Source organism: Oreochromis niloticus, linkage group LG11 (genome assembly GCF_001858045.2).
Source record: "Oreochromis niloticus isolate F11D_XX linkage group LG11, O_niloticus_UMD_NMBU, whole genome shotgun sequence".
Taxonomy (NCBI): Eukaryota; Metazoa; Chordata; class Actinopteri; order Cichliformes; family Cichlidae; genus Oreochromis; species Oreochromis niloticus.
The window spans coordinates 1,944,531-2,070,485 of NC_031976.2; the positions used below are offsets into that span (position 1 = coordinate 1,944,531).

At 42.0% G+C, this 125,955-nt stretch overlaps 3 protein-coding genes across 7 annotated transcripts in view; 2 read left to right on the forward strand and 1 right to left on the reverse strand.

Moving 5' to 3' along the window:
• Positions 1-4,726: 4,726 nt before the first annotated feature.
• Positions 4,727-46,360, forward strand: taf2 (TAF2 RNA polymerase II, TATA box binding protein (TBP)-associated factor). The gene is made up of 27 exons (XM_005472365.4): positions 4,727-5,260; positions 5,470-5,524; positions 6,572-6,732; positions 8,966-9,084; positions 10,880-11,021; positions 11,184-11,415; positions 13,956-14,140; positions 14,273-14,386; positions 18,342-18,441; positions 18,869-18,954; positions 19,060-19,195; positions 19,315-19,469; positions 19,717-19,831; positions 19,943-20,052; positions 21,508-21,573; positions 21,698-21,824; positions 22,983-23,108; positions 28,503-28,643; positions 31,749-31,859; positions 32,334-32,527; positions 32,923-33,062; positions 33,686-33,755; positions 34,588-34,697; positions 39,567-39,796; positions 42,384-42,548; positions 43,036-43,138; positions 45,304-46,360. The coding sequence occupies exons 1-27, from the start codon at positions 5,211-5,213 to the stop codon at positions 45,600-45,602; spliced, it is 3,642 nt and encodes a 1,213-aa protein (XP_005472422.1). The 5' UTR covers positions 4,727-5,210; the 3' UTR covers positions 45,603-46,360.
• Positions 46,361-48,770: 2,410 nt separating this feature from the next.
• enpp2 (ectonucleotide pyrophosphatase/phosphodiesterase 2) lies at positions 48,771-97,180 on the forward strand. 2 transcript variants are annotated; one of them, XM_013268386.3, is made up of 25 exons: positions 48,771-48,893; positions 49,606-49,711; positions 54,858-55,013; positions 57,665-57,790; positions 63,397-63,457; positions 63,564-63,661; positions 63,813-63,892; positions 65,319-65,438; positions 65,836-65,891; positions 71,016-71,081; positions 72,110-72,182; positions 72,292-72,400; positions 73,271-73,396; positions 80,059-80,090; positions 80,246-80,373; positions 86,851-86,926; positions 87,856-87,943; positions 88,123-88,292; positions 90,835-90,970; positions 91,194-91,333; positions 92,676-92,811; positions 93,030-93,107; positions 93,187-93,319; positions 93,463-93,616; positions 95,263-97,180. In XM_013268386.3, the coding sequence occupies exons 1-25, from the start codon at positions 48,876-48,878 to the stop codon at positions 95,431-95,433; spliced, it is 2,637 nt and encodes an 878-aa protein (XP_013123840.1). In that variant the 5' UTR covers positions 48,771-48,875; the 3' UTR covers positions 95,434-97,180. The 2 variants fall into 2 exon arrangements, with proteins under 2 accessions (XP_013123840.1, XP_005472423.1); XM_005472366.4 differs by having other exon boundaries at positions 90,925-90,970.
• A 20,355-nt stretch (positions 97,181-117,535) lies between these two features.
• Positions 117,536-125,955, reverse strand: part of LOC100695033 (dysbindin-A) — a 38,666-nt gene continuing 30,246 nt past the window's right edge. For 3 of the 4 annotated variants that reach the window (XM_025911519.1, XM_003446201.5, XM_013268387.3), the window contains exons 5-10: positions 124,619-124,751; positions 123,932-124,064; positions 123,571-123,593; positions 123,305-123,451; positions 119,982-120,110; positions 117,536-118,312 (exon numbers count right to left, since the gene is read on the reverse strand). In XM_025911519.1, coding sequence (XP_025767304.1) covers positions 118,044-118,312; positions 119,982-120,110; positions 123,305-123,451; positions 123,571-123,593; positions 123,932-124,064; positions 124,619-124,751 — 834 coding nt within the window. In that variant the 3' untranslated portion in view covers positions 117,536-118,043. Of the gene's footprint in view, positions 118,313-118,716; positions 119,726-119,981; positions 120,111-123,304; positions 123,452-123,570; positions 123,594-123,931; positions 124,065-124,618; positions 124,752-125,955 lie in introns of those variants that run through there. The other variant, XM_005472367.4, reaches the window with a different exon arrangement.

The window sequence follows — 125,955 nt, forward strand, 5'->3', positions numbered from 1 at the left end:
GCACTGGGTGTTTCTTCTTCACCCACTATGTGTTAACAGACCTCTCTGCTGAATTGCACTTGTTATTATTCATGTCTGTCTCTCTTCCACAGCATGTCTTTATCCTGTTTTCCTTGCTCCTCCCCAACCGGTCGCAGCAGATGGCCGCCCCTCCCTGAGCCTGGTTCTGCTGGAGGTTTCTTCCTGTTAAAAGGGAGTTTTTCCTTCCCACTGTCGCCAAAGTGCTTGCTCATAGGGGGTCATATGATTGTTGGGTTTTTCTCTGTAAGTATACCTTACAATATAAAGCGCCTTGAGGTGACTGTTGCTGTCAGTTGGCGCTCTATAAATAAAATTGAATGGAATTGAAAATTGAATAGATGTCACTGTGAAGAGATATTCCCTCCATAGAAGGCTTAGACCCAAATGCAGATTCAATGCACATGGTTAAACTATTTATAAGACTTTGTTTAAAGAGAGGGAATGGAGAACGTGGCTCGAGCTAGGAGTGTCAGCAGAGAGCAGGAACCAGAGGAAAAGCTATCGAGAGACTGATCACCTGGGTCCTGATGGGAACAATCCAACGGGAATTCTGCAACAGAGGGAGAAGAAGTTGCTGGACGGGTAGGGGAGTTTGAGGGTAGGATGAGTATGTCGGCAGATCTAAACACAGGGAAAACAAGGTTAAACACAAGGAAGGAGCAAGCCAGAACTGGAGCAGAGGTGAAGCCTAGTTACCACTGGAGATGGCAGAACAAACTGGCGAGGAGTAGCAGGCAGCGCTGGTTTAAGAAGCCCTCCTGCTGATTGTTTGCAGGCCCAGGTGAGATGCTGGAAACTCCACCTCTGAAGTGTGGACACAGAATCCCGATTCCAAGTGGAAAAGCCCCTCAGACACTTCCAAGAAGGATGAGAAAGCATTCATGCAGTCCATCCATCAGTCAGCGTAATGCCTGAAAGTTTATTCAGATGACATTTTTAAATAAAGATCACTGAAGAATATGAAAAAAATCATCAGTGTTTTTAATGACACTGCATTTCATTCATGTGTCTCTATTGAACAGTGTTGTAGAAGTTACAGAAGATGGGAATCAGTTCCAGCTTGGCCTGACGTGTGATCACGTTTGGTTGTACTGGCTTTGAGCCTGCTTGTGATACGCTACAGCCACATGATACAGCTACTCGAGCTTCTTTTGTAGTGTCTTGAAATATTTTTGCTTAAATGTTCTGCAGAACTGATGCAGCGCACTTATAGTACAGGTATGATCTGAAACGGCATTATACAGTGTTACACGTATTTATAGTTTCACCACAGTGCAACGTCTCTCAGTATTGTTGACATGTGTTATATTATTATGTCCAGTATCAAATTTATGCTGTATGCAAATCTTTCTCTCTTTTTCTTCTATGTGAGGGATTCCTGCATTAATCATGCAGCCTACAAACTTCATATGCACGCTGTGAAAACACCTCCAAATAAATTCAGTGACTCCCAACAGCCCCACCTCTAACATCTGTGTGTGCTAATGGCAGAAGTGTGTTTGTGTGTGTGTCGGCAGGATTGTTGTGACGTTGTTTTCTGCACCATCCCTCCACTCTAATGGAGCGCTTATTTTTACCAGTAAAGTGAAGGAGTTACTCAGGGCAGACATCAATGCTGTTTGTCATTGCTCTCCCTGCACTGTACATTGTGACACCTGTGTGGTAGGTGTATGTGTTTGTGTAGTGACACACAAAAAGTTGAGGCAGTCACCATGGAAACCCCCTGCCCAGGAGCTCTTTCACATTTAGCAAGCAGCTGCCTGGGTGTGGGGTAGTCCTTAAAATGCTAAGGAATAAAAGAGTTTCCAAGGTGAAGCATCAGTCACCCAACAGGCTTGAATTACCATGTTAAAGTTATATGGCTAATCTGTTCACTGCACAAGTTATGTAGACTGTGTCAGAAGCCTTCTTATTTAAAACTCTAGGACTGTGTCCAAATTCAAGGGTATCATTTAAACGACATGGTTACAATGAATACTGTCCAGATTCAAAGAACCCTCCAAATGCATCCCGAAAATGTGTCCTTTGTTTCTTGGGATTTGAAGGAACCATAAAAGGAGTCTGATATGAATGGTAAATGGCCTGTATTTGTATAGCGCTTTACTTAGTCCCTAAGGACCCCAAAGCGCTTTACACTACATTCAGTCATCCACCCATCCACACACACATTCACACACTGGTGATGGCAAGCTACATTGCAGCCACAGCTGCCCACTGACAGAGGCGAGGCTGCCAGACACTGGCGCCACCGGGCCCTCTGACCACCACCAGTAGGCAACAGGTGAAGTGTCTTGCCCAAGGACACAACGACCGAGACTGTCAGAGCCGGGGCTCGAACCGGCAACCTTCCGATTACAAGACAAACTGCCAACTCTTGAGCCACGATCACCCCACGAGTCAGTGACACTCACTTCTGTCCACTGGCAGCAATACTGAGGTCAGCTGTTATTATGCACTGGACTTTTCTGTTGCTGCCCACGTAGGTGAAACTTTCTTTGAAGTGGCTCATCGAAGTTGTAATTGAAAATAAATTCCCACACAATGCGAGAATGCAATCAATTTGTTTATCGGGGCAAAGTGTGATTTTTAGGACACTGGAGCCTAACATTAACTGGTTTAATCTTAGCTTATTTCCAAGCTAACATAAGAAGAAAAACATACTGAGAAAGAGATCACCAAAATATACATGTACAAATGTGAAATGGTCATATGTAGTGTGAAAGAGCTATTTGAGATCTTTAAATTCAAAGTAACGTATAAAGCCACTTACATAAAACATGAAAAGGCGGAGCAGCGATGCCCATCTCAGCCAGTGTATGATGGTGGGGCAAGATGGCAGCTTCCACAACATGACGCCAGCACCTATGTATTTTTAATAGATAAATGATACGTTTATGACAATGTATCAATTTGTTGGAAGATGTAATTACACCTTAATTATGTATTTAGAAGTACAAAATGATTTTTTTATCAAATCACCTCAAAAAATGACTTACTGTACTTACTGTACCTTTTATGGACTTGACTTTCTAATTGATTCTTTACGACTAAAAGGGGCGGCTGTGGCTCAGGAGGTGAAGCAGGTCATCTACTAATCAGATGGTTTTTGGGTCGATCCCTGGCTGCTCCAGACTGTATGCTAAATGTTCTTGGGCAAGACATTAACCCCAAGTCACTCTCTGATGCATTCATCAGAGTATGAATGTGTGTGAATGTTAGATAGAAAGCATAGAAAAAGGGCTTCTATGAACAGGTGTGAAAGAAGCAACCTGTATAGAGCTCTTTGAATGTTCAGGTAGAGTAGAAAAGCACTGCAAAAAAAATTTCTGTGTGTTTCTTTAAGACCTCAAACATTACTCACCTTGTTGCAGGTTTCCTTATTAATGTTGAAAACCCAGAATGGAAACTGACCTTACTGCTTCCTTTAAGCATCTAGAAGCTGCTTGACATCTTTACAGATCTATCTATATCTCTCAAAACTGTCTATAATATTTCTTTACAAGTTTACATATTGTAATTTTGCTATTGTTAATTCATCTTTCCATCTGATAGAAGAATCCCTCCCTATTATGATTTCAATTTCATCGCTGGACGAAGCTACAAAAATTTTAATTCATGCCACCAACATTCGCTATATCCAAACTATTGCCTAACACATAGATTAAGCTCGTCAAACATCTTTCTCATCAGTTCTTTGGCAACAACAGAATGACTTCAAGGTTCTTCTGCAGGGGCAGACCTAGAGAAATGTTCTTCGGGTGGCAAAGAAATCACATGGGGTGGCAAAATCAAAGCCTTTTTTTTTCAAACACATATGCAGGTGGTTACATATGGTTAAAATGATTCAAATGCAGTAAGTATACATGTTTTTCATATAAATATAGTCTATAAATAGATTATTTTCTCTAGCCCCATAATTAAACACTTTAGTTACATAAAACATGTGAGTTTTGATGTTATGTACTGTAAAGCCTGTATAATAAATAAATATGTAGCCCAATAAGTCTAAAATCCAGAAAGCTACACAACATGGGGAGGTTCATTTACAAACACAGGTCTAACTTGAGTTTCACTGTTTTTTGTTAGAAAACAATCAAATTGTTACATGCTTTAATTACATCATTTTCATTGATATACTGTATTAACACAACTGATCTGAAATCACACAAAAAACTTAAAATCCTAGTAGTAGTTTTTTACTGTAAAAAACACAGACATGTTGAATAAGTCATTTGTATAACTTGAAATGCAAATATAATTTGTACATTTTGAAAACTTATGCACACATTTTGTAAACATATACAACTATTCATCTAAAAATGCAGCCAATACATCTGCCGTTTTCTTTTAAAATTTTGTACAACCATTTAAAAATATTACTAAAACTAAAATGAGAGAACAGTCAGGTCTCACAATAAGATGCCCCACAAATGACGAGTACCAGTGAAAAACATTGTTGATCCACCAAAAGACAGAGGAGAACAGCACAGGGATAAACCAATGAGCTGTGCGGATCTCGTGCACTTCTTCGCAGACACGCAGTCTCCGCCCCTCACGTGACGTGCAAATTTGTATTATTTAATTAAATTAGACTTTACAGTATTTACATTATTAACGCACACACATTCATTTTAATAAGTCTGTTTTAATTTTTTTTTTCAATCGACCGCTCGGGAAAAAAAATATAATTATTATTTTTACGCGGGAGGTCAAAGGTTACTAACAAAATGGCCGAACACGCTGGATCGGGCGTCACAATACTATGAGCTGCCGAGCAGAGAAGAGGATATTTGGATGCTTTGATGCGCATCGAGTGGAGCATTTGTGGAATAGACTACTTATTTTTTTAATAAGGATACAAAACAAGTTATTGCTGCTCGTGGCTGATATATATTCATGAATGCGTCGGAGTGGTTTGCATGGAAAACAGTGCACAGCGGGCTGCGGGCGATACAATCCAAAGATTCATCGACAGCCTGACATAGTGATAGTTTAAACATTCCGACTGCTAACATATAGTGCTTTGGGAGCACTGACGAGCACCCTTTAAACGTGTACGAGTCTGGTGAACGCAGGAGGCTTTGAATTGTGAGCCTGAAGAGCAGCTCAGTGCGGCTGAGGCAAAGGAAGCATCACCGAGCGGAGTTATGGCACCTTAAAAGTTCAGCAAAGCACAGCGAGAAGCAGCGATGAACAGGAAGAAGGACAAAGGCTTCGAGAGCCCGCGACCCTTTAAATTATAAGTATCTGAGCAGAATTTCTTGCTGTTATTGTCATGTTCTATAGTAACAGAAGCAAAGTTAAACCTAGCTTAAAGTGGGAAAAGTCAAGACAAGTAAAGAGCGCTTTAGCTTTAGCTACACTTTGTACCTGGCTAACACAGAGAGGGTTTAGGTAGCTACATTCATAAATGAAATGTTAACTGTTTCGTTGTGTCACTGCTTTTACGACCCACCAGGTTGTGTGCATCAACAACATCAACTTCCAGAGGAAGTCTGTCATCGTAAGTACAGCACTTTCACGCATAATGGCTCATCTGTTCACTGTTAGACAGCAGATACTCCTCAGTCAGCGATCTGACGAGACAGCAGCGCTCTCTTGTTTTGCTTCCTCTAATCACGCATTTATGAAGGGTGCATTACTGCTTCAAAGAGTATTACTTACTGTAATATAAGCCTGCAGTCTCGTGTTAATAATTCATCATTTTTATTTCTCGGTGTTAAGCAAAATTACGTGTCAATCTTAAAAGTAAGTTTTGCAAGAAACGCTTTATTTAAAAAAAAATTGCTAAATAATGTCTAATGAAGACCTTTACCACAAGGTGGTAGCATTTTCCCAGAAATGTGACTATTTTACATGCACTATATTCTTTTGTTTCTAAGAGGAATTCTACCTAATTTAATATTTCTGTTTGTTTGAAAAAGAAACCTCTGTGGTGCTCTTTTAGCATGCTGACAGGATAGTTGGTGAAGAATCATAGTAACATGAATTCTGCACAGATGTGGAGCTGGCATTAGCTTTATGAACATCTCATGAAGATAGAGACAGTGTAGATAAACTAAACTGGTGCCCATCCTCTGTTATTTCTAAGGTTTCATCTGTCAGGACATAATAACAAAAATCCTCTGAACAATACCAAAATTGAAAATGATGTAATTACAAATTCAGAGGAATAACAATGCATGATATATTACCTGTGTCTTTACTGTGGACCCCTGTTTACCTCAAAATACAGAAGCAGAGTGTGCAAAAACTAAGTACACTTAGTGGTTCAATAGCTTGTAAAACCACCTTAGCAGCAGTAAGTGGAAATAATGGCTTTCCGTGTGACTTTATCAGCGTCACATTGTTTGAGAGGAGCTTTGGCCCACTCCTCCTCCCACTCTGCTTCATCTCCTTTCACTGAGGTTTAGTTATTAGGGTTCTTTTACCATCACTGTAGTGGTGTAGGTGTTTTTTATTCACATTCTGTTTACAAGTTCATTTTTTCGTGCTTTAAATACATGTTGTTATATTTTGCTGACGTCTTCCTTGCCTGTGTATACTTCAGGGCTATGTTGAGCTCACCATCTTCCCCACCGTGGTCAACCTGAACAGGATCAAGCTAAACAGCAAACAGTGTCGCATCTACAGGGTCCGAGTAAACGATCTCGAAGCCCCGTTCCTCTACAATGACCCCACTCTAGAAGTTTGCCACCATGAGTCCAAGCAGTGAGTATATCCATATTCTAGTTATTTTGGACGTCAGAATATGTGTTAGTATACAAAGTACATCTGAAAGTGTCATTGATTTTCCTTTTTAATTTACATTCTATGGTAATAACACATGTGGAATTATACTGGAAGGAAAAGGTAAAGCTGTCTTAACCAGATGAAGGAAGTTGCCATTTGATTGGTTTTCAGTCAACAGTTGTCAGAAGTTTAATAGTTAAATTGACTGTCTTAATATTGAAGCAGTCTTTTGTGTTGTACTGAGGCGGTGCAGGTGTTCTGCAAAGAGCAGTTTAACTAGTGCAGGAATGGCCTGTCATTACTTGCAAGTTTGGGCCAAAAGAATTAAATTAAAAAATGTACAAATTTCTGTACTTGCTGTATCAAAAAGCACCAGATTTAGTGACGCACCTGTGTACAGTGAGGTCTACCTGAGGAAAGGAAAGGCAAGAGTTCCTGCTGCTGCTGCTGCTGCACAGGAAAAAAATCTTCAAAATCATCAGCCTCAAAGGCCGATGTTGTTGCCGGCATTTCTGCTTGTGCTGGTGCATTGTGTAAAAACTAATAAAATGCTGGAATTTTTTCTCTCCTGTGTCCTCCTGGGCTCTTTGTTGTGGGCAGTTTCCTTGGGTGTAAACATATTTGTTCCTTTTTTCACTTCTTTGTAAGTTCCTTCAAACAGTTCCCATAGTTTCAGAAATCTCTCTTCAGGAGTTTGGTGACAGTTTTGAGTCCTTGTATTGATGCTACAATTACTATTCTTTATACTGACACAATGATTGTTATTGTCTCACTGATAAATTCAAAGCTGCAGTGAAAAGCTTGTTTGGAAACACACAGGAGGAATTGACGGTGCTGAACAGGCCAATCACAATAGTTGTGGGCGGTGTCAACCCCACGTGTAGTTACATTTCTAGAGAGGTGCACGTCAGGTTACCCCATATGTTACACTGTAGGGTTTCAGAGAGGTTTGCAGTTACGGTATAGGTACGGGGTAAATTTCCCGGTGAAGCATGAGTCCTGAGTCAGGGAGAGAAACAGGCCTTCATGCTGGAACTGCTGCAAAGACACACTTAGTGCGGGAGACTGATAAGAAGAAGAGAGCTGCTTGGACCAGAAATAGAGAAAAAAACAGGTTTTGTTTGGATTCAGCTGTCGTGTTTGTGAGACACCGTGAAGGATTGATGGGCAGGATCAGAGGTTTTAGCCAGAGCCAAAGGAATATCCGCACTAGAGTAATGAAATGATTTTAAAAAAAAAATCTGTTTTGTTAATTGAGGTTTCATTTCCCCAGCATAATATAGACTCGTGTTTATTAAATGGTGACTCAAAGAAGGTAACACAGACTCATTGTCTTTACTGTGGACCCCTGTTTACCCCAAAAACCGTCTGTGAGCCAGGAAAAACCCTGCTGTAAGCACTGTTTGACCAAGAAACAGAGTGATGGAGTGCCACATTACATGACCTGGTCTCCAAAATCTACAGACATAAACTCAAGCGAGATGGTTAGGGACTGCAGCCAACAAGTGTTCAACATGTGTGGCAGCTGCTTCAAGACTGCTGGAGGAGTTTCAGGTCAAGAGTAAAGAGCGTGCAAAGCTGTTATTGAAGCAGAATTAGGCAGCTTTAAGAAATTCTAATGTTGCATATTTGGCGTTGTTTACACTCTCATCTTTGCACCGTAAATCCCTGTTATTCATAATTTTGAGGTTTTTCTACACTGTGGAAAATAGTCCCAAAAAAATTTAGGTTCATGTATAACACTAGAGAGGGAGTCCGAACGATCGGGCAGGCCGCATGAGCTAGCAGTTGGCAACAGTAGGGAGAAAAACTCCCTTTTAATGGGAAAAGAAGTTTAAGCTCAGTGAGGGAAGGCTGTCTGCCACGTCAGGTCCCTTTATTGCTGGTGGTTGCATTTGGAGCCAAAGACACTTCGTGGAACGATGAACTGCTGTGACTGGTTGTGTGTTTAATTTACTGAATTAGCTTAAACTAGCAGAGCTGTCTGATCATTTGAACTGTTTGGAAAATATTTGGCTGTGACTACAAAAATGAGAGTGAGAAACATTATTTAAGAAGTCATAAAAATAAGATTTGAGAACACAGAGTTTTAGTTATCTCATTTATTTATCTTGTCACATTAAGATTTGTGTCCATCAGAGTGGATGGCTGTTGTTATCATCGACTGCATACTTAAAGAACAGCACTGAATGCTTACTGCGTGTCCACACAGGAGGAACCTCAACTATTTCTCCAGCGCCTACACTGCAGCAGTGAGTGCCGTGGACCCGGACGCAGGGCACGGCGAGCTGGTCATCAAAGTCCCCTCTGAGCTCTGGAAACAAGGAGATGGTAATGGAGTAGTCTACCAAGTTTTTGTTGTAGCACCTTTCATGCAGATTAGTGCTTTTACTTTGATATCAATGGAGCCGATAATAAGAACAAATGTAAACAAAACACAAGTGAAACTAAAAGCACAGCATACATTAGAATTAAATAAAATAAATTTATCTAATTGAGATAAAGTGCAATAAAATGTGCAAGTAAACTAAAAGTATAAATAAAATAAAATTTAAAAAAACAAAAAGATTCAAAAAGACTGAACATAAAATAAAGCACAATAAACTCAAAACCTGTTTGTAAACTAAAAGCATGTTAATAAAGTAATACTGGATGAAATGCAGTCAAATAAAGAAACACTGTAATAGCTAAATAGAACTACAGCATTGTCTCCCAGCCACAAAGCCTGGTTACAGAGGCACACGTCAAGTTTCAGGTTAAATATTTCAACACTTCAGCTGCTCCCAGGCCCCGGCTCACTGTTACAGCCGCTCTGACCATTTAAGCTAAAACTTGCCCACACAGTTTTTCATTTTATACCTGGACCAACTAGCAGATGCATGTCAGGTGAGCTGAGGGGCTGTAATGGCTATATACACTGTAAAGACTCGAGCAGCTGTTCGGCTGTTCCTAAAATCTGCCAATCAGATGGCAGCAACTCAACTCAACTGCATGTAGACATGATCAAGACAACCTGCTGAAAATCAAATCGAGCATGAGAGTGGGGGAGGGACAGTGGTTTCAGTGACTTTGGCATGGGCGCGTGGTCTGAGCATTTCGGACGATGTCAGAGGAGAACGGACAGACTGCTTTGAGCTGATAGGAAGACGACAGCTGCTCAGGTAATTACTCATTGCAGAAAGGTGGGCAGGAGGGCACCTGCAAACACAACCTATCAAACCTGAACGTAGATGGACTAAAGCTGCAGAAGACCGAGAGGGTGCACTCCGGTCAGCTGTGGCCGCACAATACAATAAAGATCGCATTCCCACTGTGACATTATGTAGGGTCAAAATTTGGTAAAAACACACTACCTGAATATTGGTGCCGACCAACTGTTCATGGTTAGTGTAGCCATCTTCTGATGGCTGCTTCCAGCAGGTTAACACACTGAACTCCAGTCATGATGAGTTCACTGTACAAAAGAGGGTCGAATTGAATATTAGCATGCTGTACCAAAAAAATAGACCATACAAACAATTGAAATAAATCAGTTTGGAAGCGGGCAGGCTGCCAGGATATGGATGTGAACGCGAGTTTCTCTGTGTCTTTCAGAGACAGAAACGCTCGAGAACAAAGAAAATGAAATTTAAGGGGGAAAAACATTTGGAGGTAAAACTGGGTCTCCTGTGTTGTGGCTCAGTGTGAGCTCACCAGGTTGAATTTAACGCAAAATTTAACATTTGCTCCTATTTCTTCCTAAATTTGTCTTAACGTCAGTGTAACTATAAAAAGAAATACTATTTCACGATGACATCTACAGATTTGGTCCTAAAACTGGTGCTTACAGTATCCCTGTGGCTAGTTTACGACGTTGACACGATTGTCTCAAGTTATCATTTTCAACAAATAGTTCTGTGTAGAGAAGAGTTTGAAAATGCAGAAAAATAAATTATTTGCCCGTTTAAGGCCAGCATAATCTTTACCATCTATTTTAATTTTTTTTCAAATGACATTTTATTTTGAAAAGTCATCACCTGGTTACTTGTCTGTTGATTGTATCAAGTTCACTAAAATAAGGTTTTTGCCTTTTGTTGAATGAACATAAATAAAAATGTTTTGTTTTTGTTTTGTTTTTTGTATCCAGATCTGAAAGTGTTGAAGGTGTACATAGAATTTTCTCTGGACCAGCCCAAAGGCGGCCTCCACTTTGTTGTTCCTGATGTGGAAGGCAGCATGGCGGAGAGGGGAGCCCATGTGTTCTCCTTTGGGTACCAGAACTCCACAAGGTCTGGAAACAAACACTCTTCTTGTTTGCAGTAGATGAATAAATAAAAACCGCATTCTTTGGCTCCATGTTGACAGATACAATATGTAGAAGTGACTTTTTGTTGTGGATGTTCCAGTTTTGGAAGTTGTGATGAAAAAATGAAAATCTTCTCCTGTCACAGATTCTGGTTCCCCTGTGTGGACTCTTACTCAGAGCTGTGCACATGGAAGCTGGAGTTCACTGTGGATGCGTCTATGGTGGCTGTATCATGTGGGGATCTGGTGGAGACCATTTACACTCACGACATGAGAAAGAAGACTTTCCATTACATCCTTCCCATCCCAACAGCAGCTCCCAACATCTCCCTGGCTGTGGGCCCATTCGAAATCCTTGTGGACCCCTACATGCACGAGGTGGGTCCTCGTTCTCTGTTCTTTCTGCGTGGGGTTTAAATAAATCTTGCAGTTATTTCATCCTGCAGGTATTTATACAAACTGCTTTGGGGGAATAGAAACGAGACATCAAACATGTTCAGTTTAACACAGTGCCTGTTCTTTAATGAAGATGTTAGCGCACTTTAAATAGTTGAAGCCCACCTGTATGAGCTGCAACAGTAATTTATTTGTCTCCTGAACTGAAATCAGGTCCTCTAACACACAATCCTGCAACATCCAAGTAGCTAGGATTATGCATTTGAATTGGGAGGGGTGGAGTGTAATCTGCTGTGAAAGATGTTACACACAGCACATTTACATTGTTGTAAATGACATGTTGATCTGTGTGTTTCTCAGTAAAGAAAGTCATTTTGATGCAGAACGAAATATTAAAAGCTGAAATCACTTATAATCTATTATAAACACATACCAGACATAAAAACATAAACATAAGTATTTTGATTCAGTCTCGAGCACCTTTGAGATGAAGACATGCTTGGTACTGCAAGTACACATCATGTGGTACTTTTACCTCTAACCGGAGCACTTTTCATGCGCTCCCGATGCATGGATTGATCCATTAACCTTCAGATTGGTGGACGGGCATCAGCTGACCACATGGCAGTGTAATATCTTTGAACCAGTGATATTAATAACATAACAATGATGCATTTCACCAACTAGCATTACTGGCATCAGCTAGCAAGGGCAGCAACCTTTAAACATCTCATTAGTGAGTCACACACATTTCCAGTAAATCCAGTAAACATTTTTCATTGTTTACTGGATTTACCACATAATGTCTTATGTGGTAACCAAAAGTCAGACAAGTTTAAAAAAAGTTCATGAAAAAAAATTTGTGGTTAGACTGAAGTCTTGTGCTCTGTGAGCTGTTGTTTTGTTTTTGTTTTTGGTTGTTTTGTTCTCCGATTGTTCTCATAACAATTTTGAGGTGTTTGGCTACAGTTACGGGCAGCACGGTGGCACGGTGGTTAGCACTGTTGCCTCACAGCAAGAAGGTCCTGAGTTCAATTCCACCATCAGGCCGGGGTCTTTCTGTGTGGAGTTTGCATGTTCTCCCCGTGTTTGCGTGGGTTCCCTCCGGGTACTCCGGCTTCCTCCCACCGTCCAAAGACATGCAGCTTGTGGGGATAGGTTAATTGGATAAACCAAATTGTCACTAGGTGTGAATGTGAGTGCGAACGGCTGTCTGTCCCTGTGTGTTGGCCCTGCGACAGACTGGCGACCTGTCCAGGGTGTACCCCGCCTCTCGCCCTATGACAGCCCCCCGCGACCCTGAAAAAAAGGATAAGCGGAAGCTACAGTTACAGAGATATGTTTGGAAAAAGCATTAACCCAAGAAACTAGAGAACATGCTGTTAAATGTGCGATATGATGAAATCTATCGGATGACGAAATGAAAACATCTGTCGTTTCAAATGATACACTATTGTTTGTTTCGTTGTGTCGCAAAATACACTGTTTACAGCAGTGGTTCCCAAAGTGGGGGGGGCGCGGTATGAATTGATAAAAGAATGTTTGGACACTGCTAGCATAATGGACAGGTTTTTGACACAACAAACCTCTTCTACCACCCACGCAAGAATCACATGAAAGAAGATGGAGAGAGCAAAAAAGCAAAAAAGCTCAAAATAAAACTTAGACTCAAACATTAGAACAGACTTTTCCCTGCAGTATGTCGTGTAGCAAATACTTGTATATAGTTTCATGCATCGGTCAAAACACTCGACTCCAGGTACACAACGTCCAGCTGAAAACATTACAAACAAGCTGAGTTGCCCGAGATTCACAGAATTTAGAGAAAATGCACTATTGTGTGACATATATCCTCATCAGGATGAGAAATGTCTTATATCAGGATATGAGATTTGGGTCATATCACACAGCTATAGTGTTAAACATGGTGGTGGTAACATCATGCTCTGGGGCTGTTTTGCTGCCAGTGCACACAGTGAATGTAACAATGAAGGACACAGACTGCTGCAGCACTGCCTCATACCATCTGTTGAAACTTGCGCATAGTTGCAGGAAAGGACCCTACCATAAATACACAAACTGCTCTGGAACAGATAAATCAGGCTACCACTTTAATTGGATTCACTGACCCCAAACCAGTCAAAAATGTACTGGACTGTGGTTAAAAGTCCTGTCCATGAAGTGTTTGTGTAAACTTTAACCTCACCTGTACACCTTTTAGATAAACTGGCTTGAATAAATCCTGCAACGACAGATGCAGAATGCAGATGTCGAATAATCCAGACAGATGACGTTAGTCCAGCTTTTTTACCTTTTTATCCTAAAATGCCTTTAAAGTGGTTTAAATGGAGCTTTGTCCTGCAGTGTTTTTGATGACCACTAGATGTCACTTAACACAAGGTTTCTGCCACTTTTATGTGTCTTTTGAAAGGAAAACGGTGTAAATGAAGAATAATACATCGGCTCTTGTCACATGATCTTTGAAATACCACTGAAGCGTGCATGTCTTTGTTTCCTGTCAGGTGACACATTTCTGCCTGCCGCAGCTGCTCCCTCTTCTCAAACACTCAATGTCTTTCCTGCACGAGATTTTTGAGTTCTACGAGGAAATCCTGACGTGCCGCTATCCTTACTCCTGTTTCAAAACTGTGTTTGTGGACGAGGCCTACGTTCAAGTATCCTCCTATGCTTCCATGAGCATCTTCAGGTAGGTCATGATATCAAAGTTCACTGGTCCTTCTTGACAGCATTGATATAAGAAATCAGCAAATGTGAAACACAAATAGATTGCTGTTGAAGGCGTTTTTCCTCTCATTCAACTGCTGCTTCTGTCTTTCAGTACCAACTTGCTCCACAGCGCTATGATCATTGACCAGACTCCCCAGACTCGCCGCTGTCTGGCTCAGGCGTTGGCTCAGCAGTTCTTTGGCTGTTTTATTTCCAGGATGTCCTGGTGAGTGTTAACATGGGATGGTGAAGTAAAGCCAAAATCTGAGACACGAATTCTAGTCCCCAAAGTCTAAGCCTTAGAAAGAGGATGAGGAGTCCTGTCGCTCGGTAGTAGAGCTCCTGCTTCTCCACATTGAAAGGAGCCAGTTAAGGTGGTTTCCTCCTGTGTTGTTCTGGGCATGTGCTGCCGGGAGGAGGTTACAGGGTAGAGCCAGGACACGGTGGGAAGATCTGATTGTCCTGGGAGAACTTCAGATGAGCTGGAGGAGGTGGCTGGGCACAGGGAGGTCTGGGCTTGTCATGATTTGTAAGACAATGTTGACTCTGTCACAATGCACCACACTTTTCACTCTTAATTGATACATTTTTTTGAACCTTAATTTGTTATATTTTACTAACACGTGGACTTCTTTTGTAGTAACATGTTTTCATATCATGTTTTGCATCAGTTTAAGTGTTTTTTTTTCTTTGTGGAAGGTGTCACAGATTTAGACAGCTTTTAAAGTACGATTCATTACTGAAGAGTATGATTAATGGTTTCAAATACCTTTGTTTAGACAATTTTTGACATTATCAATTAATCAGTCCTCAAATGTTACTTGATGATTGAGTGTTTTAGTGTTAGACTAGTCAGTCAAATTTTTCTCCCCTCGTGTCGTCGACCAAAAAATTAGTCTCCTAAAACGTCCCTCACACTAATATCTGATATAGATAAGAACCTTCAGCAGTGTGAGATGTTTCTATAAAATGCAAAGCTTGTGTAACACCATTGACAGTAGGGCTGCACGATTAATCGTTAGAAAATCCCGATCTCGATTCATACTTATGTGCGATCTCATTTCCAAATGACAACGATTTAAAAAAAAAAAAAAGACGACGACGATTGTACCGCATTTTGATCCGGGACGTAATCTGCATGAAAACAAGCGCTCCCTCTTCCTGCTCAACAAATGACAAGGGCGGAGCCTTATACCACGTGATACCGAAGCTGTGCCGTGTGATGCTCAAATTGGCAGGAAAAAACAACGGAGAACACGTCAGGGATGACGAGAAAGTGACAGGAGAAAATCCGTCCCGGTCAACCACACAAACATCAATGACGGGAACCTTATACAGCGCTTCCCCATACCCATCAAACTCCCGCAGGCACAAAGAAATTACGGAGGCTATCACTTATCACCTGGCTAAAGATATGGCTCCCATCAACACTGTGCAAAACGAGGGATTTAGGAAAATGATCAACACCCTAGACAAACGCTACACAGTGCCGTCCCGCAACTATTTTTCTATTGTTGCACTACCTGCTCTATACACGCAGTGTCGAGCAACGGTGGAGACAGAATTACAAGCAGCACAACATTTTGCGGCAACGACAAAATGTGAGACATTTATTGTTTTTATGTTCAGTCTCAACTGTTACAAAGTTGATGTGCAGTTAATAAGTGCAACAAATATTTATACTGGAAAAGAAAATCGTGAGAGAATCGTGATCTCAATTCTAAGCAAAAAAATCGTGATTCTCATTTTATGCAAAATCGTGCAGCCCTAATTGACAGTCTTTTTCCTAAAGGAAAAAGACTGTCAATTAGGGTGCCAGTGATTTCTAACCTCCTCACAACTACGGCCTGTTTTAATGTGACATGCTCTTATTGTTCCCGTCGTCCAGCAAGCAGTGTCCACTATGTGGGCACGTTTTGTGCTTCTGAAAGGAACTTGAAAAAAACACAACAAAGACACAACGTAGATGTGTGCACGTAAATGTTCAGGTGACATCACACTGTGACACACTGTTTCCCATCATATTAAACCGCTTTTTCCCTGTAAAACTGAGCCCTGTGCAGGATTTGGAACATTTAATGTGGCGTTCTTGTATTTAGAAGGTGTAATATTCATATATGCTGACCAACGGGTTCTCCAGAAAACAGTCAAACCTCTGAACCTCTGTAGGCTAGCAGTAAAAAGATCTATAGTTATTGAGAACGTCTAAAATTCGAGCAGTGGTATATTTGTGTAAATGTTTTTGTACCGAGATAATCCTCGAACAACAAACCAAGACTAGCTGTTGACGTTTTCCTTATGGTTAGGATTGGTCATTGGCTTTAAACACCTCCTCTTTTATCCGGACATATTTTTGGATTCCTAAAAGCTAACTTGGAAAATATTGATGTGGAAAACCTTCACTGGATCTGATTGGTGATACTAGAATACGCAAACCCAGGTAATGAAAAGATATCCTGAATATGTGGAACTTGCTTTTGGACGCTGTAAGAAAAGGCACTTGGTGGTGAGAAGATAGATAAGTTCAGCTACAACAGGCTACGATTAGGCTCAAAGGCCAGAGAGTTGTGTAATGGAAAAGAACCGTCAGTGTTGTTTGGACGCGCTCTCACACACAAACCACTATGAACAGATCCCAGCAGTGCTTCCCTCGGCTCTCTGGGCTTTTAGAAACGTGTGGTAACAGTTAGTCCTCAGACCTCTTCGCGTAAGGCTGCCTGCTGATGAGAGATTTACAACAGAACAAGGCTGCTCTGTCAGTACCAAGAGTCAGAAGTTGGGCCAGTCCTGGCCTGAACAACTGTATCCTCCAGCATGATGGATCGCCGCGTCGCTCGGCAGCTCTGCCAGTGCGGTCAGTGTCCGTGAGAGACTGAGGGAATCTGAGGGGCTTGATTATGTTAAGAGGCCCGTCAGAAGGGCCTTAACAGTCTCAGGTGCACCTCATGCTGGGTCTAAGAACCCCTGTGTGTCCCTCCCTTACCCTACAGGCCATCTTCCATTCACCGTCCATACGTTTGCTTCTCCTCACTGACCTCTAAACACACATCAGATGTGGGGCCTTGATCTGCTTATGTTGTTGGGCTAGCTGGCTGCTGTTGTGTAAGGAAAAACCTCACGAAAAGTCAGATCTCTTTGATTGTAACAAAGCATGGCGGCCTGCTAGCAATTAATCAGAGCAGGGGGTTAACTGAGGGCTGTAATTGAAAACAGGCTAAGCTAAGTAGCCCATCAGACATACAAGGCACATGAAACGTATTGGTTAAGCTGGTTATATATTTTGGAAAAACATGACCTTTTCTGATGTATCGCTGCTGATGAGTTTGGACAGATCCTTCTTAGACTTTCTGAGGAATGAAACTGTCTGTTGTGCTGTTTTTGGGAGTCCTCTTGAAGAAAGGTGTCTTACAGCTACGAGGATGAAATGAAGGAAATTCAAACTTATACTTATTTTCTTTTTATGTTGGGTCATACTCAGGGTAATACTTAAGAAAACACACAACGTACTGTTGACTCCAGTACATACAGTGATGAAATCATCTGTGCTGCGTGTGCCAGACTGGACTTAGCTCAGTGTCAAGCAGAGAAACCACCAAGGCTGAATAAGCGTATTGTGTCTCTCTTTCTTTTTTAACAAGCTAATAAATCCAAGCTGATAAATTAATGAGAGCAGTGTGTGGTGCCAGGTTCCATCCATGAAGTACCCTGATTGTAAAAGTTATTATTACAATGTGAAGAAGCAACAAGTGTGGTCTTAAATGATTTATTATGCTTGGGCATGATGAAAGAGCGCATATCAGTGAGGGAGGAAGGATGGAAGAAGATCCCTCACCCCCAGTTGGTCACGGCAGATGGCCCCCCCTCTCTGAGCCTGGTTAAAAGGGAGTTTTTCCTTCTCACTTTTGCCAAGTACTTGCTCACAGGGGGTCGTATGATTGTTGGGGTTTTCTCTGTATTACTGTGGGGTCTTTATCTTACAATACAAAGCGCCTTGAGGCGACTGTAGTTGTGATTTGGTGCTATATAAATAAAACTGAATTGAATTATCACTAATATTGTTGCTGTATCTAAATGCAGGAATTGCACTATGATTCATTCACAGTAATGTTGGAAGAAAGTTGGGATGTTTTGTCATTTGTGAGCTTAGAGTGAAGCAGCCTGAGATGTTCTCTGTTCTGCAGGGCTGATGAGTGGGTGCTGAAAGGAATCTCAGGGTACATCTACGGCCTCTACCTGAAGAAGACCTTTGGAGTCAATGAGTATCGGCACTGGATCAAACAGGTGAGCGCTTCATAAATCTTCCCCTTCAGAAAACCTGTTGATGGAGGCTGTAAAAGCTGATTCCTCATCAGTTAGTACAGTTAAAGCTTCAATCACATACTGAGTGTTGGATTTAATGTTCACTGTGGTGCTGTACAGATACAAAACTATAGAAATGTGCCTTACTATATCTGTAAACAACTTGTTACTAAATTGACAATGAGTTTCCTTGACGGGGATTTGTGCTCTTGGGTTATTTATTTATTTTTTTAAACATTTGATTACATTTTTAGACTTTGGTTTGATTGTTTAACCTGATGGAACGTCAAACATGCTCAGATCCAATAATGTTGGTGGTGATAATCAATCTCTCATCTCTCTTTCTGGTACAGAAAACATAACCTAACCGTTTCCAACCCACATTCAGCTGTTTTGTTTTTCCCCACAGGAGCTGGACAAGATTGTGGAGTATGAGCTGAAAATGGGAGGAGTCTTGTTGCACCCCACCTTCAGTGGAGGGAAAGAGAAAGACAAGTAAGATAATAGATTCTAAGAAATGTAAGCAGTTTTTGTGTTTAGTCATAATACTCAGAGTATAAATTCCAGATCATTTGTTGGATTTTGAACTTTTCTTTTTAGTCCAACTCCCCACCTTCACTTCTCCATTAAACACCCCCACACACTGTCTTGGGAGTATTACAAGATGTTCCAGTGTAAGGCACACCTGGTGATGAGGCTAATAGAAAACAGGATCAGCATGGAGTTCATGTTGCAGGTCAGAGACAGCTGGGTTCTTTCTCGTTTGTGTGTGTGTGTGTGTGTGTCAGTATTTTCAGTTGGGCTTCACTTTCAAACATGTTCTCTCTTTTAGCTCATTAACTTTCTGTTGTTTAGGTTTTCAACAAGCTCCTGAGTCTGGCCAGTACAGCCTCGTCTCAGAAGTACCAGAGTCACATGTGGAGCCAGATGCTTCTGTCCACTCATGCCTTCCTCAAATCCATCTCCAACGTCTCTGGCAAAGACATAGGCCCCCTCATCAAACAGTGGGTGTATCCTTTACACAATCAGATCTGTGTTTGCAGACAGATGCAGGGATGGTGGAGGTTACAGTGTTGGAAACGGTAAATAAGAAAGAAAATAACCAAATATGAAACGCGTATAGCAGCATCATGTAAAACTGATTACAGTCATTAAAGACATTCAAATATTGGCATTAAATATGATATGAGTCTTTATCCGCTGGGTCTGACTTCTCCGACTGTTTGGAGGGTTTTAGTCTTAACCTTTCATATCCAGAGATCAGAGCGGTGTGGTGAAATTCTTCGGCAGTTTTGCCTTCAACAGAAAGAGGAACGTGCTGGAGCTGGAGATCCGTCAGGACTACACATCATCTGGAACTCAGAAATATGTGGTGAGTCTTACAGCCCTGTGCCATACCACTCTCTCAGGACCTAACAGGCTTAAATTGTATGACTTTTTTTTTTTGCTCTGTTCTTTGCTCTGTTTGAATGTTTCCTTGCAGGGTCCTATCAAGGTGACTGTACAAGAGCTGGACGGCTCCTTCAACCACATGCTGCAGATAGAAGAGAACAGCCTCAAACACGACATTCCCTGCCACTCAAAGAGCAGAAGGTACCGGACACTGTGTCACTCTCCTCTGCCGGGCTTGGCCTATGTATTACAATGGACACTGTTACATTATGCTGTTATGGCACCAGAAAATCATGCATTACATACACTGAGAGACGGGCTACAGTGCATCCAGAAAGTATTACCAGTGCTTGATGCTACAAGGTTGGCACATGTTTCTCCTATTCTTCTTTGCAGAACCTCCATCAGGTTTGATGGTGCACAGCCATTTTCAAATTTTTGAGAAATGTGTAATCTATTTCAAGTCTGGACTCTGGTTGGGTGCCCCTCCTTTGTGATCTTGTTTAGGGTAATTGTCCTGATAGAACAGGGGTGGGCAACTCCAGGCCTCGAGGGCCGGTGTCCTGCAGGTTTTAGATCTCACCCTGGGTCAACACACCTGAATCAAATGATTAGTTCATTACCAGGCCTCTGGAGAACTTCTTCAAGACATGTTGAGGAGGTCATTTAGCCAATTAAATCAGCTGTGTTGGATCAAGGACACATCTAAAACCTGCAGGACACTGGCCCTCGAGGCCTGGAGTTGGACACCCCTGTGTTAGAAGATGAACTTTCACCCCAGTCTGAAGACCAGAGCTCTCTGAAGCAGGTTAATGATGTCTCTGTACATCGCTGCATTCATCTTTACCTCGACCCTGACTAGTTTCCCAGTTCCTGCTGCCAAGAAGCATCGGCACAACATGATGCTGCCACCACCATGCTTCACTGTAGGGATTGTAATGGCCAAATGATGAGCAATGCATGGTTTCGCTCAACATTCAGGCTAACGAATTTAATCTTTGTTTCATCAGACCAGAGATTTTTGCTTCTCATGGTCTGAGAGTCCTTCGGGTGCAGACTTTACTAAGGAGTGGCGTCTGTCTGGCCACTCTGCCACACATGTCTGATTGGACTTGAACATTCAATGCTGCCTTGTTTGTTTCTGTACCTTCTGAGGATTTCATGGCTTGCTTTGTGCTGTGTGCCTTTCCAAACCATGCTCAGCTGAATTTACCACAGTTGGGCTCCAGTCAGGTTGTAGAGACGTGGCTCTTGATCAGTAGAAACAGGACGCACCTGAGTGTCACTGGAAAGGCTGTAAATACTTATATATGTGTTCAATTTTTGTTGTTTTATTTTTAATAAATTTGCAAGAATTTAAACAAATTTTATTCACTTAGTCATTACTGTGTGTAGAATTTTGAGGTCGAATTAATTGAATCCATTTTGGAATAACAGGTCAACATGTGGAATAGGTGAAGCGTGTGGATACTTTTCAGAGGCGCTGTACATTTGATGTTGTTTAGAAGAAGGTTGTGGCTTCACTGTTTCCTCCTAATATATATGAATGTTTCCAATCTTTGTTCTGTTTCTTTGTTTCTGTCCTCAGCGAGAGCGTCTGTCATGTCAGGCTGGGAGTGTTTGGTGTCGGGTCACTGATTTAATTTCTTTTTGCAGAAACAAGAAAAAGAAGATCCCTCTGATGAATGGAGAGGAAGTTGACATGGATTTATCTGCAATGGAGTAAGACATTACTGCTGTGATGCATCGCTGCTATGTGACTAAGAGTATTGTTTTGCCATGTTAATGCATACATCTGTCTAACATATACGGTGCATGGTGTCTGTGTCTGTTCATTCCTCTGCAGTGCTGACTCTCCCCTCCTGTGGATCCGAATCGACCCGGACATGTCCATCCTGAGGAAGGTGGAGTTTGAGCAGGCTGACTTCATGTGGCAGTATCAGCTGCGCTATGAGAGGGACGTGGTTGCACAGGTGGGGTAACACTAAGCATGCAGGGCTCCACACAGGCCTTAAAGAGCAGACCCCTGTGATGTGTGTTACATGAGGCCGTAGTTCAAATTAGTTGTCATTTCCAAAATTCTTCGTTTTGATAAAGAATGCCTTTATTTGCTAAAATCACAGCTCACTAATGTTCTTTGTCTTCATTCTGCTGCACAGTGATGCAGATGTGCAGCTTTTTCCACTTCCACTATGACACCAGTGCAGTGGAACATTATTTTATTACTGTATCTAACAGATAGCGAGTGCCCAGTGTCTCAGTATTTAGACTTTATTCATCAGTCTGAGGAAGAGACTGTGAATAATTCTTTATATGTACCGTCAGACAAAACTTAAGCATATTAAACAGTGTCACTTGGACCAAGATGCATCAAATTTTTTTTTAAAAAGTGTTTATTTGTCACAACATTTGCTTGCACTCGTGTCCTTGTCAGTGTGTCGGAGAGAGTCTTTACTGCTCTGCTGTTATTTACAGCCACGCTGCTTTCACTGTGAGTGCACTTCCTCACACACATGCGCTGCCTCTGCAGACAGATGAAATGAAAAACAACAATCAGATAGGCCTGATATTTTTCCTCCATGGTGATGGTCACATGGTCCCTAGTTCCTGTAGCATCAAGGCACCGTCCAGAACCATGTTGCTCTGTAATGAATCTTCTCTCTCCATGCAACAGAGCTCAACCTTTCTGGGTTTTGTTTCTTGAAGACATATTTATGCAGAAAAAGTCATTTGCACGTTGCTTTGTGGTAAAGAATGAGGCCTCTGATCCTTGCTTGCTGTCACACGTCCTATAGTCTGTACTGATGGTTTCGTTCCTGACTTCTTTGCCTGTGAATCCAACTCTGGCATAAATTACAACTGTCCCTCTGGAGAAATGTAGCTCTTTTTTTGAGGCCACAACCAGGATATGGGTTGCAGGTGTCTTTTATGAACTTGAAGTGTTTGGACAATCTTTCATTTAAATGTCGGTTTTATGTGCTTTTGCCATGTTTTCTGCTTAGTTCTGCAGCTACAAAAACTGCAACATTAGCATAGTTAAAGTTAGTGTTCGTACTACTGCAATTTTTTCATCTTTTTCTTTTTTAAACTGTTATGTGTAAAGCCTGGTTGAACAATGATCTCTCTGTTAGGAGGAGGCCATCTCAGCACTTGAAAAATTCCCAACTCCTGCCTCCAGGCTGGCTCTGACTGACATCCTCGAGCAGGAACAGTGTTTCTACAAAGTTCGCATGCAAGCGTGCTTCTGTTTGGCTAAGGTACGTGTCACTGTGTTGGTGTGTGATTCAATACCAGCATAATGAAAAGGTTTTGAAGGGCAACCCAAAGGATCTGTGGTACAGCTTCTTCCACAATATGTAAGCTACAACCATAGAGACGATGGCAAGTCACTCCAAAACATCCATCCGACTGTTAATTAGTCTTCCCTCATCTGTCAGCATCCACCTGAGCTCCATGGTCCAGTGAGATTAAGTTAGCGCTGTTTGGTCCTGTCAGCGGCTCTGAGGAAAGAGGTGCGCCCTTCTTACACCGTCTAAAATCAGATGGTGAATAGCAGCACTTTAGCTCAGGTCATGAGGAACCAGCGCAGCCACGTTTTCTAACCCTTCTTGTTAGTGTGTTTGTGATTTCACCTGGAGTTTAAAACTTCAAAGTAACTTCAAACAGAAGGGCTTTCCACCTTAATGACTCCAGTTACAGAGTTGCTGATGTGCAGCGTTGGTTTTTTAATCTCACAACAAGTTGTGGATTCATCATTTAAGCTGCGGCAGAGAGCTGTCAGCAGGGAGCGTCAAAGCGCCCTCTTGTGGACAAAGCGTCTAGCATCAACGGTCTAACATGGTTGAATGGTGTTTCTCCTGACTCTTTATTATTTATCAGCCATCATAAATGCCAAAACCGATATTAGCAAATGGCTAATATGGGCTTACATATCAGTCAGGCTCTAGTTTAGCCTCCTTGAATCTGTTAGAGGTTACAATAAAGCTACGTCACCTCTTCACCACACTACAGAAGAGACAGGACACAAATAGTCACAGACTGCCGCAGACTTAGTGAGAGGCCTGCTAAACCGAGCACAAGGAATGAGCCAGGTTACACAACTACAGACTGAAGCAACACTAATGTACACAACACTATGTGCCAGCAGTCATGACATCACTTTTGGTGGTCATCGGCATCAGCCAGAATAACAACGGCAAGCATAAATTGCCTGTAATGTTGTTAATATGGCAAAGCGATGTGGTCATGCTGAGTTTGGCTCCATGTGTCACTATTTGAAATGGCTCATTGTTAGCAGCAGACAGAAACTGTAGGGTGGTGTTCTGGGAGTAGTATGAAAGAAAATGTGTTAACAGGTGAGAAAGTTTTAAGAATAAAGTTTTGGGAGGACTGATTGAAGGATCCACATAGGAACGAACAGTTTAGGCCTATAGCTTCACAGTGTGACTCTGCTTTTCTTTTGCCTTTCCTCTAGTTCTTCTGCATTTACGTCAGTGGTCACTTAGTATATTAGTACTAAGAAAAAATGTAACTGATTGTAACTCAGGGCTCGCAAAATTTCAAAATCCCTGGTAGCCCTTCGGGCAGGCACTCTTCAGTTTTTGGTAGCCTAAAATAAATTTAAGTAGCCCGAATAAAAAAGAGAGCAATTTTTTAATGTTTTGTTTCCTTTACAATATTATACATCAAAGTATAATATTGTAACGGAAACAAAAATTAATCAGAAAGTTGTTAAAATACAAATCACAACAACTGTATAAAAATCACAATCATCAACTCAAATATTTGGTTCTCATTGAACAGAAATTTCTATGAACTTGTAAGAACTGTGTAGAACATGAATCAGTCTGTGTCAGATCCTGAATCTGAAATTTCCACTGAAGTCAAGGGTAAGAGGTAAGTGGAACCAAGATCGAGGCCATTTGCTTTTTGAAGTTTGCATAGACTGCTAAATTTGGCCAATGGTAGTTCACTCTTTGCAACATAGTACGCTTTTGAAAGATTTTTCAGGACTTCTTCTTGTTCTTGGTTTATTTTTAGTATGTTTTTTGCAATTGCTGTTTGTTCTGGGAAAGATATTGCAGACTGAGCAATAATGCATTTCTTGCACTTCTCATGGGTTCTGATGGGGTCTTTCTTAAAATTACTGGTCCCAGTTACAAAGGCGCTTGTCGACTCAAATGAAATGAAACTCACGACACACCTGGCAGAACATGATGTTATTTAGCTCGTCATATTCCAGCCACAGAAATTCTTTTGTCCATGAAACCAAAAAAGCTGAGCCTTCTTTTTGCCTCGTAGTCTGATTTGTAATAAGTTTTCCGTTTTGTGGTAGGCTTTTATTTGGCTGCCCCTTCTTCACCCTGACCTGTCTTATTTGCCTCAGCAGAACTAAAATACCGGCGTAAATCCTGCTGCTTTTACACACGTACTTACATAACGGTCAGCGATTCTCTGCGCAATCAACCTCTCACATGGTCAAAGGAATTTGCAAAGAAAAGCGTCTGGACTTCTTTAAGTTGCTTGAAGACGTTTCACCTCTCATCCGAGAAGCTTCTTCAGATCTAAGGTCAAATGGCCGAGAGTCCCAGATTTAAACCCAGTGGGAGTATCCCCCCCCAAAGAGGGACAAAGGACCCCCTGGTGATCCTCTAATCACATGCGCCAAGGTGTGAAAGTGGGTGTGGGACCTAATCAGCCAAGGTTTCGGGTGAGCCCATTGTGAAACCTGGCCCCACCTTGTCATGTGAATTCCTGAGGTCAGATGGCCCAGGATGTGAGTGGGCGTTAAGTCGTCTGGGGAGGGAACTCAAAACTGGATTATAGATGGCAGACAGTTGGTGTCGTAAACCACCACCTCTGTTCAAAGATGGTCGCTCACAGTGGACATAGATGGCCTCTTTCACTCCTCTTTCAAACCATCTGTCCTCTCTGTCCAATATGTGAACATTGGCATCCTCGAAAGAGTGACCTTTATCCTTAAGATGCAGATGGACTGCTGAGTCTTGTCCTGTGGAGGTGGCTCTTCTATGCTGTGCCATGCGCTTGTGAAGTGGCTGTTTGGTCTCTCCAATGTAGAGGTCTGGGCATTCCTCGCTGCACTGTACAGCATACACCACGTTGTTAAGTCTGTGTTTTGGAGTTTTGTCTTTCGGGTGAACCAGTTTGTGTCTGAGTGTGTTGCTGGGTCTGAAGTACACTGGGATGTCGTGCTTGGAGAAAACTCTCCTGAGTTTCTCTGATACACCGGCTACATAGGGGATGACAACGTTGTTGCGTCTGTCTTTCTTATCCTCCCTCGCTGGTGTCTGATCTTCTTTTCTGTGCCTCTTTGCTGACTTTATGAACGCCCAGTTAGGATAACCGCATGTTTTCAGTGCTATGATGACCTGGATGACTGAGAACCTTCACAGACCAACCTCTCACATGTTTAAGCTTGCTGTGGGAGATTTCACTTGTCACGTTTGAATAGTAAGCTAATGAGTGATAAGACAATGTCAGAGGAATTGGTGCGCAATTAATCGTCACTCACCAATCAGTGCTGCCGCTCTCTACACACCGTTCGCACGATCGCAAAGTGAAAGTGAAAGCAAAAAACAAGCGCAAATTCAAACGCAATTTCAATATCTCACATATTGGCAGAGGCTCATCGATGCCAATGACATAATTACTCAGCTACATTTTCGAAAGAAAGCAAAGGCATTGACATATATTTTCCCTTCCTATGATAGCCCGACGGGCAGGGCTGATTTTGGTAGCCCGACTGGAAAAATCGCTAGCCCGACGATTTTGCGAGCCCTGTAACTATCCGGTTGTTCAGTCTGACGTCACTAGCCGTGTCTGGGCCTAAACTCCGCTGCAGGTCCATATATCAAACGATCACTGTGGCATTACTGAGAGTTGAAAGACTGTCTAAAGTCTTTCATCTTTAATAAAATGATCAGCGTTCTGCTCTACCAGGTGTAACAATTGAGTTTAACATCCAGGCATCCATGAAAACGGAATTTATGACATTTAACGGAGTTAGAAGTTAGCAGGAAGTTAGCTCGCTAGCTTCCATCTAAATACAATATAGCATGTCCTGACTGCGGGGGTTTAGAAACAAATTCAAACGTACAGCTCTGCTATCACTTCCAACATAAATGAAGACAGAAAACTAAACAGCAGTGACGTTTGTAGGGTTACTGAAGTTTGGCTAGCTGGTATATAATGATGTGCTACGTGACCGCTAGCGACACAGCTATGTTAGCATAATATAAACAAGCTAACTTTTTTTCCACTCGATAAAAGTTAACGTGAGTGTTCTCAGTGGTCAGGAACAAATGTAATCGCATGGCAGGATGCTGTAAAAGGACTAAACTTCAGCCAGGAGAACAACTGAGATAATCCATCCACAATACGAGGTTAGTTATTCATATACTGCTGCATGGGCTGTGCTGTAGTTACATCGTAAGGTTTTAAAAACTGAGCTTAAATAAATGATTAGCGGTAATAAAAGCCGAGGGAGGTCAACGGTGATCACTGACTGTTTTTAGGAGCTTTTTGAGATTAAATAGAAGAAAATACAAAGCATTAAACGTGTTAACAACACAAAAGCCATATTAAACGCAGACTACTTTAGGCCCGGGAGTAGGATTCGTCGCGTCATCACTAAACAACCGGATTGCAAAAGAGCTGCAGCAGGAGTACAACCCATCGTTTCCAAGCTAGCGAGGCCACCCACCACTTTAAATGTTGCTGCACTTCAGCTCAGTTGACTGAATAATTCTGTGGCTCCAGGAAATTCTCTATTCTCTGGATTTGGTCTGTTCTAACTTTCACCCCACTGGATTTCCATCCTTCAGGTTCCACCTGAACCAATATTTTCACAGCATGAGTGGAGGATGAAATGGCAGCACTTCACTTCTTTCATTAGCTCGTTTGGCCACAGAGCCCCCAGCAGACTCTGTGATAATGGCTTTTGGTATACACAAAGCTCACGCACACTCAGGCATCCACACTCACACTGACCACAGACTGTAGTGGGGCAGGCTTTACATTCCTCTGATGGACTTGGCTGCATTGCGATTGGTCGGGATCAGTTGTGTGTTGTTGGTAGAAAATGTGGGAAGCACGCTTCAAACACAGTGATACAGTCCATGAATGCATCCACACAGCCGACAGCCCACCTCCCCCTTATTCAGCTAACCAAATGACAACATCCTGCATGAGTGACCCTTGCCCTCATTTTACCACATTAACATAAATTCCCCAATATCCTGTTGGAGCGTATAGACCGCTGGGGCCGCTGGTCTTCATACCTGTGGAAACCACATGTGCTGTTCGTGTGTACATTTGCTGTTTACTTTGTAGCTCAGCTCTCACCACACGAAGTGCAACAGACAGACAAAGCATTGTTATACAAGCTAGAACATTTTTCACTTGTCATTCGTGTGCCTTGGAGTGTTTCTCAAATTCCTCCTGTAGCTATTATACTTTGCCGTACATTCCTCATTCCCTGCTGGAATCTCAAATGTTTCGTTTTTCTCTTTGTTGTTTTACTGTGACGACAGCAGACAGAGGGGAGCTGATGAATGCAGTTTTCCACAATCAGGCGTTTAAGTGTAATAAAGTAACTTGTGGTTTGTTTTGTTACGGTGTGATTCTTACAGATAGCCAATGCCATGGTGAGCACATGGCAGGGTCCACCAGCTATGAAGTCCCTGTTCACCAGAATGTTCTGCTGCAAGAGCTGCCCCAATATCGTCAAGACCAACAACTTCATCAACTTCCAGAGCTACTTCCTCCAAAAGGTACAGCGAAGAAGCAGAGCTAAATGGTCTGATTATAAAGCTTGAAGCTTTATCTTACGATAAGTGCTGTCACATCATGAGATTTTAAATAACTGCTCTGAACAATTAGTCTTTGTTGTCTCAAGCACAGCGTTAGTAACTTGCAGACTATGAATTCACAGTCAGGTGTGTAAAAGAGTGTCAGCTAACTGGCAAATCTAATGTAGGTATCCTACTTAATCCACTTTAGCCTTCTCACAGTCGCTTTCATCTGTAAGCTGCTTTGCAACCCACCTCAACCGCAGCTTCTATTTTACGCCTTTTCTGGATTTCCATGTACACATGAGTAAGGGTAAGCCAGTGTGCCAAATCAGAGCCATACCACCAAATACGCATGACTGCAGATGGAAGAAGCAGCCTTCTTTTGATTTCAGTGGTCATGTGGTCAGTCGTAATGACTTAATTGGATACTTTGTGAAGAAGAAGATAAATGTATTGCACTGAAGATGAAAACATAAATATGCTCTCTATCCTGTAGGCTTTGTAAATGAAACATGCACAGGGCAGGTATAATTAACTCAAATATGTTAAGTGTATCAGTAAAACTACAAAGAAATTATTGTGGCGGGTACTAACAATAAACAATGGACTATGGCAAAAGCAACAACCACAGCCAGGTGACTGAGCAGCAGTTCGCCATGTCGAGATACACTGTGTGTGGCACAAATTCTCCAAATGTGACTGCATATGTAAAAACACTGGCATGTGTTTTAGAAATGGCACTCGTACTCATAGATAAACTGTTGCCTGGATAAACCAGAGTGAAGCTCTTTATAAGAATAAATATTATTATAAAATCCTTTTTAGTTTATGAGTTTTATAGTTTTAATTAGGGCTGGGTATCGTCACTGATTTCTAGAATCGATTCGTTTCCGATTCACAAGGTCCCAAATCGATTCGATCCACGATTCGATTTAATTCGATTCGATTCCATTCAATTAAATTAAATTTGAATCTGGGAAATTTTGACAGTCAGAAATATTATAATTCAGATCAGTACATTTACATATTTTTGTATCTATAAAAAAGAAGCTGACACATGCAAGACTTTATCAAAGGTGTGAGCATCACAGCAGATGCCTTTGTGTCAAAGTAGCTGAAGATAAAACACAGAAAAACATGAAGGTGGTTTTCCTGGCCTGGGATTTTATAAAAATATTTTGCAGTACGTCAAAAACGAAAGAAAACCATTAATCAACATATGAACGTTACCTCTGACGTTACAGCGGTTTTATTAGAGACACTAAGCGTTTTGCATAATTTTAAAAAGTTTAAATTTGTTCAGTATTGAACGGCAGAAATTAGGTTTTCTTTTCGGAAGTATGTAAAAGGAAAAAAAAACAGCGGCTGACAGCGCTGTAAACAACGGTAGACTGGTGCGTAACAAGCAAGCGAATAATGCAGAAAACAGATTTTTAGACGGGAAGTACAGACAGAGAGAGAGAGAGAGAGAGAGAGCTGTGCATGAAGTGTGATTTTTATCGTGGTGGAAGCAAAACAGTAAAAGTCAGAGTGAATTCATGACGATGTTTATGTGAAGCGTAGTTTGGATCTTCTTTTGCTGCTGGTTCAGTCAATATTGTTTGGAGAAAGATCAAACTAACAGCTTTAGAATCAGCGCAAAAAGGGCGTGAACACAAAGCGCGGACCCGCCGAAACATCAGAATCAGCGAGCTGTCGGCTTTCAGCCCCGACCGTGTCCGTGCAGTTGTTGTGCCAAAAAGTGATTGCCGTCCGCGGGAGCACGCACAGCCGCTTAAAGCTGCAGCACCCGTCGGGTGAGAAAGGCGACATCTCACTGATTCTGATCCGCGGGTCCGCGCTGTGTGTTTACGTCTTTGTGCAGAATCCGTGTACCTGCTCTCATTTACTGTTTTGGCTGTTTGGTGGTTGTTGAAATTTTGTGAGGTTTAACCTGAGATTCTGGCGTTTCGGGCAAAATAAATTTATATTAAAAAATCGATTCAGGATTTTAATGAATCGATTTCACGTTATCCAAGCCAGAATCGATTTTAATCGATGAATCGATTATTAAAACCCACCCCTAGTTTTAATGTTAAACACATTTGTCTCAAATAAAGAACAAATGAAAGGGTTCTTATCATGTTCATGTGACCAAATGCAGCAAATGAATGTTTTTGTTCAAAGCAAATAATGGTGTGTGTGTGTGTCTGTCTGTCTGTCTGACTGTGTGTGTGTGTGTGTGTCTGTCTGTCTGTCTGTCTGACTGTGTGTGTGTGTGTGTGTGTGTGTCTGTCTGTCTGTCTGTCTGACTGTGTGTGTGTGTGTGTCTGTCTGTGTGTGTCTGTCTGTCTGACTGTGTGTGTGTGTGTGTCTGTCTGTCTGTCTGACTGTGTGTGTGTGTGTGTGTGTCTGTCTGTCTGACTGTGTGTGTGTCTGTCTGTCTGTCTGTCTGACTGTGTGTGTGTGTGTGTGTCTGTCTGTGTGTGTCTGTCTGTCTGACTGTGTGTGTGTGTGTGTCTGTCTGTGTGTGTCTGTCTGTCTGACTGTGTGTGTGTGTGTGTCTGTCTGTCTGTCTGACTGTGTGTGTGTGTGTGTGTGTCTGTCTGTCTGACTGTGTGTGTGTGTCTGTCTGTCTGTCTGTCTGACTGTGTGTGTGTGTGTGTGTCTGTCTGTGTGTGTCTGTCTGTCTGACTGTGTGTGTGTGTCTGTCTGTCTGTCTGACTGTGTGTGTGTGTGTGTGTGTGTGTGTGTCTGTCTGTCTGACTGTGTGTGTGTGTGTGTGTGTGTCTGTCTGTCTGTCTGTCTGTCTGTCTGTCTCTGTGTGTGTGTGTGTGTGTGTGTGTGTGTGTGTGTGTATTTACCAGGTGTAGAAGGTGATTGAGGTGATGGTGAATGAAGGCCTGACTGTCATGAACAGTTTCCATATCAATATCTTCATCTTCCATAGTGTTGAACTACAACAGCAGAACTTGATTAGAAATATAATTTTTTGTGAGCCACTATAAAGAGGAGCCGTTTCCTAACATGCCATTCCAGATTTCAGTAGAACAGCCCATCAAGTATGAAGCTATCATGACGCCTGTTTTGTGTTTCTCATGCCAGACGATGCCGGTTGCCATGGCGTTACTCCGAGATGTGCAGAACCTCTGTCCCAAAGACGTCCTCAACTTTATACTCGATCTGATCAAGTATAATGACAACAGGAAAAACAAGGTAAATTCTATCATAGTGATGTGTTTACTCTTTGTTTGCATTCTCAGCTGCTGAGTGGTTCAGTGAGCGTGCTTAACGAGGAGCCACAGATGTAAATGAGGAGCTAGCTAAGTCTGGTACATCTGTTGTGTCTGCTGTGAGATGACCATTTTTGGGTTTTTCATGACGAGCCAAATGTAATAACGAACTGTTGACTATTATCGACATATGAACAGATAAAGAGGTCAGTATTTTTGTCAAAGATCCACCTAGAAAAAAACATGATAAAGAACAAAACTGTAGACAGATGATTAGCATGATTAGCAGCTACATTTGAATTTGAACAGTACGTTTTTGGTGCATCCCTGCTGTGATTTAATCACGCGCGACTCTCACAAACCCCTCCAAAAACTTGTAAACTTGTATCCACATTGTAAAGCATCCATAAACGTCCTCTATCATTCTCCTTTTTCCCATCCTTTCACTCCTCTTCAGTTTTCCGATAACTACTACCGAGCAGATCTGATCGAGGCCCTGACCAACTCCCTGACTCCCGCCATCAGCATCAACAATGAAGTGCGCACGGTGGACAATTTAAACGCCGATGTCCGTCTCATCTTGGAGGAGATCACACGATTCCTAAATATGGAGAAGTTGCTGCCAAGCTTCCGAAACACCATCACTGTCAGGTACCATGCTGAGTGTGTCTTTGTGTTTCAGTGCTACAAAGTTGTTAGTGAAAAATACAAAACACAGCTTTTTCCCATAAACTGAAATGTTTATTTTAACATTTAACTTGAATGTGGAACATACTTTTTAATGTTTTTGCTTCGGTGACATTAGCCCTCTGCAAAAAGAACAAGACCATGCGGGGATGTCAGAAAAGCGTGTTATTATTCATCTTTACATGCCTGAATAGTTCTCATGTGTCTGACACAAAGCAGTCCAACTTCAGTGTAAAAAAGAAAAGAGCATTTTGACGTTACTTAGATGCAGAGAAGCTTGTATCCTCTCTGTTAATGTTGCATCACCTTCAATCGTGTACTTATCACACTCCTTTTCTCTGACTTTGCCTCGTCTCTAGCTGTCTGAGAGCGATCCGTCAGCTTCAGAAGAACGGCCACATACCAAGTGACCCGTCACTTTTTAAGTCCTACGCTCAGTACGGACACTTTGTCGACGTTCGCATCGCTGCACTGGAAGCTCTGGTGGACTACACTAGAGGTAGGAGGAATAATACACGTTTGCTGGGGGGCAACCAATCATTTGGCAGCACCAGTATGATACTTGCGGTCCACTGTCAGCATTTCTACTAAAGCTGTAAGAATGCTTAGGTCTATAAAGTGACCAGGGTTTCTTTACATCCTGATCAACGTCACATTTATAGGAACAGAACAATAACACAGCTGATTGGTCCAGATCAGCCTGGTTCTCTCAGACGTATTTGTTCATAGTGGATCATCTGCTAGTTTAAGGTTTTCTCTCTAATATTGTAGGATTTTCACCTTTTAAGGTGCCTTGAGTGTTTTTGTGAATTGGTTGTATATGAATAAAAAAAGAATTGACTGTTCCTCTTTATAACACCCTGGGCCATTGCTCATAGTGAAAAACAAAATCATTTAAGACTTCTCAGTCAAGTAAGATCTACAACTTTCGAGGAGTGCAAATATGGACCTTTATTTTTATTGCACCAAAGGACAAGAACGTAATGCAGAGGCATGGTAAAGGCCACACTGTTGAGTAATGCAAATTTGACTGAATGTTGCATTGCTGCAGATTTTTATTGTTGTTGACACACCTTCAGCACAGATATGATTCATGTGTAATTTTAAATGTTTGTCCTGCAGTGGAGCGGAGTTCAGGGGAGCTGCAGTGGCTGCTCAGCATGGTTCAGAATGACCCAGTTCACTATGTCAGGTCAGACAACACTCACCTCATTTTTCTCACACCGTCACATTAAAATGTTTGAAACAAATTCACTTCATGCATTTAATCCAATACAAATCTTTGAGTGTGCTACTGACTTTGTTGTCATTATGACTGCATTTGTTTATATGATGAGAGATTCCCTTGAGTCAGTCCAGATAGTGAAGGAGCTGCTTTGCCTGACGTGATAATAAAAGGGAAAGTCTGAAAGTCAGGCCTTTAGAATTCCTTCTACTTAAAGGTCTCATATCATAAAAATGCTTTTTCTGCTGTTTTTGAGACTTTTATCAACTGTTTTCTATAAAAAAGAAGCTGTAAAAATCTGATGTTGTAGTTCCTTTAGCCCCCGGACAACAACACAAGCTCCCAGCGTTAAAAGCCAGTCAGAATCTTCTCTGCTTCCAGAGGGAACAGAGTGACTGCAAAGTTTTTGTTTAGAGCAAAGCTGTAAATTAACACAAGTGAGAAAGAGACTTTTTGGTTTGTTTAGAGCTATAGTATGTGTTATTATAATGAGTGTAGCATATGTATGCATATATGCCTGTATGTATTATATGTCTTCCTTAACTAGTGGGTTGATCCAGCTGAAACTTTGCCATTAATAATTATGTTTTTTAAAAACAGAATCTTTTGATTTCATGGCCATCATCCCTCTGGGAATGCAGTCTTAAGTTCTTCCTCTACATTTGTTTTATGTGTCCCATTCAGCGTAGTGTACACCTGAACGTAACCTACAGCAGGCAAGTTTCAGGAATTTTAGGAATGAGCACGAGTAACTGATATGTATAATTATTAAATCTGTATTTCTGTTCTTGACCTACAGACATAAGATCCTGGGTCTGCTCTGTAAGAATCCACCATTCACCAAGACAACAGACTCGGCTCTGTGTAATGAAGCTCTGGTCGACCAGCTGTGGAAGTTCATGAACTCTGGTAAGAAACACACACGAGACAAACATTCCTAATGGCCCCCTGCTGTGCAGGCCTCTGCTGTGCGCCCAAACTTTAGGGTTTTGGTTCATAGCTTTTTATTGAATCCAAATGCAGTCTCGTGTTTTAACTTTAAAATTTAGCTTTTTGTTCTTGAGTGCAGTGTTTAAGCTAAAACACTTCTCCGTCCATCATTGTCCAACATGGAGATTCACAATACTACACACTTTTTCATACACTGAATTGTAACACACACAGTGGTCACCTTGAAACTGTGGTTGTACAGACTTTCTCTGCTGCCTGGATAAAGACGTGTAAAGCATCCGAAGTAAAATCTGCACGTTGCAACAATCTAGGTGCAATGACACAAATGGATGAACAATTTTATCTAACTCAGAGGACGAGAATATAGCTCACAATTTAGAAATATTCCTCAAATTAAAGAAACGGAAACCTGGTATAGATTTTATATACAAGTCAAAGTTCAGAGCCTATCCAGCTGGTGAGATTTAAAAGGCACATACAGCTGAATGTCATCAGCATAGAAATAATAAGAAATGCCCCCAAAAAGAATGAAACCGGCTAAAGGAAGCATGTAAAGGGAAAATAATAATAGAACCAGGATTACGCCATGTGGAACTCCATGTGTAAGAGGAGACATTGCTTCCTCCAACAGAGGACGTACTTCCAGATAAACAGGAGGAAAACCAGTGAAGTGCCGAGTCAGAGATACCAGCCAAAGCTTTGAGCCTATGGTCAGTGACATCAAATGCAGCACTGAAGTCAAGCCATGGGTACAAAGCAATTACCTACAACAGATGCCATTAAAAATCATTGCAGAGCTTTAAAACAGGGGTCAGGTCTCTAACCAGCATGATGAGAGTTTCATTTAGTCTAACTGGAGAGAATGAGTTAAGAGCCTCCTTTATAAAGAGAGGAACCAGAGAAGAGTTTTATGTTCATAACCTTATTTTCAACATGACTGAGAAATAAATAGCCACTCTCAGTGACATCATAAAGATACAGCTGTAGAAAAAATGGTATGAAACAAACGGACTAACAAGGAGCATTTGCACATAAGCATGAGTCATTATTTGAACACATGGCCATGTTTAATGTGAACCTATTTTACTGGACGGTATATGTATAACAGAAAAAATGAAAGGCACAATAGCTGTTGGAGTAGGCACACAGCTTCGAGACTGAACACAGGACCTGATTCTGTCTCGTGACAGCCTCACACTGCCGTCACTCATTTCTCACTCCCTGGCTGCACAGCTGTCTCCTCAGGTTCACAGCAGTGTGTCTGATTAATGAGCTTTAAGTTTTGGTCTGCTGCCGTACGGCTTTTGTTCCTCGGGAACAAATTACAACGTAGCTTTTCCTTCTCTCATGATGTGGATTCTACCCATGAACCACAGGCAGGGCAAATTACACTGATGGTGAGGTCAGCTAATGCTCACTCAGTTGTTCTTGCAAGAACTGCACCCACAGCTAATATACACTGTATGTTCCAGAACCAAGAACATGTTTTCTTCACTGTACGCTTTCTTTAATTTATCTGGGACACAATTCCAGGAAAGTCACTTGAGCTAAAAAAGTTCCCTCTCTGTACACGGAGCCATGGCCGGCAGAGGCTTGTAAGTTTAAACTGAAAGAAATTATTTTATTTGGACTGAAAAATTTAGAAAGCACCAGACTTTATTTTACCACTCCTCTTTTGGTGGCTATATTTGAGGAGACTTTTCACAGCCTAGCAGTACTCTCTGAGGCTACGTCCACACGAGCCCGGATAGATTTGAAAACGGCGTTTTGGTCTGAAAGCGCTCCGCGTCCACACTAGCGTTTTCAGTCGTATTCACAGAGTTGTGCGTCCACATTGAAACGGCCCACAACACTTATGTTCCAGTCCTGCGCATGCGCAAAAGCAAGCGAGATTTAAAGAATTTGAAGAAAAGCTGTCTGGAGCACGTACAAACTGATATTAATCGTTTTAGGGCTGTCAAAATTGAGAGCAAACAAAACAACTGCTGTATAATGCCCTCCGCTATCTTTGTTTAAGTGGTCACATGCATCACATGACTGAAATGCGTCATCGTTTTAGAAAGTCTGTGTTTTTGAGCGTCCACACTGCGACGGGACAGCTCTGTTTTGAAATGTATGTGTTTTCGAGAGCGGTTCCAAAACGCTGCGTTTTTCCTTGAGGAAAACGCCGTCTCAGTGTGGACGGGAGGCCAAAACGGAGAGAAAACAATGCGTTTTCGTTTGAAAACGGATTAGTGTGGACGTAGCCTGAATGGTTTCAAAGCCAGACACTATATTGTGTTGTTATCGAAATCCTCAGCATGCCATGAAGGCTGGAGCCACCAGGGCGTCTCCACATCCCACTCAGTGAGCATGCAGGAGGACTCGGGGTTCTTGTTTCCCACTTTCAGGGATCAAAGGAAAAGTAGTTTATTGGTCCATATACAGTGTTTTCCAAATCATATTTGAAGGCCTTATTTCTGCTTATTCAGAGTTTATCTTTATTATTCCATGTTGGCAGGAGGCTGTGAAGTGCATCCATCAACCGACATATTTCTATCAAGCATAATAACTGCAGTCTATAATCATCTCATTACCACAACGACATGAAGCCGATCACTTTCGTTCTTCAAAGACGGCGATAAATAACTTCCCACTTCCACATGTCTGACTGGACAGACTTCTGTCAGACTCCTAAACCAAGCAGCTGTTGCTCAGCTCTCACACAGTTTGATCACTGACTGTAATCCTCTGCAACAGATCCCCAATGAACTGGAAAAGAATCACAGCAAAAGACTCGGTTCTGTCTCAAATCATTGTGTTTTTAAACTGGTAATGCAACACTCGAGTCTCTCAGTCAGCTGGTTTCCAGAAAGTGAGAAACATCAAAGAAGAATACTTCAGCTTTTGCCAGTTTGCATGAATTAGCACTAAAGTGAAGTGACATTAAACTGCAGATGCATATTCTCTGCTCCATTATGACCCTGACCCTTGGTTTAATTCCTTCTGCACATCTTTAGCTCCATACAGGTGTCTGCAGATCTTACACCCTGAATGATACAGCCACATGGACATCCTAAATCTTTCTGTTTTTTAATGAATAATTAATTTAAAACAAATATTCAGTATATTCAGTGTAAGGGGAAGTTAAGTAAAGAAAATGTAGGATTTTCCAGTGTGATGACACAAATGTAATACAGAGAGGAAGGTACAGACAGTGATGGCAATCATCAGGTTCGGGGTGCCTGGGTCCCGTGGAGGTTGATACCCAGTGTTTAGTTTTTTCCAAACATGCTGCTGTGCATGATGATCAGAAGTCTCGTGGTTTGTCCAGAATCATCTTTGCAAACTTGATCTGTGCCACCATGTTGTCTTTAGAGAGAAGAGGTTTTCTCGTGGCAACCCTTCCAAGCATAATGATCATTAGCACATGGCTGCTCATTACCATCTTACTTCCTGCTTCCATTGGATTGCATTAGACTTTGTGTAGTTAGCTGTCAATCTGACTTTGGCTGTGTAGTTGGGTATTGTTAGCTGCCGGTTGCAGCAGATGGCCCCGCCCCTCCCTGAGCCTGGTTCTGCTGGAGGTTTCTTCCTGTTAAAAGGGAGTTTTTCCTTCCCACTGTGGCCAAAGTGCTTCTTCATAGGGGGTCATATGATTGTTGGGTTTTTCTCTGTATGTATTATTGTGGGGTCTACCTTACAATATAAAGCGCCTTGAGGCGACTGTTGTTGTGATTTGGTGCTGTGTAAATAAAATTGAATTAAATTGTTTTACTGTGTTTTAGTGCTAGCTGCCATCTTTTGATGTCTTCAGATGAAGCTAACTGTACAAACTTAAACCAAACAATATTGGCAACTGTGAGAGTTAAAAGGTTTTCATGGATGTGATCTCTGTAGGTCCTTTGTTCATTGTCAGCGGGTCATTTGAACTGAGTTATGGTCTACATCTTGGTGCAGTGCCTCTATATAAACCCAAAGCTCTGCCTTCTTTTGTGTCCTCAGTTTTCATTATTTCTTTCTCTTCCAGGGGGTCCTGTCTTTCAGCCGAAGGTTTAGTCTGCCAAACAAAATACACACCATGTCAAAACCCAATTACAAGTATATGTTCACAGTTTCATGTTCTTCTGGGCTTTTATTCCAACATGTTATTAAATTTATTGATTTACAAGTTTGAGGCATGGACATAAATATTAATGATCGTTGTTTCCTGACAATGTCTGTTTATTGGTCAGGTTGGTGTGAGCAGCTGCCACACAGTGCTGCCAGTTTAAACCTGAGCTGCCCGGCCTGTGCTAACCTTAAATATCATGTTCTGAAAGTGTGTTGGTCATTTTATAATCCTTTTTCTCCGTAGCCCCCCGTGTGTTAAACTAGCACACTCACACAGGATGGTGTTTCACTGACTGAAGGTCAGTGCTGTAGGAACACAAAGTAAGAGGACTTTCTGCTGCTGGTAGTCATGTTTTTTTCAATCATCTTTTAAAACCACAGGCCAGCTCCTGGCCTTTGGATCGCTGGCTTCAGCAAGATTTGGAGTTTAATTCATGCCAAATCCAAACTACTCAAATGACTCACATAATGAGACATTCAGCCTTCCTGTCACTGAGAGCCTATTATCTGTATTTAGTAGTGTTAGGATTGTCTCTGTGGGGATGTCAAATAAAACGTGTGGTTGAGCAGTATGCAGCTTAGGATTAAATGCAGACATGTACTTGTTGAAAAAAGCCTAACATGCTTGTAGATTTCCGAACGACTGCACTCAAAACTGCAGTCTTAGAGAGTACTACAGCAGGCTCGGGAGATGATGTAATATATGCACGTTCGCTTTGTTCTCTTCTTTCTCAGGTGCGTCCCATGATTGGCGGCTGCGCTGCGATGCTGTCAATCTCTACTACATGTTGTTTGGTCTGACTCGGCCCTCCTGCCTTCCACTGCCAGAACTGGGCCTGGTACTCAACCTGAAGGAGAAGAAAGCAGTACTTAATCCTACCATCAAACCTGAGCTGGGAGTTGGTGCTGTTATGGACACGCCTGCCAGCATAGGCATCCATGGTGTGGGCATGAGCTATGCAACAGTAAGTGTTGGGGAGTCGTTTCATTGCCACGATAGCCAATTTTGTTGTTTTGAAAAGCAAAACTCCATCCATCCCAGCTGTCATGGTACGAAAGGCGATGCAGACTCTGGACAGGTTGCTAGCCTATCATAGGCCTAACAGAGAACGAGAGACAGACAACCACAGTCAAGTCACCAGTTAACCTAGCGTCCATGTCTTTGGACTGTGGGTGGAAGCTGGAGTGTCTGGTGAGAACCCACGCAGGAACAGGAAGAACACGCAAACTCCACACAGGAAGGCCTCGGCCGGCCACTGGAGTCAAACCTAGGATTCTAGCTGCTACACAGCTACCAAGAAGGAAGTAAAAACCTTTAAGTATTTCACCTCGCAAGCTGGATCCTCACTGGCCACTTTATTATGTACATCACTTCAGCTGCTTGTTAATGCAGATATCTGATTGGTCGTCTGTGAACACAGAACATGTCACATCTTGAAGCAGATGGGCGATAGCAGCAAAGGACCACACTGGCTGCTAAGAACAGCAAAATTTAGTTTACCAAAACTGGACAATAGGAGACTGGATTGTGTTTTTAACTGAAATCCTCAGCATGCCATGAAGGCTGGAGCCACCAGGGCGTCTCCACATCCCACTCAGTGAGCATGCAGGAGGACTCGGGGTTCTTGTTTCCCACTTTCAGGGATCAAAGGAAAAGTAGTTTATTGGTCCATATACAGTGTTTTCCAAATCATATTTGAAGGCCTTATTTCTGCTTATTCAGAGTTTATCTTTATTATTCCATGTTGGCAGGAGGCTGTGAAGTGCATCCATCAACTGACGTATTTCTATCAAGCATAGTAACTGCAGTCTATAATCATCTCATTACCACAGTGAGATGAAACCGATCACTCTGTTCTGGTCGATAAAAGACGGCGATAAATAACTTCCTACTTCCTCGTGTCTGACTGCACAGACTTCTGTCAGACTCCTAAACCAAGCAGCTGTTGCTCAGCTCTCACACAGTTTGATCACTGACTGTAATCCTCTGCAACAGATCCCCGATGAACTGGAAAAATGTTGCTTGGTTTTGAGTCTCAGTTTCTGCTTTGACATTTAGATTGTAGGTCAGAAAACATGGATCCATCCTGCTTTATAACCACGGTACAGGCTCTTTCTTCTCCCTTAGTACCAGCTAAGCATCGTTTAAACACCCAAACGTACCCGAGTATTGTTGCTGACCATGTCCAAATCCTTTATGCCCACACCGTCTTTATGTACCATCTTCTGATAGCTGTTTCCAGCAGGATAACACACAGAGTGACAAACCTCGGATCATCGCAGACTGGTTTCTTAAGGATGAGAGTGACTGAACAGAATTCAATGACCTTTCTCGAATATTCTGAAGCATGGCTCCCAACAGACGATGAGGAGTTTATACCACAGAGAACAACCTGGAGAACTTAAGATGAACTTGGAGTGGAGTAAATGTTGGTGGTGTCTCCAGCTTACGTATGACGGTGTGATGAGTTATCGTGTTGGGTTTCACTCGTTTTTAACTCCAGTGGTGATGTCAGCAACCAACTGCTTGGTGGTCGTTTCTTTTCCTTGAAACGCCACACTGAAACGTTCACACTGTGTGCATGTAGAAGCTCATAAAAGTGATATTATTTTTGGTTGGACCCTGTGTAATTATGGCTACTACAGGATAATGCTGCCAGCAGTATTTGGCTGTACCCCATCGTCACTGCGTCAGCCAGAATCACCAAACAGAACAGCGTTCTGCTTGTTTGTTCATGATCAAAATCTCTGCGACGGTTGATTAAACCACTCCATTACACACGTTAACTACAGCGCACACTCAGAAGTCTGCAAGTTCTCAAAGATATGATTGAAATCAAGTAAAGTGTTTCATGTTTCTGCTTAAAATGAAGAACCTCCCCGACCTTTTAGGACTCGGTCCTCTTGCTGCCTTAACCCCAGTTTTTCTACCAACACATTGACCCCACACCTTAAAATGACCGTTGGAAAAGCGAGTATGGCGAAACACATGCAGACATTATAAGACAGTGTTAATCCTTTTAAATAAAAGGCTCACACTCTAAAATCACCTCTGCAGGGCTTACGTGAACTGGAGGCACCTTTCAAATACTCAAACTCTGTGTGCAAGCTAGCATCAGCCAAAGCCATTAGTGTTAAAGCCCTGACGTGGTAGCACTGTAGGACTGCTTAGCTCCCACTCACAGCTGTACTTGTTGTAGTCATGTACTGTTGGATGGACAGTGGCAGTGTTGAAAAACATGTGGACTCTCACAGTAATGTGAGCTACTCATGTCCATGTTTGTTGCTCATAGGTATGCATACACAGGCAGAGGCCTAGAGATGATTCAATCTAATCATAACTGCTAATTTTCAACCAAGTTTAGAGGGTTTGTGTAGCTGGATTTGCTATTTGTGAAACTTGGTGAGCTGTTTTTAGCCTTAATGTTTATAGCAGTTATACCAGTTCTCTAATAAAGTGTGTATTCTATTTCTGTAGCTACGTCATTGCACTGTCCTGCTATCAGAGTTGGAGCTGCTGCTCATTCTGATTTCTTCCTTTGTGTCTGTCAGGTGGACGACGAGCCAGATCCTGTTTCACTGGGTGTGTGTGGCGTAGGCCAGCCCCCTCAGGGCCTGAAGAGGAAGGCTGACACCCCACTGGGATCTCCTCCAGAGCCAGGACAGATACTGCAGCAGCAGGATGATGATGGAAGGGGAGCACGCTACAAGATCAGAGTAAGATGCTAATGTCACACTAAAGAAAAATTCATCAGCCACCCACATTTTCAAAACGTTAAACAGAAAAGAACAGTATAATCTGCACCAAACACCAACGCTGCGTCTCTTGATAGTGTTGGCAGGTGATAGTGGTAATGCAGGACATTTAAAGAGAAGCCATTGCTACTGTAGCCGTAGTAACTTCAGATCCAGCTGGACAACTGCTGATGCTTTATACCTCCATTAAGCTGTCCACCAAATCTGAAAAACAAAACAGCTTAACGATGTATCTGTTCACAGTAAAACTTTCTAACATGTCAAGTCTGTTAAACCAATTACTGTTGGGCAGTTTATATTCGATGGGCTGTTCTATTGAAATCTGGAGTGACATGTTAAGGAACCGCTCCTCTTTATAGTGGCTCACAAAAACATTATGATCCACAAAAACTGCTTTCATTGAAACTGAATGATTCACTATTTCTAATCAAGTTCTGCTCTGTTGTAGTTCAACACTATGGAAGATGAAGATATTGATATGGAAACTGTTCATGACAGTCAGGCCTTCATTCACCATCACCTCAATCTGTTGGAGAGACCTTCTACACCTGGTAAACACACACACACACACACACACACACACACACACACACATTACATTCACGTCCTGAAAACTCTTCTTATTCAGTTCAGTGCAATTTTATTTATATGGCATCAAATCACAACAACAGTCATCTCAATGTGCTTTAGATTGTAAGGTAACACAACACAACAATCAGATGGTCCCTATGAGCAAGCACTTGGCAACAGTGGGAAGGAAAAACTCCCCTTTAACAGGAAGAAACCAGCAAAACCAGCCTCAGGGAGGGGCACCCACCTCCCTCAGCTGGTCGGGGGTGAGGGCGATTAATAATAACTAATGATTAAATGCAGTGGTTTATAAACACAAAGTGAAGATGAGCCTAAGGCGCTTAGAAAGACAGTGACTGGACTTCCTTAAATGTCTTGAAGACGTTTCACGAGGCTTCGTCATTTCTAAAACCAAATGGTGAAGAGTAGCAGGTATTTTGTGGAGTTCCACTCCGAGCCATTGTTAGCAGTATAAACTCAGCCACCTACAAATTTCCAAACACCTTCCTAGCTTCACTTGTGGGGAACACACCCCATCACATCAAACACTCCACTAACTTCTCCAACAAGTTACGCTGAATCCAGATGAAACCATGATGCCATTTGATGTGGTCCCACTTTTCACTTGTATACCTACAACTGTGGAGACTGTCAGAAAAGGATTGTTGTACAGCACTTTGTTTGAAAGCGCTTAATTAAAAAAGTTATCATTATTATTAGTATCATTATTATTATTATTATTATTATTATTATTATTATTATTATTATTATTGTTACCACAAGACAGCTCCTTACAAAACGGAACCAGCTTAACCCCCGATCACGTCTGCCTTACCACCACATATTTCAAATACGAGGGTTTTTACAGACAAAAACAGCCATGTGCCATGGGATCTCCAGTATCACCCATTGTAGCCAAGCTTCACATGGAGGAAGTGGAAACTAAAGCTCTGGGCTCTTTCAAAGGGACAGTACCTAACCACCGGTACAGCTACATGGATGATACCTGGGTCAAAATCAAAACCCAAGCAGTAAAAGCCTTCACTGTTCATCCCAAGGACAAAACTCCCAAACGCAAGCTAAGCAACATTCATTTAAAGAGTGCTCGGGCCTCTACACTGGAGGAACCAAAGAGCCGCTCCATAAACACATGGCAGAACCTAGAAGAGCCACCTCAACAGGACATTTGGGGCATTATTAAACACATCCACTGATGGGCTGAAGAACCTTAATCTAAACCTAAAGGGGAGCTTAGGACACTGGTTTGGGTGAAGTCCAGCCAGGGACCATTTTAAACTCGGGTGGGTCACATTAGCTGGTGGGGTCATTTGGCAAACTAGTCACTTAGCATTACCACTCAGGTAAGGACTCTAGTGATAATGTTAGCAACCAGCATAAAGTGTCGCTAGATGAGTTTGGGAATGGTTAGTTTGTTAGATTAGCTGACAAAGCCAAATCTAAGCTAACGCACACAAATTCCCTGCTATCTGTTGTAGTAGCTAGCTTGTCTAACCTTAGCTCGTTTGCACGCTAACATCAGTAGCAAAATCCTGTGTTATGCTGCATCAGTGCATGTTTGTTATTCCTGTAGTGTGTGTTGGAGTCGGCCATTTTTGATGTTAGTGATGATTGAACTCCGTCAAGCTAAAGTCAGTAGTGCTGCTCACTGCTGACGCTGTGTGAGAGGATAGGCTTTGAGGCTCTCAGGAGCAGAAACCTGACCTTTTTGGATTTCTGTAGGAAGGAAACTTGCTCAAATAAAGAGTGAGTAACAAATGAAGTCAGAATTTCCAGGTTCCCAGTCAGAATTTTAAACTGGAACGCCCCCTCAACTCGGATTTCCAACTCAGAGAGTTGAAGCAGCCACTGCAACCTCGAGTTATCAAAGATGGCGGCAGTGAGCATAAACAGTAGGAAAACTGTCAAAGCACTGTTGTGTATTTGGGGCTATGCACACAGCACTGACTACACTGTTTTTAAAAGAAAGGTGCATTTTGCTGTATTGCTAGTGATGCATGAGTGGCTCTACCTGACAAAAGAAAGGTAACCAGCTTCCAAGGTATCCAGAACGTGGCAATAAACAGATTATCCAGGAGGGCCTTTAACACACCCCAGCTTTAAATCTGACACGTCTTTCTCATTTCAGGTAAAGAGCCATCATCTGTTGAACAGGCTCTGCTGTCCATGCCTGCCACACCCGTGCCATCTTTCCCCAAAGAGACCACCTCCTCATCCTCTAAGCATGGAGGCGACCACGGCCACCATCACCACCACCATCACCATGAGCATAAGAAGAAGAAGAAGAAGCATAAGCACAAACACAAGCACAAGCACAAACATGAAAGCAAGGACAAGGAGAAGGACAGAGACCGGGACAACTCGCACACCTACAGCAACAGCCCGGCCAGCGGCAGGTCGCTGCGCTCGCCCTCTCTGTCCGACTGAGCGTCCAGAGGCCGGCGTGCTCTCCAGCTGCTGTTGGCTCTGGCTGGGTTAACGGCTCACATGTGGCACACAACAGCACGCTTGCCTCCGTTGCTTCCATGTCTGGACTCAACATTGATTTCTCAGTAGTATTATGAGACAGGAACTCTGCTGTTTCAGTGTAAGCCTCAGAGAACCGAAGTCCTCGGCACAGACACGAGGGAAACTTCCACTGAGGCTGTGATGTCATCCAGGTAGACCCTCCCAAGACCTCCCTGTGTCCTTACACCACACACACATACACCGCTTCCAGGCTGTGTGAGGCGTGCAACCACACACACCTCTCTCAACAAACAGCCTCATCCCCACAGCTCAATCCCAGCATTCAGCGTCTGCTGAGGGGAAAAGTGATGGACCGCGTGCAAACGGCTTCCCCCCCGGAGACATTAAACAGATGGATTTCACTGCACTGTACCACTGAAACTCGAGTAGTGTGTGTGCGCGTGTGTTTTATACTTTGCTTCCTAATTAAATATGTTTTGGTATCCACAGACGTTGTAACTGATTTAAACAGTGTTCGTGGCTGGGTTTACGCTGGCATCATGTCTTAGCTTTGATTAGGTGGTTTAACCAATGAGAAGAACAGAAGTCATTCAACATTTAGATAAACAGCTGAGCATCGGCCTTCTGTCACAAAAAAACGGTTTTTGTATCTTCCGATTGACCTTACCATGCTGAAATCCAACAATAAAAGAAAAAAGACTGTGTCACTTGTCAAATGTTGCCGTTGTTTCCTCATTGTGTAAACATGAATGTTTGTGGGACCCCTCCTCTCCAGTCTGTCAGGAGGTTTGAAATTCCCTTGATGGGATTGTATCGTTTTCATTGAATTAATGACAGTTGTACGAGTCGGTTCTACCACACAGTCAGCTGCCAAAACCTGTAAAATGTAAATGGACTGCAGCACAATGTAGAGCATACCAACTACAAGATGAACTTTTAATTTTCTATACTGATATTTCAAGAACTGTTTTTTATTAAAATAAATAGCTGATTGCTATTTCTTTGTTTTTGCTGTATTTTTGTTTGACTCATAAGCTACACGAGCTCACAGCTGACGTCTGTGAATCCTGCATCTATAGTTCCACTGCTGATCTCCTCCAGTTTGATCTCCTACAAAAGAAATGAACACAGTAATTTTTTATTGTAGTTTCATTTGAATGGAGACAGAATATCAGCCAAGCATCAAGAAAAAAGACTTTGTATGCAAATTCTGAACTGATTTGCATGTCATTGAGTGAAATAAGGATTTGTTCCTCCAGCCAGAATTCTGGCTCCCTCGGGTCTGTGTGTCCATGTTGCACACACATTACAAGCAATCATTTAGAGATATTCCCGATCTCAGTTTGATATGTGTATGAGGCACCTGTCCAGTCAATTTCTGCCATTCCAACCTCTCGACCGTCTGTAAGACCAAAGAGCTGTCAAAGGAGGTCGGGATAAGATCGTAGACCTGCAGGAGGCTGGAATGAGCTGCGATATCATCAGCAAAAGACACGAAGCAGAGACAGCACGGAGAATGAAGGGCAGAGATACACGAGGTAACACAGACGGAGCAACAATGAACACAGGCAAACACACACTATAAATACACACAAGCTAACAAGGGAATGACAGACTAAAGAGGACACAGCTGAACCTAATTAGACACAAGAGAGACAGACCTTCAAAGTAAAACAGGAAATTGACAAACACAAACTCAGGGACACGAACAGAGCACCGGAGGAGGACACGGGATACCAAAATCAGAATAAACTAGAACATAAAATAATAATACTAAACACAAAACACTGGGTCAAACCACCCAGGACCATGTGAGTGATTGAGAGAAGGGAGAAAGTGTTGTGGAAACATGAAGCCAAAACAGACCTCTCTGGCATCAACTCGACCCATCGTGTTTGGAGGAACAGAAATGCTGACTATATCCCCAAAACACCACCTCCACAGTAAAGCATGGAGGTGGAAACAATATGCGTTGGGACTGTTTTTCTGTTAAGGACACAGGACAACTGCATGTTGTCCTGTGGGGGATAATAAACGGGACTTGTGTATCGTAAAACCACAGCCAAGAACCTTCTTCCCTTAGCCAGAACACTGAAGATGGGCCTTGGTCATAGGGGGTCAGCTGTTGGGGTTGTTGGGGGTTTTCTTTGTAGCACTGTGGGGTCTTTACATTACCATATAAAGCACCTTGAGGCAACTGTTGCTGTGATTTGGTGCTATATAAATAAAGCTGAATTGAATTGAATTGAAGTGGCCAAGCAGCAGCCAAGAAACCTAAAGATTAAGATTTTCTGTGATGTGTGCAAACCTCTGCTTGCCAACAAGAGTTGTTAGTACTAAGTGTTGTTTTGCCGGAGCACCAAATACTTATTTCACTCAATGACATACAAATCAATTTAGAACTTTAACATAATGCGCTTTTTCTGGATTTTTGGTTGACATTCTCTCTCCATTTAAAGGAAACTACTTTAAAATTTAGAGACTGTTCATTTCTTTAGAAGTGAGCAAACTTACAAATTCAGCAGATAATTAGCTCCCTCTCTGTGTACTGAACATCCGAGGCACGAACTCTTAATATTTCTTTCCACAGATATACCTCTGACCACATTCACTTTTTGAGACTATTTAAACAACATCTCTCAAAAGTAGTTTCCAAGATGGACGTAAGGCCTCTGCCTTACAATGTAAAGCGCCTTGAAGCGAGTGTTGACATAAATCAATTAATAAATGAACTTTTGGCTAAATTTAGGCCTGAGAGTATATATATAAAAACCTTTGATCTTAGAACTGACCCAGCATCAGTTTCAGGGCCCCATCTTTGGTCAAGTTTCACTTTTACAGAAGCGGTTTGGCTACAGACCAGTGTCAGCTGCCAAAAGATAAAGATTATTGATATACTGTAAAATAATAATAATAATAATAATTGTAGTGTTTCTTAAGCACCTCACTGTCCTGTGAGTAAATACTCTAACCACAGCTCAGTGGGTGTGGAGATGTTTCATGTCTCATGTTAAACGCGCTCCTGTCTCCGGATCTGCCCGTCATAAATGACCGGAGCCCTCCTCCACAGCTACACCAATCAGAATCCTGTCCGCTCCTTTCAGTCACCTCCCCCTCCCTCGCTGCTGTTCCTCTTCAACGGTCCTCCTCTCCGGTGGTCCTTCGGTTTGGAGATTCAGCGTCGGTCACTCACGGACCTACAGCGCGGTGCAACAGGACGCACAGAGGAACATGTTGCTGCACAAACTGGTAAGAGTCCATGTGTAAGAGTTTTAACTGCAGCTGACATCCAAAAAATACGCATGTTTTGTAAATCCGCGTGCAGTGACGCGTTAGACCGCGTTTCTTGGTAGTTTGCGTTATTCTGCGTGGAACCTCTACACCCCCCTGTCCTCCTGTCCTCCCTGCTGATGAGCATTTGCAGAACAATCGTGGATTCTTCTGTCATTTCCGAAAGGTCACAGATCTGTCAAACTATCCGGCGATTGTGATGCAGCTGAGGGGTGGTCTCTTCACTTTGAACTCAGCACCCCCGCGGTGTTCGCAGGTCACGGGGGAAACCTGCAGTTTGTGTTACACCAGCTCAAATAAAGCTTTCGTGCATCACAAACTTCTGAAGCTCGTTTATGAGCAGCCAGTGCAAACAGAGTCAGTCAATGGTGAAAACGGGGTTTGCAAATGAAAAGTGCTTGAAGTCAAATATGTGACATGTTGCTGTTCCTCTGTGTTTGCTCTCTGATGAATAAACCTCATGACCCTTTCACTAAGCCCAGTGCTTCTCAAGCTCTCAGGCATGGAGCACTGCAGGTGAAGTGTGAATGTAGGCCATGAATATGACGTCTGTAGCTGAAGAGAAATAACTGTAAAAGTAACTCTTTAATTCCAGCTTGAGAACCACTGGAAGATGCAGCATGTAGACTGTATGAATGCCTGCTCTGATGTTGGTACTTTGTGTCCTCAGCTTGTGTGGATCCTGTCAGCCCTGTGCGGTGCTGACATGTGTTGGGGTTTTGTGTATGATCGGCCCAAACGCTCAGGAGAAGATGGGACATCGGCCAGGACAGAAAGTGAGTACGCTGCTGCGAGGAAACAGAGAAAACCTGACAGGCACGTGTGCAGCAGAGGTGACCTTGGACAGGAGATGGTAGCTACTCTGTAACTAACACCGACCTCTGATGTCTGTGTAGATATAAGTTTTGTTTTCCCAAGTTGTGGTGTTTTTATGATACTTGGTGGTTGGTGGTATCAAAATGAAGTAATTTTCACAAACAATTAGATTTTCATGTTTAAAGGGGACTTATTCTGATATACCTCCATATTTTATCCAAAATATTTATTGTTGTAGTTCAAATTAATCCAGATTTATCTTCCTCAATCTACTCTCTTATGAAACAAGCTGTTTTAGGAACTCTTCCCCCTCCTTTTAAGCCCACTTTGTTCTGATTGGCCACTCCACGCACACAGAAGGTTTAAACATAAGGTGGCCGGGGCTTCTGCTAAGAGCACTGTGGGGTCTCACAGCTCACAGCTTGCACTGATCTCATTACAGGAAACGTTGGGGATATTTAATGTGCTCCCCACTGCGAGAGTACAGATATGACAAAAAATAAGGAAAAGTCGAAGATGTCCGAACTGATCAAACTGATGCTACTCACAATACAACCAAATGTTTCCAATGAACTGCGATCACCTGATAGTTAAGCCTATATGATTGATATGACATCAGCACATCTGATTTAAAAAAAATAAAAACGTCTTGACAGTGTGCTCACTTTGCCCCAAATTAAAAGATTTCAGTTGAGGATTCCTCCGTGTGTCTCTGGCTGCAGGAAAAAGAAGAGACACTGTTGAGTAGACTGTATAAAAAGATGGATGTAGCTACTGTTGACGTCATCGGCTTGTCTGTGAAGTCTCGTCATGAAGCATTTTCACTGTTACTTGGTATAAAAAAAATCAGATGTGATGAGAAGGGAAGGGTGTGACTCCTTGTTGGCCGGTGAGCTCCTCAGTTTTAAAACCCAGCGTGATCCAGATTTATGAAACAGACGTCGTTCGTCATTCAGTGCGACCTGAAACAAGTGACTGAGACCATAAACTCAAAGACTTAATGGGGCAACTTTATGTGTGGTAGCACTTTATTACACATGGCATCATAACAATTTCTGCCACAATAATAAACAGAAAGTCAAAGACCAAATAGATCAGCAAAGTTTTTATTTATTTATCAAGTACAAATCCCAAATGCGCTGTTGCTGTAGTTGCTGCTTATTGAAGTGATTTTCTTTAAGATTGCTGAAGGTGTTTTGATAAAATGAGCAATTTCAAGACAGGTTGTGATATTTTTCTCACAGTTTGTCTTTTACAAAAACGATTTAATAGAAAAATCAGTTTTCTGGTGTACGGCGACTGAGAAGAACTGCAGTGTGTTTTACTCAAGTCCAGCAGCGCAAGCACAAGAAACAGCATTAGAGGCTTTTAGCTGCCAGAGTGGCTCAGCACGGGGAATGTGAAGTGTGTTTTGGATATGCTTGAATATGTCTTGGCCAAGTGTAGGTCGGACATACCTAAAGTTATGCTCCACGTCCAAAACACAAGCAGAAAAAGACCTTTTGAAGTTTGTTTTTTTTCTGTTTTTTGAAACACTGTAAATCTGGAACCCTGTGTGAGTCTCAGGTGCAATGAGTCACCCAGCCATCGATAGGAGTGACATCTCCAAACACTAAAGTAAAGCAGCCTGAGTGGGTTGTGTCTGCCGGTGCGTATGAAATGGACGGACTGAGCGTGTGTTGGTGCTTGTTACACTGTGACCCTGTGAGGTCATGAGGGAGGAAGGGAGTGTGTTTGTGCTGCTCTGCCTTAAGTCAACATTAAAAGAGCTTTAGAGCTCATTTTCAATCCCAGATTCTCAAACACAGACTTCTGCTGCACTGCGCCGTAGGCTGTCGCAGCAGTCTGCAACGCCTGCAGCCGTTTCTGGAATTTCTGTGTGTTTATTGGCCGCATGTTATGAAGAAATTAAAAATTGAATTTGTTCACTCTGTTCATGTGGATCTGGAAGGAACTGTGGCTCGTTTTATGATCTCTATTTGCCTTTCCAGTCTCCTAATGAACAGTTTTTCCATCACACTTCAGAATCTTCATTCTGAATACATGATTGTTCAGTATAATCTGGGGGTTGGCAACATAGCCTCAAATATGTCACCATATTCTTAAGGAAATTTGTGGTAATAGTATTTATGACACTAAAAACACAAAAAAATAGCAATATTTTATCAGTGATTGCAGCTGGCAGGCAGCAGCGTTACACAGTGTCGATCACACATAAAGTACCCCGAGTAAAAACAGTAAAAAAGTAGAAGTACAGCAGAGCTGCTTGACACTTGAAGAAAAATGACTAAAGTGACTTAACCTTGTAACTCCTAAGCCTGAGGAATGGCTCGTGACAAAGTTATTATGTGACAACAGTGTGTAGACACCTGAGGACCTAAGGAGTCTACACACTGTTGTCACATGGTAAAACTGAAATTTTCTACCTGAGATGTTGTAACTTGGGTCTAGCCCTCCTTTACCACCATGTAAAGACAATTTCCAGCAATTTCCTGTCATCCTGACACATGAACACCACTACCACGTGTTCCAGCAATGCTCAGTGTTTACTTTTGAGTGGCACATCACCAGCTGCTAGCATCTCCTCCTCATATCCTCATACAGTGGATTAATGCTTCTGTGCTAAATCCAAAGAGCAGTGTTTCCCAACCTTTTGGAGCCACAGCACATATTTCACATTAGAAAAATCACACGGCACACCACCAAACAAAAATGTCACACAAAGCATATTGATCATTTTTTGTGCACGAGGTACAGTGGAATTGGCTCAGTTTGTCCCCAGTATACCTGTTGTGCTTTCTTCTGACCACTGTCATGCTAGGGCCTTCATCTGGGTCTCCAGGACCAGGTCAGACTGACTACTTTTTATTTTCAGACATTTATCTGTTGCTATTATGGCTGCGTCATCTCACAGCATGAATTTGAGTAATTTCTTCTTCGTCTTCTTCTGTTTTACTGGCAGTTGGCAACAGATTGAATTAGAGCAGGTAGTTGTACTGCCCTCTAGTGGAAGAGAATGTGATGGTTCTGCCCGTTACTCACGCCGATCGCTTAGAGTCCTAATCAGGTGGAACCAGATGATCTTCCATGGCACACCTGATCATTTCTGGCACAGTGGTTGGGAAACACTGCCGTAGAAAATAAATAAGCAGTGCCTTAAACATGCATTTTATCTAAAGCCCACCAGATGGCGATAGTTGTGGTTGCTAAAAGATTACTGGCCCTATACAAGTCTATGAGAAAACAGCTCTCTGATTTGACCTCTGCGATCACTTTCTTCATGAGTTCATGGACTCAGTCACTCGTTTTGGGTTATATTGAATAAAAAATAAAGCTGTTTTGTAAATCTTGTTCATACAATGTTTCAAAAAGGACGATTATTCTTGATATGCTTATTGACTGACAAGTTGATAGCCAATGAGGAAGCAGTTTCACAGTCAGGACTAGCTCTTTCTGACAAATCAGTTTTCTTGAAACCAAGATGGAAAGCTGGTGGGAAGCTTCAAAACGAGCTAAAAAGCAGAAACATCCATCTTCCATATCTTCTATACTTAAATTTACAGCTTAGATACGTCGTAACCGAACCTGACAAAACTGCGCTGCTGATTTTGCTTTCTCAGACGCTGTCCCCCGTTAAACAGTGAGTGTTGAGCTGTTTTTACAAATGAACTCCATGAAACACGTGGAGAATCAGGTCGAATTATCCGGCGTTGACCTGACTCAGATACAGCACACTAGTGGAAAGACTTTTAGACAAGTGTGCTGTATGACCTCACCAGACAATTACCTGCTCTTGTTCCTACAATGATGCAACTGGACACCTCGGGGACTTTTTCCAAGGGAGCTGGCAGATTAAACACCCTTTAATGTCCAGTTAGACTGCGTCCTTCCTTCTCACGTTCAGTCCCATTAGGCAATTGTTAGTAAAGTTCAGGTCTGCAGTGCAGGCGTGAAAATGGACCATGACAGTGGCAGTCTCTTGGGGAAACTTGAGCTTAGTGTTAAACTTTCAGTTAATAGTCGAGTGCATGCACAGTCGACAGGTTTTATGGGCTCTGAGGAAGTCTTCATTTCTCCTCATTTTCTCCTGATGTTAGTGTAAAGAGACGTGAGGAAACCACACTCACTGTGCTGTGATAAAATAAAAGACTTCACCTTTGACCTATAGTCCACTGCTACAGAGTAGGCCGTAGTCTTATAGCAAAGGAGCTATTCAGGCTTTACTGCACTGACACACACACACACAGAGACACTGCCAGGTCCCTGCCAACTGGCTAGGGACCATAAATAATTAAAGTGCAACACCTCAGCTCCTTCGCCCAGAGTACATATGCATAGTCACATGTAGTCACAAAAATACACATACATATATATCCACGGGCTGAAAAGCTTGTGCTGGCATCCTGAAGCACTTTCTGCAAGGAAAACTGTTTTTTTGCTGCACAAGGAGCATGTTGTTTAGCAATAGCTTCACTCTGTCTCACTCTCAGATCTTGAGGATGTCTTCAGTTAGGCCTGAGGAGCCAAAATAGGCCATGTTCCTTTGGATATATGGAGGACAAAAGCATGATTGTGTCTTACACACTGAGAGTTCCCGCAGTGAGACAACGTGAGCGTAGTTTGGGGTCCCAGGAGAAGAGTTAAAGCTCAGTAACTGTTGAGTTTGGCACATGACACAAACTGAGCTTTTGTCACAGTTGGTATGAGTTATTATTTCCTTTCAAAGACATGTGAACAGTGCAGCTTTTCATTCAGTCGTTGGACAGTGTCTTTGATTTATTGTCCCTCCAGCTAATGCTCTAAACCTCACATGTAAAGAGATGTGGAGTTGGTGGGCAGCACTGGGTGCTAAAACTGAACAGCTCAGGTGTTTCTCCAGAAAACAGCCACAGCAGTGAAGAATATCTTGCATGTGGCAGAATGACTAGTGATCTGTTTATGGAGCTGTCTTCAACCGTCAAACGAACCACCGATCCTTCACAGTCACATGCCTGTGGTCACTGCATCTACATCGCTGCACAGCTCAGCAGTATTGGTGTGCTCTTTTGTGTAGTTTTGAACCATTTTTTAAAGACCCATTAGAACCTCTGTTTCTTCCATCCCCAGCTCGCTCTGCGTCTCACTACGTGCCGACCTCTGGCTCCTGCAGAAACAGGTGTTTCGAGCTGGTTGAGTTGGAGCCGCCAAACTGTCGCTGCGACAACCTGTGTAAAACCTACAATGGCTGCTGCTCAGACTTTGACCAGCTCTGCCTACGCACAGGTATGCTTATGAAACTCGACTTTAGACACCACTAACAATGTGTTGGTCCTAATTTGTGTTTTCTTGTAATAAAAAACTAATATGTGAGGTAATTCCTCCAAATCTGGGCAACGAAGGGCTAAAAAACATTAAAGCATCGCTGTTCAGCTGAGAGATATTCGCCGGGTTGTCTTTCCCTTGAGCTTGCACCTACCCCTGCAGGTCAGGGTGGAGAGGCCAAATCAAACAGTCACTCATTAAGCTGGAGGAAATCCTCGGAGACCTGCTTTTAACATCCATCAGGTGGATGAGAATTTTGTTCCAACATGTAACACGATGTCCTTCTTGTGTTTTTGAGACTCGACGTTTCATGTAGACAGGTCAGCCTGTGCTCGCGTTGCAGTTTGGACTGACCGGCTGCACTTCTGTCAGTTTCAGAGTAATGCAGCTGACCTGCATGCGTCTGAACTCCTTTCACATTTGGCTCAAACCTAATTTTAGACTTACCTAAACATATGAACATGACACCACACACATTCATCATCTATGTGACAATACAGAGACAAAAAGCAAACCTAGCTTTGTTTGTTCCCCTCATTTCAAAAATAGATGCTGTATGTTTCTCTCATTTGCAGTTTTCTGCAAACTGTGATTAATCACAAATGATGTATAGGGCTAGATTATGTGGTTTGAACTGTTGCCTCACAGCAAAAAGGTGCTAGGTTTGAGTCCAGGTGTACCCTGCCTCTCGCCTCCATGACATTTAATAGGATAGATTCATTTCAACTTTATTTAGACAGCGCCAAATCACAACAACAGTCGCCTCAAGGCACTTTATATTGTAAGGTAGACCCTACAATAATACAGCTATAATATGTGCTGCAACACTGATGCTGTAGCGTTGCAGCATGCAGTCCATTATAGTATTCTGTAACAGTAGTGGATGCTCGTATTAAATGGAGAGACTTTATAATGAGGCCGTCCCTGTAAATGGACTGGTTCTTTTATAGCACCTTTCTACTCAAAGCACTTGTACAACTTGCCTCAATCATCCATTTATACACATGGCACTTTTTTCTGTGCTTCTGCTATGTAAGCACTTTCTATCTAACGTTCACACACACACTCATACTGGGGATACTATCTCGCCCATAGATATTGGGCATGCAGAATGGAGTAGCCAGGGATCAAACTACCAACCTTCGTGAGTTGAATTCATCTTCCTTAGAAGATGACCTGCTCTGCCTCCTGTGAAATAACTGCTCGGGTTTTAGATGAAAACTCAGGTATACGCGTCTGGTTGACATCATTAAGAGGGGATTTGGTAAATGGACTTGTTCTTATGCAGCACTTTTCTACTCTATGTGAGCACTCGAAGCACTGACAAACACTTTTTTGTACACTGTTTCTAAGTGCATGCTATCTTACATTGACACACGCACACACGCGGGTTAGTATCTTGTCCAAGGGTACTTGGCATACTGACTGGAGCAGACTGGGATCGAACCACTAATCATCTGGTTAGTAGGTGACCTGCTCCACCACCTGACCTACAGCCACCCTACATTTCTCTGATATGGTCACCTCAGGCGGGCAGCTGGTTTACAATCCCATCCCTGTACCATTTAAACCTTTTGTTTGTGAGAGGCAGCCAGTCAGAGGACAACTGGCTTAAAGGGGCAGGTGCTAAAGCATCTTATTGCAGACAGTGTATGGACTGTACACCGAGACCCAGTGTCTGATAGAAAAGGACCAGTTTGAAATGTGAATCACACGAAACGATCTGTTTAAATCAAATCAAAATACAGGACAGCCCCCCATCAAACACATACATGCTATACATGTCATGTTCCAGCTCCACCTCAGCCAGCTACTAAAGTCTACACAAAGATGTATCTGATAAAGTACATTTAGCTGATTTTAATCTCTGGAATTACACACAAAGTTAGCCAGATCCTGATTATTCTGGCATCTTACTTTATGTTATTCCCAACAGTGACGGTTTATCTAAGTTGGATCTAACCTACAGATATTTCTTGAACAGTAATGAGTTTGAATTCTTATTATGTGGATACCGCCTGCTATAATCAAGCTTACAAATGATATATTTTTGTAAGGCTGACTGTGGCTCTGTGCAGCTCCGTTGTCTGAGCTGGGAATGAGTCATAGGCTTAACGACAAAATTCTGAGCAGGTTTCTTACTTTTTGATTGAGCTGTTTGTTGGCACTCCCCCCTCTGCCTCTCTCCCTCTCTGTCAACATTTTCCCTCTGCTGCTGGTGGTCTGATTTTATGTCCACTCCTTCAGCCTGGTGGTCTTTGGCTCACCACCGCCTCACCACCAGTAACCTCCCAGTGCCTGAAAACGATAATTTACTTGTTTTTCTGGTCGCGCCTGCGTCTTTTTCCTGACTCTGTCAAATCCTTCTTTGGATGTTTTTCAGCCTGAGGAATGTTCAAACACAGACCGCATCACCATTGTTGCTCGCATGCTGCTTCCCACTCAGTCTGCAGCCAAACCGCTGTCACATTAATGTCTCAGCTTTCATTTTTCACCTCTGTGGTTTCAGCACTAACCTTTCAGCTTAGCTGTGCACATAGAAAGTTTTGGAATTTTAAACCTCATTGATTCATGTGTGAACATAATTGTTGTTATGTTCTTCTTGTATACAGAGGGCGGTTATGAATGCAGTAAGGATCGGTGCGGGGAGACTCGGAATGAACAGCGTGCCTGCCACTGCTCTGATGACTGTCTGGCCAGAGGAGACTGTTGTACCAGCTACAAGAAGCTGTGCAAAGGTTTGCAACTCCACCTGACCTCCTGTCTTTAAATGTTCAGAGAATTTCCCATTATTAATTATTCCAACCCTGCTTTGTAATGAGGACGATGTCTGGGTCTCACTTTACATAAGTGCATGTGTATGTGTTACATGTGTAAGAAAATATGAACATAGTATCAGTATTGGGGATCTGGAAAGCTTTTTAAAGACTGGAGTTTAAAAAATACTACATTTCAAATTATTAACATCATTTGTTTTTCTATTGGTGTTGGCCAAAAAAAGCAGGTCATTTATGGTCAGAATTACTGGCTTTAAAATCCATACTGGGGCATTTTAACTGGGGCCACATGCATTTTTCAGGTCCTGTGTCAGGTCTTTGTTGGGTTTGATTCTGTTTCTTAAGGACATGATGTTCAGAAACTTTTCATCTGCCACTGTGTCAGTCGCAGACCGTGCTGAGATATGCCACGTTTTGACCTTGTTGGTGCAAAAGTACCATTTTATGCCTGACTGTGTTATCATAGATTCAACTAAAGAAATGGGAATAAATACATATCCAACTAACCGCTAACAACAAGATACGATTTAAAACTGGTTCTTTGCCAAGTTGTCTGAGTAGACACAACAGTGCTTCATCCCTTGAGTTTGGTGCTTTTTTATATTTGAATGAGTCGTAATCAGTGTTGAGTGATTCAACAAACAAGAAAGTCTGTCTTTTGTAAAGCAAATTTTAAGAAATGAGGAATGACTCATGAGTACTGTATAAAAGATGAAAGTAGCCACTGTGATGTCACCCGCTGGTCTGTGGCCTCAGATTCTGAAGCATATATTTAGCTTAATGCAAACTGCATTTCGTTGCCCTGTACCTGTGACATGTGCAATGACAATAAAGTTGAATTCTATTCTATTCTATTCTATTCTAATGGATGCCAGAAGTGACAAAGTTGGAGCGCTAACTTTGTAAGTCAACTAAAGCTGCATCCCGAAACTGTAAGTGCTCAACACACAAAAAACACACTGTAGCTGCAGGGTATTGGTCACTCACCAGATCTCAACCGTCAGCCGATGGAGATACAGCGACTCATAGTTATTTATTAGCATTATTATTATGCAAATAATTCCATTAGGCACCAGTACCTCACTGCTCAGTTAAGCATTTAGCTGATTTTATGCACCGTTCGCTCCAACAGTCACTGAGGACAGACATGTGGAATGTTTCTGTGTATTCCTTTCCTGCTGATTTGGGTAGAATAAGATGTTGGATTGCAGTGGTTACCCAGCTGTGTATGTGTATCTCACTCATACACACACAGTGAGAGCTGAGAGTTTACAATAGATAATACTTTGAACAGTCCATTGAAGGTAAGCAGCGTGCAGAATGTTAATCCCTCCACGTATACATGATTAATTGTTGTATGAAGTAACCAGTCGACAACCATCTGAAAAATGAGTATTCTCTGACTGTTTGATAAGGGATTCCTGGAGGTTGCTAGCTGTCACCAGGTGAAATCAGTTACACCAAAAACTTCTTTGTGATTGCTTTGGTCACTCGCAGATGGCTAAGACACTTGCTAACTATGAGCTGAGCTGTAGTTAGTCAAGCAAAACCTGAATTGATGAAGTGCAATGCAAATCAGAAACAGGGAGTGTTAGCCTTCAACGCTACATCTCAGCACTGCTGTGAACACATTTCAAAAGCCACAACTTTTACTTTAAAGTCAGTCTGTTTCTAGGAGTTACTATCATCCACTCGTTTCTGTAGTCCCAGTCTGAAGCTTGAGCTAAACATTTGCCGACACCATCTTGGTTTTAAAAAAACAATTAAAAAAAAACAAGGTGCAGTCAAACTGAAGCTGCTCACTTACTGGCTAAACTGTAAAGAAAGCCATAGACTTCCTGTAGACTTCTATATAACCACATGTCCATGTTTGTTACTGTCTATGGTATGTCTTTCATTTATTAATGCAGTTTTCAACCAAGCATGTTATCATTAGTTGATAACTTAGCACCCAACCCAATGCCAAGGACAAACTATATGATTTTAGAAAGAGCTTTTTTGTATGTCTTCATACACAGAAAAATGTAAAAATGAGTGCTGTCAACGTTAATTTCGTTAAAATTACGTTAACACCATAACCGCATTAATGCGTCAAATCTCCGTTAGCAAGTTAGCGCGGATCGCGCCGTGTGTGGGCCTGCACAGCATCAACGCGTTAGCGCAGTTAGCTCGTTAGTGCCGTCCAGCCCCACCCAGAAGGCAATCCGCGCTAACTCGCTAACAGAGATTTGCCGCATTAATGCTGTTATGGCGTCAACCTCATTTTAATGAGATTAACGCTGAAAGCACGAGTAAAAATGTGTGCTTCGAGGTATGAACAGTCAGTTATGCCGATTTAACTGTCAAAACCACATTAACTGTGTGAAGCAGGCAGGATGGACCCAAACGCAGACTCGCAGACACAGCTTTATTGCAGACATACAAAACTAAACTAAACACACGGAGAAACACACGGCCATGAGGGAGATCGCGACGCAGGACCAAGGGAGACACAGAAGGGCAAACACGGGAACAAACCACAGGAGGGAACACAGCTGAACGTGATCCAACTAATGAGCAGCGTTGCCAACTCCTCAGTAAGGAAAATCGCTATTGGTTGTCCTAAAAGTCACTAGAAGTCGCTAAATGACGTCATCGCCTAATTTGCATAATTGGTCACACTAATGTAATTGTAACCTACGTTGTTGGAGAGAGAAATAATATCGTGGAAGAGACATAAAGTGAGTAAAAAACGTCCTAAATGCAGTTAGAATTTATTTAGAACTACAAATTAAATTTCTTTTAGCAATTATTGTTTTTTAATGTCACAATTCCAACCCTGCTCCTTTACCCGGGCTTGGACCGGCAAAAGTGACCCGAAATTGGCACTCTGGTGGAGTTACTGTGTGTGTGTGTGTGTGTGTGTGTATGTGTGTGTGTGTTAATTAGTAGTTTTAAACCTTGTGATCCACAAAACAGCATAAGAGTAAAAGAATATCTGACTGCGTAACAGTCAGTGCGGCAGCAGCGGCTTCGCTCATGCGCGATTCATTGGCCGTTTGGACGCATAGATGTGAACGTCTCCTGCCCTGATAGCAGCTGGGGGAGGACTATCCTCCGCCTGTGAGCGCTTTGGCACGAGCGAGGTGCCCACGGCAGCACCGCTGCTTGTTGAGAGTAAGAGCGATACGCGTTTTCACATCAAAAAGTCGTCATAAATAAGTCTCCAATAATACCAGAAAAAATCGCCAGATTTGTCGCTAGTCGCTTTTTAGAAAAAAAAGTCGCTAAGGGGTCTGAAAACTCGATTAAATATAGCAACAAAGTCGCTAAGTTGGCAACACTGCTAACGAGACAGGGGGAAACAAAACTGAACCAGACAGGAAACTATCAAAGTAAAACAGGAAGTACTAAGACACAGACTAATTCACACAACATGACACAGGAGCCAGGAGGAAAGCACGCTCAGGGAAACGAGATGGACCAGGGAGATAACAGGAGGAGACAACGAGGGGGGACGCTGAAATAGTTAAGGGAGATGAGACACAGAGAGAGAGAGAGAGGGAGCAAATGACAGGGTGAGAGACATGATGGGCTGGATAAACATGAACACACACACACACATAAACACAAACACACAGAGAGGGACACAGTGGACAGAGATACAAGGGAAACCTAATGGACAAGAAACTAAATCAACATGGCTCTACACTTCATCCTGCAGCATCTGGACTCCCCAGGAACCTACGCCAGGATCCTGTTTGTGGACTTCAGCTCTGCCTTCAACACCATCCTTCCAGACCATCTCCAAGGCAAGCTTTCCCAGATGAATGTGCCTGATCCCATCTGCCGGTGGATCACTGACTTCCTGACGGACAGGAAGCAGCATGTGAGGCTGGGAAAGAATGTCTCGGACTCCCGGACCATCAGCACCGGCTCCCCTCAGGGCTGTGTTCTTTCTCCTCTGCTCTTCTCCCTGTACACCAACTGCTGCACCTCCACCCACCAGTCTGTCAAGCTAATCAAGTTTGCAGATGACACCACTGTTATTGGACTCATCTCGGATGGGGATGAGTCTGCCTACAGGAAGGAGGTTGAACGTCTGGTGTCCTGGTGCAGCCACAACAACCTGGTGCTGAACGCCCAGAAGACAGTGGAGATTATTGTGGACTTCAGGAAGCACACAGCCCCACTCCCCCCATCATCCTGACTGACACCCTCATCACCTCTGTGGACTCATTCCGCTTCCTGGGTACCACCATCACCCAGGACCTGAAGTGGGAGCCCACCATCACCTCCATCATAAAGAAAGCCCAGCACAGGATGTACTTCCTGAGGCAGCTGAAGAAATTCAACCTGCCAACACGGACGATGATGCAATTCTACACTGCAATCATCGAGTCCATCCTCACCTCCTCCATCACCGTGTGGTACGCTGGAGCCGCTATCAGGGACAAACAGAGACTGCAGCGTGTTGTGCGCTCTGCTGAGAAGGTGATTGGCTGCAGACTCCCATCTCTGCAGGACCTGTACACCTCCAGGACACTGGGGCGTGCAGCTCGGATCACAGCTGACCCTTCTCACCCTGGACACAGTCTGTTTGACCTGCTCCTCTCAGGCAGGAGGCTCCGGTCCATTCGCACCAGAACCTCTCGCCTACTACTTAGCACTTTTAATTCTTTAATTCTTATTTTTATGTCAATTTAAGCGTTATATGACAGTATGTTTGCACTAAGTACCGTAGCAATTTCCTAATGTTGTAAACCTGCTCAACATTTGGCAATAAAACCCTTTCTGATTCTGATTCTGATTCTAAACAGAGAATACATATAACACAAAACAGACTAAACTTACGACTACTAATGAAGCTAAAACATTAACCAAAATGACACCAAAACACAAGAAAATCAAAATGCTGGGTCAAAATGACTCAGAATGGCAAACTGTGCTATGATACTGATGGAATTTTAAGATAAGTTAGTTTCGTACTATAACACTTATTAAATGCTTGCTCTGCCATCTTTTCCCCAGCTGTCCATGACCACAACAGAACATAATCAAGGACACCAACATATCAGCGAGTTCCTTTACCTTCAGTTCACTGTTCACAGTTTTACCTGGTAGTTACTGGGTGTAATATTTGGTAACTAATTTATTTGTGTTTGTTTCTGTGGTTCAGCCTGTTTAAATTTAATGATCCATAAAAGCGCATGAAATTTTAAAAAGTGTAAATAATAATACAGCATTTAAAATTCTAGGTCCAGTATTATAAGCTAAATTTATTTAGGATCAAAAGGACTTTGTTAGAGAAGGACTTGTGATTGGTACTTTGTACATTGGTATTATATTTAAGACCTGAATCTGTTTTTCCTTTCAGAGGTCAGCTGATAAATAAATGTATTTAAGATTCTCAATGTCCTTAGATGTACTGGAGGAGAAAAAAATAGTATACAGTGGAAATACTCAAGTAGAAGTACAACTAGGAAGCATACAGTTTGTGAGAAAATATGACAACCAACCACTGGTTCCCACTTTTCCATACAAGCATAACAAAAGCTCATGTTAAGTCTCTCATCACGTTCCCTCAGGAGACACCTCGTGGCTGCAGGATGACTGTGAGGAGATCAAGGCTCCTGAATGTCCTGCTGGGTATGTTGAAATCTTAGCAGTAAAGAAACAGGAGGGTAGCAGGGTTGAACTTGGTTGACCACGTCTGAGTTCATGCATTTAAAAAAATTCTCCCATGCACATGCAGGTTTGTGCGTCCGCCGCTCATCATCCTGTCCGTGGATGGATTTAGAGCTTCGTATGTGAAGAGAGGGAACACTGTCATCCCCCACATTGAGAAGCTCAGTAAGTCCTGTAAAAAATGAGCTTTTGGTTCTGAAATGAGGAGTGAACAGTTTCCTGTTAGGAACTGAACGTGACACTAATGAAGCCATGAGCTCTGGCAGGCTGTGCTTCTGCCGTAGTCTAAGAAATTGTTTTGCTGTGTCCTTTTGAGGAACGTGTGGAACCCATGCACCGTACATGAGACCTGTTTACCCCACGAAAACCTTCCCCAACCTCTACTCGCTGGCTACAGTAAGTCATGGCACACTCGTGTTTCTGTGCTCCTGTCACTGTCACTGGGTTGTTGTAATAAAAATGTGTCTGTTCCACAAAGATTACATGTTCATTTCAGCAAAGTAAGAAGTGCCACAAGACTGTAGTAGCAGAAATAAACTCAACTTTTTGACAAATTATTTGTGTTTATTTATGATTAATAATGTAATTGTGACAAATGCATAAAGCTCTTTGGTGATGTTCTCATGGATCCGGCTGCAGTCTATGAATATGTCATTTTTTTAATGTATTCCCTAAGTGCTTTTAAACAGAGCAAAGATTGTTTATCACAACGTATCCAAACGTCCTACTTTTATTTTGCATGCTTACATTATTTTACTTGTGCAGTCCAATCAGCAACATTCACTTTGGTCTTAGGGAGCTACTTTGTTACCAGGAGCGACGTATGTTTCAAGTCCCTGTCGTGTTGGAAAACAATATAAAGACCCAGATCCAGTTTTGTCACTGGCTGCTTGACATTTTGTGTAAAGTCTTCACAAATCCTTCTTTCATCTTGGCTCCTTCCACCTTGACCAGATTACCAGTTCCAGACACACTGAAGCATGATACTCCCACCACCGTGTTTCACTGTGGAGACGGTTTCTTTGGCTTTCACGTCTCTCCCTTCTTTCTTTAAACTTGGGCAGCGTCTCTTTGACCTAAGTCCTCTAGTTTTGTCTCATCTGACCAAAGAATGCACTTCCAGCAGGCATAATCTTTTTCCAGGTTGTTCTTGGCATACTTCAGTCTGGCTTAGGTTTTCCTTGGTCTGCAGCCTTGCAGTCTTCTTTGAGGATAGTCTTCTTTGAGACTGCACTTCCTCACATGGCTAACTCGTTCATTAGTTTATTGCCAGTTGCTCCGGGGTCTTTAGACACATCTCTCAGCCTTTGAAATGTTTCACCTCCCACCTCTGTCAGGCTTCTTCTGTACCGTCTTTCTCAATGATAGTCCTCACTCCAGGTTGTGACACTTGGAAACGCTGTGCTAACTTTGTACATCCATCTCCTGATTTGTGAACATCAACAATTCTTTTCTTAGGTCTAAACTAATTTCTTTTTTTTTGTTATCCTTGCTCCGTTAAAAATGCATTTTCAGACAGATTTTACATTTCAAAGGGGGGTTATAATTGTGTCCTGATCTTTACATAAATATGTAAGTGACTATGTGTTGCTATAGACGTTAAATTTACAGGCCAGCCTGTAGATGAGCTGTTTTTGGAGAGGTCTTTGGGTTCAAATGCAATGTTTTTTGTGCTCTGTGTGATGCCTTTGGAACAACATCACTGCTGAAATTCGAGACAAAGCCTGAGGTTTGGATAAGGCAGGATTTTGAGGCTTCCTCTTATTTACCGTGAGACAACAAACATTACTGACCAAAACATAATGGTTTGATTCTGTCCAAGGGGCTTTACCCAGAGTCTCATGGCATCGTTGGAAACACCATGTATGACCCAGGGTTTGATGCAACCTTCACCCTGAGAGGCCGAGAGAAGCTCAATCACCGCTGGTGGGGAGGACAGCCAGTAAGTACTGCCAGGAAACAGCAAGAGCTTTTCTTTTAGAGTCGACTACAACAATCAATCAGAGCAGAGGCTGGAGTGACTGGAATCACTGCAGTGGTAGATTTACTCAAACATGAGCTAGGATTTAAAACACAGTGTTGATAAGGAGCATTCCTAACACTAGACTGTTAGCATATTTAAAAATAATTGATGAGCGTCAGCAATCTGTTGTACAGGCGTTAGTGTCAGGTGGACTAATAGAAGCCGGTGTCTTCACACACTGGGATCGCCTTCAGTGCTGCAGTTTATTGTACACCATGAGCTTGGTTTCCTCACACTCATGTTACTGTTTGTGTTACAGCAGTATCCTAATAATCCATGTTGGCCTGATAAAATACTGAGACCTTTGTTTGTTTAGATCTGGATCACAGCACTCAGACAAGGAGTGAAGGCTGCTACCTTCTTCTGGCCTGTGTAAGTCTGCACACACACACAGACACACACACACCCACACACACAGACACAGACACACAGACAAACACAGACACACAGACACACAGACAAACACAGACACACACACACCCACACACAGACACACACACACCCACACACACACACACAGACAAACACACACACACACAGACACACACAGACACACACCCACACACACAGACACACACACACACACACACACACACACACAGACACACACACACACAGACACACACACAGACACACACACAGACACACACACACAGACACACACACTGACACACACACACAGACACACACACACAGACACTGTAACATCACCATGAAATTGTTGGTTGATAAAAGCCGTGGGTGGAATGTCAGGACTTCCTTTGGAAAATATTCGGTCTCTGTTTGTTGATCCATGTGAAAAGTTACCAGCTGACTTCGGTTTAGCAATTTTGCTAATTGTTTTTAATACTTGATGTGTGTTTGATATGAATGTCTGTGTCTCCATAGCTCACGAGAAATGCAGCTCTTCCTACAGTATTGATCAGAATTTAGTCTAACTTAGCTTCAGTGATCACCTTGGTTGTCTTCACTCAAACTGTGACCAAGGTCAGCTTCATATTTAGCATTTTACAGGCACTTCTTCGGTTTTACAAGAATCGCTAATCCTCCTACAGTATTGGTCAAATTTGAGTGAAACACATGTGCACACAATGATCAGCTCACGGTTCTTCACTCACTCTGTGCTCAAGGTCAAGGTGATGGATATCTAGAGAGGTACTACATTGCTGATTTTCTAATATCTAAGCTGCTAAAGTATCTTCGGCTCCCACAAACACTAAATCTCTGTATCACTGACTTGTAACTTTGTGTCTGGTGGTAAGTCTGTTGTAAAAAACTGTCTGTACAGCTCTGATAGGTCAGAGATAATCCATTTAAAGGCTGATTTTCCAGTTCCATCATTTAAACTGTAAAATCTTGTATTGTTGCCTTTAGACGGGACAAAACTCATCAACCTTATGCAAAGGAAATATGCAAAGGAAATGGAGATTCTAATATGTGTTTCATTTTGATAATGGGTCTTTTTTAAACCAAATTATATTATATGTTATCTTTTTCTGTTTGATTTTACTCAATGGTCCGCACGGTGGTTAGCACTGTTGCCGCACAGCAAGAAGGTCCTGAGTTCAATTCCACCATCAGGCCAGGGTCTTTCTGTGTGGAGTTTGCATGTTGTCCCCGTGTTTGCGTGGGTTCCCTCCGGGTACTCTGGCTTCCTCCCACCGTCCAAAGACATGCAGTTTGAGGGGATAGGTTAATTGGATAATCCAAATTGTCACTAGGTGTGAATGTGCGAGTGAATGTGAGTGTGAATGGTAGTCTGTCCCTGTGTGTTGGCCCTGCGACAGACTGGCGACCTGTCCAGGGTGTACCCCGCCTTTCGCCCTATGACAGCTGGGATAGGCTCCAGCGCCCCCCGCAACCCTGGAAAGGATAAGCGGAAGCGAATGGATGGATGGATGGATGGATGGTCCACACTTATTAATTGCACTTCTTAAAATGTCCCGGGCACTGCGTGGTTACACTTTTCTTTTGTTTTTAATAATCTGATCTTATTTTTTTTGTGGTTTGCAGCCATGCGGCAGTTTTAGTAAATGTTTGGTGAGATGTAACAAAGGGAGATTAGTTTCTGGAAAAGGAGAAGAGTTTGTCTGTTGGAAACACTCCTTCATGTCCTGGAGTTCTTCTCCAACCTCCCAATGACATTTCCTATGGGCACTGTATGCCTGTCTATAGCCACCTAGTGTCCCACCGCCTGTACAGCATAATGGTCAGATAATTTGTTGGGCGATACATGCCAATACCTCCATCTTTACAACAAAATGTTTTAACCTGCAGTCTTTCTAATGGCCAGTAGGAGGCGACGCCTCTGGTGTAAAAAGAAGTTCGACTGAACAGAACTCTATGGCTCCCTCAGTTCTCCTGATCTGTGGCCTTAGTAAATTCTTTCTTGAGTTGATGGTCTGTCAGATCAAGTCTTGATGAGTATAATAATATTTACTCAGTAAATCTCAGTTTTATTTCAGTCAAAAATGATTCCTAGCCTTGGCTTCTCAGTCAGACCCACCCACACACATCCACCCTGGTTTCAAATCACCAAGATCCCAGCAGCCTTTTAGACAATAGTAATGTAGATGGTCTGTTTTTAAACCACATTGAAGTGTAACACTGTAAGGTCCAGCCTGTAATGCAGCTGTAGCTTTCACCAACCACACAGGAACATCTTTATATAGCTTAAGATGCCATAATTATGGGTGGCTGTGTTTCAGCTCATAGAGCAGGTCGTCTAAAATGTGAAGGTCGGTGGATTGATCCCCGTCCAGTCCGTTTGCTGATGCTTTGTGTAGGCTCAGGTAAGTGTGTGTAAATGAGCGCTCTTGGTGCTCAAATTGAGTAGAAAGGACCCGCCCATTTACTATGATTAGAGAAAACTGCTGGCCGCTCACTTTTGCAAAAATACGATTTTGATATTTTTGAACTTTTCACCCTGTAAAAAGGTTTGTGTTAAGCTGAGCTTCAGTTCAGGAACAACTAAGAACATTAAGAATGATTCTCTACAGTTCAAGTCATTTAGTGTGTTGTTTGCATCTGTGGGTACCAAATAATATTGAGCTTGTATCACGCTGTCCTTACCTGCTCAGTGAAAGTCTGCAGAGTTTAAATAAACATGCTCAGTGTTAATGTGTGTAAATGACCTCAGCGCTGTCCAGGACTGCAGAATGTGTCTGTTCATGCTCCCTCAGGCTGTTGCATTACATCTACAACTCAGAGGAGCCCACATTTATCAGCAAAGCAGGCTTTTACAGAGCAGGGGGGTACATCTCTGCAGAGAGATGGCAGTGGGCTGTTTTTTATAGCAATTTGTGCAAATGGGCCTGTTTACACTGCGTAGGATTCCTCTGTGAAGCGGGGTCGCAGACGTGCCACTCTGTAGAGCCGTGGGGGCCAAAGATTGGTTTACATTACTTTTCTTGCACTTGGCACTGACAGAGGTGTGTGAGAAAGAGGCAGGAGTGTCCATATGAGACTTCTGTGTGTTTGGGAAAGCCTTCTTTATACAACCTATTTCATAGTTTGATGATTTAGCAGTAACGCTATGGGCCCTGGGATAGTAACAGGGACCAGGGATTGTTTAAAAGTCTGTGTTGGGTTCAGCTTTTTGGGAGGTCCTCAAACTAACCACGGGCACAGGAAAGGGAAGAATAGAAAACGAGTGGGAGTGCACTAAAAACCCAGTGGGAGGTGTGAGGGACTGAATTAAAAGTGTTAGCATCGACAAAAACACAGGAAGGCAGCAGACATGGAGAGAAATGCCTGCTGTTAAGTGTTCCCCCACACTCATACCCACTCCCACCGTGTGTCGTACATCAGGGCTTCGTCTCAGACCTGATAGCTGACAGCTGTGGACTGTATAACAGCCAGCAGCTTGGTTGGTGCATTAGATGCTGAGACACACTTTGAGACTTAAGGAACCTTTTTAAAAAAAAACATCATCAAAAGTCAGTTTGCCTTTCTCTAAAATACAGGCTATAATATTTAGTCACCTCAACACACTTTATATTATAATGTAAAGACCCTACAGTATTAAAGAGAGAACCCAAACAATTAGACAGTCCCTTATAAGCAGCACTTGGTGACAGCAGGAAGGAAAAACTCCCATTTGACAGGAAGAAACCTCTGGCAGGCTGAGGCAGAGGCAGCCATCTGCCGTGACCGGTTTGGAGGGGAGAGAGAAAGCATATAGAGATCGAGCAAAAAACACAACCTACAGGGAAGAGAAGGCAAAAGTTAACAATGTGAAACAGCAATACTGTACATGCATGAGGAGTGGTATATTAACATATTATTATTGCTCTTGACACCATAAATTGTGCTGTGTTAGATAATGTGGGGTAGAGTAGGTGTATTCAAATACTCTACTAATCCATATATGGTATAACCCTGCATGCTGGTATGAAGCAGGATAACAATTCAATGCGCTTCAGAGGAAAAGTTGATCTGAGTTTGGAAATCAACAATTAACCACAGGTCATGTTAGAGCTCTTATTATAGGGACAGATCTCACCATTAATTGTTGGGAGGAGGCTCTGTGAACCCACTGCAAGTAAACGAGTACAGCGAGAAGGACAGAGCTAAGAAACAAAGAAAAGGACAGCACGCCGTCCCATCTGGTTTCAGCTTAGTGAGACTGACTTTTTCACAGGAACATGAGCCAAAACGTACAGCTTCTTTTTAGTTTATTATTTTTCACAATGAAATACAAAAATACAAAGCATCAAATAAAAGTAAAAGAGGGGAGAAAAAATAAAATACCCCCCCCCAACAAACAACACCCCTGTTCGCTGTCAAGTAATCAAAAGTTTAAAAGGAAAAAACTTTCAATCAGTGCAAAATAGCACCAGCCAAGGTATACAGAATAGGAAGGAAGAAAAAATAAGCAAACAAATATAATTAAAAATAAATAGATAAATAAATAAAGGTCATTCCTGAACCTGTGTAGATGGTTGGTCAAAAAATATCAAAAAGGGTTTCCAGACTTTATTAAATTTATTTACAGAGCCTCTCAAAATGAACCTAATTTTCTCTAATTTAAGATGAAATAATACATCCTTAAAACAATGCGAAACCGTGGGCGGGGCTGCGTCCTTCCACTTCAAAAGTATTAGACGTCTTGCCAATAGTGTAGAGAAGGCAATAAGTCTTTGACCACCGGCAGGTAGCTCCAGACCATCGGAATTGATCCCAAATAAAAATAAAAGTGGATTGAGTGACACTCTCATTACAAATATGCATGACAAAGCCTCACAGACATCCGTCCACAGCTTCTTTTTAATCAGAGTGATGGAGTTCAGCATCTTCTAGCATGTGTAACAGACCTGAACCATAAATGGCTTGGGATGAGCTTGATTGCAGCAAACAGGTGCTCAGCAGGTGAGGGAGCTTCTCCAGGTGACGAGCCAGCTGGAGACTGTGCAGAGATCAATTTGATATAAAACTGAAGACTGTGTGTGTGTGTGTGTGTGTGTGTGTGTGTGTGTGTGTGTGTGTGTGTTCCAGTGCCATCCCTTTGGAGAGGAGGATACTGACTATGCTGCAGTGGCTTCACCTACCTGAAGGAGAAAGGTGAGCTGTATGTTTGATTGTGTTACATCTTCTTACTTTCATTTTCATTTTCTTTGACATTTGGAACTGCTTGTTCCCGCTTTAATCCAGAGATAAAGTGACACTGATGTAAAGTAGAATAGCTCCATGCAGTGGATGCGTACCACAGCGTACCACAGCGGGACCTTCAGTTCATTGAATGTCCAAAACAAACCATTTTAGCTCCTTTGATTCTACCTTTAAATGAGCTTTCTTCTGATTGGCTGCCACTTGTGCATGGGAGTCCTCTGATTTATATCTGAGGGATATCTGCTCTTGGTGACATCATAAAGTGCCAAGAGTGGAAAGCTTTTCCAGCAGTCTGAAACCTGGGCTTTCAGCTCACGGGGTAAAATGTTGTCATGGTTTGTTTAGCTGCTGCCCAAACTTGAAATTTGCCTGGATACCTTCAAAGGATGACAGGATACTTCACTCTTTTCTTGCCATTTTCTTTTCTTTTCCTTGCCAGTTTGCCTCACTTTGTTACAACCTAAATGAAGTAATACGAGTTACAGTTACAGATTTTGACCATAGGAGCAAAAAGCCTGTGACCTTAAAGAAGGAAACATGTATGCAAACATCATTATTCTCAGCCAAAGTTATTATAATGTTCTGGCACTATAAACTCAAACTAAGTGTGGAAAGAATTGTTTGTAATTTAAATAAAAATTGGACTTTTGAAAAAGATTGAAGTGACCTAAATAATATTTTACAGCTCAAAATAGAAATAAAAATAATCAAGAAGTCTTTTGTCTACACTTTCATCTCTGCCAGCATACAAGAGGCTTTTTTAATGGAAGCTTTGGCATTTATGTGTATGTTTGGGTTTTTTGCTAATTATTATCTGTTAAACAGCTCAGGAAGAAGGGTGTACAGTAAAACACATTTTTCTATGTGAGATATTCACTATGTTGGCAGCTGTATCACAAGAGTCCAAACCAGCCTCTGGAAACTTTATTTCTTGGTTTTACTTCCACGAGAAGTCGACTTTGACTCACTTTCTGTTTCAGGCCTTATGTTTACGCCATGCACTCTGAGCAGCCGGACACATACGGACACAAAGTGGGGCCCATGAGCACTGATGTAAGTACTCTGCATCTGCACATACTTCTTGTGGCATGTTTGTGGACAGCACGCAGTAAAGGACCATCCAAATGTTTGTTTGGAGGATGACTCGCTCTGTGTGCTCTAGCTGAACAGCTCTTTGAGGATGATTGACAGAATTATCGGCCAGCTCATGGATGGACTCAAGCAGATGAAACTGCACCGCTGTGCCAACATCATCCTGGTCGGGGATCACGGTACGGACACACACACACACACCAGCACAGGTGTGTGCAGAGGTATTACATGCTTGAGGACCGCACGCATGTTCATCACGCACAGCAGCATCTGTGAAGCAGAAGCAGCTTATACAGAATAACATTGCTTCATTCCAGTTGTGTGACTACCAGTGACTAAGACACAGGGCTACGGGTGGAACACAGACTAAATACACACAGGGAAGGTCAACTGAACACAGATGATACACATTAAAACAGTTTATGTAATCACCTGAGACAGATAACCAGCACAAGATCTGAACTCTTCAGTAATGATTCACATTAGTTCTTGTGAGGAAATGAAATAACAGTGGATACACACTAACTCAACACTTTTGCCTGATTTTCTACTTGCTGTGTGTAAGCCACAGTGAACGAGCAGTACTGTATTCAATTCATACTTGATGTTTGAAAGCAGGAGTGGGGTGAAATTGCTCAGCAACTGCAGACAGGCTAAAGCAGCTTAAACGCTTTAATGAACAGTCTCTAATTTTTATGTTATTATACAAAACGTACAAACTCAGCAGGGGGTCAAATAATTATTCCCCCATAGCTAATTAGAGATCTAGAGGACATTAAAAGCCATCAGCTGATGGGACCTAGCAGTTAGATCAGCTGATCTTAACGTTTCACTCTGACCAACACACTAAAGTTTCCTACATTAAATGTTATATCATGTAGCTACAGCTGATATGTATGGTGACAATAATAATCAGGGCAGGTAAGTTTCCACCAGGTTTAATTACAATCTTTAATCCGGTGATTGGAAACCAGACCCAAACTGGAATGAGCTATTGGAGCATGAACTTGGTTTTTGGCTTCAGCTGCTCACATTCTCAGTGTTCACAGGTATGGAAGAGGCCCACTGCGATCGCACCGAGTTCCTCAGTAACTATATGACCAGCATTGATGACATCATCCTCGTCCCTGGAGCCCTAGGCAGAATACGCTCCAGACAGCCCAACAACACCAAATGTAAGAGGTCAAGTTGGTGTCTTTGTTGTGTTTCCTTCTGTTTATTTTAGAGTTTCTTTTCACTCTTATTCTCACTTTGTACTTTTGGTCAGCAAACATAAAAAAAATAACTGTGGTTGAGAAAAAAAGGTTTCTCATGTGATCTCACTGGGAATGCACGCAGTCTCTCTTAGTGAATAAGTGAGTAAAGTTTATTTATAAAGTACTCTGCACAGGCTAGGAGTCACAAAGTTGAGACACAGAAAAAAAGTAAAAGGTAGTTCAGAAGTTCCAATCAACAAAAAGCCTGGTTAAACAAGAAGGTTTAGATGTGCTTTGAAAGACAGAGTCAGCTAAACTGAGCTTTCACAGGAGACCGTTCCACAGTCTTAGTGCCACTCTGAAAGACAGAGTCAGCTAAACTGAGCTTTCACAGGAGACCGTTCCACAGTCTTAGTGCCACAGACTGGACGTCTCTGTTCCCCAAATAACTAATTCTGAGCCTGCGATCTAACAGTGCGAGCAGCAGTTTGTGTAGTAGGCAGCCTTGAGCCGTTTAGTGCGCCGTATGCAAGTACAAGAATTTTATAATGAATCTGCAGGGAGCCAATGTAAAGAATATAAAAAAGGAGTAATGTAAGTTTGCTACTGGAACGTGTTAATAGCCTGGCTGCAGCTTTTAATATTGCTCGGAAACGTCAAAGAGATGATTTATCTGGGCAGGTAAACAGGACATTACAGTAATCTAAGCACGATGACACAAATGCAAGAATTATTTTCTCCAGTTCAGCCGCAGAGGTCGTGTGTCGTAGTTTAGAAATGTTCCTTAAATGAAGCAAATGGGAACGAGAGAAAGATTTTAGCCCAGAGTGGAATAAAAAGTAAAGAGTTCAGCAAAAAGAAGCCAGATCCTGAATGCTTTCCTGATACAGTGCAGCAGAGCTGTAATCATGGTCTCAGCTTTGCTTACATTTAGAACGAGGTCAATGCTAAAGGTCCGGTCACGTATCCACGATGGAGGAGGGTGCACAGCCTGTCCAACTGGTGACGGTTAAAAGACATATAGAGCTGATTGGCAGTTTTCAAAAAAATGATAAGAAATTGTCAGAATGTCAGAAAAAGATTAAATAAGGTCAGCTTACAATATATATCACCTTAAAGTGACTGTTGTAAATACATTGAATTAGATTGGAATCTAAAGGAAGAAGGCAGAAAGAAAATAATAATGGACCCAGAATTGAAACTTGCGGAACCCCACAGGTTAGGGAGGCAGTGTTAGAGAAGGTCCTATCGTATAAATAGGAAGCAGAGTCAGCAATACTATCCAGAAGTGGTTGTTTACGACGTAAAATTTGATGTAAAAGTGTCAAAGGCGGCATTCAGGTAAAGTAGATCAAGTATAGAAGACTTCTCAGCATCAAAGACATCAAACCTTACATCCCTTCAAAAGAGTGGTCTTAGTGGAGTGTTGACTTTGAAAACTATATTGAAAAGGGACAGAACTCTGTAATTTGTATAATAAAGATCTGAACTGGGGTGGCTGTAGCTTAGATGGTGGACCAGGTCATCAGCTAATTGGAAGGTTGGTGGTTCAATCCCCGACTCCTCCAGTCTTTATTCCAAAATAGCAAGATACTAACCCCTCATTCCTCTCTGATGCATCCGTCAGAGTATGATTGTGTGTCAATGTTAAACAGAAAAAAGTGCTTGTGTGAATGGTTGAATGAGGCAAGTTGTGTAAAAACGTGCTATGTAAGAACCAGTCCACTTACCAGTTGACTTTCCTCCACTTTTTCTAATAATATGCTAACAGATGGCAATTGCAGAAAATTAGTTGACATAAAGATAGGTTTCTTTAGTGAAGGAGTTACCTGATCATAATAAAGGAACACAGCCTTGCCTCAGTGAGCTGTTAATAGCTGATAATAGACGGCAATGATGGACCAATGCTAGTCCTAATGGGATTAATGGAGGACTTAGGAGTCGTCAATCACATTATTTTAGGAACTAATTGATAAATGTTTTATAGTCATCATCATAAAGTAATGCTATTAATAGTATCACTTAACACTCTGGGATAGGGCGGGGCAATTAATAAAACATCAGCACCTCTGACTGACGTAATGTTGCCCATGCTGGTCGTTTTGGTTTTTCGTTGTGCAGCAGTGGTTATGAATGCGCATTCATTTACAGCCTGCATACTCATGCATTTTACATTTTCTCATCGATTCTGTAATTTAAAAAAAATCATAGCAATAAAGGAAAAGTTGCGCACACTGAACAAGCAAGACAGAAGACAGAAAGTGATGCTTGCACTCTGTGGTTGTTGTTTCTGAACATGAAAGAATAAAACCCAACTAATGTTTTTATGCAAAGAAGTAAAATCAACATTTAAATGTAAACTGACTATTGGTGTGTCCTGTCAGAGAAAGGAATGTGCAGCAATACTGTGTGTGTGTGTGTGTGTGTGTGTGTGTGTGTGTGTGTGTATTCTGCCCTAAAGAAATATACCATAAATATGTGGGGCTCTGTTCTAAACACTCGAGGACTCAGTGAAGACTCACTGCACAACCCAAAGCTTTGATGCTGGGCTGACAACTGTGGGCAATCCTCATGTGCCGATTGCACGCAGAGAAGTTTACAGTCATAGCTGCAACAATCACAGTCGTTACTTTCGGCATTACTTGATCCACTAATCCATAAATATCCACTTATTTACAAGGCAAACAACTGAGAGGTAGGAGAGAACTGACAAACCGTTAACATGCTTCACATTTAATAAGCGGCCTTGCTCTTCCACCCCACACAGACCAATGTTTTCAACCCCGTCACAAGCATCCCTCTACAGAGTCCATTGTCCTCTCTGAGACAGTCATGGACGGAAAATATTTTTAGCATCAAAACAAATCTTTAAAATGACTTTTATATTTTTTTAGCTGTAGAATGACATGAACCAAGTAACTGTATATTTGATACGGAGGATCTGAGTGAGTTTTTTAGACCTGTACATCCTCAGTGATATTTCAAAACAGAAATCAAAGTTCCAAACATGAACTCAGTAATGAGCAGCTCCACCGTTATTGTTGATCACTTCAAAAATTCGTTGCGGTGTACTTGATGCAAGCGTTTCCATGAGGTGAGAACATTTCTCCAAGTGGTGAAGACGGCTGCACAAAGGGCATCTACTGTCTGGAACTGTTGTCCATTTTTGTAAACTTCCCTTGCCATCCATCCCCAAAGGTTCTCATTTGGATTTAGATCAGGGGAACACACAGGATGGTCCAAAACAGTGATGTTATTCTCCTGGAAGAAGTCCCTTTTCCTGCAGGTATTGTGTACTGTAGCGTTGTCCTGTTGAAAAACCCAGTGGTTACCACACAAGCGAGGGCCCTCAGTCATGAGGGCTACTCTCTGCAACATCTGGACATAGCCAACAGCTGTTTGACACCCCAGACCATTGTGGCCTCCCCTCCACTGTGGGGCGTAGAAAACATCTCAGGTGGGATCTGCTGTAACGTTGGAAACCATCAGGATCATCAAAGTTACATTTTTTCTCATCAGAGAATAAAACTTTTTTCCACCTTTCATGTTCCATGTTTGGTGCAAACGGTCAGTTCTGTGGCGAGACGAGGCCTTTGAAGACGTTTGTTTTTGAAGCCCTTCAGTCTCAGATGCCGTCTGATGGGTATGAGGCTGCAGTCGGCACCAGTAACGGCCTTAATTTGGGTCGAGGATCATCCAGTGTCTTGACGGACGGCCAATTGGATCGTCCGGCTCAGTGCTGGTGAAATTTTTTGGGTCTTCCACCTGACTTTTTTGTTCTGTAACCCTCAGGATCATTAAGGAAATTCCAAATGACCGTCTTACTGCTTCCTACCTCAGCAGCGATGGCGTGCTGCGAGAGACCCCGCTTATGCTGTTCAACAACCCGACCACGTTCAAAAAGGAACGTTTTGTTGCTTTTGCCATGAGAACATCATGACAGTTCACGGTGACACTTTAATTACCAGGCTTGTAAAAGGCCTTTGAATCTCCTGTGCTAATTTTTCACTTGGCCTCATTGGATCTGTGAGGAGTTCTCCTTACTGATGTCGGTCATCTCTACAGCAGACAGGCGTTGACACTGTGAGCCTGTACATTTGTATAGTACACCAACAGGTCATCACAAACAAATGTTTCTATTGCATATCTTCTCTTATGCATTCTTTTTACTCCTCATTGGAAGAATGGACGTTTTCACAAACCGAGATCAAAACGTCCACTCTACTGTAAACATCTTTATAATAAAAAAGCACGTTTTTACATGTTACATAAATAACACTACTACTTCTTGTTCCTCACCATCAGCACAGGAAAAGGAGTGGACTCAAAAACAACTTCATGTCCAAGAACTTTGTGATAGAAGAAGTCAGTTTGTTGCCATCGAGGCGCAGCTCGAACACCCCCAGGTGCCCGTTTCGCCTAAGAGTGCAAAGGATGCGCTGGCTTAAGATCCACATTAGAAAGCATGATGAAAAGACTCAGTGTCTTAGAAGCACACCCCCCTGAGAGTGCTGCCAGACATCAGTTTGGAGCAGGCAGAGATCCACAGTGACCCCCTCATCTCCAGCACCCAGAGAGGACCCACTTCTCCTCCCCTCATCTACAGCTCTGGTGCCACTGAGCCAGTTCCAAGAGTAGACGGATGGCTTTTTCTCCCAGTCACGTCTGTCTCTTCTTCACGTGGCGCCACACCAGCGCCCAGAGATGATCCACTTATCATTCCTTATCTGCTGCTACAGTTTCACCCGTCTGCCACTCGCCTGCCAGTTATGAGGAATGTAAGGAAGGAATGAAAGAGACTTTGATGATATTTGGAGTAAATCAAAACTGAACTGGAGTGAAGCCTGAGTGAAAACAGGAGCAGAGGTTTCCCAGCTTGTCTGAACAGCGGCACAAACTCCAGAACCAAATAAATGAGAGACTTAGGAGTCCCAGTAAATGCATACTGTCACATTTAAAGGCCAGATAACACTGTATTTAGTCATTTCTACGGTTTATGGAGTTTTCATAGTTCATAGTATTGTATTCTGACCAACTTTGTGAACACAATAACTCAAGAAAGAAGTCATGTAGGATTTTCACAATGATACCATAGGCACGTCTACTTGGAGGCTGAGGGGTAGTGCTGGTCACCACCACTATTTTTAAATAAAGTCTTATATCCAAATAATGTCTCTGCATTTGGTTTAATTCAATTCAATTCAATTCAATTTTATTTATATAGCGCCAAATCAAAACAAAAGTCGCCTCAAGGCGCTTTATATTGTACAGTAGATAGCACAATAATAAATACAGAGAAAAACCCAACAATCATATGACCCCCTATGAGCAAGCACTTTGGCGACAGTGGGAAGGAAAAACTCCCTTTTAACAGGAAGAAACCTCCGGCAGAACCAGGCTCAGGGAGGGGCGGCCATCTGCTGCGACCGGTTGGGGTGAAAGAAGGAAAACAGGATGAAAGACATGCTGTGGAAGAGAGACAGAGATTAATAACAGATATGATTCGATGCAGAGAGGTCTATTAGCACATAGTGAGTGAGAAAGGTGACTGGAAGGGAAAAACTCAATGCATCATGGGAATCCCCGGCAGCCTACGTCTATTGCAGCATAACTAAGGGAGGATTCAGGGTCACCTGGTCCAGCCCTAACTATATGCTTTAGCAAAAAGGAAAGTTTTAAGCCTAATCTTGAAAGTAGAGATAGTGTCTGTCTCCCGAATCCAAACTGGAAGTTGGTTCCACAGAAGAGGGGCCTGAAAACTGAAGGCTCTGCCTCCCATTCTACTTTTAAATACTCTAGGAACAACAAGTAGGCCTGCAGTGCAAGAGCGAAGTGCTCTAATAGGGTGATATGGTACTACAAGGTCATTAAGATAAGATGGGGCCTGATTATTTAAGACCTTGTATGTGAGGAGCAGGATTTTGAAATCAATTCTGGATTTAACAGGAAGCCAATGAAGGGAAGCCAAAACAGGAGAAATATGCTCTCTCTTTCTAGTCCCTGTCAGTACTCTTGCTGCAGCATTTTGGATTAGCTGAAGGCTTCTCAGCGAGTTTTTAGGACTTCCTGATAATAGTGAATTACAGTAGTCCAGCCTGGAAGTAATAAATGCATGAACTAGTTTTTCAGCATCACTCTGAGACAGGATATTTCTAATTTTAGAGATATTGCGCAAATGGAAGAAAGCAGTCTTACATATTTGTTTAATATGTGCATTGAAGGACATGTCCTGGTCAAAAATGACTCCAAGGTTTATTATGTGATTTTCCAAAAAAAGGAATTCTCTTTAATTATTACTAACAGCCCACAGAGCAAGGAGGTCTGGGCCGGATCCGGCATCAAGCTGGCACTTCTGACTGACTGGTGTCATGTTTTAAGCATCAGAATAAGAGTTTTATTATGGAGTCATAATATTGAACCATCATAAAGTTGAATTGTGTTAATGACATTTATAGGTATATATAGATATAATATAAACCTTTCCCATCCTACCCCGATTCTAAGAGCTTGAAGAGATGGGGGGGTTTGTAAGCAGACAGGTGGTGCACACCTTGGACAGGTCACCAGTCTGACAGTGTGGACTTGAAATGATTATTATTACTTTGCAATGCTTTTCACTTCTGTTCATTGTTCTTTTTCAGATGACCCCAAAGCTGTTGTGGGCGATCTAACGGTAAGTGCTGTTTTTAAAATAATATAGGAACATGTAAGCTGTGTGGAGACAGAAAAGCATGTGCAGTATTGTAAAAGACAAAAATGATGCAAAGAAAGAAACATGAAATAGATGTGATGTGTCGGTCAGCTCTCTGCTCATATTGTTTCTTGTAGTGTAAGAAAGCAGACCAGCACTTCAAACCGTACTTGAAGCAGCACCTGCCAAAGAGACTGCACTATGCCAACAATCAACGCATTGAAGATGTTCATCTCCTGGTGGACAGGAAGTGGCACGTTGCCAGGTACAAGAGGAGCACTTAAACATGAAATACTCATACAGTACACATGAGGTAAACTTAAACATAGGCTCTAACAGGAAGATTGTTTTTTATGACTCTTGTCCTGAAAACACAATTGGATAAATTTGACATACGCAGCTTGTTTTAGGCTGATGAACATTTTTTAATGAGAATATAATGAGCAGCGTGATCTACGTAACGTGATAAAACGCTGCGTGAGGCATGGCAGGACGCAAAACTCACAAAAAGCTTTACTGCTGGATTCACTAAATACTGGGAACACAGAACACACAGCCGCAGCAATGAGGGAGACACAAACAGTATGCAGAGCAGCGAGACCTGGGGAACACAGATGGGCATGATCTAACTCACAAGACAGGGGAAGCAAAACTGAACAAGCTGCACAGGACAGGAGACGGTCAAAGTAAAGCAGGAAGAATCACGAGGAGTTTAATAACAGAGCAGTTAATACTTTAGAATAAAACCTACAGAGCATCAGATAAAATGGTATGATATGGTTGATAAATCTTGTTTGATCAGACCTCTTCAGGAAACATATGGGATGAGAACTGTGTCATCCCGTCTCACATGAGACCCCACCTGACATAGGACACGTGGAACTTCAGCTCAGGGTTTGAATCTGACTTCATCAGTTCTCTCAGTGAGTCAGGGCACACAGTAATCACATACTCACTACAGATCCACCATTTGTGAGGAAAAATCTCCCTAAACCTGCGTGGAAATCATGAAGAAGGTCCTCCTCAAAACAGTTTCTTTGTCAGATGTCATCAAGATGATGGTTTGGGCAGAAATCCTTCTCCAAGGTTTTAATGCTTGTTTCCCACGGTGGTTATTTGCTGTAGAGCACATAAAACAAAATGTTATTGAGGACAAATTATTAGCGCCTCTAAGAAATTTAAAGTGTGTATCAAAAATGTCCCAATTTCCCAAAAGAGCAGCAGATTTTCAACAAAGCATTATTAGATATATGTTTTCTTTTGAAAGCATTAACTATTTCTATTTGTACACAACAACAGAATTATTTCAGAAAACAAAAAGACCAGGCTGGTTATTATTAGCCACTTGAAAAACAGAGCTGTGCAATCATGTGCTTTGTAATATCCAGCTTGTAAAATCAAGTTAAAACTGAGGATTATCTTCCAATTTACACACAGTATATAAAAATCAGCAAGTGTTTGAGCCGTCACCTGTGAAAGCATCATGACACAAACCAAGGAAAAATATTTGGAGTTGGGAAAAAGGAATTGTTGATCACTAAGCAGAAGATGGAGATACGAAGTTATCACAAGTGTCAAGAACTGGAGTAAGAAGTATCATCAAGCCACACAATACAGAACAAGCCTGATAGAGTTAAGAAGCAAAGATTTCAATGAGGTGTCCGATGACCCCAGAACAACTGCCAGGACACTCGGGAATGACTTAGCCAACTCGGGAGTTGTAGCCTCATAGAAGACAATCACTGGAATCCTGAGCAGGAATGGACTGTGAGGTTGCAGACCAATCAAAACTGCAGAAGAGACACCTTCAAGCCAGACTGAAGTGTGCTAAGAAGAACCTCTTTGGCCACAGAGACGTTGCTTATGTTTGGAGAAAGTAGGGCGTACAACCTAAAGAGCACCGTCCCCACAGTGAAATATGATGGTGGGAGTATTATGCTGTGGGGATGCTTTACTGTTTTCTGGACTAGGAATCTGGTCAGGAATCATAAAGAAAGAAATCTGGGAAGACCAAAGTGAATGTTAATGACTGACCTGCACAAAGCATTCGAATCCCACTGAAAATCCCACAGTGGGATGAACTGAACACCAACAGGACCATGCCAGAAGACCATCAAATCTGGAGGAGCTTGAGAGATTCTGGCGAATGGGCTGGAGTCTTGTTGAAAACGACAACAGATGACAGCAGGCCTTTATCAAGCAACAAGGATAGACAACCGACTTGGGAGGGGCTGGTAGTTTTTTGTGAAATAACTGTTTCTGTGTGCAAAGCAAGATAATTTAAGCATCCAAAATAAAACTAAAATATTTGGTCCATATTATGGTAAAAAAGGATATTTAAACAGGCCATGCTTTAGTGGTGCAGGTCCAGGTGCCACAGATGGGCGGTTAAATGGTTAAATGACCATAGAGTGAAAAGAATAGTTGACCAGTGAGATGCTACAGATGCTGTTTTGTGCAGTTATGAATATTCATGGTGATTAAGGACTCATAATCTTTTAAACCCACTGGTCTAAAAGATTATGAGAATATCAACCTAGGCAGAAGTAAAGGTGTGTAGTGGATCACGAGTCTGCCCGTACCTGGAGAGAGACCAAGCAAAATCACGCAGCCTGCTTACATTAAAGGAGTTTTCATTTAGTTTGCATTTGCTGCTGCTCCTGCTATCCACCGTCGCGTACAGTTGGTGTTGACGTGGCGTTTTCAGCCCACCCATCGCTGAGGCTTTTACTGCACATCTTGGATCACTTAAAAACACATTTTATGCCAATGTGTGCTGCTATCAACGCATCATTAACACATGCGGTGCTGAAAAGCTATACGATGTGGCGTCCCGAATCACACGCACACGGTAAAGAAAAAAAAACACGCTTGTATTTTTCAAAAGAGCAGCTGCTGAAAGTTTAATGAGACTCTAAAATCAACTGTGACAGGTGTTTGATACAGAGCGCTGAAAAGTCTGACTGCAGCGATCCAGTGACAAAGAAAACGATGAAGTCATCCTGACTGAAAGTGAAAACAAACCACAGCAGCTAACTGTGCGTGTGCGTGTGTGTGCGCGTGCGTGCGTGTCCGTGTGTGTGCGTGCGTGCGTGTGCGCGTGCGTGCGTGCGCGTGTGTGTGTGTGCGTGTGTGTGTACTGTAACGCCACCTAACGTTGGTACACTGCAGGACGGCCACTTTGTCTCACACATGGCTGCTAAATGAAAGAGATCTTTGAGGATGTGTGTGTCTGATAGGCAGACGGGCTAATCGTTGGCACTGCAGTGTAAGCAGAGGTACAGCGCTAACACACACTCTCACACACACACACGAGTGCAGGCACATATACGTTAGTGTCTGTAAATCCCAAACCAACAACTGTTCACACCAAATGAAACGATGTTTGTCTCGTTTCCCCTGTCATCTTGTCATTTACATTTTCGACGTGCCTGTGGCTTCACCCTCCCACACACACACACACACACACACACACACACTTGATTATATAACTGGGAGTAGTGTTTTAATGGACACTTAATAAAAAGTGGCTTCTTTTTTTCAGTTAGAGGACTTTGGCCTGAGTTGATTGAAGGACTTGTTGAGCTAAAGCACTAAAGTAGGTGAAAACTGGCAACACACTGAAGGGCAGCTTCAAGACTGAGGAAACTGTCATGATGTTGTAGCTGTTTGAAGGACTACAGAACCAGAAACACAGGATTTAGTTGCTACATGTTATGCTAAGTTGCTCAATAATAAATGAACTGCATCCATGAGGGGGTTTACATTGAACAGACTGAATAGCCTGGTTCCTGCAGCAGCATTTAGAAACCTTACCTCACCACCGCCATGTTGTAGTTGGAGCTATAACCAGAGGGTGGAGTGCTAGACTAGTGGCTAAGGCTACAAACAAACAGAAATATGTACTAATCAGCACTAAGTAACAGATGAAAGAAATGCTACAATTTGACTTACAAAAACGGGGCAGAGACTTTCTGGATGGTCTGTACAACAACAACAGCCGGTGTTTATCACAAAGTAACTAACAGTGTAAACTCCACTGAATATCATCACTGGTCTACAGCCAAACTGTAGTCACTGAAACTGATGCTTATAACTGGTGGCTTGCTTTAGTTTTTACGATATGCCTTTAGGTCAGGTTTAAACCAAATGTGTTTAACTGAAACCAGAAGTTACTCAAATCCATTTTGAGCCTTGAATGTTCAGATATAATCAAACATTCACACCTTTGGATGAAATTGGGCTCGTGTGAACTGAAATTATATCAGGTATGAAACATAATTGCCAAATTTCAAAAGTCATGATATTATAATACTTGAACTTTTGACCTCTACCATGACCTTGTATTGACCTTCCCACATGTTTGCTACTTTCTTTCACAGTGTGCCATTAAAAGTACTGTGAAATGCTTCTAAAATCTCTATTTTGTTCTGTTTGTGAAGTGAAACTGTGAAAGGTGTGAAAGTAAAAGTTGCAGTTTGAGGTTTTTCATGCAGCAGCTTCTTTGTAACTAATGTAATGTGAAAACACACAGAAGCTTCCAGCAACCACTCAGTAACTGGTCAACAAATATGTCATTTTCCATCACAATCAGAAATTGCAGAGGTTTCGCTGAATGGGCTCAAGGCCTGTGTGACTGAGGCCTTCAATAATGAGATAAAGTCAGTAGTGGACACACACACAGACAGGCGAGTGAGGAGTCCAACAGATCTACATATCATTATTTAATGTTTCATGATCACGCTTCTCTCTGTCTTCTTTTTTTTTTAAACAATGATTTATTGACTTTTTGGAAACAATACAAACAGCAACAAATCAGCACAGCCCAATACACATAATGAATTTTATTTAAAAACTCTGGGGTACGCTGCAGTCTATGTACGATTCTGTAATGACTTTCCTGCAGGCAGTTACAGGAAACATTTTCTTGGCAGATCTAAAATTATTGGACCACGCTTCTGCACTAAGCTCAACTTCGATGTCAGTTTCCCACCGAACCCTGGACTTATCGGTGGTTACAAAATTCAGAGACAATAATTTCTCATAACAAAGAGAGATACATTTCTTTCTTGTGATTATTTCCTCATTAAATTTAAGGAGAAAGCTTTCAGTAGGATTCAAAACAGGTTGACTGGCTGGAAATTTAAGGGAATTTACAAAATGTCTTACTTGCAGAAACCAAAGAAGTGTTTCTGTGGTGAATTATACCTAGTTTGAATTTGATTAAAGGTCATAAAACTACCTCTTTCAAACAGATCGCAAAGAAATCTTATATTTTTAGAATGCCAATCATCAAATATACTCAATACCAGGAGGGAAAACTTTATTCCTAATTAGAGGCTGCAGTGCACTAGAAAAACCCTTTCTTCCAACGTGGGCAGCAATATTATGCCAAACCTTAGACGTCAAAAGAAAATTATTTCTGACACCAAGAGGAAGGTCAGCCAGATAAATAGATAAAAGACTAAGAGGCGAAAGAGGGTCACAGCACCAAGTATCTACGGGTGGTTCGCCTTGGTGTAAAAAGGAATGTAACCACCCTGAGATTATTTGTGCATGGCAGGCCCAGTAAAAGTATAGAAGATTAGGAACTCTCTGTCTTCTATGTTCAGACTTTTTTCAGATTTCTAAGTTGCTACACAATGAAGAAAGGTCAAAGTGAGATAAGAAGCTTAGAATTAATGATTAAAATCAAATACCTAAACAGTGTATGTGGGTGTAAATTGTAAGGAACTGAATAACCTGGAAACAGTCGCAGCCAGCAAAACAGTCGGCTATTTTTATTCTTTTGGATTCGGCACATAAAAAGCCACAAGAAATAACAGAACTGAGAGCTGTGGTGTAAAAGACAGCCTGTTTCAGCAAGTCTGTCTGTAAAGTGTCCACACCTCTAATTTTATGTCATAATAACATTGAGTTATAAAGAAAAATCATATTTGTTTTAAAATGGAGAAATTAGCTATAGACAACAACACAAGCAAACTGTTTTTGTTTGTGTCAGGCTGCACAAATGTTCGTTGTGATTAGAGCGATGATAGAGGGATTACATAGGCACTTTTAGTTTTTGGCACATTTGTGTTGGCTGCTTTTCTCGGGCCTGGAGGCTGCAGCTTGTTAACCAGTAAATCATATGACAACCTATTTTGACACTTACGATACAACAGTTACACCAGCCACACGTAGTTTAGCAAATGATTATACTTCATTCAATTCCTGTTAAACGATGTTTTAAGAAAAAAAAAAATCAGGTTTGCATGATTAAAGTTTGCTCCAGCAGTGGGTTTGAGGGAAATAAGGAGATGCTTCTTATTTATTTTTGTTGGTGGAAGGTTGGTGGTTCGATTCCTGGCTCCTCCAGTCTGCATGTCAAGTATCCTTGGGCAAGATACTAACTCCAAGTTGCTCTCCGATGCATCCATCGGAGTATGGCTGTGTGTGAATGTAGTTAGAAAGCACTACGTAAGTGCGTAAGTGAGAAAGTGCTTGTGAGAATGGGTGTGATTGGGTGAATGTGGCATGTTGTATAGAGCGCTTTGAGTGCTCCGAGAGAGTAGAATCAGACCATTTACCATTTATGAATGTAAGCAGGTGACATTATTAGAAAAAAACAAATATCTTTTTATATCTGTCACACAGTTTGGCTTGCTTCTTTGTTGCCAACCTTAGCAACACTGATGGTAGAAACCATGTACATCACTGTCCTCTTGGTTACAAATGAGAGAAGATACCGCTGTCATTACAGGAAAGTCCCTGAAGGCAGGAGGCACTGTGGCTTAGCTGGAGATCATGGATATGACAATAAGATCAACAGCATGCAGGTACTGTTGGCAAGATTCACTTTGTATTCACAATACCAGCTCAGCATACACACACTGTACACACGGTTACACACTGTAACCGGTATTAAAGCTCAGACTGTCCTAACATTCAATAAATATTATTGTAAGGTAAAGACCCTACAACAATACAGAGAAAATGACCCCCTGTGAGCAAGTTGTTGCTTAGGCAACAGTGGGAAGGAAAAACTCCCCTTTAACAGGATAAAAGGGGAGCAGAACACTCCAGCAGGACCAGGCTGGGTGGGGGGGCGCAGACATGTGCCGTGACTGGTTAGGGATGAGGGGAGGAAGACAGGAGAAAGACATCCTGTGGAAGAGAGCCACAGATTAATAAAAGGAATAATTACATGCAGAGAGGTGTGTAAACACAAAGTGAGTGACTGAAGAAGAAATGCTCGGTGCATCATGGGAATCCCCCAACAGCATAGACCTAATGCAGTGTAAATAAGTGAGGATTGAGGGTCACCTGATCCAGCCCTAACTATAACTAACGGCTGTATCAAAAAGGAAAGATCTTAGCCTCATTTCCAAAAACTGAGGTGTCTGAATCCAGACTGGAAGCTGGAAGCAAACAAACAAAAAGACATTATGTGCACATTTCATAAACATTACAGGAACTTTAATCGTCTTCTTAAATACATGAAATGTAAGAAGGAATAATAATAAGCAGAAGACAGGGAACAAATTTATAAGAAACCACTGAAATATTCTTGAGATTAAAGTCATGAGGAAAAAGCCCCAAAGATTTTTCCCACAATATAAACCAACTGCCTTTATTTATTCATGTATTGAAATGTATGCAAATGTAGAATAGCCTTTTTTAAACTCAATAAAAACATCAGATATATCAAACATTTTCTTGCATTTGTTGTAACAAACTAACCCGTGTGATGAACTTTTGCTTTCAGACTATTTTCGTTGGGTATGGACCTACATTTAAATTCAAGACTAAAGTTCCAGCCTTTGAAAACATCGAGCTTTATAACGTAATGTGTGGTGAGGATTCACTTTTTTTCCATTTGCATTTCTGTGTTTAGGTCGGTGTCTCGGTGTGTAGGTGCACATCAGCTTGAAATCTGAGATTTTTCCACAAGAAGAATGTGTTAGCTGATGTTTACGTGTGTTAACGTGCGACGTCTTTAGTCTTTAGCTGATTTCAGTCACATTTGTCTCAGATCTTCTAGGTTTGAAACCGGCCCCTAATAATGGAACTCATGGCAGTCTGAACCACCTGCTAAGAACCCCCCCGTACAGACCCACCATGCCAGAGGAGGTCTCCAGGCCAACAGCCTCTGGTGCTGTGCCTGCAGGGACAGACAGCTTGGGGTGCAGTTGCGACGAAAAGGTCAGCCACGATGACTCAGAGGCAGACCTGAGCCCAACTTCCTGTCAATCCCTAAAGGGAATTCAGATTTTTTTGTCTTTTTTTTAAATTTCTCAACTCAATCATATGTTCAGCAGATGCAGCATCCATATTGTGACGCTCCTCTTCCATCGTATCCCAAAGCTGTTCTATCAGATTGAGATGTTTGTCAAAGCCATCTGATCACAAAGGCAGGATGGATTCATGTTATGTACAACAAATTCTGACCCTTCTGTCTGAATGTTGCAGCAGATATCACACATTCCTCCCATCTTCTATTGCTCAATTTGGTGCTTGTATGAATTGCAGTCTCAGTTTCCTGAGACTCACAGGAGTAGCACCCCGCAGTCTGGCCATTCTCCTCTGTCATCAGCACATCATGTTCACTGAGAGAACTCATACTAACTGGATATTTTCTCTTTTTTGGGCCAAACTCTGAAGATGGTTGTGCAGAAAATCCCATGAGATCAGCAGTTTTTGAAGTGACCTCAGCGATTACGCCTCTTTTTAAAACTCCCTCTTCTTTACTTTTGGCCTAATAGAGTTGACTGTTAAATTCTTTCCATAGGTCAAATTAGATCCTTACAAAGTATGACTAACCTGCATGTATGACTGGCCAGATGCCAAACATTCACTCGACTATTAAATCCCACAAAAGGATCCATCTGGTCAGCTTATTTACTTAATTCACTTTTATTTATAAGGCGCCAGATGACAACAACAGTCCCCTCAAGGTGCTTTATATTTTAAGCTAAAAACCCTACAATAATAAAGAGAAACCCCACACAACCAGAAGACCCCCTATGAGCAAGCACTTTGGCGACAGTGGGAAGGAAAAACTCCCTTTTAACAGGAAGAAACCTCCGGCAGAACCAGGCTCAGGGAGGGGCGGGGCCATCTGCTGCGACCGGTTGGGGTGAGAGAAGGAAAATGGGACAAAAGATACACCATGAAAGAGAGACTAACATTAACTCATGATTAAATGTGTGCTGTATAAACACAGAGAGGGAGAGAGAGAGAAAAGAACAGCAAACATCCAGTGCAACTCATACATGAACATCTGTAGCTAGAACAAGGTGCTGTGAAAGAGCCCTGACATCATGGAAATGAGTCTGCGATGTCACGAGACACCAGACTGAATCCAGAGAATCTTTAGGGTTCTGAACCATCTTCCTGACAGGTACCCTGAAAAACTGCGTGCAAAGAGAAGTGGTGATAGACTTTATTTCCCATGCTAATAATAGGATCATCACTTGAATCAAAATGCAGCCAGCATTTGGAGTGGAATGACAAATATAAATTCTGAGTTCACACAGACACTGTCCACACTGCAATACATCCACAGGAACATAACAAAGACCCTAAGGGGTCGACCTGGGCCGGAACAAACCAGACCCACTGAGGCCAAGAGCCACAGGAGAAGGCTTTGTTCTGGCACCTCTCCTTCCATGTACATACTATCAAGAGGAAAGGAAGAGCAGCAACAAGAGCTGCTCACAGAAGAAAGCAGGCATCAGTGCCCAGAGATATGAAGCTCATGAAGTCTAATAAAGCTTGAAAGGAGGTGCAGGGGTGCAGAGAGGAGGCTACACGGTAACTGTAGGCAGAAGCTTTCAGCTGAGACGTCGGCGTGTCTTTGTGGTCCGACTGAACTAATGAAGGATTTTGTTCAAAACTGAGTCAAAAAAGTGAAAGTCTGGTTTTTTATGAGTTCTTTAAGGAATGCAAGAAAGGTTTTATAAAGTATATATTCAAGTCATCTCACAGTAACACTTATTTTGGCCTATCGGAGGTGTCAGTACAGATGCTCTTTATACGAAACTCTTTATACGGGGGCACGTAAACGAGAGCGAACAGCTTGTGGAACATATATAGATGAGGACCGGAAGGAGGCGTGTTTGGAGGCGTGGTCCAGCTCCTGAAATTCAATAAGAAATCAGCTGTAGCATAAACCTGTTCCAACACATCACTCTGGCATGAAACCCCAGATTCATGTTTCCCGGCCTGTTCCCAGCAGGATTTATGAACCATAACTGGGGTTAGCTGCTCGCCTTGTTGTGCAGAGCAGTGTGTGTGATTGGCCAAATGTGCTATCAGCTGATCTCACAGCAGGTGACTGAAGGGCTTTTTGTTGCAGAAGTTTTGTTTAACTTCATTTTACACATTGTAAAAAGATTCATCTGCATGGGTCTGTCATTCAGGACGATTTGATTGTTTTGTGCCTTTTTTACTTGTAAAAAAAGTTTCTTAATGTGTGATTGCTGTTTTCTTTTAAGCGTAAATAACCTTGATGCTTCTTTGCTTTCTGCTGCAGAGCTGGGGTTGGTTCACCTCGTCAAAATCAATAGTTTATTGACAATTTTTGAGTTTAACAGCCTTCTTAGTGCAGACATTGTGTGTGCAGTCGTTGGATTGAGGTGAATTAGACCCAGCTCTGCCCTGCACTGTTTCACTTTATGCTGTGTTTGTGATTCCCATGTAGATCTCTGGAAAGAGATTGTTTCAATCTCCGATCTTTTTGCAGTTGCGTGTAAAAAGTAGGGGCCAGAGAAGTTTGAAAGTGACCCTTGTACGAGGCTATAACCTGGAGTCACTCTGGCTCTGTCTCTTACAGAACAAAGTGGAGGAGCTAAACCAGCGACTGAGGCAAGCTATGGATGGTCAGTCTTTAACGCTCCTACTGAAAATGTCATTAATAAGTAACTTTTCTTTGTAATCCCAGCAGATAAAACTAAGCTTAGTTGCAGTGAAAGTTTGGATTTGTAGCTCGTCTTATTTTATTTGAAATTTCTTCTGTCATGAACACTCAGTCGTGGATTTCATGCGTTCCTCTGTAAATGTCTTTCGTTACATTCCTGCTTGTCTGCGCTCTTCCTCTGACAGACAGCAGGAACCTGCCGTTCGGTCGGCCTGCTGTCCTCTTCCGTACCAAATACTGCATCCTGCACCACAGCGACTACATCAGTGGCTACAGTGAAACTCTGTCTATGCCCGTCTGGACGTCGTACACTGCCAGCAGACAGGTACTGCTCCCCGTCCTCTCTGCCTTTCAGTTGTTGAAGTACAAGTGCTTAGGTTTAGTTTAGCAGATAATTGAGGTTTCAGAATTTTTTCTATAAGTTCATCTCCTGCTTCCAGCACCACTGCTACTATTTTTAGATTATTTTGGGGAAGACCTCTTCTAAGTGCCTTCGTGTCACTGATTCCACAACAGAATTTAGTTTGGGGAGGCTGAATCTTAGGAGGTAGAGCAGCTTCTCTACTGATCAGAATGTTGGTGGTTCAATCCCTGGCTACTCCAGTCTTCATGCCAAATATCCTCGGTCAACACACTAACCCCAGGAAGCTCTCTGATGCATCCGTCCGACTGTGAACGTTAGATGAAAAGCACTGCTTATGTGAATGGATGCAAGTTGTATAGAGCACTTTGAGTGCCCAGGCAGAGTAGAACCAGTCTATTTAACATTCAGACAGAGAAAACACCAACTCCTGTGTGAGATCTTAATCTCTGATTACTGATGATTTACTGGTTACTGGTCTCCAGCTACGATCCAGACACCAAACAGCAATTTTTATGCCTTAGCCTGAAAGGCTGTCTTAAAAAAACAGCTTGTACTAACAGCATTTTGTCAAAAACTGAAAGACATTCATTCTTGGTGACGTTCACTAATGTTTCCCATGAGTCTGGTTGTGCACCTGGATCAAAGACATTTGGAAAATTTGCATTTTTTGCTGCTTCTGGTTTCACTGTGAGCCAACGTTGTTGTAATAAAGTGATAAAAGCTTGAAATAATAACGGCTGCCGTTCTTATTTTGTCGGTTTCAAGGCTTCTTACTTGCCCTGAGTTTGTTTAAAGTTAGCTTCTTAGTTCAAAGAGACCTTAAAAATCCATCAAAAGATTTTGTTTTTTTTCCGTGAATTTCCGTTTTCACTCATCTAACTACAACTGTTGTTCACTTGACAACTCTTTGACAGACAGGTGGGTCTCACACACAGCCACATTTTACAGTCAATCCTTTGTTACACACCGGTTGTCCTCACATTCAGCCCCGAGCTCCATCTCAACTCTAGGGATCATTTTCAGTTCACCGTTATTAAAGGTGAAATCTGGAAAAGTCCAAATTATTTTCTTCAAGTCAAAGTACTGTAAGTTGCTGTAGTTATATTAAGTATCTGTAAACAGCGAAGGACACTATGAACCTCCTGTACAGCAGGAAACGTGCAGGTGCTGGACAGTGTCACCTGTCTCACCTGAATGCCTGCTGACTCTATCTCTTCTGTACCATTTTTCTTTCTCTGGTCTTTGAAACATTTGCAAATCCCCAACATGTTTAACAGAACTTTGTATTCTGGTGGTCCTCCAGGTAGAAGTGTCTCCTCTGCCTGAAACTCTGTCCAACTGTGTGAGACCTGATTCCAGAGTCCCTCCAGCTTACAGCCAATCATGTACCAACTACAGAGCAGATAAACACATCACGTACGCCTTTCTGTACCCACCACGTAAGTGAGCCCGCGCAGCACAATAACACAGCATGTCTGGTGAAAGTTTTACTGGATTCTTAGTCTCACAATATTAATACAATCATATTATTATTATATATATTATTCATATATATATATATATATATATATATATATACATATAGTCATGGAATTACTTGATCGTATTCCATGACTTTTTTTTTACCACATTAATCCTGTTTTTTCCTTGCTGACAGAACTGTCGTCAAATCTAGACAAAAAATACGATGCTGTCCTCATCACCAACACTGTTCCCATGTATCCAGCATTCAAGAGTAAGTCTTTACCTCAGCTTTAGTGTACTCTCTGTTTTATGCTTTTAATCCGCCACCATCATCTCTCTCCCTTTCTCAGAGATATGGGGTTATTTCCAGAGAGTGCTGGTAAAGAAATACGCCACTGAGAGAAATGGAGTGAATGTACTGACTGGACCCATATTTGACTACAACTATGATGGTGTCAGAGACTCAGCTGAGAAGATACGAGAGTAGGCACACTTAATATTTCAATGTTTCTGTTAACCCTCCTTACTCCAGGGTGAATTACATACATGTACATTTTGAACCGTGGACAGTGCTAATGTTCGGGAAGAGTGTGGAACAGCTTCCTGACCTTGATCTTCTCTTGCAGGTATATAGGTGGTACAATCCCAATCCCCACTCACTACTTTGTGGTCCTGACCAGCTGCTTAGACTTCACACAGGCTGCTGATTCGTGTAATGGACCGCTCAACAGCGCCGCCTTCATCCTGCCGCACAGACCCACCAACGATGAGAGCTGCAACGTACGGATGGTCACATGTTTACATTTTCCTTCTGCTCTTTTCCTCATCCACAGCAGACTAATCTTGCAAACACAACATGAAAAATTTTTCCTGCACCAAACAAATAAATTATATTAAAAAAATCACACAGCTGAGCTGCAGCCACACCAGGTTGTTCCTCTGCATCTCAAGCTGCTTTTGCATAATCTTGTACATAAAGAAACAGCACTGACAAATACATACTCAGCTTCACTCTGACAGTGGAATTGGAACGCTCTAATGCATGGGTGTTCTTGCAAACACAACTTCCTGCACTTATTTTATTATTTTTTACAGAGAGTCTTTCAGGAAATCCGTCTATCAGACCCTACAGAGGCTGTACAGTTAGTCCAACTCCTCCAGTATTGCACAGCAGTAAGTGCTATTGCCAGAAGCTTTGCTGTGTCTCCCAGCACAGTGTGAAGAGCATGGAGGATATTTCAGGAGACAATTGCCGTTTCTCAATTCTCAAGTACGTGAGTACGTACTCGCGCTCTCGGCGAGTACGTACTGGCCGAGAACACACGGGAGTACGGACTTGCCGAGAACGCGAGTACGTACTCACGTACTTGAGAATTGAGAAACGGCCTTTGTCTGAGTTTCGGACGAAATGCATTCTGGGGTATATAGCTGTCCCAAGTCTACACCGATGCATGCTCGATAAAACGGGCGGAGCGAGAACACATCCGGGACTTTTTCGCGTTCTCGGTTTGATGCGTACTTCGAATTGGAACAGTACTTGGTCTCCGACTGATGACGTATCACGAGTACACGAGAACGCAAGTACGCACAAGTACGCATATTGAGAAACGGCAAGAAAGTTACTCTAGGAGAGCTGAACAGGGCTGTAGAAGGTCCTTAACACATCTCCATATTTGGAGGGTTAGAGGGTGGAGTATCACCCAGCAAGTTTAGCAAGAAGTATTCATATTCAAACTAGTAAAATACTATAATTTTACCTTTCAAAACTGGAGCGTCCCTTGCCATGTGGTAGCTGGGATAGGCAAGATGGCATGACTCTTAATCATGTCATTTTTTAATATTCCAAAATGAAGGTAAAAGGTTCAAAACTACACAAAAGAGCACACCAATACTGCTGAGCTGTGCAGCGATGTAGATGCAGTGACCACAGGCATGTGACTGTGAAGGATCGGTGGTTCGTTTGACGGTTGAAGACAGCTCCATAAACAGATCACTAGTCATTCTGCCACATGCAAGATATTCTTCACTGCTGTGGCTGTTTTCTGGAGAAACACCTGAGCTGTTCAGTTTTAGCACCCAGTGCTGCCCACCAACTCCACATCTCTTTACATGTGAGGTTTAGAGCATTAGCTGGAGGGACAATAAATCAAAGACACTGTCCAACGACTGAATGAAAAGCTGCACTGTTCACATGTCTTTGAAAGGAAATAATAACTCATACCAACTGTGACAAAAGCTCAGTTTGTGTCATGTGCCAAACTCAACAGTTACTGAGCTTTAACTCTTCTCCTCCTCTCCGTCTAAAGATCAGCTGAAGACAGCCTTACGAAACATGAACAAAAGAAACATTTTCCACCAACTTGATTGGATGCCCATTAATAAGAGGTGACTGCTGCTAATCCTGCTTGTCCTGACTGCCTCCACAGAGCTCAGAGGAGGAGTCTCGCTGGGTGGAGAGCCTGATGAAGATGCACACAGCTCGGGTCAGAGACGTGGAGATCCTGACAGGCCTGGACCTGTACCGCAGGACCAGCCGCAGCTACGCTGAAATCCTCTCGCTCAAGACCTACATGCACACCTACGAGAGCGAGATCTGAGTTCTGCTAATGTTCCTGACGTTATCTTCTGCCGTGGTGGATCGATGTGATACCAGGAGGAGCTGCAGTCATCTCACCCCACCAACTGCTCTGCAGCATCAATGTTGTGGCCCCTTCACTCACTCCTTCATGTGCTTTCATCTCAGTAACTGTAATTTTGCATACATTTTGAACACCACTCAGCTAAGAGGCCACTTAAGTTTAATATTTAGCTTTTGAAAAGGTACAGATCGATATCCATTCGCAAAAATGCTGCTGCACAATGACACTCATTTCATCCATCCAACCGTGGCTGTACCCACCTATGTGTCAGAGGGCTGACTGTGAGTGGAAATGAGCTCCACTGATGATGAATCACAGCATCACTAAATATGTCTCGAGATATTCAAGCAGAGTTACAACATAACAAACAGATCAGTGTAGAGACATGGTGTCAGATTCTGACCAATCAGACAAAAGCTTTTATTTTTCTTTAAATATAAGTAAGATGTTCTCCTATGTGTGTGTGGCTGTATCACATGCCAAGAGAAACGCAAACTTTCTAACTTCCCTTCATCTTTAAGCAGCCGCTATTTTTGGATACTCTCAATGAAATCAGTTTTCAAAAATCTGAAAAAGGCAATTGTGGATTTTGTTACATTGGTTATGTCCTCACAGTGATCTACATGTTGCACCAGTGCACAATCAGATCAGTTGTTTAAGTGGTTCACCAGCCTGGAGGCTGTTAGGAGGCTAAATTCGGCTATAAAGAAATGATGTTTTTCCACGTGGAGGTGCACGTGTTTATGCAGCCTGCCTGAAACAGTACGGTGTAAAGAATCCAAGATGAGATTCTTTTTTTCATTCCATATTCTGGACATTGTAACTTCAACATGGCTGACATTCATCAATAAGACCTGTTGTCACATCATTAAGAAACCTGCTGTAAATCAGGTTCTCAGAGCACTGCGCTTCTCTTGACATCATGACATTTTTCATGGAGGTCACTTAATGGTTACGAAGAAACAAAGGAGGTTTGTATTTTCACTGTTCCCACATAGACGGTTTCCTCTCTTCCTCATTAGTCTCCTTGGTCAGAGTGTGGGCAGTTTTCCTGTGAATGCACAAGCATTAGAGCAAGAAAGTTTATCTGCTGTGGTATTTCATCTTCTGTCCAATTCAGTCAACTTTCCAAATCAAGTAAAAATGAATTCAAATTATGGAAAGCAAAGTGAACGTGAAGCCAGAAACTCTTTTACAAATCTGGACTGCAGATGTAGAGAGCTAGAATCCACATGCTACAAAGAAGCTATGTTTGAATGATGTCAAGGAAACGTGCCTTGCACCACAGAGCTCTGGCAGAATCCCAGAGAGAGTCCCAGAAAAATCAGCACTAAGGATTGTAAAACCAAAGCGGTCTTCTGTATGATGTAAGCCACTCCATCATTACAACGTGTTGCATTCTTCCTCGACACGATGAGTGCTTTAAAAATGCCTTTAGTGTGTGACAGGGAGTGACACTGGTGTCTGTGTGTGTGTGTGTGTGTGTGTGTGTGAGTGTGTGTGTGTGTGAAGGTAAATTCCAGATTAGTTTTTCTTTGTATTTTTGACTGTCAAATATGTGGGTTTCATTGTGAATTGTGTCCAGTAACAGTGTTGATGATGATTTATTGATTTTGAAAAAAAACAAAAACATGTACCACCTGTGAGACTGACTTATTTAAACTTTATGGACATTTCTCAATAAAAAAGTGTTTTTACTAAATAAGCTGTGCTGTTTGCTGTGGTGCTGTCAACAAGAGGAAATCCCTATTGTGTGTCTGCGACTCAGTGTTTTGTGTTCGAGTTTTATTCTGTGAGTTATGGTTTTCTGTTTGTGTTACGTTTATAGTTCCTGGGTTTTGAGGTTCCTGTTCTGTTTCTGTGCCTCCTCTGCGTTCTTGGGAAGGGTCATTGTGTTTAGCTTACGTGTCTTGAGTTCAGCCTGTGTGTTTCCTGTTTTACCTTGATAGTCCTGGTCCTTTGTCAGTATAGTCTGCTTTACTTCCTGCGTCCTGTTATCTCAGATTTATCCCAGCTGTGTCTCCCTCCTGTTGTGCATTCCCCCTCGTTACCTGGTGTGTATTTATTGCTTGTGTTGTCGTGTTTCTATGTGTTTCTAGTTTCAGGTATGTGTTAGTTTAGTTTTCCCAGTTTAGGTTTTGGCTCATTTTCTGTGTTCCACCTGTTGGTTGTTTAGTTCTGCCGTCAATAAAGGCTCACTTTCTGTTAGTGATGGCCAGGGGCGGATCTAGAAGGGTGGCATGTGGTGGCAAGTGCCACCCTAGTTTTGTATATGACAGTGTTGTTTATAAAAATAAGATAGCATTAACACTTGGAGCGTAGTTACAGTTAACAGTGAATATAAATGCTGAAACTGAATATATTCCATATTGTTACCCCCCTCCAACATTAACAAATGGTTCAGCCCAAAGCGGGACCACTTTTTTTCAGTTGCAACCGATGCTTATGATTGTGCCAGAGCACATTTTGAACAACACCAGGGGAATTTCAGATTTCACACAGGTGGTTGGTTGCTACTGTACTATCCTTGGCTTTCTACCAAGCTTCCTATAATAATGGATTGCATTTATATAGCGCTTTTCTAGGCACCCAAAGCGCTTTACAATTCCACTATTCATTCACTCTCACATTCACACACAGGTGGAGGCAAGCTACAGTTGGAGCCACAGCTGCCCTGGGGCAGACTGACAAAAGCAAGGCTGCCATATCGCCATCAGCCCCTCTGGCCATCACCAGTAGACGGTAGGGTGAAGCGTCTTGCCCAAGGACACAACGACCAGGACAGACAGAGTGACTGATCTCTGCTCCAATTCCACATGACAGCAGGGGTTCCTTGGGGTTAGCAGTTCGTCTCTCCTGGCATGTGCTGCAGGCTCCAACTGCTTCCTCAATCTCCTTTCCCATGCCTGGCCAAAACAGAAGGCCTCTGGCTCTGTTTTTACTCTTTTCGATGCCCCTTATGGCTGGAATGAATCCGATCTATCATGTCCTTTCTGAGCCTTTTAGGGATGATCATTTTCTCTCCTTTAAACATGATCTCGTCTATCACTGAGATCTCATCTCTGTGGTTCCAAAACTCCTGGATGTCAGGCGGACATTGGGACCTTTTATCCGGCCATCCACTCAATGTGGTCCTCCTCAGAGTGTTGAGCTGGGGGTCCTGGCTTGTTTCGTTTCTTATCTCTGAGAGTCTCTGATCACTGACAGGCATGTTGCTGAGGACTGTGTGAATCTGAGTATCCAACCCGTCACATAGTGATTTGCTCCTCATCTGTGTCCTCAGTTGTCACTTCTATGTTTTCTCTAACAGTGTGCACTGATTTGAGGTGGGCTTTTGTCTGCGAAGGGAGTTTTGACCTGCATGCTCTTGCACAATGGTTCATTTTCTTGCATTTTGCACATTGTTTTAGATTTTAGTTGTCGCTTTGCAAGCTCGTGTGACCATGCTATATATATGTAGCTTTCTCTAGCGTGAGCTCTGCGCCTTGGCTGTGTAGCTTTTCTCGGACGTGTGGTGAGTTAGTGGCAAATACGATGCGATCCCTGACCATTTCATCTATATTTGGGTACCCACAGTCTTTAGCAAGCAGTTTCAGTTCTGTAATGAACTGTTCAAACGCCTCATTTTCACCCTGCATCTTCTCGTGGAACTTATATCTGGCGTAGGTTGGGTTAGCTTTCGGTGTGATGTAATCAGTGTACTTATCGTAGTATGTTTGTAGGTTTTTGGAGGCGTCTGCGGTGAGCGTCCACGTGTTGTAGACGTTCCGTCCTTTCTCACTGATCCATAGAAGAAGGTAGCTGCATTTGTCCGCCTCCTCCTTCCCCTGAAGAGGACCAGCGAACATTAGCTCCGCGTGCTGCGTGAAGCGCTGCCATGCCTCGGGCAGGTTTGTAGAATCCCAGTCCATGCGTGGTGCGGGAACGCCGTAAGCCTCCATGTCTGCGCTGTCCGACGGCGAAGGATTGCGTAGAGAACCACTACTCTGACACCATGTACTATCCTTGGCTTTCTACCAAGCTTCCTATAAAATACACGCACACACTGATCTCTGCTCCGATTCCACTTTATTACTCTTTTTCCAGTTTTTTCCTGGTGATTCTTGCTCGCCGGTAAATTACATACTCCGCGGCAACCCAGTGCCATCTAGTGGCTGATGCGAATATGGGTCAAGATGTTACAGTTGCACTCTGGAAATGGAATGAAAGTGAGTGTTATTAACCCTCTGGGGTCCACGGACACACTGCACCTCCAAATCACATGACTGATTTAAGCTGACATAGCAACAAGCTGCAGCCACGCTGAGTCTCTATTTCAGCCCGTGTGGAAAGTTTGGACTTCAAAGTATCACCAGTTTTTAAATTTTAATTACAAGCCAGTAAATCCAGAGTTATGTTAAAAAGATGTATATAAGCCATGCTTTTTTTCTAAATACTGTCCTCACGTTTTGTTTTTTGTTTTTGTTTTTTAAAGCATTTTCTAAGGATGCGCAAAAACAGTAAAGAAAGAGGGGAAAAAATGTCACCTCTTTGCTATCGGTGGAAAAATTTACCATGTCGACCAATTAAAGAAAAAAAAAGAAAAAAAGAAAGTCAACATGTGGGACTTGGTTGTTTAGGAAGAGGGGAGAGTTCTGGGAGTGACAGTAACGGCAGCGAGACAGAGCGAGCGAGTGAGAGAGAGAGTTTTTAGATGTGGGAGATTTGTAACGTTTAGCGTGGAGTGTGTAGTTACTCTGTTGTATTATCTTGTGTAGTTAGTCTGTTGTGTAGTCGTTGTTTTGTTTTGTGTGTCAGTGAGGGCACTAATGAATGTCACAAAGGCACATTTGCAATGTAAACACTGTCACCAAGTAGAAAACCAGCGCAGTGATACACCTGCTGTTGTCAGGCCTGCAGGTTTGTCCCTGTGCTGCTCTGTCTTTTGGTGGACTAACTTTTTTTTTTTTCTGGCACACATAAGTTGTGGAGCCTCTTATTGCAACACCTGATTGTTCTCTCATTTTACTTATAGTAATATTACAAAATAAAAAAATAGCTGTATATGTTTACAAAATGTGTGCATAAGTTTTCAAAATGTACAATTTATATTTGCATTTCAAGTTATAAAAATTTACTCAACATGTATTTTTTTACAGTATAAAAATACTACTATGATTTTAAGTTTTTTGTGTGATTTCAGATCAGTAATATTAATACAGTATGTCAATGAAAAAACAACTAAATTCAGACACGTGAGGTTGAGCTTAAAGAATGATACCAAGAAAGGCAAGGGGGAAAGAATACAATGAAACAATTTGAAGGTGAAATACAAACGTAAAATCAAAAAGAGTCAAAAATGGCCGGTTATATTTTGGACCTCTGAGGGTTAATCCAACAAATCATGAAAAATTAGGTTTAAATTTTTGTTCATGACAGTGCAGATTTCTGACATTTTGTATAATTTAAGCATCAAACAATCTGATTGTTTTCTAACAAAAAACAGTGAAACTTAAGTTAGACGTGTGTTTGTAAATGAACCGCCCCATGTTGTGTAGCTTTCTGGATTTTATACTTATTGGGCTACATATTTATTTATTATACAAACTATACAGTACATAACATCACATGTTTTATGTAACTAAAGTGTATTAATTTATAGACTATATTTATATGAAAAACGTGTATACTTACTGCATTTGAATCATTTTAACCATATGTAACCACCTGCATATGTGTTTGGGGGGAAAAGGCTTTGATTTTGCCACCCTCATATCACCCAAAGAGAATTTCTCTAGATCCGCCCCTGGTGATGGCCAGACAAAGCTTTCTGAAGCATTGAAGCTTGTGTTGAAAAACGGTTGATTACTCAAAGCTTTTCAACACAGTCCTCTCTGGTGACATCTGGTGGCCAAACATATGAAGAGCAGCTTGAATCTACAAAACAAAATGAACTGCTTCGTTATGATTGCCCACTGTACAGAGTAGAGGTCACAATTCTGTCTGATATTGGGCTGCCGCTGTGCTGCTTTGAACATGTATTTTTTGGGGAGGTGAAAAAAAAATTGCCATGTCTATTTGATCAAAATTATTTATTAAACAATAAACATTCTTTGTTTCAACATGTGCCATGGTGTGGTCTTTCTTTGCTTGTGCCTCCTTGATGTCTGTAAATACAATAGATGAAAAATACATATAATAATGTACAACACATTATGGAGTATGCTTCTGCTGTGAGGTCCTGACTCCATGTACTTATGCAATTAATCACTGGACAGGTGTCATGGCTGTGTGCAGGCAGGCAGGGAGGAAGGACCCAAAATGCAGGACTCGGAGGCAGACGTAAACTCAAAACACTCAGCTTTATTGCTGGGCAGTAATAGAACATAACTAAACTAAGAATACAAAAACAAACTAAGCAGACAGGCAGGCTAGCAGACGGAACACACAGTTAACGTGAGGGTACGACGCAACAACGAGTAGGGGAAGACGCAGACACTAAATACAAGAGGTGAACGGAGCGAAGAGGAAACAGCTGGGAGACAAGGCTGACGCTGATTACACTGACGAGACAGGGAGAGCAGGGAAGGTGGGACCAGGGCAGGCACAGAACAGAAACCTAATGAAATGGCGAATCATAACGGAATACCTAATCAGAATAAACAAAAGCATAAAGAAACACAAAACACTGAGTCGACAGACTCAGGACCATGACAACAGGTATGTTTATAAATAATATTAGGACACATTTCTTATACGTATTTTTGACCTGGGGGTCGAACTGATTGTGAACTGGAAAGGGAAAATGCTTATAACTTGTAAAGTAAAAACATGATGCATTTAAGGTCATCCTGTTTGTTTTTTATTTAAAGAGAGAATTTGTTCCACTGTGCGATGGCCGAGTCTGTTTCTTTTCTTGGAGATAATTTCTCCTGCCTTAGAGAAAATCCTCTCACATGGAACAGAAGACGCTGGAGTGCACAGAAACTGGTAGAGATGCAGGTGTTCGGTCTTCCTGGGTCACAGACTATCCGCTAAAAAGAATAAACAAATTAAATTTATGCACATTTTGTAGAATAACATTTTAAGATTGTTTTAAAAATAAAATATATTTTTTATTACATTAAAGTTAGACTCAAATGGAAGTCTTTCTAAAGTTATTTAATGATATTCATATTATAAAAACCACTTATTTTAAGTTTTTCACGTTTTCAGATCAAACAAACACACAAAACAAAAGCAAACAACAAGAACACAAAGCTGGCAAACCCACCCGACTGACCAAAATCAATCAAGCCTCGACACAGTCTGAGCTGCTACAGCCTTATACACCCACCCGCTCTCTCAGGTCAGCTGATCAGCTGATCCTGAATGTACCCAGGACTGAGCGTAAACTTAGAGAAGATCGTGCTTTTGCTGTAGCAGCTCCAAAACTGTGGAACGATCTGCCTTTAGAGATTGGACAGGCTTCTTCTCTACCTGTTTTTAAATCACTCCTGAAAACCCATCTCTTTACCCTGGACTTTGAGACCACGTGAGATGTTGGTTTTTAGTTTTAGTTTTATTTTAGTTGTTTTTAGTTGATTCTATTCAGTTTCATCTTGTTTTAATATAGGGCTGTTTTAATTGTATGTGTTTTATTTATTTATTTATGCCGTTTTCTGTTATTCTATTGTTTTGAACTTATTTTCTGTACAGCACTTTGGTCCTGTGATGGGTATTTTAAAGTGCTTTATAAATAAAATTGGATTGGATTGGACAGTGCTTCTGAAGCAGTGTGTTGTTATTTTTGACACACGCGCCGGAGCATCAGCTTCAAGCGGGCCATCACTACTGTCTGTTTTCCTCCAACTTCGTCTCCTTTTTCCTCCATTTGGGTCCACTCCTCACTCTCTCCGCATGGGTCGCCTTTGCAAATCGTGACATTATGGTCATCTCGGGCTGTATAGGATGAGAACAAAAGTTACAATAAGACATCAGCACATAGCTCTGTAATGCTGAAAATATATATTATTATACTGCAATTTGCATTACCTAATCAATGGCCATCTTTCATCAATAGACCACACACAGTTTGGAAAATTCCAGCGTTAAAGAATTTGGCAGCATTCCTCTTCCGGTCTTCTTTGGTAGGGACTTTTTTGGGGGGAAAATTGCAGTCCATACAGACAATATTGATTTGTAAATGATTAACTAACAATCTTGTGCTTGTGCTTAAAGTGCGTTGGCACTCTTTGGCAATATTGTAGACAATATTAAACTTAATCATCACATTGCTGCTGCCTGCTGCTGAAAGGCAGTGGGGAGAGGGGACACTTGGGCAGTGCATTTATCACGACATATAATGTGTTTTCTGGATACTGTTAGGATGCCTGGGTTGTTGACCCAGGGTTTTTTGGGTTTATTATATTATTTATAATTTCTAGTCTTTGGTTTCTTAGAGTTCTGTCTTATGGTTTATGTCTCTGTGTTCTATAGTTGCTCTGTCTCCCCTGTCGGCGGTATCCCCTTGTTAAGTTCGCGTCTGTGTTATGTTTCCTGTTTTACTTTGAAAGTCCGTGTTTCATGTTAGTGTATCTGGTTTTGCTTTCCTTGTCTCGTTAGTCCTGATTTGCCCCCATGCTGTGTGGATCTCCCTGTGTTTCCCGTGAGTTTATGTTGTTTCCCAGTTTAGTTTAGTTTAGTTTGCTTTGCTTTGTATGCTTGTTTCCCTGTGCCAGCAAATAAAGCTGAGTATTTTGAGTTCATCCCTTGAGTCTGAGTCTGCACTTTGGGTCCACCACTCCTCCTTGCCAGCCTGCCACACAGCCAACCTTAACAGATACACTGTGATCAGCATTCAAAGATTGATGGCTCCGTGTCAGAGCTGGCTATGAATTTCAGACGGATCAGTCCTTAACTTAACACAAAAGTTATCAATAGTTCTTTTCATCTTTTCTTATTACCCACAGCTACATCCACTTCTGTGGGGCCTAGGCTGCTCACTAGTGCTGGGTATCATCACTGATTTCTATAATCCATTCGATTCCGATTCACAAGGTCCTGATTCGATTTGATTCAATTTAGCCTCAGACAGTCAGAAATATTATAATTCTGATCATTTATCAGCACTGATACATGTGAGACTTCATCAGAGATGTGAACATCACAGCAGATGCCTTTGTGTCAAAGTAACTGAGAATAAAACACAGAACATGAAGCAGATTTTCCTGGTCTGGCGTTTTATAGCAGATAACCTTAAAAATATTCTGCAATTTTGCATAATTTTAAAAAGTTTAAATTTCTTCAGTATTGAACAGCAGAAATGAGGCTTTCTTGTCCGAGGTAAAGTAAAGTAAAAAAAAGAAAAAAGACAGCAGCCGACAGCGCTGTAAACTATGGTAGACTGGTGGGTAATAGACTGGTGAACAATGCAGAAAACAGAGATTTGAGACGGGAAACTGTTCTTGAAGTACAGAGAGAGAGAGAGAGAGAGAGAGAGAGAGAGCTGTGCATGAAATGTGATTTTTATCGTGGTGGAAGCAAAACAGCAAAAGTCAGAGGGAATTCATGACGACATTGATCAAATGTGAAGCGTAGTTTGCTGCTTCTTTTTGGCTCGGCGAATTTTGGTTGGAGAGACAAAACCTGCAGCTCAGAATCAGCGCAAAAAGATGTAAAGACAGAGCGGACCCGACGCATCAGAATCAGCGAGCTGTCGGCTTTCAGCCCCAACAGCGTGTCCGTGTACGGGCCATCGGGTGAGATAGCCGAGAAAGAGAAAGCTGATTCTGATGCGTCGGTCCGCTCTGTGTTTACGTCTTTGTGTGGAATCGGTTTACCTGCTCTCATTTGCTGTTTGGTGGTTGTTGAAATAGTTTTGTGAGCTTTAACCTGAGATTCTGGCGTTTCTGGCAAAATACATTTATATTTAAAAGTCGATTCAGGATTTAATGAATTGATATCGCTTTATTCAAGCCACTCACCTCTCTCTATCCACCTGCACTTTCAACTGGAACAGGGCCAATCAGAGAGGTCCCGCCCCTGACTATCTCTGATTGGTTTAGACCACAAAAGGGGCATAAATGTGTGTCTGTTGTTGACCACAGGGAGACTTTTTAAAAAAATTTTTTTACTCGAACAGTTGGTCACACCGGTGCGACCTAAGATCTTTTTTAGTCGCTCCTGTTGGGATTAAATTATTTGAAGTGCCTCAATAAGGCTATGCTTTTTATTAATAAGTGTTATAAAGTTATATAGTATAGTATTAAGTGGATACGGCCCTGAAAAATAAAAGCATTAGACTATCTGTCCTTGGGGGGTAGAATGCTGTAGACTCTTGCTCGCGCTTGCCTGGGAGAAAAGTAGATAACAGGGGACCATCTCTAATGGAAAGTTACTGAGACACTGTTGTTTAGACTAGAATGAGAGAGCTTCTGGAATAAAACTGTATTAGGGGCACACCACCATTTTGAGATCCACAGCACCGTGTCATGCAGGACGCATATTGTGAAAGAGAAATAAAGAGTTAAATGGTCTACTGAGCAGTGTTTTGTCTTCCATTGGATGCCGGTGAAGTGTTGATATTTAACACTCCCTTTTAACAGGAAGAAACCTCCAGCAGAACCAGGCTCAGGGAGGGGCGGGGCCATCTGCTGTGATTGGTTGGGGTGAGAGAAGGAAGACAGGATAAAGACATGCTGTGGAAGAGAGACAGAGATTAATAAATAGGGATGGGTATCGTTTAGGTTTTATTCAATACCGGTGCCAAACCGGTACTTTTGAAACGGTGCTGGTGCTTAAACGGTGCTCGAACTGGTGCTTAAAGAATGGAGAACACAAACTTTGTCCAAAAACCTCTCATGTTTTTATTTTTAGCAGTCCCTTTTTTTCTGCTAAATGATAACCAAGTTAGCCTTTTCTGTTGATACAACATACCTCCTTTGGTTGGAACCGGTGCTTAAACAATGGAAAACACAAACTTTGTTATCTTTTTACAAAAGAAAACAGCTAAACATGAGAGGTTTTAGGACAATGTTAGCCTTTTCTGCAGCTATAGGGCATATATGGTATCACTCTATCAAACAAGAAGACAGCTGCATGTAACTACGACGGTGTTTGCTAGTTCACCTTACCTGCATTAATGTAATAATGTGGTTAGCCTACTCAACGTAAATTACACACGAACAACATGAAGCTACTCACGCAGAGGAGAACGGCTGCTGCTGCCATCATCATCCTCATCATTTCTGCTACGCTGGCAGGGCTAGGGGCCAGGACTCTCCTCTTCGGGTTCTTGGGGGATGTTGCTAACTCCGGTGTTCTGACAAATCATCCTACTTTGGCAAAACGTCCTACCGTAAGTAGTTTATGCACATTTCTGCTGTCACAGAGTAATTCCAGCACAAATTTAAGTAGGTATGACGGTTTGCCACTTAACTTTCCCCATCAGAGTATGCTTGTAGCTCATAATTATAAAGCCAGGACGGTTTGCCACTTCTTTTTACCCGTGAAAGTGTGCTTGTAGGTAATATTCACAAAGGTAGCATGGTTTGGCACTTAATTTTAGCTGTGAAAATATGCTTCTAGCTCAGATTAACAAAGGTAGGACTATTTGCCACTAAATTTTAGATGTTAGTATGCTTGTAGGTCACATTCACAAAGGTAGGATGGTTTGGCACTTAATTTTACCCGTCAGAGTATTTTTCTGGCTAATATTCACAAAGGTTTCACCACTTAATTTCACAATGGGTAGGATGGTTTGTCAGGTAGGAGAGATTCCCAGAACACTGGGTCCGATAACAGGCACCACATCTGCAGTAGATGTGCTCGGTGTGAGGTCTTGCAGCAAGCTATCAAATACGGTGCATTTCTCGGCTTTAAAAAAAAACGCTATGCGTCTATCCTTGGAAAGGTAAAATGATTGGCTAGAATCCAAAGTGTATGACACCTCAAGAAAATAAAGTACCGAAATAAAGCACCGAAATGTGCGCTGCTTTTCGGTGTTGTTACTGCCGTTTATGTTAGAACCGGTGCCATTGACCGGTACCCATCCCTATTAATAACTAGTATGATTCAGCGCAGAGAGGTCTATTAACACATAGTGAGTGAGAAAGATGACTGACAGAGGTTTATAAATCACCTATATGATGAGTCAAGTTTTTCTTTAACCTTAACTAGTGTTAAATATCAACACTTCCCCGAGTTCTTTTGATTCCTCATAGGCATCTAATGGAAGACAACACACTGCTCAGTAGACCATTTTTATCCTCTTACACAATACTTCTAGAAGGGAGATGCATCCTGCATGACACTCTGCCGCAGATCTCAAAATGGGCACGCTTAACAGTTTTATTACCCGCTATTCCATTTTAGTCTAAACAACAGTGTTACACAGGCATTCAGTAGTCACGTTGCATAGCGTCCTCATAGGTTATTGTCTATTAGCTGCAAAACCTCTTTTCTCACCTCCGGCGAGGCTCCGACTGTGCCCCACTCCCTTCTAGTAAGTTTCCACTGGCAGATGGTTCCCTGTTATCAGCTCCTGCAGACAAACGTGGGCGAGAGTCTCCTACCTTCTACCACTAAAGGACACGTAGTCTAATGCCTTTATTATCAGGGCCGCGTCCATTCAATACTACACTATATAATTATATGACACTTATTAATATAAAGCACAGCATTGAGTCACTTCAGATAATCTCATTTTAACACTAGCAACTTCATGAATTTCTTCACAAATAAAATTTGAACCATTAGAGAACAAATTACTTTTAACCATCTCACAGATGTAACACTGTGTACAGCTACATTCAAAGGAATTTTTTTTACTAGTTTCATTTAGGCAATTTTTCTTAAATTGATCTTTCTGAGTTAACTTTAGTAATTACTCCCTCCAAACGTCTTGATGCATTCTCAATCATCCAGGAAAGTAAATCTCCAAAAGTTGATTCTGTTCATCTGGACGTAGCGTTTTGAGGGAGAAACGTTTCGTCACTCATCCAAGTGGATGGCAGATGGTTCCCTGTTATCAGCGCCTTTCTAAATGCAGGGACAGTAACTGCGTGTAAAACCTGACGATACTCAGATTAACAGTATTTTGTCTCTATCTGCCATTCTGCAATTCATCTCATGTAAACAATAACGTGGCGCACAGCGTGACGTGAAAAGAGGCACATACCTTTGACGTTGCGTGACGAACTCTGTAATCCTCGTCCACACGTAAACGCAAACAAGGAGTTTTAAATAATCTCCGTTTTCGGTGAATCGCAACGCCGTTTACGTGTTGATGAAAAGCCCAAACGTATAGAAACAGCTGCGTTTTCAAAAATACCCGTGTAGGTGTGGACGCAGCGTAAAAGAGTTAGTAGTATATTTTATTACTACCTGTAATTTATTGCCGTTTACTTGTATTTGCTTAATCATTTACTAAATGTCTGAGGTGTGAAATAAACCGCAATGGAGCAAAATATGGGTGTGTGTGTTTGGAGGATGTGTTTGTGCGGGGGGGGTGTTTAGGTGGCGGGGGGGCGCGAACATTTTTCTTGTAAAACAAAGGGGGGCCTGGCAAAAAAAGTTTGGGAACCACTGATGTAACCTAAGTCTGACCATGAAACCACAGCCACTGTGCACCAAATCCATCACAGTACAGCAAACTAACCTGTTTATCCTGGACTTACCTGCAGAGGATTTCATGCAACCTTTAAATAACACCATTTGTTATGACATAGGTTCTTTCTCTTCAGCACCCTCTGCTGGTCATACTGGGACTACTCACAAGCTTATATTTTGGTGGGGTTTTTATGTTCCTGTTGGTGGAGGAAACAGGACGCTGGCATCATGTTAGCCTGCAGCATATGCTGTTCGTCGGCTTAGATGCCTTGTAAAACTAAAATTGGATTGGAGAGAGCCTGGGAATGCTTGGACGAATATTTTGCCTCTCCAAAGATAATTGAAAAAACACTTTTCGACAGACTAGCAAACTTCCCAAAGGTCAGTAGCAAGGATGAGAGAGGTTAGTGACCTGGTCGAGGTCCACACAATATCCAGGAAAAGCGGCTCTCTCTCTCGACCATAGTGTCTTTGTCCTCCATTTTCCTCACAATGGGCCATACTGTTTAGGTGATGCTCACAAGCCTGCAACTGTGCATGCCTGTCACACTAATGTGCTTGAAAATTCGCCCATCCTATTTCAGGCCATGTCCAAATATGGTTCATATCAAAGAGAGACTTGGGTCCAAGTCTGATCATAAAGCCTTCCCTAACACTGAAAAACTTAGATGGCTTCGAACAAGAAGCCATGGCTCAGTAGTGTGGTGCGAGCCCTACTAAGAGCCTTCAAATCGGGAGACCAACAAGTCTACAAAGAGGCACGCCAATCTCTGGTTAAAGGCATAAAAGTAGCCAAGTGCAAATACAAACAGCGCATTGAGGAACACTTTAACACAAACAACTCCAGAAACATGTGGCAAACAGTTGCTTTAACACCCATAATTGCCAAATGTTTTGAGCAGCTCATCATGTCACACATTAAAGATGCCATCACTGCAGACCTCGATCCATACCAGTTTGCATACAGGACAAACAGGTCGACAGAGGACGCCATAATAACAGCTCTTCCAGAACGTCAGAATGGGAGAGCACACCTCCTCCAGCCTCATTCTGAATGTGGGTGTCCCACAGGGGTGTGTCCTCAGTCCCCTCTTATATTCACTTTTCACCCATGACTGTTCACCAATCCACATCAGTAACACCATTATAAATTGCTGATGACACCACCATCATAGGACTGATCGACAACAACGATGATTCAGCCTACAGAGAGGAGGTTCAGCATCTGAAGCAATGGTGTGACGACAAGAACCTGCATCTGAACACAGCCAAGACCAAGGAGATGGTAATCGACTTCAGAAGAACAAGGCGATCTGAGCACTCTACCCTCTACATTGATGGGGAGGAGGTAGAAAGGGTAGAAAGCTTTAAGTTCCTTGGTGTCCACATCTCGGCCGACCTTACCTGGTCCACAAACATCTCCCACCAGGTAGGGAAAGCACAACAAAGGCTGTACTCTCTCAGGAAGTTGCGTCAGGCCCAATTACCCCAAAGACTGCTAGTAAACTTCTACCGCTCCACCATTGAGAGCCTTCTGACTTACTGCTGCACACTCTGGTATGCACATATTAAACAAATATGTAAGACTGCTTTCTTCCATTTGCGCAACATCTCTAAAATTAGAAATATCCTGTCTCAGAGTGATGCTGAAAAACTAGTTCATGCATTTATTACTTCCAGGCTGGACTACTGTAATTCACTATTATCAGGAAGTCCTAAAAACTCGCTGAGAAGCCTTCAGCTAATCCAAAATGCTGCAGCAAGAGTACTGACAGGGACTAGAAAGAGAGAGCATATTTCTCCTGTTTTGGCTTCCCTTCATTGGCTTCCTGTTAAATCCAGAATTGATTTCAAAATCCTGCTCCTCACATACAAGGTCTTAAATAATCAGGCCCCATCTTATCTTAATGACCTTGTAGTACCATATCACCCTATTAGAGCACTTCGCTCTTGCTCTGCAGGCCTACTTGTTGTTCCTAGAGTATTTAAAAGTAGAATGGGAGGCAGAGCCTTCAGTTTTCAGGCCCCTCTTCTGTGGAACCAACTTCCAGTTTGGATTCGGGAGACAGACACTATCTCTACTTTCAAGATTAGGCTTAAAACTTTCCTTTTTGCTAAAGCATATAGTTAGGGCTGGACCAGGTGACCCTGAATCCTCCCTTAGTTATGCTGCAATAGACGTAGGCTGCCGGGGATTCCCATGATGCATTGAGTTTTTCCCTTCCAGTCACCTTTCTCACTCACTATGTGCTAATAGACCTCTCTGCATCGAATCATATCTGTTATTAATCTCTGTCTCTCTTCCACAGCATGTCTTTCATCCTGTTTTCCTTCTTTCACCCCAACCGGTCGCAGCAGATGGCCGCCCCTCCCTGAGCCTGGTTCTGCCGGAGGTTTCTTCCTGTTAAAAGGGAGTTTTTCCTTCCCACTGTCGCCAAAGTGCTTGCTCATAGGGGGTCATATGATTGTTGGGTTTTTCTCTGTATTTATTATTGTGCTATCTACTGTACAATATAAAGCGCCTTGAGGCGACTTTTGTTGTGATTTGGCGCTATATAAATAAAATTGAATTGAATTGAATTGAACTGCTGCACCGCATCAGGTCGAAGACAAACAAACTCAACAGAAGTTTTTACCCACAGGTGGTCAAACATGCCCTACCTCCACCTTGATTGGAGGATGCAACCAACATTCCTACCTCTTTAAACTGTATTTACTGTATTTATTATAACACTATTTATTATAGTTGCAACAGCCCCCCCCCACCTCACACACACACACACACACACACACACACACACACACACACACACACACACTCAATGTGCAATATCACTGATCACACTGCACCTCACAATGCACCAGCTCCTCAGATGGCATGTGTGTGTATATATATGTAAGCGTGTATGTGGAAATATGTGTGTGTACATATGTATGCATGGATATATGTATGTATATATCCATATATGCATGTATGTGCATATATGTATGCATGGGTGTATCCGAGTGTATGCAGGTGTATGTATAACTTTCTTGTGTAAAAGTAAATTTGTACTTTGTACTTCACACACGGAGAGATGCCAAACGGCCTTTCATTGTTTTTGTAGCAATGATAATAAAGAGCTATTCTATTCCATTAAAGGGACCTTGCCAGCGGCTGCCCAACAGTCGAGATCAGTGGGTCAAATGCTAATCCTCTCTTCATTGCACACTTGAAAAAAAGGCCTGAAATGAAGAGGAATTTATTTGTGTTCATGCAGAATATATTGGATTGAATTGAATTGGCTCATCCACTTAAAGTGGACAAGAACTGCTGATATTTACCTACCTTTGGGGTGTACCATCCACAGAAGCCAGGTCAGATCGGAGCTGTTTTTGAGTGTCATGGCGTCTCTCTCAAAGATGTCCTCCTCTCTGGACTTGCCCTCAATAATAGCTTGTTGGAAGTATTGTTGAGATTCAGATGTGAAACTGACAGACATAGAACAGATGTTTCACAGTTTCCTTGTAAGAGAGGATCATCGTAGCTATTTGCGCTTCCTCTGGCATGAAGACAACAATCCTGCCAATGACATCTGTAAGTATCGCATGAAGGTTCACGTGTTTGTCAACAGTCCCTCCCCGTCTGTAGCTATATACGGCCTTCGACGTGCAGCAGCTCATGGTGAAGATGAATTTGGATCAGACGCACAGCGCTTAATTGAGAGGATGTTCTATGTTGATGATGCGCTTATGTCAAGGCCCACAGCCAGTGAAGCTATTGATCTACTGAAGAGAGCACAGAAAATGCTTGCTACATCTAACCTTCATCTGCATAAAATAGCATCGAACAGCTCTGAGGTTCTTGATGTGTTTTCTCCAGATGACCGAGAAAAGGTGCTCAAGGAGCTAAATGTGGAGGCTGATGTGACACCTACACAGCAAAGTCTTGGTCTGATATGGGACCTAAAGAAAGACACCTTTACCTTTCATGTAGCAGAGACAGTGAAGCCCTTTAGAAAGAGAGGTGTCTTAGCTAAAATCAATGGTCTTTTCAAACACTTAGGATTTGCTTCACCGGTTACAATCCAGAGAAAGATGCTGTTGAGAGAACTTTCAGATGAGGCCCTAGACTGGGACACTCCACTGCCTGAAGAAAGGAAAGCCGAGTGGAATAATGGAAAGAATCTCTTGCCGATCTCAAGAATGTACATATTCCGAGAACCTACGCTTCTGCTACGATGTCAACAGCAATCAGAAAAGAGTTACACATTTCCACTAAAGCTATTGCAGCAGTTCCCTTCCTAAAAACCACTTTTGAAGATCAAAACCATCATGTGGGCCCGGTTCCGGGGAAAGCAAAATTAGCCCCAAACAACCTGCTCATACAATTCCAAGGTTGGAATTGGGAGCTGCTGTGTTAGCTGCAGAGCTTGCCGAAGTCATCACAGGCGAACTGGACCTAAATCTTGACGCAGTTGGATTCTACACAGACAGCTGTGTGGTTTTAGGCTATATATGTAACCAGACAAAGCGGTTCTATGTATATGTTAGTAACAGGGTGCAGCAAATCAGGAGGATTTCAGAACCAAAACAATGGCACTATGTTTCTACGAGCTCTAACACTGCTGAGGTAGGCACACGCTCTGCGACTGCTGCCATGCTTACATAGTGTACGCTGTTAAGTGCCAGGATTGCCAGGTTTTATACATCAGGGAAACCAAACAACCTCTGGATAAGAGGATGGCACAACACAGAAGAGCAACCTCATCAGGCCAGGACTCTGCAGTCTATTCACACCTACAGGCCAGTGGACACTCTTTCAATGATGAGGATGTACACATCCTGGACAGGGAGGAGCGCTGGTTTGAGCGCGGAGTCAAGGAGGCCATTTACGTGAAAAGGGAAAGACCATCTCTGAATGGAGGAGGGGGCCTAAGGGTACATCTGTCACCATCTTACAATGCTGTGATTGCAGCCATTCCCCAACTCTCTGTGAATGGGACTCATGGACATTGATCAGTGATCAGTGGTTGTTGATCAGTGGTCATGGCAATTTGCATATTAATGATCAAGGAACTGACCTCACAGCCCATTGTTTGCCAGCGGTGCTAAATTCAGTCATTATGCAAATGTACTGTTTATAAGGTTGGAAACCTGCAGTCAGCTGAGACTGAAGAAGTCACCTGGATGAGTGACGAAATGTTTCTCCCACTGAAAATGTCCAGATGACTAGAATCACCTTTTTGGGATTTCCTTACCTGGATGATTGAGCATGCATCAAGACATTACAGCAGTTGCCTCAAGGCACTTTATATTGTAAGATAAGGACTCTACAATAAAACAGAAAAAACAGAGAAATCCCCAATAATCATATGACCCACCTTTGAGCAGGAAATTGGAAACAGTGAGAAGGAAAAACAACCCTTTCAACAGGAAGAACCTCAGACTCAGGGAGAGGCGGGGCCATCTGCATGACTGGTTGGGGGTAAGGGGAGGAAGGCAGGACAAAGACACACTGTGGAAAGGGACCAGAAATTAATAATAACTAATGATTAAATGCAAAGTAGTGTATAAACACACAGTGAGTGAAGCAGAAATACTCATGGGAATCCCCCAGCAGCCAAAGCTTATTGCAGCGTAACTAAAGGAGGATTCAGGGTCACCTGATGCAGCCCTAACTATATGCTTTAGCAAAAAGGAAAGTGTTAAGCCTAATCTCGAAAGTAGAGAGCTTGAGCACAGTGAGCAGCTGTGTTTCTAACAAGAAATTGAGAAAATTAGTCCGGAGTTTGTGCATTTTGTATGTAAGGGTTGGAATTTAAAAACAAATTCCAAAATCAACTGGGAGCCAATTTAAAGAGAATAAAATAGAGGTAAGGTGAGCTCACTTGCTAGAGTGTGTTAAAAGTCTGGCTGCAGCACTTTTTGTATTGCTTGCTTGGTGTAACAGGGATGATTTGTCTACGCTTGTGAGTACGCCAGTGGAGTAATATAAGCACAAATGCATAAACAGTTTTCTCTAGTCCAGAGGAGATTATAGCTTGCAATTTATAAATGTTCCTTAAATAAAAGAAGCAGCAACATGAAATAGAGTTTATATGCGACTCAAAGTTCACAGACTGGTCAGGCATCTGAGCAAAAGGAAGAAATCACACGACTGATCATGGCCTCAGTGTTGTTGGAGTTTAAATCACTCACACTGCATTCATTACTGGATCACTGTAATGAATGCAGTTAATTTTCCCACAGTGCTATTTCAGTTCGGTTGAAGTTATTTAAATTAAGGGTTTTTCAGGAACGGGTATTAAATGTGAGAGGCATTCTGTCAGGACACCAAGGAGAGCAGTGTGTTTCTAGTGAAATCGTAAAACAGACGGTCAACTTTCACCTCAAACTGCTCCATAAAGCTACTTGCCTGTTTGCCTTAACTCCTTGAGATTACTGCCATCTTGTGGTTGCAGTTAACTATTGTTGCTTATAGCTCTGGTCTTTGTGGATCCCACTGGAAACTGCACCATGTCTCCATTTCCGATGTATATCCATGTCCTGTTAACAACGGCATGAGCTAATGAAGATGACAAGCCAGCAGCTTTCTCCTGGTGGTTTGCGCATGCACATTATGAAAAACCTACGGACTGATAATAAACTGATGGGAAACCAGCTGGCTCTGCTTTCACTGCTCTGAGATCATTTACGTGTGTGGAAACAGCTAGCAAGAAAAATGTATCCTAACAATGAAAGGGGTGGAAAAACATTTTTATGTTGAAGAAATAAAAATGATGCAAGGTGTCTGATCACTGCAAAGGTCAATTCATTGAAGTGAATTTGAAATGGATCGGATCCATGTCGATGTGAATAATTCAGCCTGTTTATGCCAGTCTATACAAGACAAGCTACAACTTTGTGGTGCATGTGTATTTCTTTCACTTAATGCATGTATGTTGTCTTGCTGTCTCTGTCTTGGGTCCACATACATCACAGCTCATAGTTTTGTTGCCATTGGGTTTAGACCTGGAAACATTTTCTACGTGGCATCTGGGATGAAAGTTCAAAATAAGATTTAATGACCTGCACACAAGCAACTGCTAAATGAGCTGCACCATACTGGCAGCCATGCAGGTGCCTCATTCCTTGGGCAAGGTCATTCAGATTCACTTGATTTGACATACATATTTCTGCCCTTGCTGGCTGTCGATGGTTTAGGAGCCGACCAATGGCTGCTTTAATTCACCGGGTTGAGCAGGTGACTCTTGTGTTGAAGGATAAACCCCTCACTACAGGTGCCTGGTCTAACTCTACTGTCAATCCAATAAAGGCAAATAGCCTCATGTTCTGAATCTTCCAAATCTTCCTTTCTTCTAAGCCTCACTGAGTTTCTCTTTGCAGAAAGAATCTTTCTAGCAAAGCTTTTCGATCAAGATTACAGTGTCCTGTCTCTGATTTCCTGATTTGCAGCTGGGATAGAGCATGAAAAAATACAGATAACAGATAAGTAGTGCAGGAATGTACGAGCAGACTTAATAGAACTTAACTGAAAGAACAAGAACACGCATAGAAACATGCATAGAAATTAGGGCTGCTCAGTTAATCAAATTTTAATCTAGATTACGATCTGGGTTTTCAACGATCATTAAAAATGACTGAGCCGATTATTAGCACCTCCCTCGTGCTTTACTCTCGCGCTGCTCCGTGTGGTAAATCGAGCGCACCTCTCTGCGTTTCGAACACGCGTCACAACAATTAAGAGGACCCGAGGGAAGCTCGGGAAGCTAAGCAGAAGTTGTTTGGAGAGGAGAGGATAATGGCTGCTGAAGAAAGAATGCCGCTGGTTGAAAAGAGGTGAAACGACTTCAGTGGTGTGGAAACATTATGGATTCGCGGAGTCAGACGTGGATCAAATATTGTGCAGTATTTTGAAGTTCACTAAACATGGATGTTTACAGTTTTCATTTATTTTTTATATTGCAAACATTTGCACTGTAATCAGTATTTGCACACTATTTTATATTATTTTTTGACAATCTTTAAAGCCATTATTCAATACATTATTATTGTTAAATAAATATCGTCAAATAATCGAGATCTCAGTTTCAGTGAAAATAATCGTGATTATCATTTCTGCCATAATCGAGCAGCCCTAATAGAAATACAGACAGCTCGTATAGCAGCAGTTCACACTATCGAGTGTTCTGATCTCTGTTCGTCTCTGGGGCTTTTGTCAATGAAACTGCTTCATACAGAGAATTAACAATATGTTTTTACTCCTTTTCAGATTTCCAATAGGCTTCAAAGTGCAGTGACTCTCATCTGCTATAGAATCATACTTCAACTGACTTAATTCCCACAGCCAGATCACAGGAGCCTTTTCCCCCCGATGTTTCCCCCGTAGTAGACTGTCCTCTGTCTGTCCCTTGGCCCAACCAAGTGCATCTTTTTTCAGAACATTTTGGTTGTCACCCACATATTGCTGGAATCGATCAGTCTAAAGAATAACATGCAGGAGAGGAAATTAACGTGCAACCACATCATCCTCAAATGTAATTCATTTTTTAAAAATACATTACAATATGAAAACCATCCATTAGACTTTTGTCTAAGTCAGAAGAATTTATATTCATTGCCGGCCGGGTTTCAAAACTGACAAAAGATCTCAAATGTCACATAAACATGCAAAACACTGCTATGACATAGACAGATGTTTTTAATAACGGGTGATAAATACCGTCTTATGATTGAGAAACACTTTGCATACAGCGCCCTAATGTTAAAGGCAGAGTTATGTCATCAAATTAGGGCTTTTTTAAACAAACCAACAATGATTTTGCTTTGAATACATTTCTGACCTGCCTACATGTGGTTAGTAGAATCAATTCATTGATTCAAAAGCTTTACATTTTGAAAAAACAAAGAAAATATATCTTTAAAAAAAGCATTGTAGACTAACATTTGGAAGATCTTTGAGAACCAGAAAAAGCTCTAAGCTCTGCTAAATCAATGCAGTAGCAACAGTTCTAAATTCAGGCCTTTCCAAGGGCGTAAGTGCCAGTGTGCAGGTCTCCTGAACTGTCACTATCGTCAGAGCCTCTGAGTGTGCCAACATCATGGACACCAACCAGTGCCATATCTGGATGAATATCCTCTTCGTCTGACTGCACCAGAGGCTCATCACTCTCCTGACTGGCCAGTTCCTCTTCTGGCTGCCAGAATACATCCTTGTTGGACAGCTGGTCGTTTGGGGGAGAGGTTTGGTTCGAAGACTCAGAAGAGCAACGTGTGAGGTCTGGACCTATTAGAGAAGACGAGTCTTATTTCACAGAGTACCCAACAAGCTTAATTTTCAATCCTTATCTGACCCCAATATTAAATTTTTCCATCATTTATAGCTCCACTGTAGAGACGAGTTGTGAGTTAAAATGACCAAGTTATTGCAGTTACTGCAGAGCCTAGGGCAGGGGCAGTGTTGCCAACTCCTCAGTAAGGAAAATCGCTATTGGCTGTCCTAGAGGTCGCTAAATGGTGTCATCGCCTAATTTGCACAATTGGTCACGCTTATGTAATTGTAACCTACGTTGTAGGAGAAAGAAATAACATTGTGGAAGAGACAAAGTGAGTTAAAAAAACACCCTAAATGCATTTAGAATATATTTAGAACTACAAATTAATTTCTTTTAGCAATTATTGTTTTGGGGGTTTTTTTGTTTTGTTTTTTAAATGTCACAATTCCAAACCTCCTCCTTTATCTGGGCTTGGTATCGGCAAAAGTGACCCGAAATAGGCACTCTGACGGAGTCACACACACACAAGTAGTTTTAAACTTTGTGATCCACAAAAAATCAAAGAAGAACCGACTGCGTTACAGTCAGGGTGGGTGCAGCAGCTTCGTCATGCACAATTCATTTGCAGTTTGGATGTGTAGGGGTCAGTATCTCCTGCTCCGACAGCAGCTGGAGACGACTGCTACGTGGGGACGATCCTCCGCCTGTGAGCGCTTTGGCACGGGCGAGGTGTCCACGGCAGCACCCGCTGCTTGTTGAGAGTAAGAGCGATACGTTCTCTCATGTCAAAAAGTGGTCACAAGTCTTCCCAATAACACCAGCAAAAGTCGCCAGATTTGTTGCTGGTTGCTTTTTAGAAAAAAGGTCGCTAAGGGGGTCTGAAAACTCGCTATATATAGCGACAAAGTCGCTAAGTTGGCAACACTGGGCAGGGGTGATGTTCAACATCAAAAAGACCTCTTAGATTTTTTTCTATTTTAGGGTGGAATGATTGTACAGCACACATCTTAAATGACTTGAAAGAATGAAGAGTTTTTATTTATTTTGCAGTTTTTGTAAACCTCAGAGGATCACATTTATACACATTCTTAAATATCCATACAGCTGCACTAATACACCTTCACTATTTGGTTAAATGTCCCTTAGGAAGTTATACTTAATGTTGCTATTAACAAGCTTCTGGCATAATTTTAGCAGGACATTTGACCGCTCTTCTTAACAGAATTGGTAGTATTCATTTAAATTGGCTGGTTTACTATCACAGACACAGCTGTTATGCATTTTCCAAATGTTTAAGGTCATTCCAGATGCTTTATATTCACCTTCTTTTACTCATTATAAAACCATTTAGATGTATGTTTGGGATCAATTTCCTGGGTTGTTCCTGTGCACTTACTGATATACCCTGTATGGACATTCCCACACTGGAAGAGAACAGTTCAAAAAAATCATGAAAAGTCCAAAATGACCATGACACCCATGTCCATGATGACTACATGTACACATCTGACCACAACTGTGAAATATTTTATTGTTACATTAAACAAATGCATGCTGATGTTTGGACATGGTTATATAAGTTTACCAAGCTGATTTCGTTTTGTCGGGATAAATAATACTGCTTTGTACTCGATGACAACATGTCTCGAGTTTTCTGTACAATAAGTGAGTTGAGATTACCTGATGTCAATGATGATTCAGCACTGACTTCATCTCCACTGGAGTTGAGGAAGTCATCCAAAGCCTCTTGGTCTGATATGTTAGTTAGTGTCACCTGATCCAGAGAGCAAACATCAGCACCTGCTGGCTCTGCAAAAGTAAACGTACATTCCAATTATGCAGTGTACAGTTACTGATACTTACTATATGTGGCAAACAGTGCATCATTTCAATCAACAGGGAGTATATTTTACACACACACACACACACACACACGTATAGCAGATGAACTGTTAATAGTCATATAGTGTGTTATTCTTTTCATCATATCCTACTCCAATGTTTTTCTTAATTTTTGCTGCTGTAACTTTGCACTGTCCACTTTCTGCTGTGAAACAACCAATTTCCCACGTGTGGGACTAATAAAGGTTTATCCTATCTTAGTCTGATAGCATGTTTAAATCAGGCAGCTCACTTTCTAGTGAGTGATACCTCAAGTTTCTTGAGTGGTAGTGGCAGCAAGGGGGGCGAAGGGTGTACTAGACCATATTTCATGGCTTTCGTAACATTCTTTATCATCCATCCATCCACTTCTGCTTGTCCTTTTCAGGGTCACGGGGGGGCTGGAGCCTATCCCAGCTGTCTCAGGGTGACAGGCGGGGTACACCCTGGACAGGTCGCCAATCTGTCGCAGGGCTAACACACAGAGACAGAGACAACTAGTCGCACTCACATTCACTCCCACATTCACACCTATGGGCAATTTAGTGTTTCCAATTAACCTATCCCCACTAACTGCACGTCTTTGGACGGTGGGAGGAAGCCGGAGTACCCGGAGGGAACCCACACAAACACGGGGACAACATGCAAACTCCACACAGAAAGACCCCGGCCTGATGGTGGAATTGAACTCGGGACCTTCTTGCTGTGCGGCAACAGTGCTAACCACCGTGCTGCATTCTTTATTCTTTATCATTTAAAATAAAATACATATTAATAAAGCAGCGTTAATAATTAAAAATACAAATATAAACATTTTTTGCTGACCAATAAAAATGTAAATGAGCCAGTAAAACTCTGAGGCACTGACCTGGGGCTGTTATGTTGGACACTGAATTATTATTATCATTCATGTCTTACCATTTGCATCAGAGCTAGACGCGTTACTGTAATCCGATTACTTTTTTCAAGTAACAAGTAAAGTAAGGGATTACAATTGCAAAAAAAAAAAAAGAAGATTACTGTTACTTTCCCATAACCACGCTGAGTTGCTGCGTTACTAAACCGTGATTTTGTTTGTGAGAGTGTTTCATGACGATGGCGTCCGAGCGTGTGACGTCCGTGGTAACAGACGTGTGCAGATCAACAATGGATAATATGGAGTGATGGAGAGAGTACGACCATGCAGCGTTTAAAGTGTGGAAGTAATCACATTACTTTAAGTTTTAGTCTGTAAAAAGTGACACAAACATCAGCGTCCGCTGTTCACTCTGCGTGGGAAGAAAACTTCTTTCTATAGCGAAAAATTTAACTTTAAAACTGAGCGAGCAGCGAGCACGCCGCCACGGGAATGTGACACTCACAGAGAAACCCCCGGATCCCCCCACTGACATGCCCGCTGTGGGCAAACCTCCACCCGCCCCAGTCCTGCTAAACAGCTGACAATAGATTTAAGAGCGACAGGACTCAGAGCTGCTGAATCTTCGATTTTATTTATTTTCTACAGTTTTACTTGCATCTATTTGAAAGAGTGTAAACACAAAACATTATTGTATTTTATATGCTGGAATATGCAGAAAATCAAAGACTGTTGCATCTAATTTAATTTTTGCCTGATGCAATGTGCATAATGTTAAAAGATTAAAACTAATAAAACAAATTTTAAAAAGAGACTTTTTTTATTTGATTACATTTTATATGATGCATTATGCAGAGAAAATAGCATCGGGCTGAAAGGTACGTATTCAGGTTGTGTATCATGTTTTTAAAAAGTAACTAAGTAATGAAGTAACACATTACTTTTGAAAACAAGTAATCAGTAAAGTAACAGGATTACTTTCCTGGAGAAGTAATCACTAATTAGTAACTAATTACTATTTTCAAGTAACTTAACCAACACTGATCAGAGCACCGGGTAGTCTTAAGCAAATGCGCTCACTTTTCTTCCTTGCAGCTGCCACATACTGTTTTAAAAGTTTACAGACACCAACTCACTCATTCACTAACACACAGACACACACAGACACACACAGACACACACAGACACACACAGACACACGAAATCTACCTCATCCAGACGATATAACACTACAAATCTTTTACAATTTTATAGAACAACCACACGTGTTGGTTGATTGCTACCCAGGGCTAGTATTTAATCCTGACTATGTATTTGTCAGACAGTGATGAAGGCTGACTTTTTTAATATTCATTTGTAATCTTGTCCATTCTGGCCACTCCCAGTTAAAGTCATAACATCTTGAGACCTCTAGCTCAGCCTCCTATCTTCTTGTCAGTGTCAAACACCTCCAACCACTCCACCCTGCCTGCGTTCTCCTCCTCACCTTTCCTGTGCACTGTCTGTTGCTTTGGATGGTTGAGCCCAGGAATTTAAACTCATCTAACATCACTCCCTCTGCTCCTTGCATGTTCCCCTTTGCACCCTTCTCCATCGCATTCACACACACACACACATGTTCTGTCTTTACACCGACTTTCACTCCTCGTTTCTCCAGAGCATCCATCCACCTCTCCAGACTCACTACAGATCACAATGTTGTATGCAAAAACACAATATGGATGGCCCTGCAACCTCTCAATCACCACTGCGAACAAGGGGCTGATCCCCTCACCTAGCCCTTATTTTAATTCTCTGATTTCTCAGGCCTTCAAATTAGCAGTAAATAACCATTATTTGAAAAGCCATCACTTGATTCAGCTGTCTTAGGATAAGCTCCAACCTTTCTTTTATCTCTGTAAACCAGCTAACAGATCATCTGCAGAGGAATGGCTTATTTGAAGCGTTTCAGTCAGGTTTCAGAGCTCATCACAGCACAGAAACAGCTTTAGTGAAGGTTACAAATGATCTTCTTATGGCCTCTGACAGTGGACTCATTAACAGGAGCTCTGCTCCATCTTATACATGAAGAGACGGAGTCGATGAAAAAAAGCCAATTTGGAGCAAGATATGGATCATTTTTTATTATCCTGAAGTTATTCACCATTAGAGTCATTTTCTTAGCAGATGTCTTTGTTTGGGTGTTAAAGGCTATTTATTATTTAATTGTTTATACATTTTCATATAGTTAGACAAAGTGGTGTTAACAATGTTTCATTTGACTTGCCTCTGTTCTGCAGGTATCCAGTGGACAGGTATTGTTCCACATCTTGGTTAAAGGCTTCTTCATAGACTTTCTGTCGCTCTCTCAGTTTTTGCTGCATGACCAGCTCCAGCTCTGCTACTTTCTGAGCATGCTCAGAACTCAACTCCTCTACAAAACAGGAAGAAACGTAACTTAAACAACATCTGCTGGTATTTTACCTGATCACCAGGTTCACCATGTTGAGAATAACATGTAAGAAACTGGAGGATGAACACACAGAAACTCACCTTCCAGCAATTCCAACTCCCTCCTATTTAAAGAAAGGAAGATTTTCATTAATCACCCAAACATTTGCCATAAGGTCGTTCTATTTCTCTGACAGTTTAAATAATGTTGTGAGGCTTCTGCTTTTTCATTTTGAATGTAATTAGTTTAATCAAACTGACAGGGGTCACGAAGATACTCGAAAATGACAACCATAAATCTAAGACAATACATTTCACTGATGCCTGCCTATTTATATATAAATTGTCTATTTTTGATGTTTATAATTACATAAAGATCATTTTATCATTTTTTAAATCAGTTTGATTTTAATATCTCACAAATAAAAGTTGTTCAATAAGAAGGAAAAATAAACTGTCATACCTTTTTTTTTTCTTGTAGTTTTCTGATTGGTTGATATGTTGCTGTTTGGCTGTCTGCTGCTCACACTGCAAACACAGCGCCTCCAGGTATACCAGTCTGCTCTCCATTTCCTCAAAGTCGCCTTCCAAATGAGCTAGAAACAATCGCACATAAACACCACAAACATCTGCATCTTGGTTCCATTTCGTCAAAAAATACTGCCTATGTGTAAATATTCAAAAAGTCAAATTCTGTTATCTTTGCTGGCCAGATAGTTTCGGTCACTTTAATATGAGCAGTGCAGGAAGAGCTGCTGGAAAATTTGAAGGCATAAACTGCATGTCCTTGGAATTACTGATATACTAAGGTGCTCACAATACAAGTTGCTTTTTAATACAATCTCTGTTAACAAGACTACAATATGCAGTCAACATATTGTTATCATCCCTTTACTAAGTTTCTCTCATTGCTTAAGTTAACAATGTAACAAATTTCCCACGTGTGGACTAATTAAGGTTTATCTTATTATTCTGTATTAACACTTAACTAAGCTTTGTAGCATAGCTGTCAGACCTTAGTGTAAAGCATTACTCAACATGGAAACTTGAGGTTTTGTGTTCCATCCTTAAAGTAGAAGCTCTGAACACTGAGGTGGCTGACATTATATTATCATCTGACCAGCTTTACTACACAGAAATGAACAGATACCTATGTTAGCAGTGATGGCATCAAGATCACTGATAAAGGCTGGCAAGCTTTGCAGTTGTTCATGCAGTTGTGTTAGTGACGTCATTTTTCTCTCCCAGTGTGCTGAGAGCATCACTATGTCACCATCCAGTGCCTAAAACAAACAGAGGTGTGAACGTGAGTAGATCAGAGACAGTAGTAACTGTTAGGTCATCTGTGATCACCGCCGACACAAAACCACAGTCTATGTAACTGTTTGACTAACTGAATATAAACAGAGCTGATTCAGAGTTGTTGTTTTTATTTTTTAGGTTGAAGTCACTCTGTGTTGTCCTCCAACCACTTCCTTAGTTATAATCTAGACATTGCTACAAATCACTGTGTCTGCAAAGTGTTGAGCGTTAAAAATAATAAAAATACAAATACATAAACATTTATACATTTGCAAAAAGCAAACGGACTGGTTCTTATATAGCGCTACACTACTCGACCTGCACTGGGAACGGGACAGTTTTTAATAGTGACATATAAAGGGAAAATCATAAGTAGTCAAAAATGGCCAGTTATACCCCAGACTGTAAAGGGTTAAATGCAGAGTGCCACACAGAGTGTATCGCTGTGTGTACACTTTATCAAGAAGGAAAGTTTAAAGCCTAATCTTAAAATCTGAGAGTGTCTGTCTCCTGAATCCAAACTGAGAACTAGCTCCACAGGAGAGGGGCCTGAAAGCTGACGGCTCTGCCTGCCGGTCTAATTTTAAAGAGCCTACGGTCTGATTCAGGATTTAATTGGAAGCCAGTATAAGCAGAAATCTGCTCTCTCTTTCTAGCCCCTGTCACTACTTACTGCAGCATTTTGGATTAACTGAAGGCTTTTCAGGGAGTGTTTAGGACATCCTGATAATAACGACTTCTACTAGTCCAGCCTAGAAGTAATAAATGCATGAACTAGATTTTCACCAGTGTTACTGTGCAATAACAATAAAGAGCTAAAACTATAAGTCTGATTAATATGATGAATGAGAAATGTAATGAAAGATGAAAATGATAAGAATGGTTAAAATGGTTTTAAGAGTTCACAGTTGGAAATTTCAACAGACTGCAAACCAAAGTAAAGCCATCTGGTGTCCATATTTGGTTTGACATGTTTCTCAGATTTTTAGGGCCAAGTAACCTCAATCACATGTGAATTTAGAAGCAGGAAATTAGAGCAAATCCAGGTCTCTACATCTCTAAGACATTTCTGGAGTTTAACTAATTCATGTGCATCATCTGGCTTCATGGATAGATAAGATTGGGTGTCATCTGCACACCAATTAAATTGTAATGCAACGCCTATGAATAATACTGCCTAAGGGA

Bases quoted from the DNA above. Each gene is read 5' to 3' on its own strand.
- taf2 (XM_005472365.4), top strand. From the start codon at position 5,211: ATGAACAGGAAGAAGGACAAAGGCTTCGAGAGCCCGCGACCCTTTAAA. The intron at 5,261-5,469 runs ATAAGTATCTGA...CACTGCTTTTAC, and splicing joins AGCCCGCGACCCTTTAAATT to GACCCACCAGGTTGTGTGCA. The intron at 18,442-18,868 runs GTGAGCGCTTCA...TTTTCCCCACAG, and splicing joins ATCGGCACTGGATCAAACAG to GAGCTGGACAAGATTGTGGA.
- enpp2 (XM_013268386.3), top strand. The intron at 80,374-86,850 runs GTACAAGAGGAG...CTGTCATTACAG, and splicing joins AGGAAGTGGCACGTTGCCAG to GAAAGTCCCTGAAGGCAGGA. The intron at 93,108-93,186 runs GTAAGTCTTTAC...TCCCTTTCTCAG, and splicing joins CATGTATCCAGCATTCAAGA to AGATATGGGGTTATTTCCAG.